Below are 144,179 nucleotides of genomic sequence, written 5' to 3'. Positions count from 1 at the left end.
CAACTCATCCAGATTTCTGGAATGACAGAAAATTTTTAAAAATGGATAGAGAAATAGACTCAAGGCCTGAGTCTTGTCTGCAAGTGTGTCTGAAACCTGCAGGGGAATCCTTCCTTCCTCCTTCCTAGCTTCTGGTGATCTGCTGGAGATCTTTGGCATTCCTTGGCTTAGAGACTTCATTCATATCCTTCATCTTCACGTGGCATTCTCCTGCTGCCTCTTCACATAGTCTTCTCTCTGTGCATCTCTATGTCTGGGTCCACATTTCCCCCTGTTAAAAAGGAACAGTCATATTGGCTTAAGGCCCATCCTAAGGACTTTATCTTAACTCAACTACATCTGCAGAGACCATATTTGTAAATAAGGTCATATTCTGAGGTACTAGGGGTTAGAGTGTTAATGTAACATTTTGGGGTGGGGGATACATTTCAATACACAACAAACATTGAGGTTGTTTCCAGGTTTTTGTGATGGGTGGCAATGGTAATAATATTGTTACAGATAAAGCTGTCATACGTATCAAATGCATAACATTTTAATTCTATTGAAATAGAAGACTAAAATTTTAAAGGGATAAGGAGGAATTGGAAATAAAAAATTTTAACTTAAATTATTGATTTCCATTTTTCATTATTCACAAGTCTTTAACTGATACCATAAAGAGAAGTAGAACAGAGATAGTTCCGAGCTTGAAATTCAGTTCATTCATAAATAATAGGCCCAGAATGAAATGGACATTGTCCAGTAGTTAATAAGGCATCATGGGCAAAATAAAGTCTTAAGAACTGTAACTTTTAACTGAACATTAATCCTGTCCTAAAAGAGTTGTTTTGAGAATCATGTTGTCTTGCTATGTGCAGTAAAGTTTTTCCAGATATTTTTCCATAGAAAATAATTGGTAGTCATGTTTTTAACATGTTTTAAAGTTGTAACACTGCCACAGGCTTCCAAAAGGGAGAAATTTTCGTTCTGGAAAGATTTTTCTGAAGAACCAAGATCTCTTATGACATGGAGGAAGTCCCTTGATCCTCAATCTCATCCCCACCTTAGACAGACTCCCCCAGATCTCACATACTAGGCCTCCGACTTAAGGCCTGAGTCTCACCTGCGTTACTGTCCTGGGACTCCTGATTTGATCCTGCTATTTGGTTGTCTTTCTCTTCGTTTAGTTCCACTAGTAGTTAGAATTCAGGTAGACTGTTCTTTGAGGAGTCTTGAGATTTCTTGGCAAAGCTTGGGCCTAAAATTCTTCAATGAAGACCAGCTTTTTCAACTCTGAGTCTTCCAGATCCTTACTACAGCACCACTGTTTTTCCATTGGTAAATGCTTCCTCTTTTCTAGTAGTTTTGGTACCATGATTAGTGGGAAGGATCAAAATAGAAGGGAGTTAACATTATCCTGCTTTTCTTGGGTGCCAGGCAATGAGTCACAGTGTTCACGGACTCTTATTGAATACTTAAACTTGGATGTAGGCATTGTTATTCCCATATACAGCTGAGGAAATGGGGGCCAGCGAAAATAAAAAATATTATAGTGAGCGGCAAGTGCGTAACAAAATCTGAATTTAAACCTAACTCTGGCAGGTGTTCCATTTTATGTGCCCTTTCTATCTCACCACCATTCCTCCCAGGAAAAGAGTATGGACTTCTCACAGAGGAATACTTCTAAAGCAAGCCTGGGCATATCTGAACCTGGGTTTGGGCTGAGGAATCATTAGGCAAATCAAGCTAGGTCTAGAGAAGTGAGATCTCAACTGGAAGCGATTTTGGCCCCTGGGGAGCATTTGGCAAAGTCTGGAGATATTTTTGGGTGTCACAACTGGGGTGCAACTGACATAAAGTGGGAAGAGGCCAGATGTGCTGATAATTTTCCTACATAGCACACACATTGATACTATAAAGAGACGTAGAGCTTGGAATCAGTTCCTACATAAACAATAGGCTCAGATGAGAGTAATATTGCCCAATAAATAACAAGACACAACAAAGTCCCTACAAAGAAGAAGTATCTGGTCTGAAATACTCATAGTGCTGAGGGTGGGAAACCAGGTCTAGAGGACTGGCTTCTCATCCTGGCTTTTCCAAAGGGTCGTGAACTTGGGCATATCACTTTGCTTCTCTCTGTCTCAATGTTTTCTTTCTATCTTTCTATCTTTCTATCTTTCTTTCTTTCTTTCTTTCTTTTTTCCTTCCTTCCTTCCTTCCTCCCTTCCTTCTTTTCTTTCTTTCTTATTTATTTATTATTTCAGAGAGAGAGGGAGAGAAACAGAGAGAGAGAGAGAGAAGAGGGAAGGGCAGAGGGGGAGAATCTCTAGCAGACTCCCTGCTGAGTTAGGAGCCCAGTGCAATGCTCCATGTGGGGCTTCACTCGGGCTGGATCTCGCAACCCTGCGATTGTGACCCTGAGGTCATGACCTGAGTGAAAACCAAGAGTCGGTTGCTTAACTGAATGAGCCTCCCTGGCGCCCCACTGCCTCAATGTTCTCAACTGGGAAGTCGGTTTGCAGAGTTACATGAGCTCTATGATTCTAAGGTTTATTAAAGAAGGTAAATAAAGGTACCCATGTCTGAAAAAAACTAAAATGGCAGATTCTGTTCTTTATGCAATCTGGGCAAGGATTAAGGTGTATGAGAATTGTAGTTAAAAGGCTCTGTTTACACTGAAATGAACTAATGGGAAATTGCCACCTATTTTTTTGCCCCAATTATTATTGGGTGAGCTATTCTCTTTTTCCAGACAGCTGCTTCAATTTACCCTGCTATCCCTGGCCTGCAAGCAGGGCCCACATCTCCACATGGATATTACTATGTTCTGAGAATAATTTCTATCATTCAACATTAGTTTTCTGTTGTATCATTTGAAGGGTCTTGAATCTTCTCAGAGAGTGAAAGGATTTTTTTTTAAAGATTGTATTTATTTTTTTGACAGACAGGGATCACAAGTAGGCAGAGAGGCAGGCAGGGGTTACAGGGAGGGGCGGGGAAGCAGGCTCCCCACTGAGCAGGGAGCATGATGTGGGGCTCTCGATCCCAGGACCCTGAGATCATGACCTGAGCTGAAGGCAGAGGCTTAACCCACTGAGCCACCCAGGGGCCCCGAAAGGATTTTTATTTTTAAAAATGAGTTGAGGGGCACTTGGGTGACTCAGTCTTTAAGCATCTGCCTTTGGCTCAGGTCATGATCCCAGTGTCCTGGGATGGATCCCCACATCAGGCTCCCTACTCAGCAGGAAGCCTGCTTCTCCCTCTTCCCCTCCCCCTGCTTGTGTTCCCTCTATCACTTTCTCTCTCTCTGTCAAATAAGTAAATAAAATCTTAAAAAAAAAAGAGTTGGATTTCTATAAAAGTTTGACTATTACAATAAGTTCTTTCAAATATGCAATGCAAAGTTGGCTAAGAAGAGTTTCGAAAGCACATCAGAAGACAGAACTGTTGGGGTTTTGTGCCTAGACACAAAAATCCCAAATCAGCTTAGAGTTGTTGTGCTAGTCTAACATCAGTGCTAAGAACAGTATATACCATGAGGGTTATGGTCCGCTTTTTAAAAATTTTTCAATAATATATATTATTTCCATAATAACACATGGAACTTACTGGCTGGAATATTAATACTAACTAAAAAACATCTAGTTTCTTTTGCTTAGAAAGGAAGATAGATGATTCTTTTCTAAAAACACTAAATAAAAAATACTAGGTAATGTTTTCCCATGCCCCAGTAATAAGAGATATAATAGGATTTGGTAAAAAGAAAATTTGCTTTTGGTTTGACCGCAAATATCCAAACTAAATCACATGGCTGCCAGTCAACACAGAAATCAGTTTATGTGAGGAAAAAAAAAAAAAACGCAACAACACTTTCAACAATCCTGGCTTTTTCTTCTTCTTCTCCTTTTTTTTTTTTTTTTAATTTGTTTTTTCCTAAGATCTGAAAGTGCAGAGCACAGATTTACCAGCAGGCTTGGTATTGGCAATAGATGGACATAATACTCTGGAGTGTTTAATTGCCAAAGTTGTTCTTTAGATGTCATTATTTAAAATGTCATTTTATTTTATTTTTCATTTTATGTCATTTAATCATTATTGAATGGCTTGTGCTAAGGTAGTGTTCTACATGTTTATCTTGAACTAACAGATGTCTCGACCAGAAGAAACCAGGCTGTGGTAGGTTTTCTTGTTATTAATCTAAAAGAAGGCCCAAGAAGAAAGGCCCAGTGAGACTATTTATTAATAGTAATCAAGTGTTTTATGTACTGTGAGGTAAAAGAAAAAAGATTAAGTCTGGTATCTGGGAAGTATAGTGGCTTTGCAATCAGAGACAACTAGATTCAAATTCCCACTCACTCCACCAGTGCTGGTATGTGAGGCTGGACAAACTCTTTATTTATTTACTTATTTAATCTTATTTCATTTTTTTAAAACTTAATTTATTTTTTAAAGATTTTATTTATTTATTAGAAAAAGAGAGAAAGAAAGAAAGCAAGTGCCTGAGTGGGGGAAGAGGCAGAAAGAAAGGGAGAGGGAAGCAGACTCCCTACTAAGCGCAGACCCTGAGATCAGGACCTGAGCTGAAGGCAGACACTTAACTGACTGACAACCCCCCCCCCCGCCCCAGGGAGCCCATTTATTTATTTATTTTTACCCTCAGTTTTCTTATCTGCAAAATAGAGATATTACCCTCCTTATCGAGTTTTTAAAAATATGACTTAAATAAATCAGAATATATAAACTACCTAACTTGAAACCGGTGCTTAATAAGTATCAGTGTCCCTTGCACATTCATACCTGCTCATAGTTCATCCTATCCTCCTCCACCATTTATATTACAGCCGGAAAGGTAAGGCTGATGCCGAGTGCCACGCAGGGGATGTGACTGGTGTCCTGTGGACCCGGTATTCTGGAAAGGGAGAGGTTGCTTTAGCCTAGTGAACCAAAAAGAAAAATCATCTTCGTGGTGACTAATATTTAACATCCCTCCATCCTCTCTTGCTGTGGCACCTCTACCCCCTCCCAGTTAAGGATTATGTGTGTGTCCCCAGGGGCTCTACACATAACTCTGGTATCGCCCTTCTCACCCTCCGCTGCGTGCCCGCGCCCTTCCCTTATCCCCTCCTGCATCCTTGGGCCTGCCTGCATGGAGCAAGGAGAAAATGAATGTTCCTGGAATGAATGAATGAGTGAATGAATGAATGAATGAATGAACGAACGAACAAATGAACATTTGAGCCGTGCTGAGGAGAACTGTGCATGTTTGGAAATATCTAAGGAGGAAGCGTGCATTTCAGGATGTGGTGGACACCTGGACCAGCTTTCTCTTCCTTATTCAAGGTGTATTTTTAGTAAAACTGTGTTTGTCATACTTTGTGATTTAGTCTAGGCAAATGGTTAAGTAGCTGTTGTAATGACTGAAGAATTTTTCTTTAAGCTCAGGCCCATGAGGTGAAGAAGGTCAGAGTATATTTCATTAAGATTTCACCAGAATCTTCCCTACGGTGTAGAAGGCCTGAGCAGAATCCAGCTCTGCCTCTTCTTCTACAGATTTGGGACCCGAGGCTGCAGAGAATACCAAACTCCTGGCAAGACCATAATGCTGGTCAGGATGGTCAGAAGAGAGATCTAGCTCTTCAGCTTAGAACTGACATCACTGTTTGCTTTTTATGAGTCATTGTTCTGGCTGTGTTTATTTATGGCTGATGGACTGACTGGTCAGAATAGCTCACTAAAGGCCTCTCAACCATCTGCTGGGCCACTGGCTCCTATAAAAAAAAAAAAAAATCACACTGATTCTCTGTCATTGACTCAGCCATTATCTTTAGCTACAAAGTCATAACATGTATGTGTTCGAAAGTGTGCAGGAACAACATGTTGAGAAATTCAGCTATTACAGGGATAAACTGGTTTACCCTGAAGCTACTGAGGCTTAAAGTTTTGGGCTTCTCTCTTGCATAGATTCCGGATGAGGCAGGGCCCCTGGAGGGGCGAGCAATGTGTTCCCAAGATCATATGTTTTTGTAACATTTCCAAAAGTTCAATATTTTTGTATTATTTTTCTTGAAAAAAGACCTCCATATACCACTTCCTCCAGATTGTATAAGCTTCAAGTTCCAGAAAACCTGGATCTGCTCCTGATTAGGAATAGCTATTTTTCCAAATTCTAATTGCTTAAAAAAAGAACATGTAAAAATACTCCTTGTGTCAGAAGTGGCTAATGGTCCCCTGGTTTCCACTTCCTCTCCCCACCTTCAGTAATGTTTCCCCTCTTAAATTTTCAGTGGGTGCTTGTTCCCTTAGTTAGAAAGTACATTTCCCATCTTCCTTTGCAATAGTTATGGCCATATGACTGAATTTGGACCAATAGGAGGTAAACCAAAGTGAGACGGTACAGATTCTCAGTCTTAAAATATAAGCTGCTTGCCCCAAACTTTCCTCTTTCTCATTTGCTGGGAATGGTGATTCCAGAAGGCGCATGTGAAGGAGAGTAGCACTACCCTGCCTTTCCTGGCCTGCTTATTCCAGACCCCTACGTTTGTGAGAATTTAAGTCATGTAACTTTTGAGTCCCTTAATTATGGCAATTTTGACTATACTATAATTCACTCATTTCCTGTCTTCTCTCTTAAAGAAACTAAGATAAGAAACCCAGTTCAGCAAGGATTTATCTCTCATTACTCCAGATTCTATGAACTAAAATCCAGTTTTACTAAGATAGGCAAAGTTTTAGAAAGTCCTTATCTATAGAGTCACTCGAGTTCTATTGGCCTAATATGGTAAAGAGCACCTAACAGGCAGTTAGATGATAATTTTACCATTTACAAGTTTACAGGTATGGGGCATCCTTGTCTGTGGGCCTTGGCATCCTTTTCTGTGTAATGTGAGTAATTTTGATTTCATCAGGGTCTTGGGAAGGTCAAGTAAGTCCATGTGTGAGATATCACTTTGGTGTGTGTTTATTATTTTACTTTACTTGTATCCTGTCTTATTCCAGAAATGATCTGGCAAATTTGATAATAACACAAACCTACTGGGGTTTTTGTTTGTTTGTTTGGTGAGGATTAGAGATAATCTATGCAAAGTGCTTAGCATTAGCCTAGCACATTGTTAGCACAGCGTAAGTGGTAATTTACCACCAGAAAGTCAGTAAGTGTTCAGTGAATGATAGCTTTTTACAACTAATAGAAAGGTGCCATTAATAATAATGTATGCCAAATGTTTTGAAACTGTAAAACTGCACAAACATCAAGTGTTATTTTGTTGTTGGGTCTATCCTGGGAAAAAAACACGCACTCACCACTAGCAGATAAAATAGAACCAACGTCCCTAGGGGTTGCTTACAACAACCAAGTGCTTTCAGCGTAAGGAGGAGTGATAGGTCGGTGCGTGGTGCCCTCCCGCGACCTGTCTGAGCTTCCCTCCCAAGCTCCTGACCGCATCTGATTGGCGCAGAGGAGGCAGTCTAGATCCAACTGGGCCAATCACATGCCCTATCCTGAGAGACTGAAGGTCGGTGTGTCCACCCAGGGGCTCTGATGGTGACCCCGCCCGTTCAGCCTGGGACCCGCCATTCAGCTTTCTCAGCCCAGGCTGTCCAGTATCCTTCCCACCACCTGTTTCTGGACTTCCATTAGCCAGTCTGGTTCTTTGCCTTGCGTCCAAAGAATCTTGACGGATACCTACAGGAAAACAATGTTTGTTTTTCTCAAGTCTTTTGTTACATGTTTCGGAGATTTGTATAACGGACAAAAAGTGTGAGAGTTTACTAATAAGGCTGAACAAAACTAGGGAGATAATATGAAACAGAACCCTTCTGGAGATTTCATTCAGCTTCCTTCAAATTACTGACTTGGCAGGTACAAACTGAAGAAAAATATTAAAGCCAGTTAGAGATGTTTTTCTTATCAAATTATAAAACCATCTGAAACTAAATAGAACCATGTTAAGGCTAAATTAATTCATTTTGTGTAAAGAAGATACACAAAGAGGTGCTTAAATACACGGTGTTTTGCAGGATCTTTAACTAAGACCACAATGCAGGGGAACCTTGACCCAATTGTAGCAAGGTAGGAGCCCCCCAGAACCTTCCTCCTTAACACTCTTCTGAGAAGCAGGGGTTTGGTGAGCTGCAGGCTTGTTTTACTATTGCTATTATTATTGCTAATGTACCAAATGTGCTAATTATAAGGAAGTTTTTGCTTTAAAGCTGTCCCCAAGCACTAACTCCTGAGAATTGTCTATCTATGCTGCTTGTAAAACTGCCATGGAGTGAGTTTTGAAGCATAAACAATTACATGGATAATATATGTGGGAATAGACTACTGTAAACATAAAAATTCTATTTACCTTCAATAGGGTAAAATAGAACATGTCCATTGTCCAGGTCATGCTTTAGTCCCGTTGCCTTCATTTTATAGGGATTTTTTCCCCCACAAAATCCCTCCCGACCATAATAAAAACCTCATTGATCCTTTCATTGGAGACATTCATAACCAGATCTTTGATGAAATGCCCTATAATGGTTCTAAATGAGGTGTATTGAACTGGTTTGTCAATTCTTTGCAGGAACAGTGGCAGTGCCAATATTAAACATGAGGTAAACAGTTCTTATGGAAAGTATTATGGAAACACTGTAGTTCTGGCCTTTTAAAGCCACAGTTTTATATTTTAGATGCTTTAAATGTAGTTTGAAAAATTTCAACACTCTATTAAGTCATAGAACTAACAAGGTCATTCAGTTGCAAGCCTAGCTAACAAGGTCTGGCTTTCTGTGAAGGGTTCTGTCAGCTGCTTCATTTCACTCGTCCACTTTCACAGCTCCTCAGGCAGTGCCCATTCATTCATTTGCTCATCCAACTACTGTTTATTAAATGCCTCTGCGAGCATATATGGAAACACACAGACAACTTTACTTCATACCACAAGGCAAACACGCAAGTGGTTTTCCAAGGTTCACAGCAGGGACTCTGAACTACTAGAACTGTTTTGGGGCACGCGGGTGGCTCAGTGAGCTGAGCGTCCCACTCTTGGTCTTTGGCTCAGGTCAGGATCTCTCAGGGTTAGGAGATGGAGGCCTGCATAGGGCTCCACACTCAGCACGAGGTCTGCTTAGGATTCCCTCTCCCTCTGCCTCTCCCTACCCCCCAACTCCACTACACTCTCTCTATCACATACATAAATAAATGTCTTTAAAAAAAAAAAAAAAAAAGAATCGTTTCTACTGGATCGCTTGTGCTCATTCACAGGGTGAGCTCCGAACTCCACCCCTGGAGAGGAAAAGTGTTCCCAGAGAGAACATAATGTGGCATCTCTTACTTTAAACTCCGCTTCAAATATGTCTTTGTTTCCAAAGGGTGCAGCTCCTAAGGGCAGTGTGCATAGCTATTTATGACACTCATGGGCCTCCCCCTGCATTGCTGGCAACGATCTTTAACCCTTGCTAAATAAAGAAATCCCCGCTGCTGCTCGAACTGGAGAACATTACAAATGTGGCTTCATGAGAAACAGCTCCACTGAGAACGGATGCATGCGACGGAAACCCTTCATGGGCTGGGTCTGGGCGCGCATTTGAAACCCAGTTTTGTTTTTTCTGGGCCTGGCGGTGTAATGCCTTGCCATGGCTCTGATTGGTAGCTGCTGCAAGGGTCTTTCGTGTCTTACTTCTACCTGCCCTCTGGGGCCTCCCTGAGGGACTTTGATGCTTGCAAATCCCAGGGCTTATTTTTTTCAAGTCAGGACATCCCAAACATATCCTCTAAGTTTGGTTTAAACACACACACACACACACACACACACAAACCTGTCTAGCTGTTTTGGTATAGCGTGGTGACAGCAGAAAGATAGAAACTTAACTTTAGATTTATGGAACAAAGATGAGGCATGGTAGTGTGCTACAGAGAATGCCTGTGGGTTCAAAATGAGTTCAAGTGTGTGGCAACAAGGCTCTTTCGCTTTTGATGTCTGTGCAGGAATTTAGATGCCGTGAATTTCATAACATCAGCTTGGTTTCGAGTGCCTACCCAGCCCCACCATATGGGATCCGAGGCCCTGTGACTATCCCTCATTTTGTCTTCTCCTTGTCTGTCCCCACTGTTCACATGAAAGCTATTTTCTGCAGGAGGGGCATCCTGCCCTGAGGAGAAAAACAGCATCTCTCACCGACTTTGGCTTTTTCACACACTTTCCCAAAACTCTGAGGGACTAAAGGTAACTTTTTTTTTTTTTTTTAAGACCAGGATTTAAAGGAAAAGCTGCTTTCCCAGCTATCTAACAGGAGCATTTCTTGAGATTTAAAGTTATGAGTACATGTGAAAAGTCTGACCCTACTATGAATTATTAATTAATATCGATGTCTCATCAATCAGGGCAGTGCATTTATAGTTAGATGTAAGTTAGAGAAAGTCAGGCACCCTAACCGGCCCTCTGGAGGGGAGGCTACCAAGACCATGCTAGCAGAGAAGCCTGTTCTCCGCAAGGTATGGGAAGTCTATGTCCCCTCCAGACAGGATTCACTCCGGTGAGGCTCTGGACGGCTTCTGGGCACCATGACAGTTTTCAGGAGTTGCAGAAGAGAGGAGACCAGTTACCTATTTCTGTGTAAGTCACTGCCCTCACGCACAGTGGTGTCCAACAAGGGCCATGGATTCACCCTTGGTTTTGTCATTCATTCTGGATGGTTCTCTTTGTTGTCATAACTGAGGTTACCTGTGTGGCTGCCATGGGTTGGTGGGTTGGTGGGAGGCTGGCTGGTTGGGGATGGTCTCATTCATATGTGAATGAATTGTTGGATGGCTTGACAGTTGGACTTCTCTCCACTGGGTCTCTCATCCTCAAGGAGGCTGTTCTGGGCTTTCTTATGTGGTGATTTTGGTTATCCAAGCAGGTGAAAGAGAAAGCTGTAAGATTTCTTGAGGCCTGGGCTTGAAATTCTCACGATGCCACTTCTGCCATATTCTTTCAGTCAGAGGGAATCACAAGGCTGGCCATGACTCAAGAGGCGGGAAAAGGACTTTCTTTCTTAATGGGACGAGCTGCAGAGAATCTGTGGCCCAGGTTAATCGCTTCCAGATAAAAGGAGTCAGGGTCGTAGGCATGGACTTCTTCCAGTTTGGACTGTCAGGATTCCTGCTTCCTATCCAGTGAGAACTCACTTCTGGGAAGGATTTATAGGGAGAGCCCAGGTAACCATCTCTGTATCTCAGACCCACCCTTGAAAATGAACTCCTAAACTTTTATTGACGTGATTTTTTTAAGATTCAAATCTGATTATATCACTCTCAGACTTAACACCTTAGTGGTTTCCCTCTGTCTGGAGGACAAAACACTCTTTCTTTAGTATGGCCCATCTGGACTCACCCACCTTTCTAGAGACCTCTCTCATGGTCCCTCCACAAAGAAGCTTCACTCCTTGCAGTTTCCAGTTGCCCGGAGTGATTTCATGCTTCAGTGAGTTCTGGATGCTTATCTAGAACCATCCCCTCCCTTTTCTTCTCTAGGTCCACTTGCTTTGCTGAGGGTCATAGGCCTTATAGAGCTTACTCTGTGGGCAGCCTCAGCCAGCTCAGGTGCTCCTCTCCAAACTCCTCCCCACCCAAGTGCACACAGCACCTTGATATGCCTCCATTATTGTGCTCTTCACACTGTGGAAAGTTGGTCTCTTTGACCTTCCCTCCCACAGTGACCACAGGTTCACTGAAGGCAAGAATTGTGCCTTATGCTTCTTTGTGACTCCTAGCCCAGTGCTGGGCACATAATGGGAGCTCAAAAAAAAAAAAATGTGAATGAATAAATAAATTGTAGAGTGAAATCTCTTTGGAATTTATTTCTTACATTTTTTAAAAAAAGATTTTATTTATTTACTGGGTCGTGGCGGGGGGAAGAGGCAGAGGAAGAAGCAGACTCCCCACTGAGCAGGGAGCCCAATGTGGGGCTCAAGCCCAATGTGGACCTCGATCCCAGGACCCCAGGATCATGACCTGAGCCAAAGGCAGATGCTTAAGCAACTGAGCCACCCAGGCATCCCATATTTCTTACTCTTTTTGATAAAAGTTTCCCAGCTGTCCTTTGCAGGGGGACTGGGATGCACAAATATAGAGATACGTATCACAATAGTGTTTTCCACTATTTCTAACTCCCACTAGCACCAGGGTGTCTTGTAGTCCTGACTACCCTTCATGTATTTTGGAATTACATGAGCATCATCAATGACAAGTCCTGTTTGGGTGAGAAGGAAATCATAAGGAATGGCACAGAAACAGCAACATTAAAATGCCATCTTAAAAATTGCCTGGATCCGGGTGCTGGGGTGGCTCAGTTGGTTAAGCAACTGCCTTCAGCTCGGGTCATGATCCTGGAGTCCTGGGATGGAGTCCCACCTTGGGCTCCCTGCTCAGCAGGGAGTTTGCTTCTCCCGCTGACCTCTCTCATATTCTCTCTTTTTCAAGTAAATAAATAAACAAATAATTTTTAAAAAATTGCCTGGGTCCGTGAGAACCCCAGGAAGACATTGTGCACATGCCGCTTCCCAGCAAGGCATGTGACCACTGGGAAAATCCTACCTTAGACTGTTGTTGAGTAAACCATCATGGCTCCCACAATGGTTTAAAACACAACTTTGAGGACTGACTATTGTTTCCCTTTCCTTATAGCAAAGACAACCATTCAGCAAAGATGCTTGTGGCCTTTACACACCCATGCAGGTTCGAGGGAAACCACTCTTCCTTCACCACCGGCCTTGAACTCAACTCCCCTGGTCACTCACAGAGGCCACCTGGCTCCTCTCACAGCCTCCAGGCAGCAAAGACAGCTCGGGATGCTCTTTCACCACCCAACAGCTGCTTGAAGAGGAGGTATGGGGAGGAAGAGTCCAGCCAGGGGAAGGGGAACAAAATGAGGGGCAGTTGTAGCCTGAGATGGAGCAAGGAGAGGGAACAAGGGGGGAAGGCCTACCCTGCTCTGCGGCCTATGTGAGCTTCTCCTCTCATTTCTTTATCCTTCCTTGTCCTCTGTCAACGGCAGAGTTTCCAGCTTTCGCTTGCATAAAGTACTGGCTACCAAGGAGAAGTGTTGGACTTGAAGCTCTGTAAACCTTGCCAAATTTCAGTCCATAACTGACTTTCTAATGGTGCTCTTCATCTTTTTTCCTTCCAAAAGCCTCAATCAATATTGATTACCAGATGCTTCCATGTCACTCCAAAAAGTCTTGAACTTGCTCCTAGAATGGCCTTCTTGGAGGGAAAATTTCAGTAGATAGTTACCTTATAAGATACTAAACACTGATGAAATCCTCACATAAAACTGAGTCTAAATAAAATGGAAAGAATTGCAACCTGTTATCCTGTGCCAGGCACTGGGCTAGGTTTTTATATGCATGATTTCATTTACCTGGACCTTAGCTCTGTGAGGGAGACTCTAGGAATATCCCCAGATGGGGAGACCGAACTTAGTGTGACAAAGTTCATTGAAAAATGCCACATGGAGTGTGATTGAAAGGGCTGGAAATATCCTAGTGCTATCAACCACTTCACTAAATGAGTACAGAGGATCAATACACATACACACATCTGTCCTCCTCCAGTACCCCCAGTTTTTATCAAGCATCTACTATGAGCCAGGGATTGGACAAGATACCTTACCTAGGTTATCACATGTAATTAAAAGAGCCATTTACTAACTGAATGTGTGTACAACAAAGGGCTTTTCAATATTAAGCACCCAGGCATGATAACATGGTACGGTAGCTAAGAATCTGGGCTTTGGCTATGGACTTCTTGGTTCAAATCCTGCCCGGGCTACTTGCCACTTCTGTTTATTCTATCAAGTCATTAATTTCTCTGTGCCTCAGTTTACCCTTCATGACAGCTACCTCAGGAGGCTTAAATGAGTTAACATTTCTAGAATGAATCGGTTTCTAAAATGTGGCTGAGAAGAGAGCCAGGGTGAGTAAGGACCCCCTACTTGCTCGAGAAAATCTCCAGCAGGAAAAGATTTAAAAGAAAAATGAAAAAAAAAATAGCTATCAAAATCCACAAGTTTAAAATGAGAATTTTTGCCCAAATATGTCTACAGAGCTGTGAAGTGTAATGAATTAAATTGCCTAAATTTATTTGAAATTGTTCCTTTATATATTCAAAACATATAAATTATTATTTATTCAAAGGACAAAAAAAAGTTATTTAAAATGCTTAAATAGTCACGGCTGGCAACACTGGAACCTGGTTTGTCTACTTCTGAATTATTTGCTTTTAAGACACTTTAGGATTGTCTGAAACAGGGCTGATTGTTTTGGCTAATGAGTGGATAATTTATTGTGATTGTTTATGCAGTGCTAGGAGAACACGGCGTGTTTTCTGCACAGACAGAGGCTGTCAACTAATACTGTTGACCCTTGAGAAATGAAATACCAGGAGGCCCTTTTATACTGATGTGCACCATTGACTCAGAGTTTTATGAGACAGTCTAGGAATTGTGCTCTTTGGGTCTGTCATGCTCTTTGTGCTCTTTGGGTCCTTGTGCTCTTTGGGTCCATCATGAAAGTCAGGCAAGACCAGCTTTAAACTTGTGTGAGTATGTATTCAACCTTCTATTTAATTTCATTGACTTGTCTTCCGTCTTCAGATTTTGCTTTTACTCCTCTCCACAAGAGCCACCTCCCATCAAAATGTCCATTTTAATAAGGTGTGGGAGGAAAGCTTCCTAGAGAGGAGTGTCTGCTTTGAAGGAGGAAGCAGAGGGTTAGAGAAATCAAACTGCCAATTATGTGTAAGGTCTGCAGATCCCAGCAAAACTATAAAAAGGAGAGAGTTTACTGCGACATGGTGCCCCCTGCTGGGGACTCGTTGAATCGCGCGGCCATCAGCTCAGAACGCTTCGCTCAGCTCAACCTTGTAACCCAATGCAGCTGCTGGAGAGGGGCCTCCTTCCCCCAACACACGACTCGTCTCAGACTCGCTGCAGATGTTTCTTTATGACCCGTCAAAATGTTTGCTAAATATCATCTGTTAATTTCCCAAACATCCTGGCTCTAGTTCTTTTATGTGAAACCCGACTCAAGATGTTAAAATAGATGATAGCAAAATAAAATATAAAATACAAACCATGAAGGTGAATTTGTCCTGAAACAGCAACAAAATGTGCTGTTAAGTAGGCGTCCAATCTCAAAGGACATTTCTTCATTTCTCTGTAGTTTCACGACAGGCAGATGGGTGAGGGGGTTTGTGACCATCTTAAGTCTTCCACTTTTGATCGTGAGATTTTAAAAACATCACCATGTGCAGGGAGAGCTACTGGTTCCAACCTCTGTCGTGGCCCCAGTCACTCCCCTCCCCACCCGCAGCAAGCACCTCGCAGCAGGATTTCGATGCAATAGTGTGGGAGGCAGAGTTGCTGTTGTCCGCAGCGGCATCCCTTCGTGGGTGAGGTCTGGCGATCTCTCCTCCGAGCCTGGTACCAGGCTCCATTGGGTAAGGAATTCACACTCTTCAGGAGAACAGTCTGCATTCTAAGATGGGACTCGTGGGTGGGAAAATGCCTAATTCAAAAGAAAGGTTTCCTAAAAAAAAAAAAAAAAAAAAAAAGAAAGGTTTCCTAGTGGAGATATAGTCATTAAGGGAGATGGAAATGGTGTAGCCCGCCCATTAAATCACACCCCTCTTCTACCCCTCTGCGGATAGAGGATCAGTTGCTATGACAATAAACCCCGGGCACTTGCCCTCAAGACAGTGTAGACTGGTTTCCTCGGTGGGAAGAGCTGATGTCAGGAGGCAGGAGGAAGTGGGGAGGAAGTCCCCCCGGGGAGGCCCCGCTCAGGTCCTCACCACACCCACCGGTCCCCTGTGCAGAGGGAAGTGGGGCCAGCTGCCGCTCTGCTCCAGGAAGCTGGGAGCATGCAGCTGGGCTGGGAACCCTTTGTGCTAAGGGAGGTCTGTGCAGACAAGCAGCCGCTGATTATAGGACATTTCATCAGAGCAGCTGCAACTGATCAGCTCCTGACTCAGTGCCTCTCAGAGGGTCCACCCTCTAGAAACTTCCCAAGCTGTGTGCATTGGACTTTATCCGGAAGGCTCATCTGCTGTCGGAGTTCTTTTAAAGAGCAAGGCAGCCCTCTGAAAAGTGTATTTTCCAAGTAGCTGTTTGTTAGGCGAGGTAACTGGTTCTCTACCTATGTTCTCCTCACCGGCAGTGTCATCTTACCTGGGAAACTGATGGAATTGTGAATTCCCGTGCCTCATGCTAGACCTACCGAATAAGAAATCTGGGGGTGAGGCCCAGCAATCTGTGTTTTCACAAGCCCTCTGGGTCATTCCCATACATCCTGAAGTCTGAGAACCATGGGAAAAGGTGAAGAATTCCTAATTTAGTGAATATGGGAATATATAATGGGAAAGCTGGTTAATGGGGAAATGGTGATCCAAACCCTCCAATTAAGATGAGGCCAGTGTTAGGTTCTTGATGCACGAAGCCTGTTGGTTTCCTCTCCTTCTGGAATCTAACACATGTCTTTAGTGTCCTGTTGAATCCACACATGTAGGAATACTGCCCCCAACTTTAACACCATGGTTACAGGGGACTACAATGTGTTTATTCATGGTCAGCTTTACAGTGGGGTCTGTAATAGTCCATTGCAGGGAAACATTGGACTGCTGAATTGCTAGAGAGCTTTCTTTCTTTCTTTCTTTCTTTTTTTTAAGATTTTATTTATTTATTTGACAAACAGAGATCACAAGTAGGCAGAGAGGCAGGCAGAGGTAGAGAGGGAAGCAGACTCCCTGCTGAGCAGAGAGCCCAATGCAGAGCTTGATCCCCGGGACTCTGGGATCATGACCAGAGCTGAAGGCAGAGGGTTTAACGCACTGAGCCACCCAGGTGCCCCGCTAAAGAGCTTTCTAATGCTCTCTATAAGATATTCCAAACCAGCTAGAGAAAGGAGAACTTTGGAGTCTGTCCCTGTGATAGTTTTTAGAGGATAATCATGGAATGTAATCGCAATAAACTATTATTAGGAGGTTAGTAATCTTTTCTTTGCAGGGCATTGTGGCATGCATGTCTCTCTGGTTAGAGGTTGTTTGGTACTTTATCTCTTTACCTTTTGAAATGTGCTTGGCACAGCTCCCTCTTAAGAATCAGGGTTGAGTAATAGCTACCATTGATGGAAAGCTTACTGTCCTCTGAACACATTACAACATACCAACTCCTCATTGAACTCTTGTCACAACTCCACAGAGTAGGTGCTTTTAATTTCCCCCATTTTAACAGTAAAATAAAATTTTTTGAATGAGAATTAACTCACCCCAGTTCCTCAAGCTAGTAAGTGGTCACCCTGGGATTAGAACCCCAGTTGGTCTGGCTTCAGAGACCATGCATGGGGTAAACCAAACCTTCCCCTTGCTGAAGCCCCAAGCCAAGGGTGCCCTCATTCCTGGGTCTCTATAGAGACCACCTGTTCCTCTGTGCCACTTCTGATATTGCTACTGATAATTGGCAGAATATTTACATGTGTTGTCTCATTTTATCATCACAACAGACCTATCCTATAGGTAATGGTGTCAAGATCCCCGAGTTACAGATGGGAAAACCAAGGCTCCAGCTAGCCCAGCAGCTTACCTTAAATCACGCAGTTAATATGTAGCTTAGCCAAAGATCAGATTGGGAAGTGCAGTCATATTTACTACACTCCATTTTTACACTTAGTGTATCATGACTTGTACCCAAATTATTATGTTCATATCTGTGGTTATCAGATATCAGTGGCAGACCTTCTGAGTTGTCAATTTTTTTCTTTAAGGCATTCAAAAGGAAAGAGGATTTTGAACCCTTTAAAAACTTTGCTTTACACTATTTTATTTTGCAGTACTAAAGCAATATATGCTTATAATAACAAGTCAAGCAATTCAGGAAATTGTTAACTTTTTATAGTCCCCATAGCATCCACCATATTGTCGGACAAAAAGTAGATGTTTAATAAGTAAAGTAGATGTAAATAGATACTGATTGATTTCACATACAGACACTGAGTTCACAAGTGTTCATTAAGCAGCAAGAACTGTGCTGGGGGTTGGGGATGCAGCTGTGACCTCTACCCACACAGAGAACAGGTAATTGTGTGAAATGAATGGAGAAAAGGAGGATGGGCGGGCACTGGAGGAGATCAGACCAAGGGGAGGGACCAAATTTTGAACTTTCATTGAAGACCTCCCAAAGAATGACATATTGAGGCAAGACCTAAGTTCCCTCTCTGAACTCTGCTTGCTCATTCCATGATATTAATTTGATCTACAAATGAAAACACCCCCCCTTTCTTTTCTTTTCTTCTCTTTTTTCTTTTCCCTTTCTTTCTTTCTTTCCTTCCTTCCTTCCTTCCTTTCAACAAATATTTATTAAGCACTCACTATGTGCCAGGTTTATAATTGGCTCTGGAAGGTTAAAAAAAATATACAGCTTTGGTGTGTACACCTGGTGATTCACAGATCTGTACCCCTGGGGCTAATAATACATTATATGTTAATAAAAAAATTTAAAAATTAAAAAAATACATAGCTTTATTGAGATAGAACTCACATACCATATAATTCATCCACTTAAAGTGTACAATTCAATAGCTTTTAGTACATTCACAAAATTGTGAAACCATCACCATCATCGATTTCAGAACACGTTCACCACCCCAACCAGAAATCCCAGAGCCATTGGCAGATATTCTCATTCCCTGCCAAGACCCTGTGCACAGGACCACAATCTACCTTCTTTCTCTATAACTTTGCCTACTCTGGATCCTATTCTGGTTGCCTATTCCGGAGGTATATTTTATTTAAGTGGAATTGCACAGTGTGGGATCTTTTGTGACTCGCTTCTTTCATGTGTATGTTTTCAAGGTCCTTCAGTGTGTGATATGCATCAGTACTTCATTTTTTTTTATTACTGAACAATATTCCATAGTATCACTTTTTATTTGTCCATTCATCAGCTAATAGACATTTGGATTACTTCCACCTTTTAGCTATTATGAATAATGCTGCTCTAAACATTCATGAACAGATTTTTGCATGGAAATACACTTTCATTCCTATTTCCCACCTAGGAATAGAATTGCTGAGTCATATGTTTAACCTTTGGAGGAACCAAAGGTTTGTTTTCCCAAGTGGCTATACCATTTTACATTCCTACCAGCAATGTTCAAGGGTCCCAACTTTTCCATATCCTAACCAACATGTATTACTTTTTATCTGTTTTTGCTTGGAGCCATCCTAGTGACGTGAAGTGGTATCTCACTGTGGTTTTGATTGGATGGCTAACCTGGAGAGTTTTGAGCATTGTGTTGACACAATCTGGTTTAGGATATCACAGGATCTGTCCAGCTAAGAATAACCTGTAGAGGGGAGAAGGCGAGCCATTTAGGAGTTCCTGCAGTAATCCAGGTAGACTAGGTACTAGAGGTGGTGAGAAGCAATGGGGAGTCTTGGAATCTGCAGAGCTCCCGTGTAAGCAGGATGGGATTTCCAGATTCTTTACAAGACAAATACACCAACATTGTCCTCTGGGAAACAAAAGAATGAATGCAAGCAAATGCGGTAGGGAACTGTAGTGTTGGTGATGAGTGTGGCCATGGAGGTCTGTTAGACAGCTGGAAATTGAGACCTGGGTCCCTCAATATGGGCATGGGTGACTTTAAGCACATTATTTAAGATCTCTATGCCTCAATTCTCTTTTTTTTCCCTTTGAGAGAGAAAGAGAGAGAGAGAAAGCAAGCACGAGCAAGCATGGGGGGGGGGAGGCAGAGGGAGAGAGAGAATCTTAAGCAGGCTCCACACCTAACATGGGGCTCGATCTCATGACCCTGAGATCATGACCTGAGTTAAAATCAAGAGTTGGATGGTTAACTAACACCCAGGCACCCCACTATGCCTCAATTCTTACTTACCTGAAAAAAGGAAAAAATTTCTAATGCCTCTGGGTTGTTATCAAGAAGGTACTCGGGAGAGCCAAGGGATGATGGTGATTTTTGTGGACTCTGAGAAGAGAGACGGGTTTGAGAGGGAGTCACTGGCAAAGAAAGAGAAGTGCTCTAAAAGGTTTGGTTTAGAATCATCTTTGACGTTCAACTATACACACACGCACACACAATTGAATGCTTCTTTCCTTCACTTTCTAGAAAATGCAAATCCTTTTTAAAATATTTCATGCTAATATGTAAGATTACCTCTTTGCAATCCTGGGACATGTAATAGTCATATGAATTCATCTAAATAAATTGGCTGGAGGTGTCTATCAATGGATTAGGGGCTGTAACAATCAATGGCTTTGGTCTAACCTTGTACAATGTCACTTAGACATTGTCTTGTCTCTGTAAGATCTAGTTGATCAATCAAATTAAGGCTGATGCCTGAAAGGCAAGGCACATTCCCCTTCTATGTTAATAAAGTTCTCCCTTTACTGAGTGCCCTCTGTAGCCTGAAGAAGCCAAACATACAAATGGTTCCTGGGCAGGGCAGAGGGATAAGATCTTATTCACCACACTTGGATTTAGATGGAATTTACCTTTGAGCACAATATCCATTGAGTTCATGATAGCAATTTAAAAATGTCTACAGGACAGCTTATTCACTTTTCCAGCCAGAAGTTTTGTTTTCCTGTTTCTAATTTTAAAAGTAAAACGTTTTATCTGGTTTCTGTACTAGTTGCATGTTTGATTTATCAGACAGCATTAAAAATGTGAAAATGCATATCATTTTAGAGTTACAAAACTAACAACAATGGTCCTAGAAGTCCCTATATACATCTACCCAGCTCAAAGGAGAGAAATGTGTAGACCTGCTTTCTTGATGGGAGTACAGAGTTTTAAGATGGGAGCCCAAGAATGATCTTACTCTTATCCGCTGAGAAAGTTTGACTAGTCCCACTCACTCCAGATTATCCTTATTACTAGGCTGGTTTGAGTTGGGGATGTGGTGGAGAAGAAGGGGAGGGATTTGCCCTTTGCTTCAGGAACCCCTCCTTGTAGCCCCTGGTATTCTCGTAGGTCCGGAAACGCCGTGGCCGGTGTTACAGAAACTGGGTAGCTACCAAACCTACTTCCCTTCCTTTTTGGGCACACTGTCCGCCTAGCCCTCTCTTTCAACTATACGTGGTCATGGGACTAAGTTTTGGCCATCTGCACGTGAAAGGGTCTATATATTTACTCCAAAAATGCATTGATGATGTTATTCATCATATAAATATGTTGTAAGAGGGGAAAAAAAACACATGATCTTTTGAAAGATGCCCCGAAAGGATCTGATACAATTCCATATTTATCATCTGGTTTTTTAAAAAAGTAAACTTAAAATAGAAAACTACTATTCCTTTAACATGTTAACTATCGGTAACTGCTCTTTTGTTCATTACTTAGCTGTTGATAGCCAACAATCATGGCAAGAACTTGTCTTAAGGCAGCTTACTACTTAGTTACTTAACAACAACAACCATTGCCATTTACTAAAGCGAAGATTCCAAGAAGGAAAATAGTTCAGCCATTTGAAGTTTGTTTTCTGTTGCCAGAATCTCTGTGTGTTACCAGAGAGAAGAGCCTTTATCCCCCATCATTCCTTGGTTTGACATTAGACATAGGGGCCAAAACTTAGAGGTCCTGGGGGTGTCCTAGTTTTTCATCAGGACACTTAAGCAGAGGAGGCATTCCTTGGCGGGGAGGGCGGGAAGGTAATGGGGGTGGTGGGCAAAGCCTGAAGGGTTTTCAAGATGTCCGTCCCTTTTGTGGACCAGGGCTTCTCCATAGGAGAGGAGCTTCTGGGGCCCAGCATCTGTGAAGCATCTCTCCTCCTTCACACTCTTACTCAAACCAATTCATGAAAATGCACTTTGTGGAGACTCATTTAACTTCCTCAATAAACTTTTCCTGCCAGGTTTAAAAAAAGGAAAAAAAAAAAAAAGGAAGTCCAGATTTCACACCTGGTAATGAAATTATGCTTATTTTTAAATCTTGAAGACTGTTTCTGTCGTCCTTGAATTGCCTACCATTTCCATTTATTCAGGCATTGAACGCTCCAAAAGGAGCTTGCTGTATCTGGCAAATGGTACGAAAAGAAACATTAAACTATTAGCACTTTAAAGTACCACTGAGGAATCCTTTTATTCCCTAAATGCAAAGCTTTGCATGAGAATGTGTTTAATAATTAGCTGGTAGACCAGATTACTCAGGAGTCTCTTCTGGTCTCATAAGTAAATAGGATTCTTTGTTGTAATTATTTATTTTCCCGAGAGGCCAGAATGGCTGTAATCTTAACTACAAGTTTATCTGTTTCCTCTTTCTAGAATGATTTACTGTGTATACCTAAGAGACGAGGAAACCTCTTTGGGTTTCCCTAGTCTAGGCTTCCAGGAGACATTTCTCTTTTTAAAGGACCCAGGTGTTAAGCCAAATCCCCTGTTTATAGAATGTTAAGGTTATGACATAGTCAATAAAAGCCTGGAAGTGCTGTTACTGCTGACATTGCGCCCCTAACACACGCCTTTGTACCTTTTATTTCTCTTTCACAATAGTGTGGAGTTAAGAAGGGAGTGTAAAACTTAACTTTGAATTTCCTGGCTTTTGTTGGTTTGTTGAGCAATCCTAATGCTATTGAAATTTTTCCCTTTGCTGGGTGGTTGTTTTTCTGGTGTGCAGTTGTGCATTGTATTTTTCCTAAGAATTACAATGGTCTGGACACGTAAACCGTAGATTGACCTTTGGCATGATAAGTGGAAGCAGAGGAATATGTGTAAAATGTGTGATTTCATTTGAACCTGACCATGATTTCCAGTGGGGGAGGTGATTTCCCGTTTGGAGTTGATTGGGCATCCCCCCCCCCCTCCGCCGCCTTAGGTTGGACCAGCTCAACATGGAATTGCTGTTTTTACGTGAAGGCAAACACCAGATGAAAGGTGAGATGTTCTGCCCATCGTGATGGTACTTTCAAACTTGAGAGCCCACATGGATCCTTAAGGGACAACAGCCACCCCACCAGCTCACTCTTTCTAGTGGATTTTCTGCAGAAAAACAGCTCTGAGCTTGTTCATATGGCAAAAAAACACGCAAAAAAAAAAAAAACAAAAAACAAAAAACAAAAAGAGAGAGAGAGAGATGTCATTGGCTGATTTTTTTCTTTCATTCCTTTTATTTATTAAAATAATTTATGTTGTTTATTTTTCTCATTGCAAAAGCTACATATGTTCATGGTAGGAAAACAGTTAAGTAAAAAGAGGCGAACAGAGGAAGATAAAGCATTACTTAATTAACCACTGCTAACAATTCAGTGTGCTTCTTTGTAGGCATTTTCTTATGCAAAACGTATGCATATTGTTTTGTAACCTACTTTCTTTCAAACCATAGCCTCAAACATCTTTGTACACAATGATGTTATCTAATTTTTTTATGTTTAATTATAAAAGTAATACATACCTATAGTTAAAAAAAAAGAACATTACGAGGTAATTTTGCTAAAGGTATTAAACTTAGTGTCTTTTCATATATATGCATATAATGTATATACACACATGTACCTTTTTATTTTTCCATTTATATAACATTCTTAAATTAGGTGAATTATAATTTGAATAAGTACTTGTCTCTGGTCTTTTCCTAGAACTGTGAGTTCTGAGGAACCCTATTAGCTTTATCTCCACTGTATCAACCCCTTCCTCAGGTAGTGATTGGTACAGAGTAGGCTCTCAGTAAATAACTGATGAATGAATAAATAAACTTTTGCATTGTTTTCAGTTTTTCTGCATTACAAACATTCTTCCACATATAACTTTGGCTACATGTATTTTGTAGATTTTGTCATCCTAGAAATAGAATTTTGAGCCATGGACGTCTGCTTTGGAAGGCGAGCTGCCTGAATTTGAATCTTGGTAGGAACACTTAGCAAACTGGAGTGTGCTGAGGCTGGCACAGGAGAGCACTTAGGCACTTTCTTCTCAACTCCAAGTTCAGTGTCCTTATGTTCATAGGTTATTATTGGCCACGATGGAAGTATTTACACCACAGAAATTGGCAAACACTACAGATCAGGACTTTTTCTATGCTCTATTCTCTCTTTTCTCACTCCCTCCTTTCCTTCCTCTCTCTCTCTCTCTTTCTCTCTCTATTGCTGGTTTACTATCTGACCATTGCCATGGTCATAGGAAAGCTACATAACCTCTCCAGGGCTTAATTTTCTCATGTGTAAAATGGGGATAATTCAGATCGATCTCACAGTCAGGGAGACTGCTTGACGCGGGTCTAGGAGGCACCGTCCTCAAGGAAGGCTAGGTGAACTGTGCCTTCTGGAATTGTGAGTGTGCAGCCCCGCTCACAGAGCAGTCGTGAGGAGTAAATGGTTAATACTTGCAATTGTACAAGCACTTAGCCCGAGTACATACCAAGCAATCATGAAATACAAGCAATTATTGTATTATGTGATTATAGACATATGTATTATTTTAGGTGTTTCCAGATGTTCTCTAAAAGTGTTGTACTAATTTGTGTTCTTGCTACCAGTTTCCTAACTCCTTTGCCATGAGTGAATGTTACTGGTCTTCCCAGTGTAATAAAAATATCTAATTTTGGCATTCATTTGCTTTTCATTGATTATTGGTGAAGCCAGACATCTTTTCTTTTGTTTATTGGCCATTGGGTTTCTATGAATTATCCATTCATGTTCCTTGCCTATTCTTCTATTAGCATCCCCTTCTTCTTTTTTTTTAGATTTTATTTATTTATTTGAAAGACAGAGATCACAAGTAGGCAGAGGCAGGCAGAGAGAGGAAGGGAAGCAGGATCCCTGCTGAGCAGAGAGCCCAATGCAGGGCTTGATCCCAGGACCCTGAGATCATGACCTGAGCCGAAGGCAGAGGCTTAACCCACTGAGCCACCCAGGCACCCCCCCCCCGATTCTTCTTTTCTTCCTCTTCCTTCTTACAACGATCAAATCAAAATTAAATCATAAGAGCTCTTTGAATACTTTTTTCAGTATATGTGTTACAAACATTTGACTTTACTTATGCTGTTTTGTTTGTTTGCAAATTTGTAGGCCATAAAAATCATTGATGTTTTCTGGGTTTTGTGTCTTCCTTACTAAGATACTCTAAAATTATAAAAATAATCTCAAAAAATCTTAATCATTAGAACAGAGTCATGTTTGGACAGACATCGAGGTTATTTTCATAGCTATCTATTCTTTATCCATTTGTTTATAATTGTAATTATTGTAATTTTGAACGCATAAGTATATATAACTATTATAAGTGCATATAATTCTAAGTAGCTATTTTGCGATTATAAACACCTCTGGTTTAACATTCTTATACCTCTATTTTTGGACACATCTCTGATTACTCATCAAGGAGAGGGCCCAATTGTCCTCCAAAAAGGTTATACCGGCTTGGACCCTCGCTGTCATCATGTGAAATGCTACAGGGTATTGGGAGCGTAAGAACTCTGTGAAGCCAAATGTTCACATTGAGATTTGGGGACACACTTTGTAGTATTTTTTTTTTTCTTGTAGGTAATAAGATGTCTCAATACCTTTCCAACTCTGATTTTGTTACGTTCTCACCCCATAAATTATCCACACACAAAGACTGAATGAAACGCAGCGCTAAGCACTTTATCAGATTTGGGGAAGTAACAACTGGCAAAGGCAGGTCGCAGGGCTGCAGAACGCTCATCCTGGAGTCTTGGGAAGAGACGAGGCACAAATGCAAAGAGAGGCTAAGCAAATAAAGGTGCAGGCGGTGTGCCTGTGAGGGAGCAAAGCCCCTGCAAACTCGCCGGTGAATGAGAGATAATAGGATGTGAGTCCTGAGCTTCGCGGGGGGAGCCTCAGGTTCCGGGATGGATTGTCGGAAGTGCAAATGCGGACTGAAGCCGTCCAATCTATTTCGGGGGTGAGCTGTCACACTGCAAATGTACCAAAGGGCGTAGGGATGATTTCACACAACAGTTCACTCGGTGATTTACGTGGGTGCAGGCGGTGGGATCATATGACGCGCGTGAGCCAATAGACGACGGACCTGCTTTGCCACTGACAATCAACCGACACTGAGCGATGTCAGCAGCCAATATGACTGAGAACTGGGAAGGCATAATAACATTTACATTGATGTTTTCAGCCGCATTTGCTACATGCTTTCTCTCTGCGATTGCAACGATGCAATATGTTGATCATACAATAAATTGCCCAGCTTTCATTCTTTAAGGATTTCTAACCCAAATTTGATCATTTCACAGCCGTGTTGTGGTTTGTTATTGCTCCAAAATGGAATCAATATCTATTTTATATATATGGCTTTTCAGGGATCATTGTTTCTGTTTCTTGAATACCAGCACCATTTAATCAAAAGGCGGAATACACAAATATATTGTCCTGAATGTTAAGCAATATTCCGTATGCATCAGACACTGATGAATATTTCAAGGAGTATCTAGTGGCTAATCCTTGTCTTGAAGATAAGAAAAGAGATTCAGCAGTTACACACACCCAAACTCTTACACCCAGACCAGAAAAAGATAGTAATTTGGTAAGACTGAATTCAGCTCTTCAGATGTAGATGACTGTGGCCTTCAGGGAGAAGGAGAAAATCAAAGTTAAAATAAACAAGGGAGTTATGTTCTAATGCTTAATTTATCTTTAATATTTATAAAGATGCAAGTCTTTCCTGGACCTCTGTGTATTTTTTGGTTAAAGCTGGTAAGCACGACCATCCCAACTAACAATGACAACAGTGGGATTTTAAAGGCTGATTGATTATGGTGCCAAGAAGGTAATAAAGACAACTAACTATCCATGATGTGAATTGAGGACTGGCTTGCTAAAATTCCTCTCTGGAGAGGGATAAAGTGTATTTGCCTTTTCCTATTCCCCCATTTGGAGAGCAAGTCTGGAAGAGATGATGCGGCATGACAGAAACGCCATTAAAGCCCAAAGCAGGGCCCTGGGCTTTTCCTTGGCTTGGGCGATAACTACCTTTCTACCTTAAGAACACTGGTACACTTTTTGGATCCCATGACTTCATGTGTAAATGAGGTTTCAAATTCTGGGAAAATTCCAGAAATCTCTCCATTGACACGCACGGGAAAGGCAGTGTTCTCTTTCGAGCTAGAGGAAATTTGAGAGAACCACTGGGTAATAGAAGAGTCTGGGTTATTTGTAGCACAGAGTAAGGAGAAACAGGAAAAAGTGCTGGTGTTCAAGGACCTCCAACCGTGAGAAAGGCATGGGTCATGTAGCTCTCTGAGGAGGGAAGAAAAGGCTCAGCATTGTCTGAAAATTACTAGACTGCTGGATCCACGTGAGCAGGAGCGTGTCTCCTGTATTCATGCGTGTATCCTCAGAAGCTCACATCATGCCTGTCATGTGGAAGGTATCCGAGGCAGATTTACTATAAGGCAAATAAACTTTAAGCTTCAGGGTCCCTTCCATTTGCAACCTGAGATGCACTTTTATACCTATCTTTGTATTTGCAATTTTATATTCTTTTTTATCACAGGGTCTCCCAACTATTACAGACCTCAAGCCCCACACAACCAGCATCTGTCACCCTGTAAGCATGCAATAAATATTTATTGGCCAAATGAGAAAAAAAAAAATTTTTTTTTAATAAAAAAGGAAAAGGAAGGACGAAAACTCAAACCAGAAAAACCCATGGCAGCTGGGAGGATCAAATTCAACCTTGATCAGCCAGAGGCAGCCTTCTTAAACCATTCCCAAACAGCGACAGGCAATGGTTTACCTCAATTAATTCAGCCTGTTAAAAGCTTTATTCTTACTTGGCAACCAAGGGCAAAAGGCAAATGTGTTTAAGCCTCTCTTAGGGTATTCTGGGAGATCGCAGGAAGGGTTGCAAGCATTTCTAGAGGTAGGAGAGGTGAGTATAAGGGAGCTTTGTGCTTGGCAACACGCTGGGCACTTTTCACATACTTTGTCTCACTTAATTTATTGTCCCCACTTCAAAGATGAGGAAACTGAAGGTCAGGAAGGTGAACTCATTTTCCTTAAAGTCATGCCACTATGAACTGGTAAAGCTGGGACCTAAACTTTGATCTGTTGAGCTCCCAAACCTATGTGCTCTCCTTGACTCCGTGCTGTTCTCCAGTGAGAAAAATAGAAGGTTCTTTCCTGGGTTGTAAAAGTCTACATAAAAAATAAGAAAATCACGAAGGAGTACAGTGGGAAACTGAAGTGAATAAGGATTAGTGGGCATTAGGGATTGATTGGCGGCTTTCTGACAGTGGCTTCTGCTATTCTGCCGCATATTAGAACAAGACCCAGCTAATTCAGGGTAGGCTGGGAAGAATCCGTCCACTTGGGTCACAGGAACTTTAAGGAACAGTGCATGTGGAGGAGTGATTTGAAACAGAGGCTGTAGGTGGTTCAAAGATCGAATCTGAAGAAGCTGTAATCAGAGGAATCAAAAAAGATGTCAAGGCTGAAGTGACAAAGCATAACTTCTCGGTGGAATTTGAATTTCTTTCTTTGTCATTCCACAAAGCCCTCGGTTATTCATTACTTGTGGTGAGAAGCCTTCAAAGAAGTCACGTTCTGGGGCAACGCCACGTGTGCCAGGCCGTGCTGGGCATTGCAGTGGATCCAGGAGACCATGCTGTCGCCTCTGCCCGTGGGGCCAAGAGGATGGTCAGGAGCCTCCATACATACGGGTCCACAGCACAAGCCAGTGGTCACTGCCAAGAGAGGGGAAATTATGAAGAAGGGGTAGGAAATACATGGTTCCTTTTGTGTACTTCCTGACCTTTTCCCTGCAGGGGCCTCATGGTTTAGAACGTGGTCTCCTGAGCCTCTTCACAGTAACCCTGCAGAGGTAGGAAGGATGTGATTACGCCCTTTATGCAGATGAGGAAGGAAAGGAAGACTCCAAGAGGTGACATGAACCTCCGAAGGCCATCCAGCTGCTCCGTGGTAGAGCCGGGAGTCCCACTAATTTCCTAGGCCGGTGTATTTTTGCCAGAGAATCATCCTTTTCAGTGTTGCATTTTAACTGGCAGCATCTTCATTACCCAATGCCCCACCCCCTATTTTATAATTTGAGAGAGAGAGAGAATGAGAGAGAGGGACCATGAGAGGGGGAAGGTCAGAGGAAGAAGCAGACCCCCTGCTGAGCAGGGAGCCCTGATGCAGGATTCGATCCTGGAACTCCAGGGTCATGACCTGAGCTGAAGGCTGTCGCTCAACCAACTGAGCCACCCAGGCTCCCAACCCAATGCTTTTTTAACAAAGTGGCACGTTCCTAGTCACTGAATTGACAACTAATGCACTATTTCGACTCTATTAAAAAAGTGTGAGAGCAGAGGTCTATGCCTTTGGAACTGGGACAAAGACATAGTGGGATACATCCTAGGACTTGCTCAGTGGTGTGTTAGTAAGATGGCTCCAGGGCCAGGGGTAGAGGGTGGGAGGTGGGTGGCTGGGTGGGGGCCCGCTTTGTAGCATTCGCTGATTTCCTTCACGTGACTACTCCCACCTTCGCCATTTTTAAGTTGCCAACAGTTTAAGGTCTCATTCAGGAGATTCCTGAATATTTAACAAAAAGCTCTTAGCTGGTAAGAAGCTAGTCTACTGTTGATAGTGGTCTTTTCCATCTTTTTCACTCTTGTTTTTGGAGCTAAGAAGCATCTTGAGAGAAAATTCTGGACCTGACTTGAAAACCTTGAGTCCAGTACCCTGGTTATGCTTTCCTTTCTTTATTTGTGCCTGTCCATTAGGGTACAAATTCATATTCTGTATCTCATTGATTTTTTTAAAAGTGGCTTGTCTTTATCTGTCTGACATATACAAGCTGACTACATTATTGATAATTACTTCTCCTTTTTAATTCTTAAAGAACAATGCACTCCTCATGGATCTGAAAATCAGACTCTTAGGGCCGATAAGAAAGACAGACGTGCTTTCATTTAAATGTTCTTCCTTTCCTCATAACCTGCAACATTTCTATATAGAAGTAATTCATTGGAAGTCGCTCCCTTTGCTGAATTTAAGGTAGCTCAGTGTTCATGAACGTCTAATGCTGGGTTCCTGACTCTCTGCTGTTCCTTGTCTTCCTGGGCCACTTTACCATGATCAAGTCCAAGGATCTGCTTCATTCACGTTGCTCTGAAAATCTGAAAGTGCAAGGTATCCATTCAGGTTTATTCCTCCCTGGTGGGTACAGCTCTCATCAGATACTAATGAGAATTACAAATGTGGCTTAAGGAGAAACTAGGGCCTTTGGAGATGAGGGACTGCTTATTTAAAGATGTATGGCCATGGCACTTAAGGAAAATGATTTATCTGTTTTGTTTTGTCCTCCTATAAATCAAGAATACGGCACAACATTAAACATTCCTCAATATTTATGCTAATATAAATTTGGGTTTACATACTTGACACTAATTCAGGAGGAGCAGTGGTATTAGAATAATGGCTACCTGGGACAGGCTGGGGTGTTCCTGAACAGCGACTTTAACTCTGTTAGGCTCTGCATGTTCCCTCGGAGCCTGGACAAGGGAGGCACTCCCCATCAGGCACAGTCTCTCTGCTAGGCACATTCTGACCACATCTCCATTTTTTGTTTGGTTTAAGTTTGGGCATTAGGTTAGCAATTGTATTTATAAATGGCTTACTAATGAGTAAGAGAGACAGAGATCAAGCTCTGTGGGAAATCAGAACACAGGAGGCTTGAGTGTGTCTGCGAGTCTTAGAAAAGTCGGTGGATCCAAGGAGCAAACAAAGAAACTACAAACATTTTTTTTTTAAAAGATTTTATTTATTTATTTGACAGACAGAGATCACAAGTAGGCAGAGAGGCAGGCAGAGAGAGAGGGGGAAGCAGGCTCGCTGCTGAGCAGACAGCCTGATGTGGGGCTCGATCCCAGGACCCTGAGATCACGACCCGAGCTGAAGGTAGAGGCTTAACCCAGTGAGCCACCCAGGTGCCCCAGAAACTACAAGCATTTTAAAAGACAGATTTCATGCCCACTAAACTGAGATTCTTTTCTGCTGTTGTGTTGGCATCACCTAGATGGGACTGGCCCTCTCAAATTCCTCAACCTCTTTGTGCTGGCTTTTTTCCTCGCAAGTAAAAGGCAAAGAATAATAGGGCTTGCCCCATAAGATTTCTGTGACAGCCAGTGAGACAAATGCAGTACGCTATGCACAGGATGTAAGTGTGGTAGGTGGGCTCAACACATGTCCTTAGGCTTGGCTTTCGCCATGTGCAACTGAAATCCCGATTGCGTCTTTGCATTATTGGTCCCACTGGTGAAAATCCCTTGGAGCCCATGAGTCACAGACAATTTTCTGAGATGTTTTGTCAGGGCATTCCCCAGTTAGTTCAAAGGAGGACCTGAGAGCCTTGCTGGAGTTCACGGTACTGTGAGTGTCCTTCCTCAGTGCCTCATTGCACTATGGAAATCAGGTCAGTCTCTGATGAGCTGCCTGGCTGGCCCTTGCAGGGAGTGTCCTGCAATTCCACTTTCCATATTTCTCCATGTCTGAGTGCATTTTCGACGCTCCCTATCTTCATCCATCCCCAAAACTGCACACATTTAATTTAGTAATAGGTTTCCTTTGAAGAGATAACGGAGGTGGACTGACCACCCTATCTCCCATGAAAATTTGGGACTTCTTTGATTACTTTCGATGCAAAATACAATGAGAATTCAAGGCCTTATTATTATTCTTGCTAACCAGGAGACACGCCAGGTTTAAAGTCAGATTTGTTTCTGTGTTAATAATCCATTTGTATTACCCTTCCCTGCAGTCCCCGTCTCTTCTCCTGCTATCTTCAATGTGAGTTTGCACTTGTCAAAATGAATAATATGCGGTATCAATTCGAACTCCACTTTTCCAGTGTGTTCAGCTGTAATAGTTTCACTTTGCCTTGATTCTGTTGATTGCTATTAAATCCTGGATTGCTTTAAATTCTGTGAGATGGTCCTCAAAGTATCACTTATAAATTGTGTGCATTCATTAGAATCTTGCTTAGAACAAAGAGTACCCAAGCCTCTGCAAAGACTGCCATCTACTTTGTTCTCTTTACAGAAGAGGCTATGGCAATGTATTCTATCTCTTGGGGGAAAAAATTGTGTGAAAAGTAAATATGTTAAATTATTAGAGGTGGGTTTTTTGTTTGTTTTGTTTTATTCTTTTCTTTTTTATTTGGCAGAGGAACAAAATATTCCAAACTCAACATGCTTCAGTGAGGAGTGTGGATTGGGGCCAAGATTCATAATAAATTTCTCTGTGTCCATCTGTACAATATTGATGTAAATGAAGTGTTAGTTGAGTTTATTTTAAGGGCATTCTTCCTACATAACTTATCTGGGTTTTGAATGCCAACCTCCAGCTCTTTTTTTTCTTGGAAGTATGGTTATTATAGACTACCTTTTAAGAAATCCTGCCAAATAAGAGTATTGCAAATATCAAATCTATTTTTCTGTTTAAAAAAAAAAAAAGACCTACTTCAGATAAAAACCTAGCCAAAGTAGAGCTAAGTCAAGGTGAGTAAGTATGGGAAATAAAAGGTAGTGCTTGTCAGGTGTTTGCTGAGCACACCTTACCAGTGCAGCTGGGTGCAGAGTGCTGGGCACGTAGTCTTGGGAGGAACTGCTCTAGAAAAAATTACGTGTGAGGAAGAGAAGAACAACAATTTGTTGATTATTTGTTATAATTCCAACTAGACACAAGTTTGCCATGATGCCAATGAATTTTAAGCTTTAGGGTCCCTCATTTGTCTGAGCTCCTTCCAAGACCCTGGGTAGGGCCCAGATCTTATGTTCACATGGCCACATGTTCTGTAAAGTTTGGAAAGTAAGATATTTAAATGCAGTTGGTTAAGACCACTGTCTTTGTCTGCTCTACCTTCCCCTGGATACTTACCCAGTTGGGAGCCAGTGTGTTTGGAATGGCCACCAGTATTTTGGAGATCTAATTGAGGGAAATTGGTTTGGAACAACATTTAGGTTTGGGTTTTCTGAGATAAACTTTTGTGGTCTTCAGTCACCTCTATGTTCAGTTCAGTAATTATAAACCACCCCAGTGTAGAAATTGTCCCAGAATACTTCTACCTGCCCACTGTGTTGATTTACTCAGCTTCAGGACACAAAGATGAAAAGCCCAGAAGCCATATCACAGTATCAACATGGTTTACAGGGCAAGGCATTGGAAATAGGTTAATGATGAAGGAGATAAGAAGTTTGAAATCCATAAACTAGTCTCATCAGTGACTAAGGAAAATGAAAATTCTTTTCTGTCAGGAGTATACTCAGTAATGAACCATATATCACCATATGTAAAGCTACTGCTATGGGCTGAATTTTTGTGTCCCTCCCCCAACCCCAAATTCATAAGTTGAGAACCTAATGCCCAGTATGATGGTATTAGGAGGCAGGGCCTTTGGGATATGATTAGGTCATGAGGGTGGAGCATTCACAAATGGAATTAGTGCCTTTATAAGAGACCCCAGAGAGCCTTCTTGCCTCTTCTGCCGTGTGAGAGTGCAGTGAGAAGATGGTCATCTGTGAAGTGGGCTCTCACCAGACACTAAATCTGTCTTGATTTTCGACTTATTTATAAGTAATAATTTTTTGCTTTTTTAAACCACTCAGTCTATGATATTTTTGGTTTCAGCAGCCCTAATGGGCTAAGACATCCCTCATATATTTTTCTTTTTTGATGAGTGTGTGAAATAGAACTAATCACAATTCTTGTAGTTATGCGAACTTCTAGCCATATAATAAACAGAGATATGTCTGTGTATAATGCTTATTGCATCCAAGCTATCAACAATAAAAAAAAATTTACTTCAACCAAACTGGAACAAAGACTGGAATGTCTTTTTATCCTTTCTATAAAAATTATATTACAAAATCATTATCGTATGAAGAAATGATCAAGACTGCAGCCAAATAATATAGGAAAAATATGATAGAGGTATTCCAGGCAATTGATTAATAAAAATATTGTGTTCTTTTTCTGGATTTTATGATGCATTGGCTTTTGGCAGGTTAAAAATATGTAATTTGTGATTTCTTTTCTCATTCTATGTACAAATTCATTTTTATTTTGAATGTAATTAATTTCTAAGCAAGCATTGAATGTTTACTGATTCCTTGCATTGTGCGAGGAAGTGGGCAGGGAAAGATAACAAAGACATGGTCCTTTGTTTGCCAAATAAAGTATGACACATGTATACTACAGGATTATATGCAGCCATGAAAAAGAACATGAGAGTTCTTTAAAAAAAAAAATTCTATTTATTTATTAAGAGACTACAAACAGGGGCAGAGATCGAGGGAGAGGGAGAGATTCTCAAGTAGACTCCAAGCTGGTTGTGGAGCCCGACTTGGGGTTGGACCCCATGACCCTGAGATCACGACCTGAGCTGAAATCAAGATTCGGTTCCTTAACAAACAGAGCCCCATCCAGTGCCCTAAGAACATGGTAGTTCTTAAAGGTACTATATGGAACAATCTCTGTGTTTGAGGGTTAAGTAAAGAAAGCAAGGAGCAGAACAAACTTATACAGTGTACTGTTTCTAAGGAAGAGAGGGAGATGTATATGTTTATATTTACACAGGCAAATTCTGGATGGGTACACAAAACACTGGTATTCTAGCTTTTATTATTATTATTAGTATTATTTTTAAAGATTTTATTTATTTATTTGACACAGAGAGAGAGAGTTGTGGGGGGGGGGGGAGAGGGAGAAGCAGGCTCCCTGCTGAGTGGGAAGCCCAACATGGGGCTCAATCCCAGGACCCTGAGATCGTGACCTGAGCCAAAGGCAGACGTTTAACTGACTGAGCCACCTAAGCGCCCTGCTGGTAGTCCTTACGGGGTGTTTTCCCGACTGTCAGAATTCCAGTCCCCACAAAATATGGATCCACCAGGCCCTGGCTATGTGCACTTCGCAGGCATATTCATCTTACTGAAGGAACACCATAGCTGGGCATAATGGAGCACACTCTTTCCTTTTCCTAACGAGCAAACTGAGCCTCAAAGAGGTTAAGTCGCTTTTGTAAGGTGAGCTGGTAAGGGCAGGTCTAGATTCACACCCGGATTCACAAGCCTTTCATGCTCAGTGACTTCTTAGTCAAGGCTGCTTTTGATGTCTGTGTCTCACACCTCTCCTCTCAGCTTTCTCTCCCAGCCCTCACAGAAGGTTTTCCCTAACTCAACATCTCTCCCCTCATCCTCATTTTGTTGTGATTATCTTTTACTTCACATGGTAAGTATAAGCTGTCAAGTGGGAATTTCTCTAACCCTTCCCCTTCCCCCTGTCCTCCTGTCCCCTGATCTCAGTGAAGGACATCCTTCTCTGCCTTCCCACAATTTAAGGGTCCTCCTCACTCCACCACTCACTCTCCTCTGTCAATCAGCCCCAAGATTTGCAGAATTCAGCTCCCAACACCTCTCACCCCTGTCTTTTCTCCCGCCCCCTCCGCTCTGTCATCAGCTCACGTCCTCACCCTGCCTGGCCTCCTTGGTCTTATTTTTCTTTAATCTGTTCTCAACTGTGCTGCCATCTGAACATTAATCTGATCCTGTTTCTCTCCTGTTTAAACCTGTTCAAATCATTCATTCAGCTGTCTAACGCATCCTTACAAGATGCTACTTTGACCTAGGAAATGAGGATCCACAGAGAGCAGAGCCAAGTTCCTGCCTCACAGATCTCGGGTTCTAGCAGGGGGAGGGGGAGACAATACATAGCATAAGGAAGTTAATACAGATGTGTGAATATAAAATAAAGACAAAAATATACATGTCAGAGAGTGATAAATGCTAGCTAACAATCAGCGCAGTAAGGGCGGTAGAAAGAACCAGGGGCAGAGCAAAGAGAGTTTGCTATTTAATACACAGTCTGGTTGGGAGAGCCTCACTGTTAAAAAATCTGAGCAGGGATTTGAATGAAGTGAGGCCATGGAGAGGCACAAGAGCATTCTAGGTGAGGAAACTTCGGGAAGGAAGGAAGTGGCCACTCTTGCTGGGAAACAACAAGGAGGGTAGAAGTGGGTCGCCCAGTGGCATGGGGGCCTAGAGTAACAGCATGGTGTTGGTGTGACATCACTGAGGGTTTTGGGGCCACCGAGGCTACTTTGGTTTTTACTCTGAGTGGTCTGGGTCGCTGTGGGAGGGTTTAGAGCACAGGATTTCTATGATCTGAATTACCATTGGGAAAATCACTCTGGGTGATGTGTTGAGAAGATTTTAGTGGAGCACAAGCGGAAGCAGAAACAATTAGGAGACCACCACAACAGTCCAGGCAAGAGATGATAGTGGGTTAGACCAGAGAGTGAGGAGTGGGAAGATTCTAAATATCTTTTGCACGGTTCTCTGTATCCTTCAAGATCAAAGCCACCTTGTTCAGCACGTTACACAAGGTCCTCCATGCCCTGCCTGCCCTGTATCCCTCAGGTGCTCTGAGGGCTTTGTGCCTGGAGCCACCAGCTACTTTCTTCAAGGCGTAACGCAGTGAGCCATCCATTGCTCGCCTTCTTCCTCCAAATCGGGGTTGGCTATGTTCCCGGCTCCCTGTGCTTAGCTCCATCTCTCTGCACCACAACTGTCTCTTTACTAATCTGTTTTCCTTCCTCACAGTCAGCTGTGAGCATAGTAAGGGAAGGAATAGTGGTGTCCTCCCACCCACCCCCCCTTTTTAACAAGTACTTGGCACATAAGAGGTGCTCAGTAAATATTGTCATAGTTGAGTATGTTCATTAACTGAGTCTGACTTTGAAGTTCTATTTCTCCAAGTAATAGCTCTAGAGAACGCTCCTCCTGCGAAGGGACATACATGGACAAAATCAATGGTGAGGTTTAACTTCAGAACCTGCCACTTCAGGTAGTTTTTGGAGTAAGACAGGGTTTAAACAAATAAATTTCCGAAAACTAGTAGTATAGGCAAAAGGAGTAAATAATTGGTTAAAAGTTATGGAGCAAAAATAGAAGGAATGACTATTTATAGAGTGCCTCCCCGGAGTCATACCCTCTACAAGCCATCTTAGATGCGGAATCAGAAATTAGAGTGGAAACTTATGGGACCCTGGGAAGGCAGCTGAGTGTGCTTTTGAAAAATAAACTTCCAAGAACTCATCCGTCCTCGAGAACAGGCAGAGGCAACAAACATGGTGAAGACGGCATTTGAAAAAGAATGTGTAAAATGGTGCAAAGAGATAGGGGCCCTTTGCCTGTGTTCCGTGTGTCACCCTATGTGGGTAAGACAAAGCCCCCTCATCTCCTTGGCATCCCTTGGCAGCAGGGGGTCGATTGGCTGCTGAGTGCCCTGACCGGAATTCACTTGTCAGTCTTCACCTCAGTGACCGTATCTCTGTGCCCAGCACTCCATCTACATTGCCTCCTGTCCTCATGCATCTTTTACTTCAGCTGTTGCTGCTAGAATTAGTTTCATGCTGGCAGGATTGGACAGTGCCTCACCTCCGCAACACCACAGACATCTGGTTTCCTGTCCCAAGGCCCCTCTGACAACCTCGGTGAGAGAAATGCTTGTGGAGGCTTATTCACACATGCAACCTGGAGGTGTGGGAGGGTAATGTCTCACAGGAAACTCCTGATGGATGGTTATGGGAGTTGGAGGAGAGTGCCTCCCCTTCTGTTCCCAGGCAGGCATTTCTTAGGTACATTCTTGTAGTTTCTCTGAAGGTCCTGGGGAGGTTGAGCTCCGGTCACCAGCAGTGCTGACCAACTGGACGAGCGCCCTTCCCGCAGCGTTCCCTCCTGTTTTACTGCCTGTAGGGTCTCCCTCCTGGGTTTGCGTCTCCACCAAAAAGAGCCCGCTGTCCTAGCCTCTGCTTGAAAGTGGCAGTTTGGGGCAAAGGGTTGATGGCGATCCTGTCTCAGAAACCCATGCTTAGCACTATTCAGTCATCTGGCCTTGAGGGCTCCATCTTGCAGCCACATGACACATCTGCAGACAAAATTCAGAAAAGCAGCAGTGCAAGAGAAAGCAAATTCATCAGAATGGCTTTCAACCACCATCTGTAACAGGATTTGTTTGCACTAGATATTCTAAAACTTACCTTCCAGCGTCAATAGGTCAATCCATTTCTTTTTTCCGTAATATGGACACGGGCCCCACTGAGACCCCCTTTTCTCAGAAACAAATGACCTCAACCTGAAGATCCTTGTAAGGTGATCTGTCACCTTAGTACCCGACAAATGGCCTTTCACATAAAGATATCGTGGATTCTGACACCAAGGATATTTTCAAAAAGAATATTTCTCACTGTGAAACATCCTGGGAAGGCAGTTATCACAATTTTGCTACGAGCTGTTATAGCAGACAATTGTTTTAGAGTTGAGACAGCATTATCCTGTCAAGTCTTTCATTTATTAATTTTCAAATGAGGAGATTTCCAATAATATTAGTATTATGTTTCTAAAATTTAGTATTTCTCATAGGAATTTTCCTAGGAATCAGGAATCAGGAAAACATCTTTTATTTGTGTATAAACAGAAAGAGAGGTAGGTTTCAGAATTCACAAACATAAGGCTGCTTTATTATCTGAGTAAGTCCCTTTCATTACAAAATGAGCACAGAAGCAAAATTAGCCATAACATGAAAATGTTAACTAATGTTATTCATTTACTTATAAAATTAACCCTCACTTAAAGATGTCTCCCCACTTCATGCTAAACTTGCCAACTACTTTGACAATATAAATCTACCACAAAGTGAAGTCACAAATCTTGTAAAAGATGTGGGATTTGGTGAAGTTGATAAAGCGATGTTGACAATTGTTTGAATCACAAACAAATCTACTGACAGATGGGAATGGAAGAAACAGAAAAATTAGCGATAAGTAAGAGGGGAAACAAATCAAGAGGAATGATGACGGAATAGTAATTCATCAGAAATGTTTGAAAATCAAATGAGAGGGGCGCCTGGGTGGCTCAGTGGGTTGAGTCGCTGCCTTCGGCTCAGGTCATGATCTCAGGGTCCTGGGATCGAGTCCCATATCAGGCTCTCTGCTCAGCAGGGAGCCTGCTTCCCTCTCTCTCTCTCTGCCTGCCTCTCTGCCTACTTGTGATCTCTCTCTGTCAAATAAATAAATAAAATCTTAAAAAAAAATAATGAAAATCAAATGAGGAAGAGGGCCCTTGAGAAAATAATGAAGTTCCAATATATTTTACTGTTTTTAATGATAATAATGGCTATCATAATGCAGTATTATACTATCATAAATTTGGTAGCAAAATCATGTGAGGAACATCTCCCATTTGTTTTATTCCTGGTTCTAAAAGTAATTTATGCAATCATAACCCCCACTTTAAAATATGATAAAGTTAACCTCTTTTAGTAATTTTTAGTTTGGTTTTTCGAAGTCAAGTCTCATTCAATACTTACCCAGCTCTGATTCTTTGTTTTGCATTTTTTAGTTCCTGTTTTAAACAGATACACTTGAAGATTTTCCCTATTATAGATGATTCGGTGTGTTAAATCTTAGAATCATGGATCAGGTGTTTTGAAGCATGGAAAGCGTTTTTGAAAAACCATCAGCCTTTGTATTCTCACTTTGCAGTTGAACAGTTGAGAAATTAGATGACATCGCTGATTGTTAGGGGCCTGGTAGGCAGAGAGGAAGGGACAAGGTTCTAAGACGCATGACACCCACACCGTTCTCTCTATACTATGCTTGTGCCACTTTGTCCAAACCACCCAGTTCCTCTGCATCTGAGATTAATCATACTCGACACCAGATCATGTCTACAAAGTTTTTGAAGACCACTGAGAAAAAGTGCCATCAAGAATTTAAATATAGTTACTTACCACTTGATCCTTTGGATTCCTGGGTTAGAATGAAAGTGCAGATAATTGGAAATAGAAACTTTGAATGCTTTAGAAATATTTTAGTTCTGTTCTGTTTTATAATCCATGACTTAATCCCAAAGTTCCATTATACTTAATTTTTACTCTGAATGTTTTGAGAGGGCTTTTGGCCAAAAGCATTAACATTCTGACAATAATTTAAAACAACAGATAGCTCAGAAGACTTTGTAAAACTTTACAGAACATTTCTGGTAGTGAATTTATCTTTTCTAAATCTATTTCACTCAGGAAAATGATAAAATTAGTTTATCTTTCTTGGGTGATAATCACTAATAATGGGTGATTGAAGAAGTCAGTTTTAAATGAATATTTTGTCTTAGATGATCCATGGAGCCAACATTTTGCATATGGATGTTACAGAGCTATGTGTATTCCAAATTCTAAACACCTTTGTTTTCCAGAAACTTTTCAGGTGCTTTGTAAAATAGTTTGAGGCTTTTCCAAACTGAGCATTTCTAGGACATCAAGAAAATAGTCAAAATTTAGAGAGAACATTTCAGACCATTAAAAATACTTATTATCAATGAAAGATACAAATAGAGAAGAGCTCATCTTCTTCTTCTTCTCATTATGCTTCATTCCCTTCCCTCTTTCCTTCTTGCAATTACAGCTGGTCAACAGATGGTAGGCACAAAATCTGCACAAACAAGAAGACACACAGGCAGACACACATACACATATGCATCCTCCTAATGGGGAGGGGCCTGTTGTTGGGGTGTCCGGTGAGGATTTCCAGCTGAGGAGGACCCAGTTGTCAGGATTCAGTCAGAGCTATTGCGGAGAGGGAAGTGTTGAAGATATATTAGCCCAGCATTCATGTCTCACAGCAAGACTTTGGTAAGTCACACGTCTGGAGTCCCAAAACAGTGGAGCCTTCTCTCAATTCCTATGTCCTTGAATTTTTCTTCAGGTTCCTGGGAATCAGAAAGCCTGAATCATTTTGAGCAGGAGAGTGACAGGATCAAATTTGAAAGACTGTTCTGGCTGCAGTGAGGAGAATGGACAGTGGGGGTGGGGTGGGGGGAGTGGGTAGGGAGAGATGCAGGAGGGAGGAGGAGGGTGGGGGTGCGAGGAAGCAGGGAGACTAATCACTGGCTTTTGCAGTAGTTCAGGTGAGGGGACTCAAACCTGGGCTAGAGAAGTGCCCAGGTTCCAGAAAAATGGGGATGAATCAATAGGGACATGGTGTTGAATTGACAGTAGGAAGCAGAGGGAGGTATCAAAGAAAATCTCCACATTTCTGACTTAAACCTCTGGTCGGGTGGTAGAGTCATTTGCAGAAATGAGAAAGTTGGAGTAGGAAATTTATAGGAGAAGATCAAAAAGATCTGTCTTGGACATGCTAAGTGTGAGATATTAGTAGAATATTCAGGGGAAAAAGTCAAATAGACCAACCACCTGAGCTCAAAAGAGAAGTGTGGAGTGCTGGAGGATTCTTTATGTTTTTCAAAGCACTTATGCACATTTTATCTCATTTTATGCTATAACAATCCCTTTATGAAAACAGCAGAGTAGACATTGTTACCCTGTATTTCATAGATGGGAAAATGGAAATAAAAAGGTGTTCAGAGACTTAGCCAAGTTCATCTCCCTAAATTCCAAGGGCATCCTGCAAGATATAATCATTTGATCCTGCTTCTTCCATCTCTGTTTTAGCAAGTGTTTTAGTCTGATTCAAGGCTTCTTTTTTAGTTTTTTATAGGTGGAGCAAAAAGCAGTTTTTTCCCCTTTATAGAGAGTCCCAGACTTTATAGAGAGAGTCCCCCTTTATAGAGAGTCCCAGGCTCCACACGGGTTAATAAGGCACGAGCGAAATTTATTGCTGTCTCTTGTTTTGAGGTCCAGTGTGAAAAGAAAGAGGATGATCGCTAGCCCAAAAGGGGAGTTCAGGGCCATGGATTCCATCAACCCAGACAGAGTGGGTACAGCAGAAATGGTCAGAGAGGTGTAGACTATAGGCTTTAAAGGAAGCCCGTCCTTCTGTGTCCAGTGGAGGGAGAGCTCTACCATCCTCTGGGTCCCAGCAGAGACAACAGCAGACCCATAGACTGAGAGCCTCTCTCATTGCTGTAGGCAGTAGTGGAGAGGTCTCGGGCTCTCCCTCATAGAGGGCAGCCCCATGTGATCCCAACTTACCAAGAGTCTGGGCATCTAAGGGTTCAACCACCTAGTCATAAAAATCCACCGGTTCTTGAAGATATCTGGCTAAAAGCCAGTCACATTTTAAATCTATGTTTGGTGCCTGTAAGATACCTCTGTTATAATCGAGGTGCAATAGTTTAAACTTTAAAAGAAAGTCAGGTCACAGAAGAAGGAGTGTCATAAGAAGCATTGTTTGCTAAGTGAACTCTAGGCCCCAGGAACGTGCATGTCTCAGAAACAGTACAAAGACTTCAGATTCCTTGGCCCCTTCTCTTTAGCCAAAGCTCCTCTAGCTTTAACAATTTTCTTTTCTGTGCATATTTGAACATTCCCTCCTCCTTTCAGCTCCAACATACCTTTTTCTACTTTTATTAACTTGACATTAAACATGTCTCCCCTCAGCTGCTACACACACTCTGTTTTCAGTAGAAGGTGAACGTGGTTGCACTTTGGGTTCATCTGACATCTTGAACTATTTTTCAGATGTTGTGGGGGAAACCAAACCCTAAATAAGTTTAGCTGAACACTTTCCCCTTAACTTCTAGCCTTACATGTATTTAAAGGGAAATATATTCCACATGTTTCTGATTTCATTTATCCCTAATTCCACAAGAGGTTGAGACATGGTTGAGGTTCCAGAGCCTCATGAAACTTTTCACCCAACTCAGTCAAAAACATCTTTCTCAGGCTTAGAAGCCCACTTTGAACCAAGAGTCAATGACTTCCTTGCCAGTTTTCTTCTGAAATGGGTCTACTTCAGAAATTCCAGTCTAAAAAATATCCAGTTTTCTTCCAGTCCCCAATTTTCCAAGTTTTCTTTGGTCTATGTATTTAGGGCATTAAGAACTGCACGCACACGCAAGATTTTCTTTTGACTTAATCTTCTGGATTTTATTTAGTTTCTCCTGTAGGTTGAGAGCTGAGACAGGACCTGGGGAACGTGGAGTATAATAAAATTAATTTTGAACAAGATGCTTTCACTATGTCTGGACAGTCAAGGGAGGGCATTCGTGGCTAGAGAACAGGTGTGAGGACAAGAGGGCAAGTGAGAGATCCTGAGACCAATTGTGCTCCAGGGGACCAGAGAGAGAAGAGGAAGAGAGGAGAGGGCCATGGCGCAAGGGTTGGGAAGGACCTGATCAGAGATAAAACCTAAGAGAGCTGTGCAATGAGAGCGGAAAGTCTGGCACCCCAAATCTGAGCATCTGTCTTTTAAGATTAAAGGTTTTTGTGTCAACAGAAAGGGTCCATTGGTGGAAGTCATTTTTCAACTACCAGTTTATTTTCCCAACAAAGCAATAGGCAGGCAGAGAATTTATTCACAGCTCACATCCTCACAGGTCAGTTGGGACTTGGGACATGTGTTACAAAAAAAGTTATAGGAACTAGGTTTTCCTTTCAAAAAGATATTTCTAAAAGAAGAAGCAAACTTGAGCAATAGCACTAGATCCACTAATGAGCCAAATGCCAGCTATTTCAAACACATGAACAATTAAGAAGCTGGGGCAGGGGGTGGGTGGCAGGGACTAGGAAATTCCAGGGAAAGAAAAGGAGAAGCACTTGAAAATAGGTGGGGTTCATTTCCTCCATGCATAGAGTTTTCTCCAACTGTTGCCTCAAGGCTTAGTGTTTCTGGTATTAATAATTCACAGGAAAAGGTAATGAAGTCACCCCAGCCTAGTCAGGAATGGAGGTGATTTAGAGTCTGAATGAAGAATGCACCTTACAGGGTGCATCCCCCCCTTCAAAACCTTCTCCCGCGTTTGTTCTGACTCGAGTGTGGTTTCATTGAGGATATAGAATAGATTAATGTTTGGCAAAAGAATTACCACCTCAAGCTTGGGACAGCCGACTATAGATCAATTCTACGTCCACAGCCAGTTTCTGTTGAGTGGATTATATGAAGGCAGCTCTTGGCCCATGTACACAATTAGCAGGGCTAAATGAAGATTTAATGACTCCAGATTCAGTTGTTCCGTTTTCAGTACACCTACAGTTCCCAACAGATCATTCTAACGCACCCTACTTGGAAGGGACTCACTGTGCCAGGGACCTGGGGGAGGGCCAGAGCTGGTGTGCTCCTACATGGAGTAATGCAGGGGATGAGGGCAGGCTGTGTCGCTCCTACCCAGAATTGCCCTGAAATAGCGAGCGTCAACTTGGCACCATTATTAATGGTCTGTGCTTCTGTCCTTACGCTGGTCCCACAGGGTAGAAGGAAGGGCATCAAGACCAGAGACTCTGCCACCTGTCCAAACCAGGCAAGAGAGTTATGGCCGGAAGAGCTGAACTCTGTCAGCCCTCTGCGCCTGGCACGTCGCTTGCTTATTTCACTGCTGCAGCCCCTTCTTCTTGCTCCCCATATCCACAGAGAAAACCCACGGCATTGCCCCTGCAGTAACAGAGCCATCTTAGTAGAGGGAGACTGCTTTCTCCCATATGCCCCCAACAGTGACAGCACCCCTGTGCCAGCAAACAGAGGTGTCCCCGCCCTCCCTGCCTCCGGAGACCCACTGCTGCGCAGCGGCTGGGGCTGACTCTGCTGGAGCCAAAGCGGCCTCTGTGTAATGTTACTTGACTTATACATATTTTATTATGTTTGGCTGTTGGTGATGTTCAGATGAAAATTATTTCCAGATTATAATAACGGCTGCCCTCTATTAAAGGAGTGCGGTTTAGATCACTGACCATATTAACATCCTCAAAATTGGGGACCATCTATCAAAGCCTTGAGGAAGCAGGAGTTTCAAAGGTTGGGGGCAACCTGGGGAACCCAACAACCCACATGTAGTGTTCTTGGCTTAAAGGAACTGCTGAACCTTGGGAAGGATTTATACCACATTTATTATGATGCTGCGGCACCACCAAGGATATAAACCAGTCATTGGCACTCTCTCAAAGAACACATCATTGTAACTCGTTATAACAATACTGCTGTGATATGTGCTCGTAATATTTATAAAGGCTAAGCTATGAAAACAGTACATGCCAACTGTCAGCAGTGATGTATCATTTGAAAAAAAGAGAACGTCCACGACATAATGGTTTAAATGAACCCTGTAAAAGTATGCTGCCCTGCTGAAGCCGTTTGGCCATCTGGACCTCCGGTGTCACGCGCTGCTTTCCAGGAGTCCCAGCAGCATGGCGTCCAGGAGCTGTCTTCCCTTCCTGTAGCTATTTTCAGAAGTTCTGCAGCGTTCTTAGCAAACCTCACCTGATCCTGTATCTGGGTACTTAGTGCCCAGCAGAGGGCTTTGCTAAGAACGCTTGCAATCGATACATGTGGGTCGATTTCATATTTATACAAATGTGGGATACTTGTTGGCCAGTTGGGAGGTGGGGCGGGCAGTTGTGCTTCCTCGCAGAAAGAAAAGTGGTTGGGACCATCTTGAAGGGGGCGGTCCTGCGGTCTGGCTAGTGATTCGGCTCCTGACTTGGGGCTCGCTCTGGGAAGATACTCAAGGAGCTTTTCAGAAACCAGCGTGACGTGAGGAACCAGCAATTTCCCAGTGAGATGCCTGTTGGACAGCTGAAACCACGGCAGCAAGCATGGGAACAAGGAAGAGGAGGAACATTTAATAGTCGAACTGGGAACTAACCATGGCAGATTGACTTCGGAGGGGTTGGGCAAGGTGCTTAGTCCATAAATTATTCTATTGAGTAAAAAGCTAAAATAGTTGGCAAAATCTCTCCTGTCGCTACAGAAGGGAGGCAGGAGCGGAAGGGAGGGCAGGGAGAGAAGAGAGTGTGACTGTTCTGGGAAGTATGAGCGCTAAACTTGTGAGCACAGACAGAACTTCTCATAATTAGCGAATCAGCAATAAAACGTCAAAGGCAACCGTCCCCTAATGAGGAAGAAGGTGAACAAGGCAGTCTGTACTAAGGTTCAAAACAGATATGGAGGTAGTTAAGTGACCAAGCATGGGGGGAATCTAGCTAGTATTTGGAGCTTTATATGCATTTATGAACATACGCATATCCATGTAAATGATATACCTAGAGAGCTATATATTATTTCTACAATAGTGCAGGTTTGTCTCCACTGAACCTTCTTTTTCTTAACCATAAAAGGTCTTGAATTAAAAACAACTTATGATATTTTGAAGAAGTGATACCTAAGTGATTTGGGGTCAATCAACACTTACATTAGTCAAAATACTTGGTCCAGCTTTATTAGCTGCTCTTATGGAATGATGACATATCCATTTTTTTTTTTTTTTTTAGATTTTATTTATTTATTTGAAAGAGAGAGACTCAGTGAGAGAGGGAACATAAGGAGGGGCGGCGGGAGTGGGGAGAAACAGGTTTCCCGCCAAGCAGGGAGCCTGACGTGGGGCTCAATCCCAGAATCCCAGGATCATAACCTGAGCTGAAGGTAGATGCCCAATGACTAAGCCACCCAGGTGCCCCTCGACAGATCCAAGTACAGAGCCAGGAGCCTTAGGTGCACCAGTCACACAGATGAGATGCAAATGTACCTAGAAGGGCCATGAGGTAAGGGAATGAAGGAAGGGGGAAGAGACAAAGAGTGGGACTAGGAGACCCTGTCAGCAGGGTGGGGCTGTGGTCAGTGTGAGAATATGGCAGGAGGGGGAGGGATACCACTTAGCGAGGTGAGCAACCAAGGAGATCAGAGGGGCTCAGCAAACATATCTCACAGGCTTTTTCTGGAGGGTTTAGCTATGGGGATAGTCTTGCTGGCTTCTGGCTGATTAGAAAGCAATGACCCTGTGACCCCTAGTTTCAGCAAGGTACCATTCCATTACAGAACTCCTGGAGAAATTTCCACTCTTGCCAGCGGTCTCAGCAGGGAAGGAAGCTTGGATTCATGCTTGAGAACTCTGCAAGTTAAGATGTTGTCTGGGAATGTCCATGTCACTCTGGAGAAAGAAGGGCCCTGTTTCTCATGAAGCAATCATTCCTAGAAGCTGACTTGTTTTATCCATGCTCTATCAATCTGCCACCTTTTAGGAGAACTAAATCTAATCCAAACATTTTTATAATGCTATTTGATAGTTTGAAACCAAGTCATATTTTATCAGACCCACATTGTCATAGTTCCAACAGAGAGGCTAAAGAACATAAAGTTTAAAAAAAAAAAAAAAAAACTGGTGTTCCTCATAAGCCACAGACTTGAAATTTCACCGTTGGGAACTTCCTCAACTTAGACAAATGTTAGGTAAAAACGCCTTAATCATAGACATTCTCACAACTGTTAAAATTTGATGTGCATACTGAGAAATGTTTTTGCCACAAAGTTGGATTTGTGTCTCTCTGTTGTCCTCAACCTCCCAAACTTACACAACAGTGATCAGAGGACAAAATAAGAACAAAAGAATTAGGTGCTCTGAAATATAAGCTACATCCTATAAAGGTTTGGTACTAAAACTCCAAAGATTCTAAAGTCTAGGAAATGGGGCACCTAGGTGACTCAGCCAAGTGGCTGGCTCTGGATTTTGGCTCAATTTATGGTCTCAGGGTCCAGGGATTGAGCACCCCACCCCCAGCTCAGGCTCCACACTCAGTGGGGAGTCCGCATGAGGATTCTTTCTCTCACTCTCTCTCTGCTCCTTCCTCCACTCATACTCTCTTTCTAAAATAAAATAAATCTTAAAAAAAAAAAAAAAGTATTTGAGTCTTTTCTGAGTGCAGGAAAGTGGTTTCCTCTTGAACAGCAAATCATCTCACCCAGAGGTCTCCCTGGTTGATTTCCGTACTGGGTCTCAGAGGTGACATCGTCTTCTCACTTAAGGAGCATTTATAACTACTTTAGATGTGACCTCATCAACATTAGACATAAAATATTTGGAAAGGGAGATTCAGCTGGAGAAAATGCTATGCTACTGCTTTTTCTTCTTTTGAAAATTTGTATTTCGTGTTCTTCATTCCATGATTGCATCATACATTTAAATAAGAAATGTTCCTCTGCAAATACCTGAACAGAGATAACTCTTCTAATTTTGGAGCTGGAAGAGACCTTGATCCAATCCTTCAATTTTATGAATGAGGAAAAGAAAATCAAGTGAGTCATCTGTGCTCATATGAAAGAAATGAGCTACCCAAGCACCTACTCTATTTCTATTGTACCCTGAGTGGAATTTTAAATTCAAAGCCAGGGGGTGCCTGGGTGGCTCAGTGGTTAAGCATCTGCCTTAGGCTCAGGTCATGAGCCTCATATCGGGATCCCTGCTCAGCAGGAAGCCTGCTTCTCCCTCTCCCACTTACCGGGCTTGTATTCCCTTTCTCGCTGTGTCTCTCTGTCAAATAAATAAATAAAATCTTAAAAAAAAAAAAAAATTCGAAGCCAGTGTTTAAACCTGAGTAACCACTTCTATTGCTTCTCTCCCACTTTCAGACTAAGGGAAGTCAATCTGAAACTGTTCTTAATGACCTTCATTCCCAGGATCACATTCAGTCTTTCCCTCTTGGTGTCATCAGCAGCTGAGTCACTCTGTCCAGAACTGGCCCTGGCTGCAGAAAGACAAAGACTTCACAATTCTAGAGGAATACCAGGCAGTCAGGCTGAAATGGAGAGGAAGACAGCGAAGGAAAGTGGCCATGGTCCCAAGGACTTGTTTAGTGTTGACAGCTGTGAAAAAACTTTTATGTTCTTATCACTTTTCCAGAGACTTCGATCATGGAATCTCTTTTGGGGATAGCCTGACACTCCACAGATAAACTACTGCAACTCTCCGAGGGAAGTTTTGGCCCCTTTTTCTAGGAAGGAGGCTCCCTGAGAAGACCCGCGCATATTTGTCATGTTAGCTACACCCGCAGACTCATCCGTCTTGTATGGAAAAGAGCAGCTCACTCTCCCTACCAGTTCACAATCACCCAAGGCAGGGCCCCTGTGAAGGACAGTGCCTCTCCCGGGGGCAGCGTTCAGCTTTGACTTGGGTTGAGCTGTCCTCTCCCTCTCCTCTCGCTCTCTAGTTCTATTCTCCCTCCCCTCCTCTCTTTTACTCTCGTGTGCACGCACACACGCGCACACACACACATAGCCTCACCCCCGTTTCTCTCCCCCTCACGCTCGTGCTCGCGCTCGCGCTCTCCCCAGGCTTTGTCTGGCGGCTCCCGCCCGCTCTGTCTGCACCACCACAGGGCGTCCTGGTCCCCAGCCCTGGGCGCGCAGGGGGACGTCGCGGCGCGACGGGACCGGGGGTGGAGGTGTGTGGCCGGACCGCGTCGAAGGCCGGATGTGGGGGATGGGGGACGGGGAGACACCGAAGCGCACAGCCCCAGACAGAGTCCCCGCGGAAAAGACCTTAAGCGACTGCGAGCGTCAAAGACGCAGGTCCTGCCCCCTGCAGAGGGCCCGAGTGCCCTCCCCCCCCCACGCCGGGGATCCCCGGCAGCTGCTCGCGCGAACAAAGGCCGGAGGGCTCGCGGCGCTCCCCCTAGCGGCGGCTCCTCCCTCGGCGGCCCCCGCGCGGCCTTCCAGAGCTTTCTCCGCCGCCCGGGAATGCACTCGCCACCCAGCCGCCCAGACGTGTGTCCGGCGCTGCGCTTTCTCGCTCTGGCCCTCCTAGACGGTGCCCATTTTGACGTGCTTGTAACCTAGTCAGAAAAGAAGCCATTCACCAGCCCACATACTTTCCTCAGTGAGACAAAGAAGTAAGTGATTCCCCCTCCCTTGAAGGCCGAGGAGGGGGTTCAGGGCGCGCACTTCCGTCCTCGGGTTTGGACGCCTCCGGTAGAGGCTGACTTTGTCATTTATTTGCTACCGCTGGAAGCCGGGGCTCAAGGAAAACCCTCGAAAATTTTTCTGGAAGCATGTACAGATTTACTGAATTGGGGAAAGGCATTCCGCTTGTCAGAGCCGACCGAGAGCCAAAGAAACTGGAATGGGGGAGAAAAAATCGAAGCACAAAACACACAGACAAAATCCTACCACCCCGTAGCCTCCACGAAAATGGTGGGCACTTTTATCAGCCCCAGTGCGGAGTCTTCGCGTGGCTAGCAAAGGGACGGCTCCGGGACAGTTCGGAAATTGTCCAGAGACACATGGGGGGGGGGGGTGTCAGTCTCTGGGGAAATAGGATGTGCCCCCAAGTTACCACGAGCAGAGGAAGAGCAGCACCTTCATCTGAGGGTTTCTGGTTTGTGAAAATGACTCAACTTGTTTGGGGGTGAACTTGAAAGTGTGCAGCCCAGATGGAAGGTTTAAGCTCCATTCTGCCTGACACAGCTGTGGTCTTCCAGTTGCCTTTGGATTGAGCCGGGCCACACCCACAGCTGCAGCCAAGCAGCGCTATTTGAAACTCCCCCAGGGCCAACTGCTGTGAAAAGAACAGTTTATTACACAAAATAAAACAAAATGCCAGCTCATCTTTACAGTTTCACGGTCTGCCTTGGGGAGAAGAAAAGGAGTTTTAGCTTTCAGCCCTTGTGCACTAGGTCTTGGGACCAATTCTGGGAAGATCTGGAAAGTTCTCCGTAATGCTGTTGACTTATGGTGTGACCAGGGGCCTAGCATTGCAATCAACGGCTTCTCTTTATGGGAAATGGGGAGAATGAAGTTTGCCATGGGGATGTTCTGGAGTGTCCTGGCCATAAAGCTAGATTCAGATGACATGCTTAATATATTGTAATCATTTTTCTCCATCATTTCAAAGATAGCTGAGATTGGGCCACTGGTTTGCCCTAATACTAACTTTAGGAAGTTCACTCCTGGACTCCTGTTTTTCAAAAGCAAGCTTTAAAAGAAATAGATGAACCCGAAAGGCTGTATAAAATTGGGATATTGAAGCAAACATTGAAGTTTTTCTCTTCCAAATATAACACAGACAAGAGACAGTGAAAGAATCTCGTTGAATGAAGCATCAGAACAATTGGAGTAAAGATGAAAAGTTCCCTCCCATAATATTTAGCATATGGGCTAAATGCTCTTGATTTAGTTTTAAGAGGAAAACAGCCCCCTTGTCCCTTTATTATCTCTCAGACTCCTATTATACTGAATTAGACTCTTTGAGCCTAGAAAAATGACTAGTTTGCACTCTACATGGGAGAATCCAGGCTGAGAGTGGGTATGAGAGCGTTTCTATGGTGGTGAAGCATCTGAAAGAAACATGAACTAAGTTGATCAACCAGATGTTTTGTCTACACAATACTAAGCATTAAGATATTCCCCCTATATGTGGGTACTTGGTGTCATATAGATGAAACACTTGGATGGATAACTGAGTTTTTTCCTCTTTGTTCAGATATTTATGATATACTGAAACAGCTGAAGAAGTATTCAGTTCAAAGTTCAGAGGGAAGAAACAGAGAAACAGGAGACAAGAGAGGTAAGTAAAAGCAAGGACCAGGACCGCTACTGGCCTCTGTGGGGTTACAGACTTCTGGGTGCACAAGCAGAGGACACCTTTTTTTTTTTTTTTAACATCTTAATTTTACTTTATTTTCTTTCGTGTTCCAAAATTCATTGTTTATGCACCATACCCAGTGCTCCATGCAATATGTGCCCTCCTTAGTACCCACCACCAGGCTCACCCATCCCCCCACCTCCCTCCCCTCTTTAACCCTCAGTTTGTTTCTCAGAATCCACAGTCAGAGGGCACCTTTCATGAAGAAAAAGGCACTACTTTCTAATGACAACAACTCCATGCCAGAACATGTGACTTTGTTGTCAGAACACGGATGAGGTTTCAGCCTCCATTCTTCCCTCAGCTCCAGGCTTTTGTGCAGTGCGCTAACCATGCAACAGTACTTAATAGCTTTGGAAAGCCTTCAAAGGGAGTTGGAGAAATGTTCAGTATTAAGGGACAAGTGGATATGAAGAAAGGGATAGAGTTTTATTTTGCTCACAGGCTTTCCCAGTGAATGTGCACAGTACAGAGGGCACTCCTGTTAATGTTAATTTTGACTCAACCGAGAAAATATTTGCCTCCTGCTCTTTTTTGGGGTGTGTGTGCATGTGTGAGTGCTATTTATTTATTTATTATTTTCAAATGAAGGAAATCCTTGCTATTAATTCCAGGCATGTATTTATTGCCTTTTCTATTTGGTGCTGTGTCTGTCAAGTTTTCACTTCCCTGGAATTTTAACTCCCATCAGCCCTCCCCACTTCACTCTCCCGTCTGTAACACAAATGCTTTTTTAAATTTTTGCTAGTTTAATTAGTGCATGAATTCGTTTTGATTGATGAATTGATGTGGCTTATTGGCATGAAGATTTTCCTTCCCTCCCAGCACTGTATGTAATAGAAACGGGCTTGTGTGGGGGTGACACCTGCTTTGATGCTGCAGACACTCTGTTTGATGCGGAGAGGCCAGCCTTTCAGCTGTGATTCTCCAGTCTCTGGGGAGATATTTTTTTCATAGCTCTTGGTGGAGTGGGGGAAAGCTGGTGTTGAGTAGGAGGAGAGAGTGGTGTGGAAAGTGATGGCTGAGAAACAACATAGCTAAGAATTTAATGTTTATATTTTATTGGACTGATTTTGAAATAGTCATTGTTCACACCCTGGACCCAGGAGGAAAGGAGACCTTGACTTTCTGCCATCAGTAGTACGGCATTGTGAATTAGTGCAGCGAGCTGAAAATTTCCAACGCCTCTTGCCAAAGAATTAAGCTGAAATTAGCACACAGTTGGTAACAATTTGATTTCTGGTCTCACTTTAATCAGTGAGGATTAATGGTTAAAAATTTTATTTCTAATATCGCTTTAGCCTGACTAACAAAAGCTGTCACTTTCATGAAAACTGCTAAATGAAGAGGGATTTATAAGCTCTCTGAGAGAATAAAAGCTAAAGTGCTAAGGCCCACTTTTCAGACCATAAAATTTTCAAATTCCCCCAATAGTCCCTCACATACTGCTAGAAGAGCTGACTGCTGCTGGGCTCAGTAATGTTTATTGCCGGACCAAGGTGGTGGAAGAACTTGAGTGCATTGTTAATGACTTCAAAACTCCAGATGAAATGTAGTGATCTTCCTGGGGAAGATGAATATTAGGAAGTAGGATTTTAGTTGTGAATAGAGCATTCCTCAGAGTATTTCATATTTTCATATTTATATATATATAATATAAACATCCCTTTTCCTTTTTCCTATTCTCACCTGAGTTAGACTTTCCTGTTACCTCCCTTGCCATTTGAGTTCATGGCAAAGTCGTACAACTGGTGGAGTCTGTCCCCACTCTACTGAGATTTTCGCTGAGTTTCCTTTGAACAGTTAGTTTCTCATTGACTCTTACCTCATCAGATCTTCCCTGCAGACCCTTGCCCAGACTTTACCTTGTCTCATAACCCCACTTTCCGCCAAAACCAAATGATATAAATCTTTATGCACTTATTTCTTACTTTTTCATTTTGAGTGTCTTGAGGGTAGAGTCTGGGTCCTCACTTACCATTTGTGTCATTGTGCCACACAGTGTCTTATATGCTGAAGGCGTACCCAAGTCAGAGTTCCAGGTGCAATGCTGGGATGCTAGGGAGGGAATTTCCGCCTCACATGAGTAGGGGGCCCAGATGGTCTTCAGAATCCCTTCTACTCCCTAGTTGGCCTATATTAAAGCCTTACCAGAAGGAATAACTGGCTTCCTCACTCCTTTTCTCTAGTTTGGTAAAAAATAAAAATGAGGGGGTGCCTGGGTGGCTCAGTGGGTTAAGCCTCTGCCTTCAGCTCGGATCATGAACTCAAGGTCCTGGGATCAAGCTCCACATCGGGTTCTCTGCTCTGTGGGGAGCCTGCTTCCCTCTCTCTCTCTGCCTCTCTGCCTGCTTGTGATCTCTCTCTCTGTCAAATAAATAAATAAAATCTTAAAAAAATAAAAATAAATAAAAACGAGCCTTTTCTCCAAGGTTTAATTTTCTTCTGATAAATACAATCTTCAATGACTGGGCTGCTCCCAAAGATTATACTGCAGAACGAATACCTCTTTAGATAATGGGCTGGGCAGTGAGAATGAATTCTCCAACATGAAGATCCAAGAACCATCAGCTCTCATAACTCTTTGTTTTCCCAGTCATATTCTTTCTCTCTTATCAACATGAGGCCAGTATTAATTACTTTGGAAGACTACCTCTATCTCTAATGAATTAACAAACATCTGAGAACTTAAGTGGTGTCAGCAAACTTTGAAACACCATGGTCCTGGCTCATGGTGGCCGTAATCTTTCTAATGAGACTTCTGCTGACTGGGGTGCTAGTCCACATTGTCAGGCAGTACTAGTCAGGGTGGCCCACAGAGCTGCCCTCACAGCTTTCCCTCACCCACCTCCGGCTAGCCATGGGGCACCCAGCCAACTCTTGATGTCTTTACCTATGTCCACTACTTGGTCAACCTGCAGGACTGGGGCACTTATCATACCCTCTGTTTCCCATCCTGCTCTGAGAGAACCCTTCTGTCCTCCAGACTGGGCCACATCTACCCTTTCTAACCCTTGGGGTCCTTCCCCATCTTGGACAGTCTAACTCATTTTCTCTATAATCCTTAGGCAAGGAAACTTTCCCTATTTTTTCTTAATTCTTACAGCAGAGAAAGACACAACCATAATAACTTGTAGTGGATGAGGAGAGATTGGGTAGATTAGTGACACCCTTCATTTCTCCTGAAATAAATCTCTATCTATCTATCTGTCTATCTATCTATCTATACACCTGTCTACCATCTCTCTCCAGGTCTACATCTCCATGTCTATCTTAGGTTGATTCATTATTGAACTCCAACTTCCTGTTTGAAAAACACTGTTCTAGTCCCCCTCCTTCAATGGTACCATATATGTGTTGCCTGGGTTTGCATGTGATTGTATGCAGCAGAAAGTTGACTACGGTGGCTTAGTACCAAACAGGGGTTTATCTTCCTCATGTAATAAAAATTCCCAGAATAGGCAGTTTAGGGCTGGTGCAGTTGCTCTATGTCATCACTCATGTTCTCTCTTCCTATGCTTTGTGTGCTCCTTTCATCTATATGATTTAAAGTTGGCCGCTTCCAGGCAGGAAGAAGCAAGTCAAGCAAATCCTTTCTCTTCATGAAGCTTTGTCTTTTGACTTAGGAATAGGAGTCTTTCCCAGGGATCTTTCTTGTATCTGTGATCAGAACCATGAACCCTTATTATATGGGAAGCTGAGTAGATATGTTAATTTTCCAGCCCTTCCAGTGGAGGGCAGAGGAAACTGAGGGAGAAGTTAAAAGATGGAGTGGGTACTGAGTGAGCCATTCTATAGCACCTGTCAAAATGCATGACTTGCTTTACATTATTTAGAAAAAGAAGAAAAGAAAAATAATTTGTGTCAGTGTGTGACTATGACTAAAGAGACAAATGCCTACCCAAAGATTATAGGTGGTGTCATCTTTAAATCACATGATGTCAGTGAAGATTGGTAGCACAAGCTGTCATAGCCAAGGCACAGATAGTTGGCAGGGGGTCCTTCCAGGAAGATGGCTCTGGTCAGAACCACTGTTTACAAAGGCAGGAGCCATCACAAAGGCCCCGTGCCCAAGGCTGCACACTGGAATCACTTGGGAAACTGTCTGGAAAACAAACAAACAAAAAAACAAACAAACAAAAAAAACCCACAGACTCCTGGAACCCATCCCCAGAGATTCTGATTTTCTGATTTAATTGACTGAGGATGTGGGCAGGGTATCAGGATATTAAGGTATTAAGATTCAGAGGCCTAGCCGGGATTGAAGCTCACTCTGTTATGTTGTTCTGAAACACAGTACCCACCTTCTGGTGCTCTCCCAGTCAGATCCTGGCCCGATGCCACAGCAAACAGTGCGGGACAAACCTGCTGCAGGGACTCTGATTGCTTCTGCTGTAGCCATGCTTTTGGGCGCAGCCTACATCCTCTTCAGGAGATGCCACAGGGAAAATGCTTCCGGGTCTTAGTTTCAGGAAAGGGGATTCTACTGAACATTTGGTTTGTTTTTGTCTTGTTGACATGCTGAATCTTATAAATGACTCTGTTTCCCTCTTTATTTTGGCTCCAAAGAGGCTTGGGAGCAACTCTGTATTACCATATGGTATACATTCCTCTCTGTTAATATCACTCTTGGAGTTAGTATTTTCTCATCTAAAAATTTTATTTAGGCTTCCTCAAGTTTTAAGAATAGTTTCCTATTCTCTTTCTTTAAGCAGCCTCCAATCTTTGGTAGAATGAGGAAGAGGGTTAAAAGAAATAAAATAAAAATCCAAAAGAAAGAAAGAAAGAAAGAAAAAAGCCTAAATCCCTCACCACCACCCAATCCAAGCAAAACCCCTTTCCTGTTTCCACTTGCAGTTTTTCCAACATTTGAATGTTTAAATTTTTATGTCTTTTTCTCTTCAAAGTTATGCTTAAAATGTATTTTTATCTGGTTTCTTCTGTATAAAACTGTTCTCCGTTGGAACTTGGGTGGTAGTATCCCAAAGAGTAATTTATTCCTGGGTCTCTACCCTCAACGAATGGCCTTAATTCTTCGTGGGCGTACTTTGCTTTTGGAATTTAAAGAGTAAAATTTAGGGACTTCCTACACTCTATGTGCACTAGCAGAGCCACTCAGCAGGTAGTGTAGTGGGTGTTGTTAGATAATGGCCATATTTGTATTTGTGCCTCCCGTTGTTTCCTCCTGGGTTTGTTGTTCAAGGGGTGGTTTTGAATGAAAAGGAAAACAGCTGCTCCAGCAGTTCATGGTGAAACAGAGAACCAGAAAGACGTCCTGATTTCACAAAAACAGCACTTAAGCTTTGATTTTCAATGTTGTCCAGTATCAGTTACTTGTTTACCAGACATGCTTTAGATAGCTACAACCCATTTGTAAGTCACTTATTTTGTACATTATGGCCTCATGTCTGGCAAAGTGTTTCCAAGTTGCCTATTATCATAAAAGTTAAGAACTTTGACAGAGATATTAGGAATCATAATGATACAATATTTATGAGGCAAACTACCAGGTATTATCTAGCGATGAAAGAATAGCTAGTAAGCATTTTCAAAATAAGTTTGCTATTAGTCAGCCATTGTTGACTCCTGTAGATTTAGAAACAAATCAGATGTCCAGGATTAATTCTAAGCCCTCACTATGCATCTTTGGGGAGCCCACTTGACCTTTCTGGATTCCAGAGCCCAAGGAGGACAGTTAAAAGGACATGGGTATTTTAATGTTCAACTAAGAAGGCAGAGTATTGAACTCATTGTTTAGTATTCAGAATTAAAAAGGATAATTAAGAACAGATGCCAGATTCTTCTGCTGTTGACTTAGGTGCCAATAGGAATATGGCCCCGAGGGGTGTGGCCTTCCTCCAGCAGACCACAGGATCCCTTGCATCTCTTACTTTTTGTTAAAGGTTTTGGCAAGTAAGAAAGGACAGATCTGGATAGAAAGGAGGCATTCTATCTTTTTCCTTCCCTACTTTCTAGCTACCATTATCTATATGCATTTTGGGGAGGGAGGGGTACTAGGGATGGAAAATTTGGTTTCTGTGCTTCCAACTCTTCTTCTTTTCAATCACAGAAGACTCTGGAAGATAGAAATTTGCAATAGTAAATGTTGGCCTTCAAGGTATGAAATCATGCTGTGAAAATTGTAGAAGTCTCCAAACTACAACATTGACCATGGCCTTTGTGTAAATTAGATTCCTAGCTTTCAGGCAGGGACTGTTTCTTGCAGAGTTTTACCCACTCCTGTCGTCATCTCTGGTAAGCAGCAATATTTGTTCGAAGTACTGCTGCTTCCCATTGCCTGAGAGTTCTGTCAAGAGGAAAAACAATAATTGTTACACTGAAGTTATTGTATTTTTGTGACACTAGCAAAATGACTTCCCTTATAATCAAAACTAAGAAGGGAAAGAGACCTTTTACAATCTGAGATCCTACCCAGCTCCAAATAAAATTTTTCAGTTGCAATGTGATGTCTCAGTAGTAATTTGGTACCAAAATCTTTTTGAGATTTTTCCATTGCATTTTTTTCCCACTGTCTACCAAGGGAATGTAGAGAAATTTCAACTCAAGCAAAAGAACTCTGCTCAGCCTCCATCCTCTTGCCTCTTGCCTTGCCCAGTCCTACAGGTTTCTGGGTTTTATATATTAAAGAACCCAGGAGCTTAGAGTTTCCAGTGAGGTTGCCTAGATGGATAAATATGTACACACTGCTCCTCTCTTCCTCCTTCCTGGTGGGTTAGTTCTGTCTCAGGGCAGAGCTAGTTGCTCTGCTAGTCCCCGAGACCTGTCCCAGTCTCTGGACAACCCAAGACTACTTTTGGACACATGGAACCAGCAGGGTGCAAGGCAGCCACTCATCTTCCCTGGTTTTCTAAGGAAACATGCTCTCTACTATATGAGGCTTGAAGAGCTGCAGGGTGTGGGTTGGTTACTAAAGAGAAGAAAACTACACCACTCTCTGAAGCAGTCAGATGATTTCTCGCATGCAGGTATTTTTACAGGATTCTGCCTGGATATCTCTGATGGTATGAGAATAGCAACAACCAATGGGCACATCATGAAACCCACGGTCCTTCTGGATTTAGCTTGAATACCTTGGGGGATTTTTAGGTATGAAGAAATGTGCTTTCTATGGCAGACAATGCTCCAGCCACACAGGTGCTTCCAACTCTCCCACCTGTGTGGCTGGAGCATCTGAAGCTATTTCCCATTCACCATGGCATAGTAGTTGTGAATGTGGGCTTGGAGCCAGGTGTGGTAAATGTGAATCCTGGAACTGGGAGGTGGGGTCAAACTATGTTTGGGAGAGAGGAGCAGCTCCCCAAAGAAAAATGGAGGTGACCCCAAAGAAAAATGGAGCAATCCCAGAGAAGGCGTATCAGCAGTTCCGGAGTAGGTCAGACCAGCTCTCCCCCATTATAGTGCTGTAAACTTGAGCACGTTATAGAGCCTCTAGGCATGTTAGCCACTATAGGGTTAATAGTACCTTTTGGTGTGTGTTCTTGAAAATACATGTAAAAATGTATTTGAAGTACTTAGGACATAGCAGGCTCTAAATGAAAGGGAATGGAAAAAAATTAGATGTGGCATATCTTTCTCTCTCTCTTCATAGTCAACATTTTTTAAGGTTCTTTGGACTTGGTTTCTTCCTTTCCCTCACTCCGTGAGCCACTGAGTTCTCCTGAACTCAACGTAAAAACCCCTTCCAGTTACAGCTTTGAATCTGGCCAAAGAATAAAACTATTTTTTGTATGTGCTTATTGTTGTGGTTATGATTATTATTAATTTGCCATCAAAAGAAAGTGCATCCTTAATGAGTTCGTCTGCATCCCATATCTGCATTTCCAAATCAAAGCCCTGAAACACACCACGAACGCAGCTTGCTGGGAAAGCAGCCTTTGAGTTTTGTTCGTGTAACTCATGCAAAAAAATGTTCTCCACGATCTGCCTCCCTAATAATTCTTAAGGGTTGAACTTATGTTCAGATGGTTACATCTGGTTCTATAGTTAACAAATAGGTCAGAAGGAAAAGGAGGAGTGAAAAAAACCATCCAGGCCCCCATCCCTCGTTTTTTTCTCAGTGTGAAGTCATTTGCTTTGCTTTCTATCTTGTACCAAGTCCTCAGAAGTACAGCCAGGCAGATGGTGAGGTTATAGCTTGGGCAAGATGTGTTCTAATGTTATCAGCTTTAAAGGAGCACATGGAGCAGAGAGGAAAGATGGTTTGTGGTATTTTTGTTTATTAAATTTGATGGTTGGATTATGACATTTATATTTATTAAACGTACAGAATCTCATCCATCACTGTTGACAGTCAGAACATGTCCTCTGCGGTTGGCATAGCTGTCTTTTCCTGCAAAGAGATCTAACATTCATTCTTATTTGGGAGACTCGGAAGAGGTGGAGAAAAAGAAGACCCGCCCTTCAGTGCCACCACCCCGGGGAAATGGGAGTATGAGATAAGTGTTATTGCATTTGATTCTGTCATGTTAAGACGCATTTTCCTTGTTTGGGTTGTGAGCCAGTTTGATGGTGCTGTGGAGGAAAGCCTTAGTGGCACGGGAGCAGCACAGCCAGTGAACCCAAGGCAGGAAAAATACATAGAAAGAGGCCTCTCAGCTTTGCCCCATTAAAATCCTGGCATCAGCACTGGTTGAAAAAAATGTCATGAGGGCTTTGTCTAGTGGCTAGAGCATGTTAGCAGCCAGGCATCTTCATTCCACTCTGGTTTTTATGACCTACCAGATGTGGGCTTCTTGGATATTTTATTAGAGCACCAGGTGAGCTGATGAAAGGACAGCACTCTGCCTGCCTTCCAAATGACTCCCGGTTCACTTGAGTTTTGTTTACGTGTGGGAGGAGACAGGAGCTGGCAAGGCTTAGAAACAAGAAGGCACTGTCACCCACACAGTGCCTCAGTAGGTCTGAAGGGGAAGGACATGGTATGCTTACTTAAGGCTTACAGATCCTTTCCAGAGTATTACTTAAAGATGTTTTTACAGCCAGTGTGCAAATGAATGAGACACATGGGTTCAATCTCTTCAGCCACATATGATTCCCAAAATAAAAGGTTCATTTAGGTTTGAGCAATCCCAGTACATTTGGAAACCAGTTAACCCAACATGCCTGCACAGCCTGGAAATCTTTGAATTAGAAGTTTTTAAGATATTTGCCTGGAGAAGAGATTAAGTCCTTTAACTTTCTCCCATCCCAGCCTCCCTTTCAGGGCTACTGCTGGGTTCTAACTCCAATTGATAGTGTCCTGAGTGACTTTTTCTAGTGCAGTCCCACATGCAGTTGCTGTGTCTAAGGAAGATTTCAAGCTGTAGCAAGCACTTATTTAGGCTTCACACAGATTTTGACTGTCAGGTATCTCCCTTCTCTTAGGTTGACTTAGGACCTGGGAAATAGTTTACAAGAGTACCATATACTAATCTCATTCTTTTTTAAATCAGGAAAATAACTGTTAATAAGCATTAATAAGTCACTAATAGAGCATCTTTCGGGTATAGCTCTCGCCTATGCATTATGGGGGCTATTCAACAACAGTAAATGGCAGTTTATCTCTCGAGAGTTTAAACAAAACATACTAAAAGCCAGACCTCTACAAAGAGGCATAATTTCCTGCTAGATTTTGTGTGTGTGTGTGTATCTGATTACATAAATGGATTGTAAACATTTCCAGGGGTGGGAAAGAGTGCAGGTCCTGGGTGTTAACAAGGCAGAGGTCATGAGTGCACTCCCCACATGGACCACTTGGCTCTGCTCCATCCCACTGCCACAGAGGGCCCCTCGGAGTGGGAGCTGCAATTCCTCTGACTACTCTGAAGTTCACATGAGTGAAGCCAGGGCTCACGTATGGAAGGGGGTGGCTACCCTAAGCTTTTCTGTCTCTTTCTTGAATGAAAGCAATGCCATGCAAGACATAATTTTAACTGCACACACGGTATAATTCTCATCTGCTGCTTGGATGAGTGGAGTGAATATTTGTGAGCACGTACTATCTGCAAGGGTATATACACACACATATATATATATATTTTAAAGATTTTATTTATTTATTTGACACACAGAGAGAGGAGCGAGCACAAGCAGAGGGAGCAGCAGGCAGATGGAGAGGGAGAAGCAGTCTCCCCACGAGCAGGAAGCCTGATTATGGGATCGATCCCAGGACCCTGGGATCATGACCTGAGCCTAACCAACTGAGCCACTCAGGCGTCCCCACACATATCTCATATATATGTATATATGCATATACATATATTTTTTCTCATTTGATTCTCACAACAACTCTCTGAAGTAAGGATTTAGCATTGCCATGCAACTGTTAAAAAATCTAAAGATCAGAGCATGGTATATAATAGGTGCTCCATAAATCTGTGTTGGATGAACACATGAGTGAAACTCAGATTAAAAATCTTGCTTTTGTTCATGGCCGTAAAGTAGGCCTCAAGAGGTTATAGTAGGATTGTGACCCAGTTCATATGGCTCCAAAGTTTGCTTTTGCTTTGGCGGTGCGCAAGAGAGACAGCACCATTAGGTCACCACACTGCTCAGGAAACAGAATCACGTCTAGAAGATGTCTCCATCCCTCCACCTGAGTGTTTTGCAGATGCAAACACATGTTAAAGATGCTGGAACTCCCAGCAATTCCTTCTTCTGTTGGAACCCTAGTAAGGAACAGTGCTTGGAGCTGCTCCTTTCCTGGGAAAGACTTGCAGCAATGCCAGGTGAGGGGCCAGGAGGTCCTGAGGGTGTGGTGGCCGAGGTAAGCATTGTGGACCCAGGAGCAGTCCTGAAATCTTTGATCTGTGTTTGGCTCTGCTAGTCACTAGACTCCTGACAAGCAAATTTCAGGGTTCCGTAGGTTGAAACACATCAATTCCACACTTGGGAGGGAGCTGTTATTTTATTGCCCCAATTAACTGCTTTATTTGTTTATAAATTCTTCCCTTTTCTGTTTTATGATGCAGTTGTGGTGTGTTTAATGGAACTGCAAGATTAAGACTGGCAAGATGACTGCATGTTATGTTTCCAAAACTAATAAATGGTTTGAATCCAGAATGTTTGTGGCCCTTTCCAAAAATATTTGGTTTCTCTAAAAAGCAACAGCTGTTGGGGAATGGATGGAAGTTTTTACTGTAGTGTGTATAGCATTTTATTTAATGCTTTCATTCCTTTGGGGAATTTGCTTGCCTGATAGCAGATGAAACAACAGGGACTTAGCGAAATATAAAAATTTGTGATGTTAAAAATCAGCAAGTTGGATGTTAAATTCAAAAGTCACACATGAAAACCAAGAGTCTCTTTCTAAAAATACTTCTTGCTGAGTGGAAATTTTTGCTTCTGTGAGAATAGGTATAAATTTAAAAATTCACTTTCCACTAATATTTCTATTGTGTGTTTACAAAACACACACATACTTAAAATTTGAGTTTTACTGCAGTTCTACTAAATAGCTAGGGACAATGGTTTTCCTTGTTATAAGTGATACAAGTGAGGCCTCCAAGGAAGATGAGACTTGCCTGAAGTCAGGCAGCTCACCATCAGTGTAACCAGAGTTAATATAGAACTTTGCAATGACTTGCTAGTGCTCTTTGTCATATTCAGTTGCCTATCAAGTAGTACCATGATCAAGTGGATGATATTTGGGCAATGGGATCTGGCCAAAATATCATTGCTCCTACAAGGATGCTGTTGCCACAGCTGCAAACCCATCACTCACCTCCCTCCCTCATCCCAGTGGTGGAAGTATCAAATGGCAAAGTGTGGTCACATACTGAAGCCTGATTACAGGGAGTGGAGCCAAAAGAGCTCTCTATGCCTGAGCTGCCCGCAGGATACAGGCCCTGTGTCTTACTAATGTAACACTTATGGCATGGTCATACAAGAGAGAAGGTTAGATGTGGGATAGAGCCAAATGGAGTGATAGTGCACCTGCCCAAGAGGGCAAGTACAGAGCAAATTGAACAGGGCAGACCAAAATAATGATAGAGGTTTTTCCCCTTTGTCCCTCCCTCCCTTCTTCTTCCCCTTTATTAATTCTCCCCAAAGGATCCACCGAAAGGACTGCAGAAGAAAAATACAGGAAAGAGTTTTCCAATTTCAGTGAACCAAAGGATCATTGGGGAATTTAATGAACATGGAAAACCCCAAGGCCACAGCCCTGAGATTCCGATTTCAGAAATGTTTTTAACACTTGTCAAAAGTAAAAGTAATCCCCCTAAACTAAAACAGCTTGGATATCCTAGAATGTCCATCCCATTGCTTTTTAAAGACAAACACAGCAAGCTGATGTCCTAAAGGCAATCACTCCTGATTTTGGCAGCTGCTAAAATTCTAAATCTGGAATAGGGCTCAGCAATCAGAGTTTTTAACATGGCCCTAGGCAATTCTGACCCAGGTGGTCTACAGACTTCATTTTGAGAACCCCAACCTAATGAGTCAGAAGGTTCACATGGGGTAACTCTGCTTAGGTGATAGCCAGACAAATCATAGTCAAGTTCAGCTCTAACCTCTGCTTCTGTGCTCTATTAAATGGGCTTAATCTCACCCTAGACTGGTAAGCTTTGCCTCCACTCGCTGCTTCCTAGCTTCTGCAGGGCAGTGATTCCTGACATCGACACCATCCGATGATGCGTCCCCTGCCTTGGGCTCCAGCAGTTTTGGCGCTCAGCAGTGCACAGGGTATTGACAGATTCACTGTGCTCCAGTGGAGACAACTGGACCCAAAGGGAAGAAATTTAGTGTTTTGAGTTTTATGTGTGAAGCCTGCCACTCTACCATGGGAGGGGTTGAAGGATTGGTGAGAAAAAAGAAAGAAGAGCAAGATAGTGTAATTGTATCTTTCCTTACTTTATAATTTATATAGGGCTTTCTGTCCTCCAAAAAGCATCCAGAAAAAAAATGAATGTGTGATAAAATGTCCTGGGTGAAAACAGGAGAGGGAGAGAGATTGAGAGAGAGATTGAGACAGATGGAGGGCAGAAGAGGAGTGGATGAAACCGTAAGAGGCAAGAAAACATGCCTGGGTTTCCTCAGCATGGTGGGTCTTCTCATGAGGTTCCCCATGACAGGGGAGGTCACGGTAATGCCCTCCAACTCCCCAAATAGGAAAATTGTAATATCAGATAATGGTAGATTGTCAAATGTACAGGGGATCCCCTGAGTTGTTTATGAAGTCTGAGTCTAGAACTGTTTGTTTTGTAACAGTTTAAAATGCTGCAAAATTTTTGTTATCACAGAAAATAAGCACCAACAGAACAGCTACCATATACAGATGACCTATGCTCCCACCCTCTGCGCCTAATTCACTTGACATGGTATGCCTTCCAACATTGTTTCTTTAAAAATTTTTTTAGCTTTTCTGGCATGTGTTAGGGAGCAGTGGTCTAGAGAACCAGGCCCTGTGCCCATCTTCTGGGCTTGACCGGCAACTTACAGTGTGACTTTGGAAGACTCACTCAACCTCTTTGGGTTTCAGTTTCCTCATCTGTAAAAAGAAGTGGTTGAAATAATAATCTCCACACTCCTCCTACGTCTAACACTCTAGATTCCCCTACTATATTCAGAGTACTTTTGGAAGAACTTGCTACCCTCTCCATGAAAGACAGAATAAAAGGCCACTATTCTGAGCAAGTAAGAGCTTTTATGAGGAGATTTTTTTCTAACAGTAAGTGTACTAATGGGTTTGCTCTCTGTATTAGTTTGCTGGAGCTGCATAACAAAATACCACAGACTAGGTGGTTTAAACAAAAGAAATTTATTTTCTTACAATTTTGGAGGCTAGGAGTCTGGGATCAAAGTGTTAGTGGGATGGGTTTTTTCTGACACCTCTCTCCTTGGCTTGTAGATGTCTTCTTTTTTATTACACCTGGTCGTCCCTTTCATTGTGACTGTTCTAATCTCCCTTTCATGTAAGAATACTAGTCAGATTAGATTAGATTAGGTTAGATTAGGGCCCACCCTTAATTGACTTTTTTTTTGAAGATTTTATTTATTTATTTGTCAGCGAGAGTGAGCACAGGCAGACAGAGTGGTGGCAGAGGCAGAGGGAGAAGTAGGCTCCCTGCTGAGCAAGGAGCCTGATCTGGGACTTGATCCCAGCATGCTGGGATCATGACCTGAGCTGAAGGCAGCCGCTTAACCAACTGAGCCACCCAGGCGTCCCAACTTAATTGACTTTTTAAAGATCATATCTCTAAATACAGTCACATTCCAGATACTCAGGTTGGTAGTTAAGCATATGAATTTGAGGGGAACACAGTTCAGCCCGTAACAGTCTCCACTCTGGGGTATCTTGGGGAGTATGGAGAACATTGTATTCCTTGGCTGACTTGGGCATAGCCCCAGAGAGATGACCAAAAAGGAGGTTTAGACGAACTCTTGAAGACCTTGTCAATCTAGGAATTTGCGATATTGTATAAAGCTCCTCAGAACCAACACCTCATTACCAGCAACATGAATAAAGAAGGGGCACAAAGAGCAAAGCTGCAGGAAAATAAAAACAGTGAATGATTTGTACTTAGGGAAAGCAAAGATGGAAAAGAACTTTGAGGCATTTTCATTACATCATGAGGGCAGAAGTACTTTATCACACAGCCATTATTGTTTGATCTGTACCTGTAGGTGAACTTTTAGAATAAGAGTCTATATATTTCACATAAATCCGCCTTTAAGCAAACACAAAAGCAGGATCCTGCTGAGGACAAAGGAAAAATTCATGATGCAATTCCATGTATCCTCATGGGTACCCTTTTATGGCTGAGAAGGGAGAAGAAGAATTCCTTTCCAATATCACTGTAAAAGGGTACTTACAGATTACTCTTTCTGATTATTTGGACAGTAAAAGCAAGTAATGAGTCTCACACCACAGATCTCTGGTTTTTATTGCCCCAGTAATCCATTTGTCTCCTTAGGTATGTTTTCAGCAGCACAGCGTACTGGAAAGAGAATAAAGGTTTACTATGTTCTGGTGCACAGGCCTGCATCTGGGTCATTCCTCCCTATGGCTTCTTGTGGCCAGTGGTCCACTGATGATCAGCATCATCACCAGTGGGAGAAGATGTACATGGTATTCACAGTGAACTTCTCATTAGACTTTTGAGGTCACCTACCCTTATCTGCAGAAAATTATACATCTTCCTCAGGGAACCCTTACCATCCCTCAATGGAAAATATATTTCTTTAATAACTAAAACCCACTATATCTAGATTTAAACACACACACACACATGCACGTGCGCGCGCACGCACACATACACACACACACACACACAACACTTTGGATGGTTATCTTTGACATTTGCTTATTTGTATGTCATTAACTTCTGGAAACCATTTCTTCACCATACTTTCAGCTCATTCTAGTGAGGAGCCGTGGACTTAATATCAGTTTTATATCATTGCTGTAACAAATTACCACAAATTTAGCAGCTTAAACAACACAGATTTATTCCCTTACAATTTTGTAGGTCCAAAACCAGTCTCACTGTGCTAAAATCAAAGTGACAGTAGGGTTAGGGAAGAATCCTTGCCTTCTCCAGCTTTTAGTGGTGACCGACAATTCTCGGCTCATACTCTTCTTTCTCCTTCTTTGAAGACAGAAAGGCTCTCTCTTTCTGGCTCCTGTTCCCTAATCACATCTGCCTCTGACTCTCTGATTTCCTCTTTTACATTTAAGGAGCCTGGGCCCACCTGGATGATCTAGGATACTTTCCCCATCTCAAGGTCCTTAACGTTAATCATATTTGCAAAGTCCCTTTTGCCATGTGAGGTTACATATTCACAGGTTCTGGGATTTAAGATGTGAATATCCTTGAAAGCCTATTTTTCTGCCTACCACAGTCTCTGACCAGGTTAGCTGTGCATTCTGACCTCTTCATTTTTTAAATCATGGGGAAGAGATGCAGTTTAAAGGCATATTCTTGTTCTTAAACAACACAGAGTGCAATGTTTCTTTCAAATCATGTAGGGGAGGGAGAAGAGCTTACACCTAGAGCCTCACCAGGTGGGGCGTGGGGTCTGTCAGGAGATTTTTCCCACACATACAATCATGAAACCAGTGTCAGTCTCCATGGCACTTTAGTCATGACCCCTGATGTGAACCAAATATATATGCATTTATATATTTATATTTATGTATTTAGACATAGCCTCTCCCGAGCCTCCTGAGCCTCCTGAGTCTGGTCAGTTGTCTCTTGATTCTCATATCATCCAGTCTGCACTCCTCTACCAGAGCACTCATCACGCTTTACTGTGCCTGTTTTCTCATCTGTTGAGCCAAAGAACTAGAGGGCAAGAACCCTAAATTTTTTATTACACTCCCAGTGCCTGGCACAGGCCTGGCACATGAGGAATTTAATAAACATTTGTTGAGTCCATGAAAACTCTACAAAAAAGTTCCTACTCAAAGTATTTCAAGCCCAGCCCTGAGGTAAGTGGGTGGCTTGGCAGACATACTAGAGATAGAATAGAAATCTGAAGACAATTTATTTTCCCAGAGTTTTAACATTGGATTAATTAAATTGTAGAAATTCAGAATTGTTGTTGTAATCATCAGGCAGACAAATTATATAAATATATTCAATAATTAAAATTTCAGCACAATATTAAAACTTACCAATAGTAAACCAAGGATGCAATGTAGTGTTCAGGAAAGCACTATGATCTAGGACTTTAGAATACTTGAGTTCTGGGTAAGTAAAAGAAGAAGCTGTATGATTTGGAGCAAGTCATTTGCTGTCTCTGAAATTCTGTCCTTATTACTAAATGATTCTGTTTGACACTTAAGTGACAGCCAAGTGTCAATGCTATCATGGAAATGCTATCACGGTCTCCTTATTCTAATGTGATATGACTCAATCTTTCCCCTTAAAGTGTGGAATACAGAATAAGAACCACTGGGGATGTGTAACATGATTTTAGGGATGCATGAATGAATATTTTTATTTATAACAATTGTTTTTTTTACGTTTTTATTTATTTATTTGACAGACAGAGATCACAAGGAGGCAGAGAGGCAGGCAGAGAGAGAAGGGGAAGCAGGCTCCCTGCTGAGCAGAGAGCCTGATATGGGGCCCGATCCCAGAATCCTGAGATCCTGACCTGAGCCGAAGGCAGAGGCCTTAACCCACTGAGCCACCCAGGTGCCCCTATTTATAACAATTGTTAATTGAAGGGCACCTGGGTGGCTTAGTCAGTTAAACCTCTTGCTCTTGATTCGACTCAGGTTATGATCCTTAGGGTAGTGAGGTTGAGCTCTCAAGCTCTCCTGCTGGGTTTAGACCTGCTTAAGATTCTCTCTTCCTCTCCCTCTGCCCTCCCCTGCCCTGTACCTACCCCCTCTGCCCCTGGCGCTTCCGCTCACATTCTCTCTCTTTAAAAAAAGTTACCTAAGGAATTCATCTAGCTGAGTAACTTTATTGAATTTATTGGGCCAAACACCATAACATACAATTAAGAAATATCATTGTTTTAATTCCCTTGGTGCCTTCCCACTTGTTCTGTCTGATCTTTGTCCTACTACTGGATGATATTCTAGACCAGTTTCATAACTTTTTAGATTACTTTCAGGTGATTAGTTTTTTCATTGGGAAAACAGTTTCACATTCATGTACTAAAAATTCCAGTCAGATGAAAATCCAAATTTCAATCTCATCCAGTTCAGAGTTTTTATGATCTACCATCTGACCCTTGATCCTGAAGTTCAACAGTAGTAAAAAGGAATGATGTTTTATTTTGTTCTCCTTGATTCATTGATTCCAATTCACAGTGTTGCTCTGACTCTTCCAGAGTCAAGGCCAGGAGGAAGAGGAGGATTTGAGGACAATAGAAAGACAGGCTTGTTGGAGCTGTTGTAAGCTTGTGGTCATTGTCTTCCTTATGACAAAGGCCCAAGCTGGCTCCTGCTGGGCATGTTTTTATGAGACTTTTGGAGTTGCTTCCACCACCACTAAAGACCATTCCCTGAAGCTGATGGAATATCTCTCCAACTTTGTATGACACTCCTTTGGCTCCTGTATTTTGGCAGTTTATCCCAGTTGGCCTTTTTCCACTGGGGTTCTCTCATCTCAGGTAGATTTGGGGCAGCTTCCATTCAAGATAGCTCTCACCTGAGTACTTGCTGGGACATTATACACAGGGCACACAGGTGCTCATATACCTTGCTCTGCCTGTCATTTATAGAAATGCAGCTTGATCTGATTGACCCTCTCTCCTTGTACTGCCACTTGGGGCAACATCACCTAACCTCTTGCCCTCTGAGTTCTTCAGTTCCTTCAAGTTCCAAGGAAGGCAATTTGGAGTTCTACCAAGAATTCACTAATGGTTTGTAACTCCCCAAAGCTGGCATCCAGCTAGGGGGTAAGAGGCCAGCCTCTATGTGTGACAAGTATTGTCAGTCCCTATGAGGTGGTTTTCTTGAGGCTCTATTTCTTTACTTAAAGAAGGGAGAAGATCCTTAAAGAAAGAAAGGAAGACCCTCATAACACTGTCTACTCCAGTAAGGTATTTCCTGTTGATGAATCACCAACCTTGTTTTGATAGTTCTAAAAAATGAGCTTGGCCACCTAGTGACACCTTGCTTTAGATTGCTAGGGTAGATATCAGTTTTTGAAACTTTAGCCAAAATTCTGAGGTAGAAGGAAATGTCCTTTTTTGTCCTCTTGGTATGTCTATGTCAAAAGTATATATGAATTATAAAAATATATATGACTTATGCTATGTCTATGTCAAAAGTATATATGGTTTATGATTTAAAAGTATATATGATATATATGATGTTATAGACATTACTGTTGACAGAATAGATAGAAAAAAATAAGAGGCTTAAAGAAAAACTAAATAAATAATAGCATAAGTGGCTCACAGATATGGCAAAATCCATCATGGTGATATTCTTAGCCATCATGCTAAGCAGTAGAATATAAGGCTGAGACAACAAATTCTCTCTATTTCCAGGTCAACTGTGACAAAAACAATACTTATTCAGGTCTAAAGATCAAAAAAATCCTTTGTAGCTAACCTACAATGGGACATTTCCTTTATCAACTTCATGGTCAGTCCTTCCAAGGTTTCTGAGTAAAAGAGAGAATATGCTAATTTCTAAGAGAGTATTCTATTAGGGTGATAAATTATTATATAGGGTGATATATTATAATATATATAATATATATTATATATTTTATATATAAATTATTATAAAATACAGAATAACTGCTAAATAAAGTGGCTGCATACAGAATTATAAAGATTTTTATAAATAATTGAACTAAAAAAATTGAATTTTTTAAAGATTAGATTTCAATGGTCTGTATCTCTTTTCTTGATTACTTAAGATAGTATAAAACAATATGTTGAAAATATCAAGGAAAGATTTAAAAGCCGTTTTTTCATGAAGAAACGGTTTTGTAGGTGAAAGAACACTGAATTTAGAATAAAAGATTCAAACCCTGCAATATATCTACAGATAATATAATCTTGTGGAAATCCCTAGGTCTCCCTGAGCCATGTCTATAGAATCATACCTCAACCATGCTGAAATTATGCAAGGATCGAGTAAGATAGTATGTGAAATAGGGAATAATCTAAAAAGTCCAATATAACACTTCACCAGTCAATAGATGGTAGATACTAATTTAAAAATTTTTCATTTAGATGTAATATACATATAATAAAATGTACCAGTTCTAAGGTATGATTTGTTGTGTTTTGACAAATATATATAATCATATGTCTGACACTACAGTGATGTTATAGAATCCCCAAAACTCTGTGTGCCCTGTTGGCATCACTTATCTCCCATTAAATCTTTGCTTTAATCCTTTGTACAGTATTATATAAATGGGATCATGCAGTGTGTAGTTTTCTGTGTCTGGCTTCTTTCACTTGGCACAATGCTTTTAATGTTCATTCATAATGTGTGTATCGGTAGTTCCTTTTTATTACTGAATAATATTTCATTATGTGGATACACAATATTTTGTTTGTCCATTGACTAGTTGGTAGGCATTTGGAGTATTTCCAGTTTCTGGCTATTATGAAAGAAGTTAATATAATCATTTGAGTACGAGTCTTTATATGGGTATTTTTTTATTTTTATTGGGTAAATACCTAAAAAGTGGGATTGCTGGGTTGTAAAATAAGTGTATGTTTAATCTGATAAGAAATGGCCATGCTGCTTTCTATTTTTTTTTAATTTAATTTATTTTTTTTTAGTGTTCCAAGATTCATTGTTTAGGCACCACACCCAGTGCTCCATGCAATATGTGCTCTCCTTAATACCCATCACCAGGCTCACCCAGCCTCCTACCCTCTCCCCTCCAAAACTCTCAGTTTGTTTCTCAGAGTCTACAGTCTCTCATGGTTCGTCTCCCCCTCCAATTTCCAACTTACTTCTCCTTTCCTTCTCTCAAAGACCTCCATGTCATTCCTTATGCTTCACAAGTAAATGAAGCCATATGATAATTAACTCTCTCTGCTTGACTTATTTCACTCAGCATAATCTCCAGTCCCGTCCATGTTGATAAAAAATTGGGTATTCATCCTTTCTGATGGAGGCATAATACTCCATTGTATATATGGACCATATCTTCTTTATCCATTCATCTATTGAAGGGCATCTTGGCTCTTTCCACAGTTTGGTGACTGTGACCATTGTTGCTGTGAACATTGGGGTACAGATGGCCCTTTTTTCACTATATCTGTATCTTTGGGGTAAATACCCGGTAGTGCAATTGCAGGGTCATAGGGTAGCTCTATTTTTAATTTCTTAAGGAATCTCCACACTGTTTTCCAAAGTTGCTGCACCAACCTGCATTCCCACCAACAGTGTAAGAGGGTTCCCCTTTCTCCACATCCTCTCCAACACTTGTTATTTACTGTCTTGTTGATTTTGGTCATTCTCACTGGTTTAAGGTGGTATCTCAATGTGGTTTTGATTTGAATCTCCCTGATGGCTAATGATGAACATTTTTTCAAGTGTCTGCTAGCCTTTCATATGTCTTCTTTGGAGAGTGTCTGTTCATGTCTTCTGCCGATTTTTTGACATGATTATCTGTTTTTTGAATGTTGAGTTTGAAGAGTTCTTTGTTCTTTATAGATCTTGTATATCAGCCCTTTGTCTGTAGTGTCATTTGCGAATATCTTCTCCCATTCCATGGGCTGCCTCTTTGTTTTGTTGACTGTTTCCTTTGCTGCGCAGAAGTTTTGGTCTTGATGAAGTCCCAAAAGTCCATTTTCACTTTTGTTGCCTTTGGAGACATGTCTTGAGAGAAATTGCTGTGGCTGACCACACAGCTTTCTAAAGTGGCTGTACCATTTTGCATTTCCACTATTCATGTATGAAATTTCTAGTTGTTCTATATCTTTAGCAATATGGAGTATTGTAGGTCTTTGTAATTTTAGTTAATCTAGTAGCTGTGGAGTGATATCTATTCTCTCTCTTTCTTTAAAAAAGATTTTTATTTATTTATTTATTTCAGAGAAAGAGAGAAAGAGCGAGCACACATGTGGGGCGAGTCAGAGGGAGAGGGAGAGTCCCAAGCAGACTCTATGCACAGAGTCTGCTTGGGACTCTCCCTCTCCCTCTGACTCCCCCCACATGTGCAAAGCCCAGTGGGGCTCAGTCCCACAACCCTGAGGTCAGGACCTGAGCTGAAACCAAGAGTTGTCACCCAGTCAACTGTGCCACCCACACATCCCATGATATCTGTTTTTTTTTCCATGATATCTGTTTTAATTTACATTTTCCTAAAGATGAATTATGTTCAACAACTTTCATATGATGATTTGTCATTTATATACTACCACCTCCTCCTCCTCCTTCTTCTTCTTACCCATTTTTAAAATGAGTTATTTTCTTATTTTTGAGATCTAAGAGTTCTTTTATATGTTCTAGACAAACACACCTTATAGAAATGTGCTTGCAAATGTTTTATCCTGAGACACAACAGAGTCTTTTGAAGTGTAAAAGTTTTAGGTGGTTATCCTATAGAAATAGGATGGATTCCTCCCCACCAAATTTGATTTAGGTGTTGAGACCACACCTGGAAGATATGAAAGGATTATTACTCAGTAATGAGATATTCTCTGGAAAGCTTGGCAGGCTTCTAAGCAGGAGCAAATTGTCTTGAGAGAGCAAGGAAAAGAGACTGGTTTTGTTTGTACTGTGTTTGGGGAATGGAGCTGGAGTGAGGGTTCCTGTGCATAAGAGCCAAGGTTTGCATGTTTTGAACTTCCTTTTGGCAACAAAGGTGGGAGCCCCTGGGCTTTCTTATCAGCTAGCCCAGATGTGGGGCAGAAGGGGAAAGGGGAATGGTTTGAAAGTCAGCAGTCAAAATCAAACATCAAAATGGAGTCAGATTTTTTTTTTTTTTGGAGAGAGAGAGAAAGTTGGCACGCAAGCAGGATGGGTTGGGGTGGGGGTTTTATGGAGAATGGCTGGAGGGAAAGAGCAGAGGGAGAGGGAGCAGAAGGGTGAGAATGTTTAGGTTCCACACTCAGCAGCGTGGAGCTGGGTATAGGGCTTCATCTCACAATGGTGAGATCATGACCTGAACCAAAATCAAGAGTCTAATGCTTAACTGATTGAGCCACCCAGGCACCCCTTGACTATTACAGTTTAATTTTTTATGAAGACCAGTTTGGTGTAGTTTTTCTTCTGTGGATGATTTATTTTTGTGTGCCCTAGCTAAGAAACATTTTCCTAATTCAAATTGAAGTTTTTCCCTGTATTTTCTTATAGAAGTTTTATCATTTTAGATATTACAGTTAAGTGATATGTTTTAAGTTAATTTTTGTATATGGTGTGAGTTTGGTCCTAGAAATTTTTTTCCCTGTATGATCAATTCTTCCAGGATCTTTTTACTGGAAAAGACTATCCTTTATCCCACTGAATTGGCATCATGGCACCTTTCTTGAAAATCAACTGGCCATGGATATGGGGATCTATTTCTGGCTCCTGGATTCTGTTTCATTGACCTATATTTCTCTATTCATTCTAATACCACGCCATCTTTACTATTATAATTTTATAACAAGGGTTGAAATTGGGTAGCATAATTACTCCAAATTTGTTCTTTTTTCAGAATAATTCAGCTTCCTAGATTTTCATTTGCATTTCCATATAAAGTTTTAAAATCATTTTGCCAATTTCTATTAAAAAACCTGCTGAGATTTGGTTGAAATCACATTGAGTCAATGGGCCAATTTGGGAAGAACTGACTTTTTATCAGTACTGTGTCTTCTAATAGATAAACACAGTTTACCTCTTCATTTACGTGGGTCCATTTCAAGCATCTCTCAGAATGTGTTATAATCTTCAATATGTAGGTTTTACACACACTGTACTAATTTTTTCTCTAAGAGTTTTATATTTTGATGCTATTATAAATAGTATATATTTTAAATTTCAGTTTCCAACTGTGAACTTTTATTTTTAGCCAAGTTGGACAAGGACTGACTCTGTCCTCTCAACTGGAGCAACTGAAAAGCTGAACGAAATATATAAAATAATATTTCTTAAGCCATGAGACATCAGGCAACGAAAGACAGTGATTTTTGACTGATGGAAAAAAAAAATAAGGAGAGCTCTATAATTGCCTGGATCATGGCTTGGAGTGTTTCCAGGTTATAGCAGAGGGACAGCAATTCAGACCGAGCCTGGCAATCTTCCTGAGTTGAGAAAGTGGAAGTGAGAGTTTAGGGAGGCTAAGATGGCTAGAGTTTGTAGGTCAGTGCACTGGAAAGAACAGAACAGCACTGAGGGAGTATCCAGAGGTCTGCAGAGAGCCCCTCTAAGTCTACTATTGGTCAGTGCATGCTGTAGAGGAAACTATCAGGGAGCAGGGAAAGAATCACCCAAAAATTTAGAGTCAACAGTGTCAAAAATAGCTTTTGTTCCTACCATTTAGAGTAGAAAAACCCCATAAAACTCATAAACCATAGGCCAAATGCTGCACTTGCTCCTAACTAAGAAAGCTTAACAGCAAGACCCAAATGGACCAAAATGTTTCCAAGTAATATAACTATATTCCAGAACTAAGCACAAAAATATTTGGGAATGAAAAAAAAAATCCAGCACTCAAGAAGGTAAAATTCATAGTGTCTGGAATGCAATAAAAATTTACCAGACATCCAAAGGAATAGAAAAAAAATGTGAAATTAGGAGAAAATTTATCCAACTGAAGCTGACCCAGATACTAGAATTAGTGGATAAGGACATCAAAAGTTTCTGTAAGTATTTCATGTGTTCAAGAAACTAGAGGAGCAATGAAAAATGTTAAGTAGTGGCATGAACAGTATAAAATAAAATGCCTAAATTGAACTTCTGGTGATGAAAACAGTGCCTGGGTAGAGAAATTTATTGGGTGGAATTAATGGCAGATTGAACCCGAAGAGGGAAAAAATTGAGTAAATTTGAAGCAATAAAAACTTGAAACTCAGAGATAAAAAAGACTGAAAAATACCTCCTTAAAAAAACCCCAGAGCATCAGTGGTCTAATGAGTCCCAATGTATGTGTTACAGATTTCTTGAAGGAGAAAAGGGGGAATAAAAAAGTATTTGAAGAAATAATGATTGAACAAATTTTCAAATTTGATCAAAATTATAAGTCTACAAATCCAAGAAGTTCCAAGCATTCCAAGCAACATGAATGAAGTTTAAAATAATGCTGAGTGAAAGAAGCCAAGCCAGAAAGACTCTCTATATATTTATATAAATCTAGAAAATATATAGACTAATTTATATTAACAGAAAACAGATGCAGGTGGAGAAAAGGCATGGAAGGGTGAAAGGGAGGGATTACAAAGAGAAAATTTTTGAGAATGATGGATACATTCATTTTCTTGACTGTGGTGATGGTTTCATACACACACATACACACACACACAGGCATTCATATATGTAAAAAGTTACGAAGTTGTACACTTAATTTTTTTCCAGATTGTATACTTTAAATATAGGCAGTGCATTAAATGTGAATTGTGCCTCACAGACAAAGCTGTTTAAAAGTTCTGATAGTTCGTTGTTGTCAGTATATAGAAATACATTTGAATTTTATATATCTACCTTGTGTCCTGCGAATTTGCTAAACTCACTTGTTCTAGTAATGCTTGTTATTGGTACTGTTATTGTTGCTATTATGGTTAAAATCAACAGCATTAATAAAGAAGTTATTTAATGCATGTGCTAGAGCTTTGAAACTATGAATAAAACTGTATTTTATTAGCTATAATAGAGAAATCAAACTTTTAATTCTCTCAGGTGCCTAAGCAGAGGGAGTTTCTCTGAAGATAATTAAGGCCTGGATATGCTGAGATCCTAATGATCACGTGAGAACAGTAATGTACACAGGACTTTAAATACCCAAGGGCCAGGCTACCATCCTTCTCTAACAATTGTAGGAAATGGACTCAGATCCCTTTTCCTTAGAGCTCGTGTGCCAGCTCCCCTGGTGGGGAAGCCCCTGTATCCTGTCTGTTCAGTATTTGATGCTTGGTGATAATAGGCCTGTGCTCTCCAAGAGCTGGGAACTGCTCAGAACAGAAGTATTTATGGGTTCCATGGAAATGCCTCCTGCACATAATCTGGACCCCGGCTGGAGAGCTTTGCCCTCACAGGCATGCTAGCTGCTGCTCAGATTTGGGGCTCTTGTCAATACCAGCAGAGCAGGGGAGACCAGCTCACTTTCCTGACTTGCTGTCTGTAACCTACAAAAGACCTCCACCCAGTGGCCCTGCCACTACAGTTCTGCAGTTCTATGTAATAGGAGTTAGTGTTAGAATAACAAATCCTATTTCTCCTTTATAAGGAATTAATTATTCAATGTTGGTAAATATTATTAAGGGTTTTCCATGGGCTGCCAACAGCAGAGAATTATGCTAGAGAGCAAATTGGATGTGCTGAAATCCATGCATTTATACTCCATTGTTTTCTTAGCATTATGAGCAAATATTATTTCATATGGACATCACATTTCTTTTTAGTCCTGTCAAACATTTGATGTGCATTTGAGCTTTTTTCTCGCTCTGTGGATGGCAATGTGACAAGTTAGGCTTCCAGCTATTCCTCAGGGGTCTAAGCAAAATTCACATACCTTCAATTTCTTCTGCAGCTCTGATTTCCCCTCTTATGGAACTCATCTTTGCTCCAAATGTCTTCTTTAGCAACACAGAAACTTTAGCAATGGGTGAACTCATTTTCTCCAAGTGCAGAAATTATTCAGACTTCAAGGATTTTGGAATTTAAAGGGGATTCTTGGTTTCTGCAGCAGGTCACCCATAACACAGTGCAACTTCTGTTTTTAAGTGGGATAAAAACCCTTTTAAGAAGCTTATTGAAAGGGCTCAGATGATTTTGTGGACATCAAATAGTTTTTAAAGGACAGTATTTTGATGGTTTAATTATAAGAAAATAGGAAACATGCAGATTAAATTGACCCTAAAACACACATGGTTTTTAAAATTAAGGGCAAAGAATTCTGGCAAATACATTTTTTGAATCTAAAACACATGAACAAAATCAAAAGGCCTGATGAATTTACATGAGAGCAGTTGGACTAATGTGATGTGCCATATAGAATCTAGAGGGGACCATAGGTCACTTCTCTGTGCTGCCTCTGACCTTCTTGTCACCTGGGATTCAGTTCCATATCTCAGTTTTTGCCTCTGAAAATGGGTAAAGATACTAAATCTTTCCTCTTTTGTTTTTTAAAATTATAAAGAAGATCATGTGCTCTTTGTATTCCTCACACATACAAAGTTTCCTTCCAAGTAGATAAGTTTCTTACTTGAAGGAATTTGATAACTTTTACTGTTTGGCTTCTTAGTTGTCAAGGATGGCCACTCTGAGTCATGTAATTAACAAAACCCAGTGTGGGCACTTGGGTGGCTCAGTGGGTTAAAGCCTCTGCTTTCGGCTCAAGTCGTGTTCCCAGGGTCCTGGGATCAAGCCCCACATTGGGCTCTCTGTTTAGCAGGGAGCCTGCTTCTCTGCCTACTTGTGATCCCTCTGTCCCTCTGTGTCAAATAAATAAATAAAATCTTTAAAAAAAGAAAACCCAGTGTTTATAGTTCCCTAAATACCTAAACAGGTATTTTAATCATTTCTAGCTAAAGAAACTTTTCATCAAATATTCAGTGGGTTAAAGGACACCTGCTCTGGGGAAGTAGAGCTGTCATCCTCAAGTCTAGTGATCCTTATTCTCTGGAGCAAAATTTTGAGATACCTAGCAAATAACAGATTTGCTCATTGTGTCTTGTTTTAGTATGTTTGGTAAATTTTGTGTGTGTACTTTTCTTTGTCTTTGAAAAATTACTGGTGGGAGTGTTTGAGACTTGTCACGAAGGCACATTCTCCAGAGAGGTTTTGCTTCTGCCTGGTGCTTGTGGGCGCTATCAGTCTTCTACCACTTTAAATCAGGTTCAGAGTTTGAGGTTCTCTGAAACTTCCAGGGACTGCAAATCCCGGGACTACAAATCCCTACAAACTGGCCTATGGCTGTGACATCTTGGCGACGGATTTCTCTGTCCTCCCACCTACCCCACCACCTTTCTTCCCTTCTTCACAAATGGGTACAATGGAGGCTAGTTCACTTCTGGTTGTTATGTTCTCTGACGGTGTAGTCCTTGGGCTCCGTTTAATATGAGGAAGGATTTTTCTTAGGCTCCGTCTTAAATTGGCCCTGAGCCTTGACTTTTGTCTACCTCTGGATATGACCAACAAAACTCAGCAAATGCCTTCTGGATTAAAAATATCTGTGATGCTCAGGTCTTTCTTCTATGTCTTCTTTCCCTTAGATTTTGGCCTAGTAGTTCCTTACAGCCTTGTCAGCTTATTGATATATTTATGAGACTTTTTGTATTAATATTTTATTCAGTATTTTTCATTGTTTTCTATAGGAAATCTGGTTTGAAAGAAACCCGCTGCTACCATTTCTGGAAATAGAACTTCTCTAGATATAAAACCAAATTGAAAGTTTTTAGCATTTGATAGCGTATCCTACCACAGACACTACATTAAAGTCAAGGTTTCAGGGTGCCAAAGTGGCTCAGTGGGGCCTCTGCCTTCGGCTCAGGTCACGATCTAGCCCCACATCAGGCTCTCTGCTCAGTGGGAGACTGCTCCCCCCACCCCGCCTACTTGTGATCTCTCTCTGTCAAATAAATAAATAAAATCTTAAAAAATAAATAAATAAAGTCAGGGCTTCAAGACATAGAACAAGAGGACTTTTGGCTTCTCCTATACTGGTTGGCAATGTATGTTCCATCATTTTATGTGAGTAATATCCTGTATCAGAGCTTTCTTGAGAATACTATTTATCTGAGCTATATACCAGGTAGTACATATGGTGGTATTAAATGTGATTTATTTTCATACAGTTCTAAGGAATTTGGAATGTGGTCTATTTTAAAGGCTAAATTTAATTGGCCTGGACTTTAGATTGAAGGGAAAAAGCAATACATGTTGAAAGTGAGTTATATGACATCATTAATTTATCCTCAGTAGAAAACGAACTCTTTGTTGAAAAAAATATCCACTTCCCCAATACAGAATTTCCCCACTTTGCCTGTGCTGGTGTTAAACTGGCTTCCATGCTATACCTCTATCATCAAAACAAAGATTCAGGGAAAGACAGATACTATATGATACTATATATCAATATATAGATATTTATGGTACTACATATCTATATATATAGATGTATATCTATATATCTATATGTATATATATACTGTATATAGTATACAGATACTATATGATCTCATTTATATGTGGAATCTAAAAGAGCAAAACAAAAACTGAACTAAACTAAGGATATAATATACAACATGGTGACTATAGTTAATAATACTGTAATGTATATTTTAAAGTTCCAAGAGAGTTGACCTTAAAAGTTCTCATCAAAGGAAAAAACTATGTGGTGATGAATGTTAACTAGACTTTTTGTGGTAGTCATTTCATAATATACATATATCAAATTATGTTGTATATCTGACACTAATACCATGTTATATGCCAATTATATCTCAATAAAAGAACCCAATGAAACAAAACCAAAGATAGTCCAGCCTGATGTCAGGTGATAAGAGCTCAAGCTCAAAGCCAACTGCTTCAACCTCTGGAGTTAGAGTGCTCTGAGCACTGAAAGGAGGAAGCAGAATGCAGGAGTTCATGTGGGGCCTCTTTGGAAGCAAGGACCATGTACTTGTGCAATAATGACTAGGACCCTCAAAGAAAGGAAAATTCAAGTAGAAAAAGAAAGCTCTCTCTTCATTCAACACCAGGCTTCTCTGTGGGCTCACCCAGCAGCCACAGGGCCTGGCAAACCAATAAATGCTTTGTCATAGGTGCTCAGTGGAATCTGAAGAAGGAAGGAATGAGTAAATGAACAAATGAACAGAATTTCCTATCCTTCTAGGTTGGCAAAGTTCCTTCTGCTCTTTGGAGAGCATTGGTCATCCTATTGCTTTGTGAAGTGCTCTGTACTTACGGGAAATAAATCTGGCTTGCTTTACAATTCATGCCCCATGGCAATATTTTTTCAAAGTGTGGCCCATGGGCCATTTACACCTGGATTACTGGGGTATGACCAAACCTGCAGATTCCTGGGACCCTCTCCACAACTATCAAATCAGAATTTCTGAAGACCGTTTCAAGAATCTACTCTTAATACAACCACAAGTTGATTCTCTTGCACAAAGAGTTTGAGAAGCCTTGTTTTATGTGAACTTTATTATCACATCAGTAAACATTTATTAAGCAACCATTGTGCTCATTGCATATTTTAGCTTATATTAAAATGATCTGTAGGAAGTCTGTAATCTATTTAATCTACTTTATCAAGTTGTTTGATGCTTTCCAGCATTGAATGCATCTATTCATTTGCCTTATTGCCACAATCGTCTTTATTTTTAAAAAAATCCATGCACATATTATGCCATGATGAGGTTTCTATAAGATGAGAAAAACAGGTAAAAATATTTTTCTATAGACTCTAGACAGTTAAAATCTGAAATATGATAGTACCATTGAGGATGGATAGTGCAGGATTTGAAGAGTTAGAAAGGAAGGGAGTTGTTCCTTTCAGTTTTCTATAGTTTGGAAATTCCTCCAAATCGTAATTCATTTAAGCAAGTTTGTCTTATCTTTGTCCAGTATGGTTTCATATAATAAATGGAATTTCCTAATCAGCATTCCTTTCATGAATCGACACGGGATGAGTCCAAAATATTTGGCTTGACGAATTCTCTAGTAAAGAAAATCCCATGGTTATAAAATGAGCTGGTATTTTTGTTTGAAAGATAAAAAGAATTTCTCAAAATAGGTCCATGTTCCTAAAAAGTAAGTTTGCATAAATATTGCTCTTTTTGCCAGGTTCAGGAGATTTCTGCTGCACGATCAAAAGAATCAGGTGAGACACTGACGGAAGGGATTTGAATAGTTAACTGCTGTGTGTGAGCAGAAAGTCTCTCCCATTTCAACATAACATCCCATGTAAAAGAAATGTGGATTAAAAAGACAATGACTTAGTGTAGTACATCCTTTGTTGCAAACAATAGGTAGGCAATCGATCAGTTGTTTTTTATAAAATGAGGCAAGTCTCAGCTGAATCTCAGACCTCATGTTAAAAGCAATAAAAACACAAAGCAGTACTCATATGCAGACCCTGGCAAAGAACCACATTGCAGCGGATTTACTACTTCCGTCGTATGAGCCTTAGATTGGAAATCAGCTGAACTTGTAGGTTTTGAGTCCTCATTCGTCATGTATGGTGCTGGCCTGCCAAAATGAACTGTGTTGCTGCACAAACATGAGGTCTCCAGGAAAACAGGGTTCTGACACAGGCACACCCACACTGAGCCAGGAAAATGCTTCAAGCATGCTTTGCCAAGGAAATAAAGCTGATTAAAAGAAAGGCTCCAGGAGCCTTGTGAAGAAGAGGATATAAAGGTGAACCGTTCTGGATCATCTCAGGCTCTGTCACCTTAGATGAGAAACACTGTAGCTTCCCAGGGGGCCTGTTCTCTAAAGAAGAGTTCATGACACTTCTAAAGAGAAAAGCCAGTTGTACAGACAGAGTTGTAAGGATTAAAATTAAACATAATATCCTTCAGTTTATGAAGGTGCATTGGTGCACCATTGCCTGGTTTCATTCAGAATCTTGCACCCAGCTACAAGGAACATGTTCATTTGTCTAAAAAGAAAAAAAAAAGATATTTTAAAAGATTTGATGATCATTTAACAATTGTTCATTGCTGAAATTACAGAGTTTGATTTAGCTTCAACTCTTCCTTCTCCAGAGGCAAATAGAAGGTAGGTTAATAATCATTTTATTTATTTTTTTTTATAATTTTCTTTCTTTTTTTTTTTTAAAGATTTTATTTATTTATTTATTTGACAGAGAGAGAGAGATCACAAGTAGGCAGAGAGACAGGGCGAGAGAGAGGAGGAAGCAGGCTCCCCGCCGAGCAGAGAGCCTGATGCGCGGGGCTCGATCCCAGGACCCTGAGATCATGACCTGAGCCGAAGGCAGAGGCTTAACCCACTGAGCCACCCAGGCACCCCTTAATAATCATTTTAAATGAAATCTCCAGAGTAATTTATGCATACTGCACATTTTAAGTAATGAAAAGGAAAATCCAAGGCATTTCCTGCTTTAATTTTCAATTGTGTGAAGGCCAAAGCAACTGGGAGTTGTGTATTGCTGAGCATTGGTTGTATACTCAAGTCACGCGAGTCCCTAGGAGATGGGTTCCATTGATGAGGACTCTTCTCTCACCTGAAAGCATCTAGTGGTTGGAAAATTTAAACAAACAACAACAAAAACCCATCCACTAGCTGGATTCAGCTACCAATTCATCTGTAAAAACAATTCATCTCATTCACATGTAAAAAGGGCAAAAGGAGAATCCTCAGTGGGGTGAAAAAAATCTCTCACCATAGTTTCAAAAGGGCTAAGTAGGTCTTGTCTTTTTCTCCTGGTCTGTCTTATGTAAAGATGCTGCTTCTGGTTTATATCTTTGATATTCTCTTTCATCTAGTAGAATTTTGCTGTGTCTTAAGAGCTCTTCCGAACCATAAGTAGCATATTAATTAATTATTGGGTTAGTGAAACAAATTGCACATCAGTGTATTTTATAATTATTCTCCAATTAGATTTGGTTTATTGCGTTAGAGGAGGAGGAGAATGGGATTTCTGGTTAGACTAGAGGGAACAGCATGCAGGGCTATGTTCTGAATTGGGAAACATTTTGAGCTTTCTTATTAAGTCGAGTTGAGCAGTCTGTATATACACAGCAGCTGGAAGAGGACGGAGGGAGGGTAATTCCAAGAATCAGATGCCATGTTCCTTCTTTGCAGGATTTCTCCAACTTCTGGGAAGTCTGTAGCTCAAGTATAAGGGCCAAATACTGTCTGGAGAAGATACGCTTAAAGAAGAAAGAAAAGGAGTTGACATGTTATTGGCATGGGGTCAATAATGCAAGGGGTCAGGAATTTAGACTATTTCAGATGGCATAATAATTTGGGGTCTGGGGTATAAAGGGAGGGAAACACCGAAATCACAGTGGACATCATCATGTCCAAACTGTAATGTGCCACAGAGATACCACTGAAGAAAAAACATCCCTTAATCATTTGCAAGCATCCCACTTTGTGGGTTCCTGGCATATTTTATGTATGTGTACTCCTGAAATCTCTAGCTACTCATTTGAGCCCTTTTCAGTTACAAGCCTTTCTTCCCTACACCGAGGCTCCTTCCTCAAACAAAGACTTCTATAGTCCCTATGTAATACCTTATCTAGGGCATTTGTCAATGCGTTATATATACATTCTGGCCACTGGTTGCTTTAAAAGATCACCACAGCCTCTTCTCAGCCAGTCAGGTCTCCCCTTTGAACATTCCTAATGCCTTCCTCAGCATTTGCTCAGAGCATAGCCCACTCACTGCTTGATCCTCTGTCTGCTCTCCACTATTCTGGATTCTGCTCAGCCTTCAAGGACCAGAAAAACGCTACTTTTCTCAGGAAGCCACCCCTGCTTTGGCAACCCCCAGAGTCCATGGTGCTTCTTTCTGAGCCATTAGCTTCGCAACTTAACTGACTACCATTATATACATCATTGTCTTATATTGCTATTAACATTTCAAGGTTCTCTGCCTTGTCTGTCTTACTTGACTGTTAGTCCTTTGAGTGGAGGGGTTGGTTCCTCTAGGACAGTTCCCACTGTATAGTTTGAGCTCAATATACAATGATGAATTTGTACACAATGACAAAGTTCTGAGAAATATTTCTTTCACTCTTTTCTAATAATAGTACCTGTATTAAATTTAAATTTTCAGATGCTTCTTTAAAAAAAGTAATAAATTATTAGCACTTAAAATGAATTTAATTTCTATTAGGGAGGATTTCAGATATGTGGACTATTTTAACTCTTGACACAATACTTGTATTTTCTCATAAAATGAAATAGAGTATTACCTTAAATAAATTTTCTCATAAGATGAAATAGAATATTACCTTAAATAAATTTTATATTTCATCACATTCATGTGCCTATTCTTTCCTGATTACCTTTTACCTTCAGAGAATAACTAATAAACTTGCTATTTGACATAAGTAAGAAATTAAGGAGGCAATAAGGATATCCCTTTGGCTTTCTGGGGTCATCCCCACAAAAAGGTCCAGATTTGACCTCTTTTCTTCAATTGACACTCACCCATTGCTTCTGCTTTCCTTTTACAGGTTAGGACTAGTCAAGAGTCCAGTGTAATGTTTCATTAAATCACGGAGCCATTGGAATAGGCTGAGCACCTCTGGAGGGAACTAAGCAGTTAATTGTGTTTCACGGACCCAGCCAAACTAAAATACAGCTCATTCACCAAACCATGCTTTTCCCCCTTTCTCTGGATCAATCCCAACTCTAATTAAAATGTAATATTCTCCTTATGTGATTCCTTGGAAAAGTTTGTGGAATGACCACATAATACAGAGCAGGTTTTCCAGATGTTGCCTGTCTTGGCTGGTATTCACATGCACAGCATCTCCGCCCCAAATTTTTCTTTTCTATACTTACCATATGACCTCCTCTCCCCTCCCACTTCTCCTCTGCTGTCCCTGATATACTGTGCATAACTTCCTGAGTCTTATTGTTGTGCCTTCAGTGTATAAGAGCCATTACTGAAGTGCAGTGGGCCAAGAAAAAAGTAATACTTGCCTCCACAGAGCACTTTAATGCTATTTACAATGGAAAAAACAACTTTGAACTGCTTCCAAAATAACAGGCATTAAAATCACTTCTGTTTGCAGTTGAGATGGATTTTGCAGTAACCTTTCCAAACTTGCTTCCTCTGAATGTTTTTCAGTCCATAGAGTGGCTTTCTCAATGAGAATTTAAAATGGTGCCCACATAAACACTTGACATATTCCTCAAAAGCTTATTTTCCAACATTCACTCAAACAGTTGCTTGTGAAACCAGGGTCTGCAGTCACATGATCTCAGTGAAGAATGTACAAATACCATGGTATTATGAAACACTGTTCCAAGCTGTGAATTAATAAAATGGGCCACTATGACATAGCCATAAGGTTTAGGCCCACTTTTGATAATGTGATCCGTGAACATAGTTCCAAAAGTTCAATTTCCCACACTTCTCCCCACACATATTATCCATAAATCTTATATCCCCTTAGTCTTCTGATCTGTGTTCTTTAAATGTTATGAGAATTTCTCAGTGAGAGGTTGCAAAATGGCACCCTGTAAGCAAAATCTATGTGTTTTTTTTTTAAATCTGTGTCATTTTTTCAAAATTCATGAATTAGTAGCTAATATTTTAAGGTTGCAAGATTTCCCTCACAAATCTGAATTAATGACTTCCCTTAAGAGATTATTTTTGGTGTAGCATCATTCTGTAGGCATTGAGTCTAATAGCTGCCTTGTTACATGGGATAGGAGCTGTCTGCTCACTGTGCCTTCTGAGTCCAGCCAGTCCTTCCCATCACTTACCTGGTGGTTGACTTGACACTCTGAATCATAACTTCTTCAGTTCAAGAATTTTATAGATAGAAATTTAACCAAGCAAAACATGTTTTAAGCCATATGCTGTTGATTTTTTTTTAAATCTGAATTCTTCCTCTGGAGTATTATTTCTTATTTGTGTATATTCTTGACACTGGTTTCCGGAGTAAACTGAGTCCATCATGGAACATAACCTCATAATTGAGAGCAAGGGCTTTGGAATCATATAGCCTTGACTACTTTCTAGCTGTGTGGTCTTCTGGAAATTGCTTAAACTCTTTGTACTTTAATTTTCTTAACTCTAGAATGGGAATACTCCATTACTCAGTGATTCTCAACTATAGTGTGTGTGTGAGAGTTACCCAGAAGGCTTGTTAGAACATGGATGGCTAGTCCTTTCCTTAGAGTTTCTGATTCAGTAGGTCTGAGGTGAGGCCTGTGAATTTACATTTCTAACAAATTCCTGAGTAATGCTGCTGGTTCAGGAACCAAACTTTGAGAACAACTGTCTCTTCCATTGGGTGAAGATTAATTGTGATAATTGTGTAAAACATATGGTACAGTGAAAATGAGCTAGCCACTTGATTGAAATAAAAAGTTATACTGAATTTGTTAGAGGTCCGTAGTTCAATTCTTTACAAAACCAAATGAAGTGTTGCATTTTAATAAATACCATCAATTAATGGGGATTCCAGATATAATTAAACTATTTCACTTCTGAAACCTACAGAAGAGAAAATCTACTCCTTAAACTTATTTTGATCTTGTACTTTTACCATTGTAAGGGAAGAATTTTAGGTTTGCCTAAGGCATTGTAAGGAAAGGGAGCAAGAAAGGAATCATCCTCGATGGCCATAAATAAATCACCTTCTGTTCTCATATTATCTTCTATGTGCTCTTTCATGCTCTCCTGGAATCTAGACCCAACCATGGAACACAAAGCTACCCATTGTCTTGCGTGGAACCCAAAGCCATCTGTGGTCCACTGGTTGTTTGCTCCCTCCCCTTTTCCCTGCATTGCGTCAGCATTGAGCAATGAGAAACAGGATGACCTCACATCAGACTCAAAAAGCATAGCAGTGAGTTCCATGCAGATCTCAAATCAATGGACAAATAATTTCCTCCCTCCCTCACCCCCTTCTTTCTTTCTCTCTGTGTCTCTCTTTCTATCCTTCCCTCCCCTCACTCTTTTTTAGAGACAGTGCAAGCACATCCAGACAGGGAGAGGGCAGAGGGAGACAGAGAATCAGTCTTTGTTTGTTTGTTTGTTTCTTTTTTTTTTAAAGATGAGGAGCAACGGGGGAGGGAATGAAGCAGGGGGCAGATCTCACCACCCGGAGATCATGACCAAAGCCAAAATCAAGAGTCAGATGTTTGACTGACATCAGATGTTTAACTGACTGAGACACCCAAGAGCCTCTCTCCCCTTCTTTTCTGTATTTGGATATTAAATATTAAAGGGATATAGCACGTGTTTGGCAATATGGGCAACACCTATTAAAAAGAGACTCTAGAACTCGATCCAGCTTGCCTCATTTAAAAAAAAAAAAAGTTCTAGCATGGTGTTCAGACATACGGCACTCAAAAAATAGCCCTTGAGCATATGCAGCAAATAGAAGCTATATAAATAACACCTGGAGTATAATGCATTATACCTAATTAAAAATTTAAGGACTCCTAATTTTTGAAAAAGTTTGACCAATACATTATACTCTGCTTCCTCCGGTGGTGGATTGTGTGGGATTTCAACGCTCCTCAATTTGGGAGAAATAGGAATGAGTGTGAAGTACAGGGGCTTGGGAAGGTAGAGAAAAAGTTTCCTCTAGGATTAGACTTATTGTAAGGTGAACTTTGTTATCAAGGAAGTCTGTGGAATCCTCTTTTCTGAAGTTTTAGTGCATTTGTTTAGTGCGGATCTACCTAGAGGCAACACACTGGACAGAACGATCTCTGGGAGTTCCTTTCAAGACTGTGATCTTGTGAATATTGTCGTTATATCAAACTGCTCATTGCTTCCTGGCATTCCAGATGTATAGAAATCACTGCCTGTTCTCTCCACTGCAGAACTCACTGCCATGCAGTCTTTTATGGACAGTTCTAATAAAACACCCACCCTAGAAAGGCAGAGACTAGTAGGGTCAAAAATGGTTGTCACTTAGAGCAACCTTTGAGGTAGAAACGTTTGAGTGGCATTTAAGTTTAATACTGCATCATAATTCAGGATGCTAAATCAGTATGTAAAAAGGGATCAATACCCGTAAAACTACCAGCAAGGCTGGCATGGACCACAGTACTTCCTTTGCCATCTAAACCCTTTTCCCAACCTGTCTCCAGATCTTCTCGACAGTGTGTCATTTGACATTACTTAGGCTATAAAACTTGACACATTCATTATGGGCAACAATAAGACTGGGTGGTTATCATAGCATAAAATGGCCAAAAAAAAAAAAAAAAAAGACCAGACTATCAAATATGGACATCATTTTCCAGCCAAATGCTTTATTAATGATAAGTCAGCAGTCCCGAATTAACAGATGTGATAAAATATCGACTCCATTGATAAGTTTTCATTATGAACTATTCCTTCAGGCTCAAAATGAAAAGACTCAAATACTCCAGAAGCCACTTCTAAATTCTGAATAATGTTTCATTTGTGATATGTAAATAGGAGGCATTTTAGGAACATCTCAATAAATTTCATCTGGAGGTTTTTCTTAAGTAGACCCAATTGGGTTGGAAGACTCATAAAAATAGATTGATTTTTCCTGGTGCCATTTACAGATAAGCCAGAAGAAAAAGCCGCAAAAAGCCCTTTGCTGCTGACATTTTGCCGATCTTACATCCTATAGCTTATTTGACATCATCCGATGATGCAGAGTATTAAGAGAGTATAGAAGAATTGTGAGGAAATGCAACGGGAGAAACAAGGGCATATTTGTGTCAGAAAATTGGAAGGAAGAGAAAGAATTCTTGTTTTCATTGCACCATTCACCCCCCTTTCTTCCTACTTAGGACCCAAGCCAGTGAACAGCTCTTTACAAGACATGGAAGCTTAAAATTACACTGCTTTAAAGTATGAGGGCTTCAGAATTCTGGCCTACCAGCCAATGAGTATCTTTTTCAACTTGTGAACAAGCAGTTTGGCAGATCTCTTGAGTTCCAAACTAACTGACCAAAGGAGTTCTCTCCTCTGTGGTTCAGGCCTCTCCAAAGAAAGAAACACTGCAGGCCAACCGGGATGATGCTGGTAGCCGAGAAGCACACCCAAGCCCCTATTATAAGCTGGATCCAGGAGACTTTTCATGTATCCTGTAATGATATTCCAAGGTATGTGTTTTGACTTGTTGGTGGATTCAAATGTATGTTATGAGTCCCAGAAAAACAGGATTTCATTGTTCTTGGAATTGGTTTGACGCCTCCCCCAACCCTTTTCCCTCTTCATTCAGAGATATACCCAGGCCCTCTCTGCCTCCCACACCAATACTACCTCAAAGCACCCTTCCCTCAGGACCCATGTGTCTGAGTCCTGAGCACAAGCCCAGTGCACCCCATAGTCGGAGTTTGTGGATCACCTTCCAGACCTGGTTCTAGCCCTTTCTGATGAAACAGTAGCAGCCTTGCAGGCATTTTGCCCGAAAAGACGAAAAATGTACTGGACTTCACAATTGACCAGGCACAAGCACAAACAGACCTCTTCTCAGGCCAAATCAGCCTTTCTGGTCCCGTCCTGACAACTATAAATTCAGAAGTCGCCACCACATAAAGTGCCTCATGCACAAATACTTGAACTCTGACTTCCTTTCAACAGCCCTAATGGCACTGCTTACCATATCATTTTAATGTGCCCTGGTGTTGTAATGTCATAAATGACAATCTCAACTACAGTTGCCAAGCCCAACTCCACAACACCTTTGTCATATAACCTGTGGCCCTCTCGGGGCACACACAAGGGACCACCCCCTCAAAGCCTTCTGTTCTCCCAGGCCTTTCCTTCACTATTCAAATAAGAAGGCCTGTGAGCCATCGCTGCAAAGTATAGATATAATTAACCATCTCTTCTGTTCAGCAGTAACTTACGTTCCCTATGAGGAGGAAAATAGAGGAAAAAGAAAAACAACAAGGCCTAGAGACCCACGTTTCATTTGGAACACTAGGGGTTCTTGGTGGAGATCATTAAAGTACGGTTTGAAATATTTTCCTCTCCTCATCAAGTCACCAGCCCTGTAATTGATGTCATAAAAAATATCTGTGTTCAGTTGCAATCGGTTTCTCGGGTCCCTTCAAGTTATCAATTATTCACATCCCAGTTAAGGGGCTGTAAAGTAACGTCCTGAAATGCCACCAAGGAGTCTGAGGGTGGCGTCGTTCATAGGTTGTTAGGACTCTGTTTTGGCAAGTTCATTTCCCCCTCCCTGTCCTACATTATCTGTGTGGGTTTTATTGCTTCTCCTCATAAATAATCTCATCGAGCTTTTTGTTTGTTCATATCCTCCACAATTTATACTCTCAAAGATGAGAGGAAAAACCCCAGTTCATAGGCCCCTGTCCCCTGGATCTCTGGGGCTTGAAACATTTCCTCCCTTATCCCTGCAGCATCCCGGGGGATCTGTTCACTTACCTAAGTTCACACAGTCCAGGTCTGACAGAAAACTATGTTTGCAAATGATAGGATTTTGGTGGCTTTAGGAATCTTTTCCTTCTGTTATTTTTTCTAATACTTTCTTCCCCAGGACGAGGTTTCATCCTATGACTTGTCTTTGGGCAAAGCAACAGAGAACATTTGGTCATAAGTCTGAAGACCCAGACTTGACTGTCATTGCCTTTAGTGATGTATAAAGGCATTTTAGCCAACACACAACCTTCCCATATTCTGATAAAGCACTTTACAGAGATTGCAGGTACAATCTGATACTGCACCTTTTGCCATCTCATTATGTTCAGGCTTTTTTGGGATTGTCCTTTTATAGAACCTACTGTAACAGCTTGAGACCGTTGATGGAATCAGTTACTTCTAAACTCTAGAGTACAATAGGCTTTAGCTTTTCCATCACTCAAAGTGCAGATTTGAATCTACACAAATCTGTTCCTAATCAGCCCATTTTTCTGATCTACAGAATATAAATTAGGTTGTTATAAATGAGGTGGCAGGAAAAAGCTTGAGCCCTTTTGAGAGTGGCAGCAAAGCCCTTTCTAGGACTGAGGAGGGTGTATATCTTATTGTTCCCCATCTAGTCAAAATGGAAGCTTTGAGGAATTAGGGGACATGCTGGTTAGACAGGAGTGCAGCCATGGTTCTCTCTTAATGCTGTAGTTGTATGTTCTATATTTACCATTCCCTAGATATTTAAACATCTAAATTGGCATAAGAGTGTAAGGAAATTCTGCCAACATCCGGATCCTGAAAACCTCAGCAACTTGATTAACTTCGGAGACTTGCAGTCCTATTTGCCAATAAGCATTATGCCATCCCAAGTTTCACAACACCCTGTAGCAACATAGATAACTAATGTTCCTCTTTTCTTAACTTCTTGACAAGAAAGGACTCTTTCAAACATAAGGGAATCTGTTCACTTCATGCAGCTGTGAGGAAGGAGAGAGGGACATTTCTGCAAAGTGATGAAACGCAACGCACACAGCTGGGTGCCTGGGATGAAGGACCCAGCAGTTACATGGCTCCTGCTTCATGGTCCAGTTTCCTGTGGGATGGAGGGGAGTCACAGGGCTGAGAGCTCTGTGCTTCCTGTTCAGAGGAAACCAGAAAAAGGGGGAGTAAGGGAAGGAACAGATGGCGAGGAGTAGAGGAAAGAAGTCTTCTCTAGCTTTCCCTTGATTCCAACCAGGGGCCAATACTCCATAGTTTATTTAATAGAATGTGGTTCTGTCAAGGACAAAGCAAGTATAACTTAAAGAAGCCTGCACGCGTGATTTCGAAACTGAAAAAGAGTAGGGGTTCGCTGATGTGGATAAACCACTCAAAATGTTCTGAAATGTGGAAAGAGAGGGGGCAAGAATTTATAAGGAGGAGAATGGTTAACCCAAGTTAACCTGATTTCTTCTTAGCTCTACAAGATCTGTATTTTCTATTATAGGTCATGAAGAATGCTTTCATTTGTATTGAACTTAATGTTTTCCAAAGCATATTTACACACACATTGTGTCTGTTGTTCTTTTGGTAGATGGCCTGGTGGGTGTCCTGCTTCCCAGTTTAAGGCTCAGAGGGGAAAGGGAGTTGCTTGATGTCACGCAGTCCCCACTCAGAAAGAGATGTCTCAGCTCATATTTACTCCTGCTCAAGAGCAGAAGCTCAGTCTGCATAGACTCCTCTGTCCTTCCCTCACTCAGCAGGGCTCAGTGCTGGTCCCCGTTCTTGGTGGCAGCTTGGTAAACACAGATTGATGAATTAATTGGCAACAGTGATAATGACTCCTCTCAAGTACCTACAACAAAAGTTGTTGTTTTCCTCAGGGGTCTGCCCGGCCCTGATGTACCTAGGGTTGGCATTAGAAAAATCATGAACAATATCAGTGGATATTAGTGACTGAGGAAGCAGGCTCCCATTTAGCTCTAGACGCCACACTGAGATTCACACAATTAGAAGTTTATAGTCAACTGTGGGATGATACAGTCCATTAATCTTTCTAACAGTTACACGGTTCCATTTGGACCAGGCTCAGCTCTTATAAAATGCAGACTCATTACACTGACTCAGATGGGAGTCAGGGGAACATATTCAAGGGCAGTGCCACCGTTTGCAAGCATATTTGAAGAACTATTTTGGTATCTTAAACATGAAATGGAAGTTAGGCAAGTTCAACAGAAAATCAGTCCTTGTCCTTTCCTGGCCGGGTCTCTGTTTTCCCAATCTGCTTGCTTTGTCTGCTGAGCTTGAGGACTTAAATACAAAGAGGAGAACATCTGTAATTGTCTGCGTCGGCTCAGAGATCCCAGCCAAGAGATTTCACCAAAAAGGGTTTGAGATGGGAATTACCCTGTTTGGGATGCAGTGGAATAGGCAGCCAGGGTAAATATAGTTACTCTGAGGATGAATTGGGTATTCTGGCTTCTCAAATCCTCTTTGAAGCTGGAAAGATCCAGAGAGACTGTATTAAAGAAATGAACATACAGTATTTGAATCTGTAGACTTAGAATAATGAGGAGAACCCTATTCCATCTATGTCTTTTGTAATACAAAGAAATGCCTCTTGGTATTAAAACATTTGTGAATATACTTTCATTCCTTATCCCCAATCTTTTTCAACCGAGAAACTGTGTCTGGGAAGGGTAAAATAACGCACCCAAAGTCACCCAGCTGTGAGGTGACTGGTGAGTGTAAATAGAAGCCAGGCTTATTCTCACCAAAAGCCAGACCCTGAAAGCTACTTCAATCAGTGAGGTGTCATGCTATAAACTAGTATTAGTCATTTCAACCTTAGGGAGGATTCAGGGGGAAATTCACGGGGGAAAGGGGATTGAAGGAGATGAAACGGGGAAGCTAGGAGGTGGAAATGCTTCACCACCTATGTCGCGTTTGGCCAGGACTGGTTGGGCTCTCAGGGCTGAGGGTCAGTGTGGTTTTGGGATGCATCATGATGAGAAATAGGACTTATTTGAGGAGGTCAGTTAACAAGTGAGCATCCTAATAATAATGAAGAATGCATGCAAAGCTGGGAAAGCCTTGTATGTAGAGGTGCTACAGAACCAGCCAGTCCCACGCATTACTACTACCATGCAGTGGTTTTCAACCACCATGGAGTTCAGATGCATATGGTGCTGGTCTTTCCACTTAAAACTATTTTCAGGATCTTTTATATTTTCATCTTGTGTTTTCACAAACTTTAACCACTGTGATCGATATTTCCTATCAATATATTCTGATCATTGAGCACTGAGCCTAGTCTGAGAAGATGATTCCTGGAATCCTTAACAATGATGAAGTTGGTTCTTGATCATCTGCATACAGATTGACCGAGGCCAGTTTTTATTGCCGGGCTGGCCTCTCTCTGCCACATAGATCCTTCTGAGCCAACTCCTATTATACTCTGTCACTGGGCACTCAGGGAGGGCACATTAATTTTAATATTGTCTTTAGTCAGACCTCATTAGGAAGGTCAATATTCTGCCCAAACCCCATTAAATAATATGTTTAAAACACCAAATAAATAACACTGAGATTTTTCATAGTTTTGGATCATCAAGGCAGCCTTTTTCTTTCTTCTAGCATTGCAGCTAATTTAAGACTGCAAGGAAGAAGTTTTAAACACATTACTTTTGGCTTAAGCCCAACAATGTTGCAATGTGATATTTAGGGCTCATGAATCAAGAGACAAACATGTATGGCCAGGTGTGGTTTGACATAAAAATTTCTGCAAGACAATTGGTCTCTCTGGGTGATAAATGGTCAAACATCTCATTCATTTCTAATGTCTGTGCTTTAAACAGTAAGGTAAATATATGGAAAGCTTCCTTTTCTTTGCTTGGCATTTATCTTCTCAAGTGTGGAGGTCTGTCTGATTAATGTCTAGTCATTCAAGGAAAAAGATGTCATCTCTAAGTTGCATGAAACGTGAAATGATTAGGTCATGCTTCTGGGGGAGTTTTTACATTCAATTACTTAAACCTTTTTTTTTTTTTTTAAATTTGTGTTCCAAGGAGACCCTTTTATTTCTGTGTAACTTAATAGACAGGGCTGTTTCCTGATGTGGCATCTTCTTTAGCAGAAGTCTCCATCTGCTGGCAGTGATAGCTCTGAATTTTGGCAGCACTCAATTACTTGTGGGTAAGAGTCTCACCCAGTGGGCACCCATATACCAACTTAGCATTGATTCATACTTTCCTTATGAAATTACAAAAAAAAAATGTTCTAATTCAGAAATTAGAATTGTTGACCATTTATAACATCAAGGCTATTGCCTTCCCCCCGACCCAAGATTTATTTATTTATTTTAGAGAGAAAACAAGTTTGGGGGAGGAGCAGAAGGAGAGGGAGAAACTCTGAGCAGACTTCATGCTGAGCTTGGAGCCCAATCCAGGGTTTGATCTTGTCACCCTGAGATCATGTCCTGAGCCAACCAATGGATCAGACGGTTAATCAACTGTGTTGCCCAGGCACCCAATAGCTGTTGCTTTTTATTATATTATTATCTAGCCTGGGTTTTGATTTTGTTCTCTCTGTGTGTGTATCTGTGTGTGTGTGTAGACTACCATAGTTCAAGCATCATATAAATAACCCAGTTCCCTTTGCTAGTTTCCACAATTCTTTAAAATCAAGATACCAGATAAAATAACGTTTTGATGGCTAGAATCTATTATCAGCATATGACACAAGCGTGGTCTTTGAAAAGGCATAAATCAGATAACACAGTTCCAGTGATGCTGCTCTCTTTTGATTTTTTAAAGCCTTCTGTCAAGGCTGCCTTTACCGGCATCTTTTGATAGTGAGAGAATTAGATCATTGGCGTCATCACAAGATGCATCTGGCAGCAGCTTTTCTTCATCATTATCATTACCAGGGCTTTGTGGTGTTGGATTTCCTTTAGTTCCATTTGTTTTATGTCTGATGTTTCTGGGTTCTCACAGCCTGTGTGTGTGTGTGTGTGTGTGTGTGTGTGTGTGTGTGTGTGTGTGTAACGCGTATGAGCATGCATGTGTGGGCTGTGTATGTAAGGAAACAGAGAGAATGAAAAAGAACTGAAAGAAGTTGGAGGAGAGCCTCCAGCAGTGTGCTAAGGACTCCTTCCTTCCCTAGTCACACCCCCCATTCTTTTTCTAGCAAGTAAACTACAGGCCAGGTTAACCACGCCTGGTCCTGTAATTCTCAGCAGAGGGACACTGTGGCTTCCTTTGGAAGTATTCTTGGCTTTTCCTTCTCTGTCCACCTACTCATTCTCTTTAAGAATCAGAAGCTCTGGGATGTGTGGCATCGAGGATATCTCACACAGGGAAGCACATATTTCTTTGCCTGTCTTTCAAACAGCACATTCTAGACTTAGTGGCACAGGAGGAAACACTTTTTCTTTGTTTCTGATTAAGCTGTCACTCACTCTTCATAATATCAAAGGTTCTGCTTTTGTTTAGCCAAGACAAGCAGCAGATAATTTCTCATATAAAAATCCTTGACAAGAATTTGAAATTTAAGCTTCAGTCTTCCACTTGGTTACAGACAGGGATGACTCATTCATTTCTGGACCTCATTAATTAATTAAGAAGCTAAAATATTTGTTGGATTCTTGCTATCTTCTAGATACTGGGATGTAGCAATGAGCCTAGAAAGACATGACTCCTGCCCTCACAGAGTTGATAGTCTAGTGTTAACTTTCCACATTTAAATGGAAATCAGCTTAAGCAGGAAAATAATTTGTCCAAGAACATCGGGTAACCAATAGAAAGATGGAAACTGAGCTCAGGAAGGGACTGTGGCAGGGGTCTAGGTAGTAGGGTGCAGGGTGTAGGAACCATTTGGTTGTCTAAGCTAGTACCACTCTGAAGTGAATATATGGGCACCAACCATTTCCCCCATTCTAGCATCACTCCCCTCAAGATGCAGAGTCCTAGTAGCATCACTCCCCTCAAGATGCAGAGTCCTAGAAGTGAATGTCTTTATGGTTTATCTGGGTCACTCATTACCTCGGCCAGCAGGTTGCATGACCCCTTGCTTGAGTAATGGTTCCTTCAGAATGCACACAATGCTGAAGTCAGATTATGTAATTTCCCTTAAGAAAAGCAGGGGACTCCCATCAAAAGAAAGGGGAAGGGATGACACACTGCTAAAAAGAGATCTTTACCATCCCCTCCTGTGCCTGGGCCCAGATTAAACAGAACCAGTTGATGATTTTCTCCCATAGGCAGCACATAAATGGCAAAGAGGAGGCCAGGAAGAAATAGAATCTTACAGGAAAGCAAAAGCACAGATCCTCTGGATCCTTGGTGACCCCTTAACATGACATGTCACATTCATTCCATTGGGTGTTCTTCACCTACTTTGTAAGTTTAAGTTTGATCCCTGATAGAAAACATTGTTTCAGTTTCTAAAGATGTGCCTACTGCATTTGCTGGACCTCAAATTTGTAGCTGTAGCAGTGAGAGCAGATGCATGGGTATTGGGTACTGCTACATTACTGGTGAGTAGCTTAGGTCAACTCATTTAACCTTTTTGAGACTCAGTTTTCTCCTTTGCAAAATTAGCATAATAATGTTTATTTTTGGATTACTGTGGAGATTAGAGGATTAAAATTAAGGATATAAATGAAGAAGTCCTTCACATGTAGTAGATGTTCAGTAAATTGTAGCTATTGTTGTTGTATTCTTTTAAAATAATTAATTAATTTATTTTTTAATAAACATATTTTTATCCCCAGGGGTACAGGTATGTGAATCGCCAGGTTTACACATTTCACAGCACTCATCATAGCATATACCTTCCTCAGTGTCCATATCCCCATCACCCTCCTCCGTCCCCCCTCTCCCCAGCAACCTTCAGTCTGTTTTTTGAGATTGAGTCTTTTATGGTTTGTCTCCCTCCCAATCCCATCTTCTTTCATCTTTTCTTTTCCTACTCCCCAACCCCCCCACCACCTTGCATCGCCCCTTCCTCATATCAGGGAGATCATATGATAGTTGTCTTTCTCCAATTGACTTATTTCGTTAAGCATAATACCCTCTAGTTCCATCTACGTCGTCACAAATGGCAAGATTTCATTTCTTTTGATGGCTGCATAGTATTCCATTGTGTATATATACCACATCTTCTTTATCCATTCATCTGTTGATGGACATCTAGGTTCTTTCCATAGTTTGGCTATTGTGGACATTGCTGCTATAAACATTCGGGTGCACGTGCCCCTTCGGAGCACCTTGTTGTTGTATTCTTATAGAAACCTTCTCCCTACTCTTCTTTCGGCCTCTATCAATTCTTTAAAACTTTAAATGCCTTTAAACACTTTAATGCCTTTAAACCATTGTCAATTCCTGAACTTCTTCCATTCTGGAAAAAGCCACCTAAACAGTGAAATAATTTATCATCTCAATAACAATTTGTAGTAAATAAAAGAAGGTGGGAGTAGGATAATTGTGAAGTTAATAAATTCTGCAACTGATTGATGGCGTCAAGGCCTCAGCTCTATCTTTCATTTTGCCATTCTGTATTGACTTTGTTTCTTCATAGTGGCGACATGGTTGCTCTAGGACCAGCAATCACATCCTCACACACAGTGGCCAACAGCAGCAGCAGTTGTTTCTTCTTATGTGTTTCTTTTTGTCAAGGAGTAAAATTTTTTCAGAACCACCTCCCATACACTCCCACTCCTCAACTGAAGAGTTTCCTTCAGGTCCTGTCCACCTGAGTGAATTGAGTATATTCCTATATACATTTGATCAGCATTTCCAGGCTCTGCCTGAAAGAAAAAAGGAAACACTGCTAGTTAGGAAACCAATAGTACTTCCACAGGGGTCACACCACCTGTAAAAATAAGGATTTTGTGTTGTAAGTTACCAAAAGTCATGTTCGAACTAGCTTTAACAAGAATGAAGTCTGTTGGCACAAAACTAAAAAATCCAAAGCCGTCTGGCTTCAGGAGAGGGTTAGTTTAGGGGCTTAAGCCATGCCACCACAGATTTAATTTCTAACCAGCTTTCCATTCTGTATTCTATGGTGAAGCTTTCTCCTTGGACCCTCTCTAGCAGCATCCCCACCACTCTGAGATCTCCCCTTATGACCACATCTTCATAGGGAAGGGAGGAGTATCTCTTGTGGTACCACCTGCTTCCAGATGGTCTGTCTCTTTCTCTTTAACCTTGACAGGATCATGTGCCTAGACTTGTACCAGTCTGTGCACAAGAAATTTTGATATAAGACAATTGATGTCTGCCTCTGAAATTGGGAATAGACAAACCACATGCTGAAAAATGGAGGCACTCCCACACCTTAGGACACCATTTGGTGAGAGACGGGGGTTAATTGCTGTGCTTAGAAGGCAGCAAATAAAGGTCTATTTCTACCCCTGTAGCAGTCTCTGAACTTAAAGGACTTAGTAAGGAAGGTTACTCAATGTACTTCTTTGTACTATCTGCTGTAGTCCATTTAATTTAGGTCACTTACATGTATCTGTGCCAACTTAGGCCATGCTGTGTGCATAGTGCTGGGCTGCAAAGAAAGACAAATCCCTGTCCTTAAAGCTCAGGGTGATATTGTCTCATATTATTAAATGGTCTTTGGGTATTTTTCTTTCCATGTATTCTCCTCTTAACTATTCTGTAAGCAGCATGATGGCAAGTACCTGATCTGAATCAGGAGATATTTGCCCAAACCCTTCCCTCTCCTCCTACAGCTTCCAAACCACACACACACACACACACACACACACACACACACACACACACACACACGGGTTATTCTGAAGATATGTGGACTGTTTGATTGGTGGCCAACATCCACATATATTCCCCCAAGGCAGATCCCTGCCTATACTCTAGCTCTCTTTTAGCTTCTTTTTTGAGGTTGCGTTCTGTATTGTGATAGAGATTGCTAGTATTTACCAATCTCATCTCTCTCTTCTTCTTGAGCACACTGCTGAAATATTCTTCCTGCCCATCTGGTATCTAAGAGGGGCCACAAGACGGAGTTCTGGCCAATGGAATGTGGGTAGGTGTTACTTTGGCTACCATCAGTCCTGGTCATAAAATCTGCATAGTCTTTCCTTGGGGTTGAGAATGAAATACCTTGGGATCCTAGGAAATGGGGGATCCTGAAAATGGAAGGGGCCCATACACTTGACTCACTGCTTTGAAGAGGTGTTCCTAGGAGAGCTGTCCTGCCAGTTCTGGACTCTGAGTAAGCAAGTGCTTGAGGTTTAGGATGTGTTGTTACAGCTCCTAGCATCACCTTCCCCCACCTTTTTAAAGAGAGCAAGTCTGGTTTTGATACTTTTCAAAAACATCTTTTGATTTATAAGAAACTTTAGAAAGTTGCTATCTTTGAAAGAGAATACCTTTGAGCAAAATATCGTTAACATCTTCAGATATGATATCCAACTTTCTGCAGGATGGTCAATTTTCAAGAAAATGTGTCTTTTCAGTAATAATCAGGATATTTGCATTATCCCCAAATTTGGGAAGGAATTACTATAAATGGTTTGGTCTGTACATTAATGAAATCCCTTAATCCCATTGTGTGCTTGTCATCTAACTGCTCATTTGCAAGTGTTCAACATTTCCAAAAAGAGTATTCCCTTACCTGCTTTTAAATCATTACTGGTTTTATAATGGCTTCATTATTTCTTAATTGTCTTAATTTTCTTTCTTACCTATTCTTGTTAAAAGCCAATTAAAATATGAATAATTTTAGCATCCCAGGCACTTTGGAAACAAAATGGATTTCAGGTTTATACTCATTTGTCAGTGAAAGCCAGAAGAAGAAGGCAGGATGGACAATTCTAGATAAACCTCAACTGAATTTGACTGGGCCTTGCTGCTGTATCTGCATATCACTCGAAGAGTTTGGTAGTGTTAGGGCCAGGAGGGATCTTAGTGATCATTCAGTCCTCACCTCTCAGTTATGATGAGGCAGCAAAGATCTACAGAAGGTTGCACAGTTGGGTAGTGATGAAGAGAGGATTAATCCAGGGCTAACAGTTTCCATTAAATGAGCTGTGTGGAATTAAACCCAGGTATGTGAGTGAGCTTTCTCTCTCTGTGTCATCTGACTCTCTGGTTTCCTCCTTTGTTCCCAAGCAACAGTCCATAAGCTAAAAGTACTAACAAATACCACTGACTTATTGGTAAGTTAATGTCTCTAGATCCTTAGCCCAAATAGGGAGTCCGAATAAAGATGTTGAAAATATATTTTTGGAAGTTTCCTTTTATCACCACTGCTCCACTCTCTAGTCCTCAGTCCACTGTCTCTGCGCAAAACAAGAAGGAAAGGAATCTTCTATACCCCCATGCAGTTATTAAAGTATCACTCTGTTCTGCGTGACAGCCATCTTCTAACCGATTAGCAGAGTCACTACCATCCAGTAAACTTTTCCAGGCAGATGAACAGATTTTCCTCATCTCAGGAATATTGAACTCTTGTCTTGGATATCCCTCTAGTTAGCTTTATGTACGTTACTTTCTCATTGACAAAATTAGGGGTTAGTTCAGAAAGCCATTGTCATTTCTCGTTGGGATTAATTAACCAATGAATTCAGGAGTTTTGGACAGCCTCTGTGGAAAGCCCTAGGAATTAAAAAAGAAGAAGAAGAAGAAGAAGAAGAAGAAATATCTCCTGCCCTTGAGAAGTTCCCAGTCTGTCTTGAAGCCCATCCTTTTTCTGGATGGGGTAAAGAAAATGGTTGTGTAAAAGATTCTCAAAATCACACTGGGAGATGTGGAATCCACAGACATCTGAAACTGTCTGAATTTTTAAGCCTCCATTGGCACTTCTTTTTTTTTTTTTTTAATCATTATTCTATATCATGTTCTTGAGACTTGAATTACCTCTCACCTATATTAAAAATCTTTTATTTTTTTAGTTTCATCTGTTTCTGTCCTGCTTCCCAGTTTTCTTAACCTGTAGATTGTCAACATTTAAGAATTGGGTTTTAGATTTTCTGTACAGGTCCCTTTTGATGCACTTATCCTGGCCTCCAGTTTTTCCTACACAAACTTTTATTCTTTTGTATAAACAAGTATGAATTTACTACACTAAAATTCTGCTTATACTTTTATTTTACAAGGCAATCCTTTCTTAATATGTTGTTACAAAACGGCATCCAATTGATCAAAGGAAAGTAGTTCTTTCTCTGCCTCTATTCTACCTTAATATTCTGGATACTTGTTGATCATATTAGACAGAGGTCTGAGGGAGCTTGGGGGAATGATGGAGGCAACTTAGGAAGTCCTGCCTATCAAAAGCTTCCTGGAATTCTGTGCTTGGTCTGCTGATGTGGAACCTCTACAGTACTTCATGTTCTCTCCTTGCAGACTGTTCTGATGCTCTGCAAATCCAAAACATGTCCACCAGCTGGTCTCCATTTCTGTACTCCATTTTCTTCATTTGCTGTTGGCAGTTAATAAATCAGATTTTACCTGTGTCAATTTAGACTTTAGTTTCTTAATTGTGTCAAATCATCTTAGCCTGGAGATGGTTTCTCCCCAATATGACCACTGCAGTCTTTCATGGTACCCTTCTACCTCAGGCTGACTCTCTATTTGGCTCACAGATTTGACAAATGAAGGGTCTTTTTCATCTGGGGCACAGATCAGTTCTTCTGTGTCATCTACCAGAGCACCAGACTCAGCCTTCATATTCACTGGCCCATTATGGTTCATGTTCATTATTTTGGAGTGTATTACTCAGGACCATCTTGATTATAAGGGACCCAACCTCTAAGGTGACTTATATTAAAACAAAAAGAATGCAATAGATCACATAATAATTTAAAAATCTGGGTAAATTTAGGCATGGCTGGATGCTAGAGTTCAAATGTATTTGGACTCTGTTTTGCTCTTTTTCTCCCATTTGTTTGCTTTACTCTTGGATAAATCCTCTTTGTATGATGGCCCCTAGCAACTTCAGACTTTTTTCCTCTTGGGTTCATATTCAGCTCAGCAAAGAGCCTGGTTATGACTGGTCAAACTGGAGTCGTGTGCCTATCCTTGAGACAATAATTATGGCCAAGGGGAGGGAATATATTGATGGCAAAAACTTAGATTACCCGTCTACCTTAGGAGAGGCAATGTACTCAATCTTGCTGTGTCCTGAGATTGGAAGTGGGTAGTTTCCTCACAGGAGGTTAAGGATATGGCTCCCAGGAAAAAGAAAAGGGAATTCTGAGCAGACCAGAAGGTGCACAGCATAAGAACATTGCCTGACAACCTGTGTGCATTGATTCATGTCTTTTTCTCATTATGATTATAGTTTAGGGTCATTGTCTCATAAACTTTTCCCTTGCTGGTTTTCCAGATGTGTCATTACCTCTGGTTCTAACTCTAAGCTTTGATGCAATGAAGGGTTCCTCATTTCTTTGAGTACTTCTGCTTATTCTTTCAAAAATCAGAGATGCCTCAGGTTGTTTCCATCCTGTGAATCAGTGGAAGAAACCAGCATCGTTCAAGATTTCAACTGTTTTTCTAATCTAGCATACACATGGAAATGTCTTCAGAGTGTTTACTGGTTATTAACAGAGTATTACATTGTCCATGAGGCAAAGAACATGTTTTGCACTTCAGTTTTAGAAATTATTTTCTAATTTATCAATTTATCTGTGTTCATCAAGAGACTATTAACATTTAAACCCTGAGAAAAAGCAGACATACCATATCATAAAATTAGCAAGTTTGGTAAAACATGAGAAGAAAAACATTCATTACCCCTTGCAGCTGTCTAACTAGTCTACAAATGCTAACGATCTATTGCCAACTCTGTTTGTTTACTTGATTTATAAGATGGGCTTGATGCATAAAAACATCATAGAATACATATAATAAAATATATGCCTGTCTTAATCTGTTGGTTCACAATGTCATGTTTCTTACTATAATTTGAATTTCCCTTAGCACATCTCTGCCACTCAATGTGTATTTATTATAGTGACTCTTTTTGTGATTTCACATAAATACCAAACAAAAAGAGTAATGGGGGGTGGGTGGAGGAACACCTATAGATACCTTTCACATTGTTTTATTATTCTGGTTCCTTCTCAGTGAGCCAAATGGAAGTGAGTAGGTTCATCATTCCTTTTCCCTTAAGAGACATGATGCGATGTGTTCATAAGACCTTTTTATTCAGTAGGATTCTAGGTATGGTTTCTAATTGCTATTCACAAATCTTACTGTTTATCTAGTCAAGGATTAAGTTTCTAGTTCCAGAGATGGAACGTAAAATAGGTTTTTCTCTCTCTTCATGAGTTGGCTTTTACCCAGAGTCACAGACTCACAGACATGAGGCATAAGTATGTTTTAATGCCAACCTGTTGCCCTCCCATGACCCATTGGAGAATGGAGAATGTGTATTCAAAGAGAAATATAAAGGGTTCTTCCCATCCAGGCAGGGTACTATGCATCCTGATTGAGTAGTTTACTTGGATGTCCCCAAGGAAACCGGGCCTTTCCTTTTTAGTCAAAGATGGGTCTTAGAAAGTGTAACCATAGCAACATGGACAGTTCTGGTCCTATTGCCTCATGCTATCCCAGAGTCAGACACCAGTTCTTCTTTTATGGGGCTAGTTGAATAAAACTCTGACTTCTACAGCTACCAGTCTTTCAAGGGTTAGATTGTCTAGGCACAAAAAGCTATCAAACTCTTTAAAAAAACAGTTAAAACACAATCATCTTCAGACATTTCCAACATGGCATGGTATACCGCCATATTAAAAGTAGGTTGTGTCAGCCAGTTTTATATTTAAGGCCCATGGGATTTGACTAGTTTAGAAGACAATCTCCTAAGTAAAAGAAAAGTCTCATTATAAATGGCCTTTGCTTCGGGGCACCTCAGTGGCTCAGTGGGTTAAGCCTCTGCCTTAGGGCCACATCATGATCTCAGGGTCCTGGGATCAAGCCCCGCATCAGGCTCTCTGCTCAGTGGGGAGCCTGTTTCCCCCTCTCTCTCCACCTGCCTCTCTGCCTACTCGTGATCTCTCTCTCTCTCTCTCTCTTTCAATTAAATAAATAAATAAAGCAATAATGAGCTATTCGTCATCTTAGTAAATTAACAAACAATTTAAAAAAAATAAATGGCCTTTGCTTGGCAGTTCAGGTCCCATAAAGGGGATTGTTCTCACCAAGAAAGTCTCTTAGACTGAAAGAAAGAGATCACTGTTACAATGTTGGCCTCAACCCTGAGTCTTTGATTTTATTTTGTCAGCTATCGCATTGATTTGGCAATCCTTATGACCAAGTGTGTTAAACCTCATAGGAATGCTCTGCCAACCAATTGAACAACTCTCTAGGTCCCTTGAATTCTTTGGCACATCCCTAAAAGGCTCTCAGAAATGAAACAATGTCTGACCAGATATAAATTATATATATATTTCTCTCTTTGCATATATGGAGAAGTGTAAAAGACTCAGAAATACAGGAGTATGGACAAAAACAGCATCTACTAATCTTTGGGAGATGTTTCTAGGCAACAAGCATTGCATGATATAGAGATCATTAAATCTGTTCTTTTTTTATGCCTGGAGTTCCCAAGAGGTTCAGAGATCTCAAAACATTCTAAACATTTTACTGAGTCTTCCTTTAGCCTTATTAATAGGACTAAGGAATTTTAGATGCAGGGACATTGCTGATGCAACTTCACTGAAAGATGGAAATCTTACACATTTCAGGCCTAACTATTAAATTAACATCATGATAACTAATACTATTACCCTATGTCTCTCATGTTCCTGGAATCTCCAAGTGTGTGTGTGTGTGTGTGTGTGTGTGTGATGAGTCCAGAAATTCTTTGTATTCCAGGGTTCTAGACTCTGATTTTTGCTCCCAGTGGACCAGGTGTCCATTTCCTGCAATATAAATGCACATTCTCCTATTTCTTTGGAATACAGTCTATTACAATTCTCTGGATGTTTTAAATAAAAGATTAGCTGTCCCGAGCCAGGTAGAATCTGGGCTGTGGATCAGGATGACCTCTTTCCAACTCTGTGTCTCCATGATTCCGAATTCCTCTCTGGAAAGCAGATATTACCCACATTTCTTCACTTTTTCAGCTTTTGTATTTCAAGTGTCTATTGATCGTGCAGTTGCACACTACTCCTTTGTTCTTTACATCTTTATTGATGCAAAGCAGTGCCAGAAACTGCTTTTTAACAGTTATTCAGTCCCTGATGCCCTTCGTGTATCAGATTTGGGATTTCATTTCTTAGAACTACTGGGCTGGCTACACAATTAATTGCTTCTTATTAACAAGCCATTAGACTCACTTGACCAACCGTCAACAGCTGAAGAAAAGCACACATCCCTCGCGTTTGCTCATATCTCACTCTCTTTTGACGTTGAAGCTGTTCTCCTGTGTAATGGGAGACTTGCTGGAGTGTCTGGGAGTCTCTGGCTCATTTAAGTGACAGGAAGTGTAATCTCCTGATAATAAACAGGTTTCTGTGGCCATCACTGTAACCTTTATCACTTCACCCTTTAGAGAGATTCCAGAAGGCCATTGACACTTAACTTTGGGTAATCACATGGCTATTAAGAAAAGGGGTTGAATGTTTGTGTGTGTGTGTGTGTGTGTGTGTGTGTGCATGCGTGCACATGCATATAAATATCCAGCCAATGGCACCAGCAATCTATGTTCAGGAGGAACCATAGCATTCGAGGGAGCAGAGCCAGCTCTGGGGACAGACAGATGTCAATGTGAAATCCAGCTCCACCACTAATTAGGTTTATAAGACCTTGGACAAATTACTTATCCTCTGTAAGCCTCGGTTTCTCCTTCTGAAACATGGGATCACAATACACCAATTCAGCTTGATTGTTTTGAGAAGTAAGTGAGGTATGTGCGTATAGAATATATTCCGTAAGAATTAGCTATAATTGCTCTCTCTAGTACTCAGCCCATTGACTTATATTCAATGAGAAAACGGCATGGTGTAATGGGCAATGAATGGGCTTTGGAGTCACACAGACCTGGTATGATTCCCAGCTGTCCCATTTACTCCATGATTCTTATTTTCTCTTCTCACAGGGCTGATGTGTGGAATAAAATGAGGTAATGAGTTGTGCCTGGCATGCAGTAGACTTTCAAAAAACATGGATTTCCTGGCTGGAGACCATCAGGGCTCTTCAAACCTCCCTCTTACAAGAACACAGAGCTAGGTTCTGATTCACAGCCCCTGACTGAGACTGCAGGCCTCATATCTGCCTTGAAGATGGATATCTTGCCCAGGCTGTGGTCTCTGTATTTGTTCTGTGTTAATCGTCCTCATTGGGTCAGGGATATAGTTCTCTTGACCCCTCCTCCTGTAAGTCCCTAATGCTTTATCCAGATTCTTGGGGCTAGATGTTTTTCAGAATTCAAAATTTTTTGTATTTCAGGAAGATAACTCAGTGTCACCTGCGTTACAGTGTCTGATATCCCAGTAGGATCCAGGCAGCACTCTGCAATCAAACATTAATATTTCTGCAATAAGGTGTATGAATATTCACCTTGAGGTGAGGTAACTGTGAAAAATTTTACATCTGTCCAGATTAGGTTTTGCAGCCAAATGTGTTCAGGTCGAGTCAGAACCGACTGCCAGTAAGTTAAGGGAAAATGTTCAATTTTTAGAGCTTTTTCGATAGGGGGATTTCTGACGAGGGGTTGCAGATCTGTACAAACCCTGGAGCTAGAATTGACTCCTCAATTCTAGAGGGATGTTTCCATCCCTCTAGTATCTAAGCCATTTCCAAGTATTCTACTCTCCTGGGCTATAAATATCTTTCTTAATCTGTACCAAACGGCAGAACTCTCACTTTAAAACCATTTCTTGAGAACCCTCTTTTTGGTAGATACATTCCATTCATTCAGTTAACATCCTTGTCTTTTACTGCTCCTTTCCCCCCAAGTCTGAACTTCAAACTTTATTAGGAATAGATTTGTATTATTGGCCTTGGGTGAAAGAACACTGCCTTGATTTGTCTTTAATATGTACATTTGCTTTTCCCCTCCTTCTGTATGAATAGCGCACAGAGGAAGGATCCTGTCATCTGATTCTCTATTCGCTAGCTGCGCACAACAGGAGATTTCAGCAGGTCATTTGGATGATGATAGGAGCAGAACAAAGATAGGAGCAGAACAAAGAGGACCAGACATTGACCCCAAATGGAAACTTTAGTCACTTCCCTGACCAATGGCTGTACTCCAAACCTGTGTTCAACCTTCTTACAAATGGGATTGAAAGAGAGTGAACAGGTCAGTCTGCACATCTCTCTTTGTCCCCATGAATATCATTCAAACTTGTTCCATCATAGGTGAAGATCATCTTAAAAAAACAATGAGAAAACTACATTTTTTCAATAGTGCCCTGAGTAGAGTTACTTGATGGTGACAGTGATCTTTATATGTAGAAGACTACTGAGAGGAGCTTTTGACCACTGCTAGTGAGTACTGGTGACTGGGGAGGAGTAGTTGGCAAGGGAAATGAGGCATTGCCTTTATTTCTGCTCTGTTTTGCACATGCTGGTCGCTGTCCAACTTGGTTTAATTTGGCTTCCCTCATCACTGGAAAAAACTTCCCCAGAGTCACCAGTGGCTTCCATGTAGCTAAATTCAAGAGATATGTTTTAGTCTTCATTGAACTTAAACTCTCAGAAGCACTTTATGCCATCGTCAGATCCGCCCACTTGAAATATTCTCCTCCTGTGGCTTTCATGACAAACTGCTCTCCTAGTTTTCTCTTCCACCTTTTACCTTTTATATTCAGTCTCCTTTGCCAGCTCATCTTTCCCTATCTAATCAGGAAATATTGGTGTTTGCAAATTTGTATTTCCAATCCATATCCCTCATTTCACCTCCAGGCTTGTGTACCAGCTGCCCCTTTCAGATCTCTTCATGGGTATGAACATATCCAAAGTGGAGCTCATGACCCCTCCCCCCCAAAACCTGGTCTTCTCCCTCTGTGTCTGGAAACAGAATCATTATTTGCTCTCTTTTGCAAATAGGGCACCTGGTCATTGTCTTGGTCTACTAGAATATCTCCCCCAGTCCCCATATTCATTGACCACCAACTCTGGCTGGTTTTACCTCTGGGGCAACTCTCTTGCCCACCACATTTTTTCATCTCCATCGCCACAATGCTAGTCTTATCTTCCATTGTCTTCTCATTAAGAATTGCAGTCCCATTGCTATGGAGGGAGGAAAGAATGGAAGTTAGAAAGAAACCAACAGTCTCTGTTATGATAGCTATAGGTCCATACCTGTTAAGATAAGTATAATAGTCAATATGTTTCTCATATTTGCATGTTACTGTTTAATATTAGACTATTTGGAAGAACAAGGAAGGGTAATACATCCTCAAGGCTTTTGGCAAGAGTTCCTAGTCCTATGTCTAAAGGACCACAGTGGTGGTGGGATGGTGGCACCAAGTCTATGGTGGGAGAAACAAGTGAGACCTAGTTCCCTCCAGAAGCCCTTTCTGCCCAGGGATCCAGGGAAAACTGCTATGTCCCCCAGGTATCTTGAGCCATGTATTGGCTCAGCCTAAAGGATTCCCTCAGCTCATCTGTGACCTGTGACCCTGCTCTTCAGTGTTGGGGTGAGGTTTGGACAAGTTCGTGTGCTGTCTTTTCCTGGTTTTCCCCTGATAGCTGCCCAGCAATGGATATTGCCCCTTGAAGTAGATTTGCAACAGGAGCCTAATCCAAGCCCGTAGTACCCTACATCCAAAAAGTCTTACTGCAACTGTACTGGTCTTGCTGGTGTTGTCACTTATCCTTATCACTTACTGAATTTGGTGTGTATGATACACCCAAAGTCTCACCACAGAGAATAGTGTCACGGTCACTCTTAAGATCAACCTCATAGAAGCAAGTGCAACAGCAGTTCCAAACAGTGCCTCTCACCTCCCAAATCTGCTCCTCTTCCACCTATTCCCATTTTGTAAATGCCGCATATGGACACTAGTTACTCACACTGAAAACCAGTGTGAAAACCACCTCCTTCCACCCTCATTAAAACATTGAGTCCTTTTATTTCCACTGCAGAGGATTCTTGGACTCTTCTTTTACTTCTTCTTACTTTCACAGGCACCACGCTAGTTGAAGTCACTGTTTTCGGGTCCCATTTTCTATCTAGTCCTTTGTATCAGCTCGCAACTTCCCTCTGCCATTCATTCTCTGCACAGAAGTCCCAGTGATATTTTACAAACATGAATTATATCATGTCCTTTCTTTGCTCACTGTACTGTAACTCCACTCACTTCTTTTAGTTATTTTAAAATCAACATCCTCTTTCCTGCCTCAGGGCCTTTGCATATAATACTGTTTCCTCTGTCCAGAATCTTCTATTCTTTTCATCATCTGGTTAACTTTTTCCTCATTTCTAAGACTTAGATTAAATGTCATTTCCTCAACTTCCCAAGCTAAATTGAATTTCTCTCAGTCTTTTGAATTACCTTTCAAATTTTGTATTTCACTGTTATAACTAATAGCTATACTCTTATTTTTATGATTAATTGCTTAAGGTCTCTCACACCAACAAGACCATAAGCTTCAAGAGGGCAAAACCATATCTGAACTGAACACCATTGTAGACCAGCAAATAGTAATATCTTTGACACAGAGGAGGAGTCCGTATTAGCTCAAGCTCCCATAATAATTTACCATAGACTGGGCGGCTTAACAGAAATTTCTCTTTCACAGGTCTCAAGACTAGGAGTCTCAGATCATGGTCTGGCAGCTGATGAAACAACTTCTTAGCTTGCAAAAGGTCACCTTCTTGCTGTGTCCTCACATGACCTTTTCTCAACACAGATTCATGGAGAGTGAAAGAAGGAGCTATCTCTTATAAGGCCTTATTAACTCTTATAAGACCTACCAATATTACCATATTAGGACCCTCTTATGACCTTATTTAACTTTAATTACCTCCTAAATGCCCTGTCTTCAGATACAGTCACACTGGGGGTAAGGTCTTTAATGTATGAATTTTGAGGAGATACTATCCAGTCCATAGCAGACCACAAAAGTGTTTGTTGAAAATATGATTATAAAATATAGTCATTAGTGAAAAATTACTTCTGATAAATTGACAATTGATTGCTTATTGCAGTTAGGTTTCATGAATGTGAAAGAATTTTTTTTTTGAACTTTGCATTCAAGTGCAATCATCTTAATAAACATTTTATGTTTACTTCTTTTTTTCTTCCCTTTACTTTGATAGTTTCCTATAATGCAGAATTGGTATCTAGATATGTACATGGCAAAGTAAAAGAGAAAACATTTTTGAAAAGATCAGATTTGAGGAGGGATTTTGAAAGTTAGATTTCTTTTGTCACTTGAATTGAAGACAGTTAAATACTATATTCCCCTTAATTCTGTTGCATAATTGACTTCCTAGACAAACCAAGAAATAACCCTGGCTCATTAAAAGTTCATAGTTAGTATTTGTCCTTAAAGTAATACCATGAGAACCTCCACAAAACATTTTGTGCTCTGTTTGTTTTTACTTTCTAGAGCTAATGCTTATTTATTTCCTGGGATTGCTTCTTCTCTCTTCTTCTTCTTCTTTTTTTTTTTTTTGAAGGAGGAGGGGGCTATCTACTAATAGTGGCTTCATTCCAACTGAGGAAACTGGTCTTCCCACATCCATTAATGACAAACTGTAATACTACTGCTGGACTAGAAACTATCCATTAGAATCAATACAGCTCCCAGGGTTATTAGAGAGCACATATGTTTTCTTTGTTTCTCCCTCCACCCCCTAAGTCAGTGCCCACAAGGCATTATGTGAAGCTTTAGCTACTTTGTGTACAATTATGCAACTGGTTTAAACTTATTTTGGCAAAAATGTAGTATATATACGTGGTGTGGTAGAGGGTAGGCATTTAAAATCTCTTGGAAAAGATATATTTTCATAGAAAGTACTGTTACTTACAGTTTCTGGAAGTCACTTTCATGTAGATCACAATGGGTAGTTGATATATATTCTCATAGAAGCTAGTGACTCTGACAAGGCATTATGTAGAAATGCGACTGTAAGTGGGTCCAGAGAGAAGTCATAAGGGGTTACCTGAGGTAGTCTTTGGAGCCATCAGCCTTAAGAGACATGACAATCAATGGCCATTACCTCCCACCACAGCATGCCTTTCATCTTTTGTTGTAGCGTTTTGTCAGAACATAGCTCTGGCTGAAGAAATCCCTCTGGGCAAACATTCTGTGGGTCTCTGGTTAGCATCTTGACTTTGGGAAAGACATTTCACAAATCACAAGATGGCAAAAGGTGGTCCAAAAAGGAGAAACTGGGTGACGAGGGTCAGAACTCCAGCTTTGGTCCTGATTTTGTGACTGCTTCGATGAGTGACCGTGGAGGCAGACTACCACTTACAGGCTCTGTGACTGTGGGCAAACTATTTGACTCTCTGCTTCGGTTTCTTCATCTATCATGGGAATAATGACAGTGCTTACTTCATAGGGTTGTTTGATAATTAAATTAGCTCATACCTAGAAGGCACTGAGAATGATGCCTAGCATATAGTTAGCAGTCAATGTTAGCTGCTTATTTTCCTCTTTTTTCATTTATTCAGTGATTATCTCACTTACTTGCCATCAGTGAATGTGGTTAATAAAGCATTAATATCGCCCTGAGAAATGTCTAAAGTAGAGGACAGAAATGATCACTTCGTGCATTAGCTTCTAACATAAATGAACAAGGAAATATTTTCAAGTATGAAAAGTTGGGCAGCATCTGGTCAACTTCTCCTTCCATTTAAAAAAATTCTCCTCTGGATGCTCATTAGTGATTTCTACCCTTCATTTGAGCTCTATCCTCCAACTTCCCTTCCATCCCAACTCCTTGGTTTTCTTTAACTTTTTTTCCCCCCTTAGGAAAGTAAAAGAATAACAGCTCCAGCTAGAGACGCTTGCCTGAAATAGCACTGGCACATAGCAACTTCCTTTGCGGGTTTCTGCCAATGAGCCCAGCAGGCCCACAGATCTTGGGTATGCCACTGGGTCCCCAGGAACAGGCCCCTGACCTTGAGGCTTGGCAGCAGGCCCAGGCTGTTCTGAAGAAAAGGACGACCCCCTCCAGAGACCAGACAGGCACCACCCATCTTGCTGTCGCTGGAGTCCTGTGCCAAGTACAACACCAGGAAAATCTCTTTTTCATTGTTTGATTTTCCATGGGCTTTGAAAAAGTTCCCATTTCTTATAGCCAAGTCCAGAATTAAATTATACTTCACTGATAGCTGATGGGAAAAAAAATCCCATTCAACTTCCTGAGACTCTTCCAACAGGCTTTGTTTGTGGCCTCACGGATGGTGTTTCTGACGTGCTTCAATAGCTCCTTCCTCAAATCCCCTTCACACATGCTGACCCTCACTCTGCTCTCTGGTATAAATTATTCATCTAAGTTCTTAAGCACCAGGCAGACATGGCTGAGGACTGTTTCCTTCTCTGAACATGAAGTAATTGATGTTTTTCTGCTTTCCTGCCATGTGGCTAGGGAACTATTAAAATGGGCTTGTGTTTAATAGTCAGTTTTTGTTGGGTATTATAGCTCCATGGTTAAGCCACACACTTCCTACCTCCAAGTGATGTGATGGCCCATGAGTATAGAAATTCTCCAAGAACTCTATCTTCATACTTCTCTATTTCCTTTCCACGTCATCCTTCTTAACACAGAGAGGCAAAATGGCAATAATATGGGAATTTTATGTTAAACAACAACAACAACAACAACAACAACAAATCCCTCACAATCCAAAAAATCCCGTAAGAGATTGCTTTCAATTTCCCCTCCCCCTCCTTATAGCCCACGCCACCACCAACAGTGACACCTAGTGGTCAAATATAAGTCTCTTCATTCTGAGTTGAGCGGCTAAAAGCTGCTACAGAAAATAGTACTTCCTTGGGAAGCCTTTCTGTGAATTCACAGACAGATAGATTTCTTATAAAGCATAATATGTTATTTGGGGGTGGGAAATTGCACAATTTCTGTTAAGAACATATTGGACCTTTTTATCTGTTCTCTTTATAAAGTTTCTTTAGACTTGTGCTTGCATGTTTCTCCCCCTTAGGTAATGGCCATTTGATTTTATTATAACTTTAATAGTTGGCAGCTGCTCAGCAACATTTTAAATTCTAACACCTATACTATATAGGTAAAGATAAAATATTTTTAAGTGAGTGATATTATAAATCAGCTATTTGTATAAATCTGTCTCAAACTCATGGAACCACATTTACTGGCAGAAATGGTTCCCGTTTAAACAATAATAATCTCCAGGAAGAGATGAGAATTTTTCTCTTAAGTTTTTTTTAGTAAATGAGGAAACCTAAGAACATCTATATTTTTAATGAAATCGTTTAGAGGTTATACAAATATGGGAAAATCATGAATCCTTTCTTACAACCTTTTTGTTTTTAAATAATTTTAAATAATTTCTGGTTATTTAAAATTATTTTATTTTATTTTATAGTAATAGATGCACAGGCAGTTGCAAAAAATAGTACAGAGGGGTTCTCCATACCTTCACCCATTGTCCCCATGGTAACATCTTACATAGCTATGGTACCTTGTCGAAACCAGGAAAATGACATTGGTGCAATCCATGTAATTTATTCAGATTTCATTCACTGGCAGTTGTATATGTATATAATTCTATGCAACTTTGTCACATGTACAGATGTGTGAAACACCACCACAAACAAGATACAGAACTGCTCTATCACTACAAAGATATCTCATGTTACACCTTCATAATATTAAAATAAATGATTGAGCCCAGACTTCTTGTCGATGACTGGGAGAAGGCATGTGTATATATCATCATTATCATCATCACAAGCATTTATCAAATGCTATGGCCTGTGTTGTGTTAATTGCTTTATATGAATTATGTCATTTAGTTTTTATAATAATCTTATGAGGTAAAGATTATTTACCCCCCCTTTTTTGCAACTTCATTCATTTCAAAGAACAGCAAGAGTAGAATTAAATAAAGAAAAATGATAGTTCATCTGGTGTCTTGCCCCCTAACACACCAAATGAGGTTTGCTCCAGCTCAGTTTTAAATTTGATACAGATTTAGTTCAATAAATATGGGCACTGAGCTGGGTGATGAAGGCATTCCAGGTGTTGACAAAGTACATTGCTCAAGGTAAGCTCTCAGTTCCCCTTGTTGGTCTTCTGAGATGCTCCTTTCGCCAACTCCAGCCCCAGCTCTCAATAGCACCAAAGACAAAGCTGGTTTCTCCTAAATGGCTTGGCACAGAGTCACTTCTGACAGGAATGGAAGGAAAACTGGGTTCGGTCTTCTCAATTCCTCCTTACTGGTTCTATTTTGTCATTTTACATCTTCAAATACTGGAGTATCTATAGAGCCACAACATGCTGGGAAATAGAACATCTCTGTATCCACTGATGTTAAGAAAGAAAACGTATTATTAGAACACTGAGTCACTTTCTTGTCTTCTTTCCCATATGGCACAGTCAAATAATAATGCCATTGTGCAGTACAAGACATAAAAATATAAAAAATTGCATGAAAGTTCAGCTGGCAAGAGCTGTAATGACAGTACTAAATGGTTGGCTCTAGGTTTAACTTTTTCGAAATATGAGATTTGTGTATCCACCTTTACCACCTGGAAACCTAGCCAGTGGCACAGAATCATTTAGTCCCCCTGAATTTGCTCTCCTACGTAATGTCATTGCCAGGACTAGCATTCTGCAAAGGCAATCTCGTGGTTTTTAGCATGCAGGGAATGGAGCTCCCCAACCTACTTCCTGCGGCCACTCATTCCATTCCTAATTACCTAATATTTTTTAAATGTCCCTAGAGAGGTAAAAACTGACTTAAAATTATACTTACGTGTAAATGGCTGATATCAAATGAGAGCAGGTTGTACAGGGGGAAAAGGTTAGATGAGGGTGAGAGGAAAGAGGCTCCAAAGGGGATACCTGGGGGATGGAGTTTAAGAAGGAGTGGGGATTGGGAGAACAGCATCACCTCCTCATGGATTTGCCCCAAGCCAGCTGTTTATGCAAGGCAGGAAGGGACTATAATTGAGACAGAAAGTGACAGATTTTGGAAGGGAATATACAGGGGGTGAGGGAACACCTTTAGCTCTACTTCTTCCCCTGAAGGCCTCCTGGAGTCTGCAAGCCCCTCATGACACCTCAGAGCCCCATAAAGGATGGAGGTTGCACAGGACATGTCCCCATGAGGAGCTCTGAAGTGAGGTGGCTCTTTAGTGTGGCCACTGGATAATCAGCTCAGATTCGCCTGCTGAAGGGACTAAGGTGACTGAACATGGCCTCCCACAGGGAACCATGGCTCTGAGACCTGGTGTGAGGAAGCACCAGGAGAGATGATTGTTCCAAGCATGAAGAGTTCACCCAGGAGTGTAATCCAGGAGGACCCAGTCAGGGTGAGATGGAGTCAAAGCTGTCCCTGGGACAATTGACAGGACCTTCAGTGTCTAAGGGAAGGCTAAAGACAGGATGGAACAGGGGCAGGGAAGAGCCTGAGGATAAGCCCAGAACTAAGTTTGTTAGCAGAGACAACATGACAGGTTCGTTTGAAGAGTCAGGAGTGGGGCAGAAAGTGAGTACTGGAAAAGAATTTTCCCAGCATGCTAGTCCACAAGATAGCTGCTCCATAAAAAGGCTCCCATGGTCCTCCTGCTAAAAAGAAACTGGGAAGCCCACAAACAATACTTTTTCTTACAGATTAATTAGCCTATTAAAAGACTCAAGAAATCCTACAACCTGTGTAGCTTTGCTTAACCCATAATTTTCCCAACTAGTCTGATCCTGGACTCCTTTTCATCACTTATACCTACTCCATTCCTAGGAACACGCTCTGGGAAATAGTCTCCTACAGTTCTTTGTCCCAATCCAGTTACATGGGCCACCACCCAAAGTCTCCCTGGCCACTGAAGGGATGTCCTGCAGAGCCCTTGTTGTTAAGCACAGGTCTCCTCACCTCCTGACCTGCAGTTCACTGGGCACCATCCACGTCCTCTCCCTATGCGGCCCCAGTACTGAGAACGTTTGGGCATCTCTTGAAAGGAGCTCAGAGAACATCAATAACCTGCCATATTGACGTGAAGACTATTGTGACTCTACCACGGGAACATCTTCGATCCATGGGAATGGTGTTTCTCTTCCAGCTGGAGCGAAATGTTATTTGAACTGAGCTTCCCTACCTGTACTTTTCAATTCTGGAAGGTTTTTGTCATTATCGTTTTATTGTGACACCACCTCCAGGCATAGCTGTCAGTTAGCAGCACTTTATTACAAGCTAGTGCCAGCTAATAGACCATGAACCCTTCACTGATAGCTAATACCCTTAGTTACACCTCACCCCTACCGAATAAAGGAGCCGAATTGCTAAATTTGTTTTTCTGAAAGACATTGATTAAAAGAGTTGACAAAGCCCCTTGAATGCAAAATTTCCATCTGTCTCAAATGAAAAGCTTTCCAATCTTCATGTTGTGGGCTGGGGAGAAGGTTTATTTTCCTACTGTGTGTAAGTAATGGATTTCGCCTTTTCTGGGAATCCATCATCGAAGAGTATGTTGAACACTCAAACAATGGCAGTCTAAATTGTCCTGCAGTGACACTAACTAGCTGGAACTAATTCAGAAATGTGCACAGAGCATGATGGGGTAAGTTCGTGTGTGGGGAAGAAGCAGCACACCTCACCTGCCTGAATCATAGCTATTCTCAGGACAGATGCTGGCTGGGCCCAGGCTTCCCAGAAAATATGGGAGCCTTGTTATAAATTACATCCAGCTTTGTTTTTTCTTTTCTTTTCTTTTCTTTCTTCTTCTTTTTTTAAGAGGCTCTTTGTCAGATAGAAAATGTAAAAGCTCAAATACTTTTTACTTCTTTTCTTGCTGAGAGCTGCAGGCATAACCAGCAGCAACAACCAGTAATTAATCATAGCTCTGGATATGGGAGCACATGTTCAAAGACATTTTCAACCCACAGAAACACGTCATGGGTTTAAAATTTTGCCATAGAGCAGAATCTCTGGAATGAAGCTTTACATTCTTTCAGATTTTGATGTACCTACGGAGTATGGCCTAGGGCAGCTTCTGTAAAGTCATCAAGGATGACAGAATTCCTTTCCCCCCGAGGGATCTAGGACAGACAAGAGTCTCTGGACCACCTTGGAGACAAGCAGCAAGATGGGCAGAGTCAAGCAAGTGACACTGGGCTAAATACTAGGCGAGTATTTGGGTAATTCTCTTTCGTTGCAATGAACAGAGTTACGGAGGTGATTTATTGCAAGGATGCTTGTGCGACAGCATTTGAAATAGAAAATGCCCAGGGCTGGAGACAGTTCTAGAAAGTATCTATGCTCTCTGTTGCTCTCAGGAACCACAGGGATACCTTCTATCAGTTTATCTGCTTCTTTTTGTCACCTGTTGCATTTTATCCTCTCTGCGGACTGGCTGCTCTTGCTTTCTCATAACTTCCTCTTCCCTCTAACCAGCTTACACATGTTCCCTCTCCATTCTTTTTAAACTTCAGCTCTTATTACTAACTAACTCATTCTCTCGGCATTTTCATAGTTTATATTCTCAAGAGAGCAAATTTAACTGGTCCAGTTCATAGTGATATAGGCGAGACCACATCACAGGTTGCTGGCCAGCCTGTGGACAGCCTGCCTTTGGGTCAGGGGTTTACCCTGGGTCTCATCAACTGGGGCCAGAGAGAGTAGGGGTACCCTGTTTAACACAGGCTCCTCTAGACCTATCCCTTCAGCAGGGGCTGTGATTGGGTAGAGAATGAAGTGAAATAAAGAAACACATGGTATAAAGATTTTTAAAAACTCATGGCATATAAACCCCTGAAGAAAAAAGATCTATGGACTCTGATTACTGAGCGAAATCTGCAGCCCCCAGAGGGCCAGCGAGATCAAAGGACTTGCTGACGAATCCATCTCAAGGATATCTAGCATTAATAATAAGCAGGATTTAGGATCTGGATTAATTTGTGTAACAGAGAGAAGTTTAACTCCCTTCTATCCCTTTGGAATAGCTGTGGTATTTTGGGTGGGTTGTGAACCTGGACACACCTGTCTCCTGTGGTTTCCTGGGACAGTCTGCATTCCAAGGTGTAGCCTACAGCTCCTTATGCATTCCCAGCACCAGAGCTCCTCGAGTGCTTCCTGATAAACATTCACAGAGGCTGTGACAGACTTTCCTCCTTGTGTTCTGCCCACCCTACCCAGGGAGCTCAGGGGAGACAGAAGAGCTGGTCAACCTTGACACACTTCTGTGAAGGGTCATGCTCAACCCTCTCTAACATTAGCCTTCTCAAGGAGGGTCATGGAGTCAAGCAGCCATAGTTATCTCTACCTTACTGGCATCAAGTAGATATTACATTTTTACATTGTCTGCCAGAAGCCTACAATTGGCACAACTTCCCACATGTTTTAATATGAGAGCCTAAATTCTTGAGGTAGCAAGACACATTGGAAACCAAAAAGAGAATGGCCACCTCACTGTGTTTAGCAAGTTGGAGATGGAGCAGGAAAGAGAGGGGCAGCTGGCTAGTCAATTAGTCAGCTAGCTCCCTCAGGCCCACAGATTTGCCACAACCTCTCATGGAATCCATTTCCTGCCAATAGCCGATGATAACCGGGAGAAACAAGGCTCACCAAAACCTTGAGGAAGGAGAGGATGGCAAAAATCGACAGGCACTGTAATAACTGAGGACTCGTTTCCTCTGACAGGTGTCAGAGAAGGAAGAAATTGCTCCTGGAAGCTCACAGTGTTGTCATGGTCTGAATTCGAAAGGCTTGTAGGTTACGCCTTCACTAGCATGTCCCTCCTAATGACCATCCAAATGTCCTGACATCCGTGAGACTTGGACTGAGCAATATTGGTGGGAAGCCACCTTCATCCTCACATCCAAAGGCAGTGGCTGGCCCTATCAGAAAAGCAAGGCTCTTAGTTTTATCTCTTTTTTGGATAGTTCAGTCTGAAGAGACGTGGGATTCTCACCTCCTGGCTGTCCAATCTAAGGCTGATAGAAGTAAACAATAGCTACCTCGTTTAAGACTCTTTTTTCCCCTTCGATTCCTCTGTAGAAAGCAAGCAAGCCAACAAACAAATAAAACCCAGACCAAACAAACAAGCCCCAAGCAGACTGGTTATCTTGATCAAGATATCTAATCTCTCTGAGCCCGTTTTTTCCAGCTGTAAAATCCGGGGATTGGACTTTGTTGAAAAATCCCCTCTACTTCTAAAAGCTATGCCATTTCATATAAAATATTCAGAAGCCATAGGAAAGAGGTGGGAACACATTCTTTTCCCTGATGGGCCATCAAATAAGAAGAGTAATGAGTATTTGGGTGCAAGGTTCACAAGAAGCCTGACTTACAGACTTAAGATGCCTAATTAAATAGTGGCCTCCCCAAGGTCACAACCTCCTTCCTGTCGGTGTGTCTCTCCACTCAGTGCCTGGTACTCCATAATGCTATGCATCGGGTGGGCTCCCTGACTGCTGTTGACTTAACTCTTAACAGACTTTGTTTTTCTCTGAGGTGGATCCTAGACCTGTACATCAGGCCCAAGGGGGTGTAGGCATAGGCTTGCTGTAGACATGTGCATTTGTTCTATTCTCTTCCTCGGTGTTCAGACCAGCATTGGTGGTGGGAGCTAGATTTATGAAGGGCTGCTCTCATTTTGGCAGCCTGGCTTCCTTGCTCAGAGTCAGGCTGCCCTGGGATGTTGATTTTTGTTCCTTTGCCCATTGTTTCCCTGCCCCTTATTTCTAATTTCTTTCTTTCTTTTTTTTTTTTTTTTTCCAGAGGCTGACGTGGTTATTTCCACCCCAAGTGCTTGGCCCCACTCTCCAGCTCTGGGCTCCGTAACCCATGGCAACAAGAGAAGGGAAGCAGGTGATCACACACCACACACATATTCGCTCGCTCTCTCTCTAGCTCTGGCAGTCTAGGGCACACAAAGGGAAGAGTCTTAACGGGCTGCAGTGCCAATTAGAGACACAGGCCTCATGGCTGGTGCCGAGGCTCAGGGCTTCCGGGTCACGAGGCAGCAGCTGGTGGGGAGCAGCATGGCCTCTCCTTCTGTTTGCTCCAGCTCCTCGTATTTCTCCAGGGCAGCAAAGTAAAATCTGACCTTGTGTACACAGTTAAAAATGGCTTCACGGCAGTCCGTTCCCTGCTAGCCTGGCCTGGAATCTTATTTTATGTTACCGTGGAGATTGGCAGAATTGTGCCAGTGAGTCATAAGTGAGCTTACATATATGTAAGATGAGAAGAAATTTCTTTCCACCTAATTTTCCAAGTAGAAATCGTAATTAAGTCATTTAAAATATAAACTCTCACCCCTGTCCCCTCTCATATTGATTGGCTCTACGAAGTTTCAACCCCGTTCAACAATTTTCTTTGTTCCTTGCCAAATTTTCTAATTAGTTTGACCTAGGGAGAGAAGAGTCCAGTGATTGACCCATGCTCAAGTAGTAAAAATCCCCTTTCTGTTCAAGGACTAGAAATACATAGTAGATGGGTTCTTATCCTACTTGATTGTAGGTTAATGAATAAGTCATTTTAAATAAGCATCTTAAGTAATACATATAAACCCATGTAACATTTTATTTTCACTTCAAACATACCAACATACAGTGATTTCCCACTTTTTTGGTGTAAGGCCAAGGTCTGATGCTTGAAGGTCGACTCAACTTTGTTGTACTATATGCTGTCATAATGATAATAAGAATTAATAATAATAATCATCTGTCTAGATTTTTATGGTTTTTTAATACAATAATCTCATTCCCATCTCATTTGAAGGCAATAACTTGTCTATTCTTTCCAAATAATTCAATCTATTTTTCAAGGAAAAGCTTTATTTCCTTTACATTCACATTGCATGGGTTTACATAGTATTTAATAAAATTATGAATTATGAAAACAAATGCAACTGACAAAAACTTGTTTGGGAATAAGCCCAAGTATTATTGATAAATTGGATACCTAACTGTTGGGAGCAGAGGTGTGTATACATTCAAGAGAGCAGCATTCAGCATCACAAGGCAATTAGGAACTCCTAGCCATTCCACCTAAGAATGGGATTGTTGAATGTGATTAGTAATACTAGAAATGCAAGAATATGATTACTTATACCAGGAAGCTAATACCAGCATGGAACTAGGCAACCCCTTGCACTGATCCTCTCCACATTCTCCTGAACCTGTACCATTTCTAAGATCATTTCTTCATATTTATCATTTGGACAACTTCACATTCCCACGTGCTTCTCAAATTCACCATGTCCAAAAACAAGCCCTTCTCATTCTTATAAGATGAAATAGGACATGCTGGTAAAGGAAATCTTAAGCCAGGTTGAACCAAGATGAGACCCCAGAGGCTCAATGTCCATCATGCCCCTTCAGGAGATCCCAAGGAATCTCTGAGGATTTCTAGAATTCTTCAGATCACAGATGGAAAAACCCCTGAAATGGAGTATAGGCTTTGAAGCCAGACGGAGCTGAGTTCAAATCCTCACTCTTCCACATGCTGTCTGTGTGACTTTGGAAAAATTGATTATGATCAGAGTCCTAATTTCCTCAGAAGTAAAGTGGGAATAACATAGCTTCTAATAAAAATGGTGAACATGAGATGAAATTCTGCATGAAAACCACTTGTAATGCTGAGACACTGAGCAGTGAGTCTAAATCAGTTCCTTTTTTTCAATGGTCTAGATTTTTTAATGGCACCCAGTTCCCAAGTTTTGAAGTCTCAGTTGCCACGGACCCTTCCTTCCTCTCGTACTATCACCCTTCACCACATCACTTAGTTATCTGGGAAGTTCTGCATTTTCTAGCCCCTTAATATCAAATCTTTAGCTTAGCTTCCATTTCATTTTTCTGTTACCATTTTAATTCATGCCTCTGTTACCCCTAACTTCCTGCTACTCTCTACCCACAAATTCAACCTACACATTGATGGTCAGTGACCTTCCTGAATCACAGAACTGACTGGACAGATTGTGCTCAGAGTTCCTCAATGGTCTACCACATCAAATCCATTTAAAGTGTTCCAAGCTTTAGGCTCTTTTTTTTTTCTAGGCTTGTCTTTGACTACTTCACCACCAACTCCTATGACCAGCCCACTCGGCTCCTCTCTGTTTTCTGACCAAGTCTGTGCCTCTATCCCCAACATCTCCTCTACTTTTCCCTTGCCTTGCCTCTGGCTCCCCAAGTTCCACCAAGACTTCAAGGTGAAGTGGCTTTTTAAAAAATATAATCTCATCTCTCCATCTTTTAAACATCCTCCTTTGACCTCACCCCCCCAAGTTTGTGTCAGTCTTCCTGTATTATTAATATTTGTACATTTATTATACTCTCATTTATAAGTTTTCTTGTGAACCTGACTCAGGATTTTGCCATAGTAAGATTCAGGAAATATCTCTTGATTGAATATTTTTGATAAACATTTCAGGGTATAGACAAGATCCAAAGAAGAAACAAAACCGAAGTAGATAGCAAGGCTTACTGTGGGTTCATAGTATATGTACTGTCTTCTCCTCAGGGGCCTGGCAATTTGTGACCCTGATAACTGCTTCTGATCTGCCTGGATCCAAACCCTTGCTTTTTTTCACAACAAATCTGAAATGTCATATGATATTATTCTGTAATATAACCATGAAAAACATGGAACATTGCAATGAAATAGTAGAAGGAGAACTCAATTGGCATTACAAACTGAGGAAATCCAAATCTCCCTTATTCTTTTTTATTAAGCAGGACAGACTGCTGACGGAGTTTGGGTGTTGGGCTCTGACGGCTGAAGGAAACCACCATTATCAAACAAATATCTGCTTGCTTTCCTCTGCAGTCTCTACCAGCTGTAGCTGAGGCACAGTAAATTTATCTACTAATTCTATTGGCTCATGCCTACACTTCTCTAATGTAGAATATTGATTTGTGGCAGAGATCCTGGGCCTGCACAGACTCTAAAGGTGCAAGTGGGCAAAGTCTGATATTTTTAACACCAGAAAAACCTGCGATATGGGGAACTGTTGCCAGAGTTGAAAGATACCCAGGGACAAGGATTGGAAGGACAGAGCTAAGATTGAAAACAATGTATCAGTTCATTGAAAGAGTTCCCTTTAAAGGTGAAATGCTAGGAATCATAGAGAAGAGTAACTTTTAGTCACTAATGGAAGGCCGGGTGATGTTGACCCATTTTGAGGGGTAATGAGAATGAGCTGCAATATGTAATAAGCAAAATAGTCATCTTTAGCTGATTATTTGATGTAGAAATTCTACTCAAAAGGAAAGAAAAAGAGGAAGAAAAATGTTCTATAGCATGTTTATTCTCAGGCTGTTCCTGGTTTTCAGAAACACTAGGATGTGATGACAGAGAAGTCCAACTCTGGGATTTCCTGGTACCTAGTAGTGTGACTATGGTAAGGCTGAAGTTGTTTCCTCATTTCTAAGTGGCCGTGAGAACGAAATGGAATATTACATGGAAATCACTCATCACAGCCACAAGCTTATTGTTCAAGGTATTTCAGGGCTCTCTGTCGTTCAGTCAGAAAGCTTATAGTATAAGTAATGGAATTCACTCTGAAGGCCTCTGTGGGCAGAGCAGACTGGGTGTTGGAGATGAGGACCCTACTGAGAAGAAGCCAGAGACTGGCATCCTCCAGAGTTTGATAAGCACTTATTTCTCTGGCTGGATGGGGTGTGAAAAGCTTACCCCAAGGGAGATTAACCCAAATACATAAGGCTAATGGAATTAGTACCACCAGGCATTGAGGAGTTATCAAATTGTTTATGAAGTGTGAGGAGCTTGACAAAAGCTCCCGAGGTACCTACTTCACTTCCCAACTTCACAGCTATTGAATTTCAAAGAATTATTCTCTGTGTCTTCCTGGTTATTTTAAATTCTACTGTTCCTGAAAAATGGAAACAAGATTCAAGACATCTTTCGAAGATGAAGCTGACATTGATTTGAAGCAGAAGTTTTGGTGGGATGCCCTCACCTATATGGACAACTGGCTTGTTTCAGGTGTGGCTTTTCTGGAAGGTGACCAGAAGCCCAAAACACTTAAAATCATGGGGCATCTCAGAAGATTGAGTGAAGACTTAGGGTCCCTCCTTTCTCTGTTCTAAACTACTGATTTAAAAATAAACCTTCGGAGAACTATACTTTCATTAGGTGGGACACAGCCCTGTCTGAGGCACTGTACATGGATTACACATTTAATACACACAACACTCCAACAGTGGACACCACAATGCCCTTATCTAGGTGGGGATATTACAGGAGAGGTAAAAGTGTGTAACTTACCTAAGGGTTCATAGCTGATAAAGTGGTAGAACTGAGATGGAATTCATACATGCCCATTTGACTTCAAAAACTGTTTTAAATTGTCTATATTACAACATGCATCACAGACCTGTACCCCTGGGGATAAAAATATATGTTTATAAAAAATAAAAAGTTAAAAAAAAAAAAAAGATATATGAACCACCTGGGCTTCTCAAGTTCAACTGATTTTGGCCTACAAAATGGCAGTTTCATATGGTTCAACCAAATACTTCATTTGACACATAGCATTTATTTCATTTGACCTATGGCCTTGATCTAAACATTTGGTATAGATACTATAACGTTATCCAAACAGGAATGCAAGTAAATGTGATGGGATTTGCATTTCAATTCTTCTCATTTTTCTGCTACTCCTAAAGGACCTGACTAATCATACCTCAATGATTCATGTATTACTTGATGTTTCTCTAATGATTTTGAAATTAATCTTTGTATTTTTTTATCAGTTTTATTGTATTCTGACCAACTGAGCTTATAATTGTGTTTCCCTCTCATTGGCTGCTGAACTTCACACATTTTGTAATTATGACTTTTACATTTTTTAGTTTGTTCTATGCTCAGTAGGTTGCTGGGCTAATTGTTGTTCTTTGTACCTTCCAAACAAGAGTATAATTAAAAAAATAAATTATATGAAACTATATTAGATTATCTGAGGTCTAGGAAATATTCTCAGTGAGTACAAACCCGGCCAGAGTTATATGTACCTAAGATGCACTTTAATAAACATTTTATTTAAAAAACTCGTTAGGATGGCATGAGAAGGTATATTTACATTTACACGTACACCTGAAGGGATGAGTGTTTGAAAATATAAACAATTTGCATAGTAATGTTTATTATCTATGTTTCAAATTTACACTTAATTAATATGTGGATTTCATTAGCTTTTTCCACCTGCATAACTCAGTATCTTTATCTTTGACTATGACCAGGTAGACTTTTTTCGAGGAAGTTCACCATCCCTCTGCCCCCACGTCTTTATCTCCAGTTCACCTCAAGAAACCATGTGCCCTTGTTATCAATGAACTCTTTTGAAAGACATATTTTCCAATTTATAGTTATTGAGACATTGATAAGATGAATCCAGTTATCTTTTTTCCAATCCATCCAAGGAGAATGTTGGTAAAATGATATCTTTCATTTGCTTAGCACTTTTTACTTTTGGTGAGAGACTGTTATTTGTAATGAATGTTGCATGTCTATCATAGCTATGTCTCTGTATATGCTTTTTAATTTAAAAAATGGTCTGAGTGTTCAGCAGCAGCTAGGTTAGACTGTCTAGGTTTCTTATTTGGGGGTAATTACTTAGTTTTGGACCCTTTCCTAGTTTTCAGACTTTGGACCTGCTCATAGGAATGTTCTGTGTCATGTTTTTGCTTGTTAATAACAACGCAATTGGATCTAGTACTCTTCCTCACTTCAGCTATGATATTTCAGAAACAAACTTGTTCTGACAAATTAAAACTTTTTCCTGTATTGACAAAAACCCGTGTTAGGGGTATGCCAACCACGTTGTCAGGAATGGGTTACATCAGGAGCTGCAAATTGCCAAGAGGTCTGCCAGAGCTCAGATGTTTTCAGGTGGTCTTCCTCAAGATCATTTAGATTTAGGCATTTGAAAACGATCTTCTAGAGACAATTAAAAATTAAAAAAAAAGCAAATCTCACCAATGATGGAGAGGTCGCCAGAGAACTCTCAAATCACCACCGCTCCTGCAATAATTTTCACATCCTGTTTTTGTCTCTCTGCCCCAGCAGCTGCCTCGGTAGTTCCAAGGTGCGTTCCTGCACGCTTCTTGCAGGATGTCACAGCCATTTCCTCGGTTTGTGTAGTTGTTTTTATTAGGTTGTGGACAATGTGCGTGCTGGCTTGTGAAGAGTTAACCCTCAGCTGTGTGGTTGATGTGCCCGTACGCACAATATGTTTCCTCTGAAGCGAGGGTGCAGTGTTTCAAGAGACAATCGCTGTAATGCTATGCAGATTTTTCCTGATTAATGAATAGGAATTTTCAATTGAGTCTTTAAATAAGTGAAACAGGGTAAGGAGTGGATATAATCCTTAATTTTTTTGATTAAAAGGCGTTTCAAATTTGAAAAACTTAGGCATTGTATACATATCTGATTTATTGTCAGATGTGTGTCTTGAGTCATAAAGCTGTTGTAGAAGGCTTGCAAAAAAATAGTGTGGTCTCTTTGTGAAGCTAAATGAAATAAAATATAAAGTTTGTGATACATTAAATCACAAACATAAATATGCACTTTATGGCCAGCTGTTATTTCTAAATGTGCACATTTTAAAATAGAAACATTTACCCAACATGCTGATTAGCAATTTCCCAGTTCCAAAAGACCCAATCACATTTAAGATGTAAAAGATTAAAATGCCTCAATGGATAAAGTTAATAGTTCATCTTCCTAAATGTTTTTATATGTTTTAAGTCTTATAGTCCCTTCCAACCCTGTAGACTCAAGGGCTGTACCGACTTGGATGTGGATTTGTGTTTTACACACATGTTTTAATGGGAATCGAGTCTGACAGTGTCCCAGACACAGGGGAGAAATGTTCTGCATAGGAGCGGAGGCCATGTGGCCCCATGTGACTTCACACTGTGTGCGCAGGTTTTTGGAGAAAATGAACTGCTCCTTATCATCATATCACAAGTATTCAACTTCAGTTTTGGCTAAAGATCATCTCAGTTGCTAATGTTCTATCTCTGAGTGATTTTACTCCTCCCCGGCATAAAAATTGGTCAAGGAGAACATGCAAGGTTATGTTGACTCTAAAATGCAATTCTCTGGGGAGATCTTATTTGCTTGTCCATGTGGCATCTCTGCTTCTGAAGGTGGACCGGAATTGTTAAATGCCGCTAGTCCTTTAGAGCACATTGACAATTGGCAGTTCAAAAGTTCATATGATGCCATATGTCCCAATAATTTTTATCTACATCTAAAACAATACGGGACTGTCAAATAAAATCCTGCATGCAAACAAATGATGGAATGCAGGGGAACCCTCTGCTTTAGCCTTTTCTCCTTTGTCCAACAAGCTAATGCAATAAGGCCAATAATAAAAGGTTGTGTACTAGGCCTAAAGCCTGTGACAGATAAAAAAGAAATGTTGGAAACCAATGAAGCTTTTGCACAATTAGATTTTTTGAGGCTGTGCTGTAAGGATTGCCCAGAGCCTGTTCGGTCCTGATTGATGGTAAAATCATAACTACATCATATTAGCTGTAGAGTTCACTGACAGGTTACTACAGATTAATATTGCCACTGCTGTTCGCTTCCCATCAAACCAGGAAAATATGAATTGAGCGGTTCTTCTAACAAACCCTGCATATTAAAAGGTAAGATGTCCTACTGAACAGGCTCCCCTGTCACTGAAGAAAGACACAAACGATGTCTACTTGAGAGATATGCAGATATGCTGCAGCATACTAATTAGTCTGCCAGTAGAGCCCCCTCACATCCGGCCGCCTAACGAGCCTTCGTGTGCGCTCGTTCCTTCAGAGCTCTTGGCCGCAGGACTGCAAACAACACCCTAAAATGTGGAGCCGCGAACCTTGGTGATTTAAATGCCGGCTGCCAGGCAAATTGCAGGGACATAAATTTGGCCCATGTGTTCTGCATCGTGTGAATATGAAACAGGGGAAGCCGCGGAGCTGCGGTTTGTTGGCTTTGGGCTCAGGAGGTTGGGTGTGTCCTTTTCAGAGATGCTGTCCACAGCGAGGTGAGGGCACCTGTCTTTGGCTTTACTCTGAAAATGTTGAAAATGCAGGAAATAAGCATGTGCTGATAATAACGACATCCAAAAATGAAAGCATTTTAGCCTTTTAACACCCTCAGCCTTGGGTAAGAGGTCAACTTACCTCTTAAGTAAGCCGTGAAACAAAAATAAGGCTCACCCTACACCTGGGAAACAGAAGGGGGAGTCAGTCCTGGTGAGGAATGGCTGGAGGAAGAGACACTTTGGCACTGCGCCTAGGCTTGCTAACATGAACCCCCAGGAATCAGGCAGAAGACCTGTGCTTTGGGCCCTTGGTCAAGGCACTTATTCTTCTGTGACCCGGAATGTATCTGTCAAGTGAGGGGTTTGAACTAGGTGATGTCCAAAGTCCTCTTCTGCTCTGTTACCCCATTCCGCAGGTCCTGATGTCTTATAGCCTAGGCCACATTTCAGTTACTATCAATCTTACTGTTGTTTCGTAGAGAATATGCAAAGAGCTAGAGAATGAGCCAGAGCCTGGAGGAGAAGATAATAGTGTCTTTTCATCTTTGGAGAAAATGGTGACCGTGGCAACCGTAAATGGAAAGCTTCATAAACAACACTAATAGACAGATGACAGACTGGGAGAAGAATTTGCCATGCTTACAACTGCCTCTAAAAAAAGTGACATTGGATTATTACATAAAATATAAAAAGAAGTCTTGCAAACTAGCCAGAAAAAGGCCGGAAACCTCAAAGAAACATGCACAAAGGGTATGAAGAAGTTATTCGCAAGAGAGGAAGCTCAGATGGTGAACTGGTATCAGAAGGGTCACTCAAGGTCACTGGTAATCAGAACAACACAGACCCCTTCAGACACATTAGAATGTCACAACTGGAAAGCTGGATAATACCAGGTGTTTACAAGGACATGGGGGTGATGGGGAATCTTTGACTGTTGGAAGAACAGTAAAGAGTATGATCATTTTGGAAAACAACCTGAAAATCTTAGTGAAATTAGAGTGAAGATGACAAGTTAGCCAGGAAGACAGGGAAAAATCTGAGGTTTAGACATAATTTACTAATAGTGCCCCCTTCACTTCCCAAAATGTTCCATTTAGGGAAGACAAATTATATAGCCATCCTATTTCCGCAAGTCCGTCTCTGAACACATCCCAGAGATATTATTGTGAAGGGATCATGCAGTATGATGTCTTTTTAGCGCTCTTTGAGATAATTGGAAGTTGGAATTCTCATGGGTGCCCTTCATAGGACAATAAATAAGTAAGTAGGGTGGTTGCATTCTATGGAAAACTATGCAACAAATAGAGGCAATATCATCAATATTTTGATATGCAGTATTTTAGTATATAATATGGATGCATTTTAAAAGCAAAATTATTAGTGGAAAGTAAGAAAAATGAGATTTAAAGTATAATTCCATCTGCCCAAATTTAAAAAACAAATTCAAATTTGTTAAATACAAAACAATGCAGGATATATAAAGATACACATACTGACAACATCAGAATGCCTGTGTGGAGGCGAGAGGAATGGTGATGAGGATTCTGGGGTGAGGAGGAGAAAATAATGAAACAAGAGGAAGGTCTTATGGGAATAATGTGACAATGTGCTATAAAGTGAGGTGTAGGATTATTATAGGTCTCTGCCCTTGAGGTCAAATACGAGGAATAAAAGACTATATAATTTTAATTTGCCTCTGGGAATGTGATGGCAATACCTTCCTTCAAATCAAATATGAGGGTTAGCAGGAAGCAACAGTTCATAGATAGGAAGGCTTATGAGTCTGTCCTATACAACCTGTTCCCCAAGATGATGGCAACCTTGTCTAGATAATTCTGCTATCTGATAATCTCATGACTGACAGTAGAGCCTCTGGAATTGTCATCAATGTGTGACTTAGATCTTACAGTGCAAGTAAGTGTATCGTAGATTGCATTTGCAAAATACATACTTGTAACTCTCTCCTACAGCTTAAATGGCTTCCTGTGTTATATGGAGTCTAAAGGCCTAAGCTTACGGTAAAGGCCCTCCATCATGTAACATTAGACTCCCTCTTCCTTTTTATCCCCTACCTTCTCTCCATCGATCCTTCACTCTCCTGGAACAGTCCTTCTGCCTCTGTCATTGCTCCCCCTGTGTGTCCCACCTGGTGTGTCCTTCCATCCCTCTTCCTAAGTCTTATCCGTTCTAGGGACTAGTTTGAGGTACAGCTCTTCTATGGAGCCCTCCTCTCCCATCCCAGCCCAAGGGGACCTTGGCTTTCTCCTTCATGTAGCTGTTGGAATGCACGCTACTTGGAAATATAAGTATCTTTTTATACCCATGCTTTGTCTGCAGGGACTATGTTACCTACTCTCAACTCTCATGAATACAGGCATTCCTCACTGTACTTTGTTCTTATTGTGCTTCCCAGATATTGCATGTTTTTTTTAAAATAAATTGAAGGTTCCAAGCAAGTCTATGGGCACCATTTTTCTAACAGCATTTACTCACATCATGTCTGTGTGTCACATTTTGGTAATTCCCACAAGATTTCAAACTCTGTCACTATTATTGTATCTGTTGTGGTGATCTGTGATCAGTATAAGACAGTGTACTTAGGAAATTAATGTTGTGTGCATTCTGACTGCTCCAATGACCAGCCATTCCCCCGTCTCTTTTCCTCTCCTTAGGCCTCCCCATTTTCTGAGACACAACAATATGAAATTAGGCCAATCCCACAATGGCTTCTAAGTGTTCAAGTGACGTGAAGAGTCGGTTGATGTGGTAAACTTCACTGTTGTCTTATTTTGAGAAACTGCTGCAGCCATCCCCACCTTTAGCAACCAGCTCCCTGATCAGTGAGCAGCCATCAACATCCAGGCAAGACTCTCCACCACCAAAAAGATTTCAAGTTGCTGAAAACTCAGATGATAGCACTTTTTAATAATATTCTTAAATTATGGTATGTACATGGTGAGTTCTCTTTGGTTATAATGCTACGGCTCACTTGATAGACTACAGCAGAGTGTAAGCATAACTTCTATATGCACTGGAAAATGAAAAAATTCATTGGACTCACTTAATTGCAGTATTCACTTTATTGTGGTGGCCTAGAACTGAACCCTCAGTATATCCGAGGATTGCCTGTAGTCCTAAACCTTTTCTAAAGCATTATCAAATAAACATTTATTGGCTCCCTGCTTGGATACTGACGGAGTATACGATAACCCCTGGATACTGTCCCTTACTTCAAAAGAGCATTATAGTCCATTAGAAAGGTATGTCAATGCCCTGATAGAAACAGAATGAGGTACACTAGGGGATGGGCTGGAATTGGGTGAAGTGATATCTGGGACTGGTATGAATCATGGCAAACTCCAATTTCAGAGCAGAACTTAACCTTTTCTCTATGCTACTTTCAGTCCAGGCCTAGCTTCTTAGGTCAGGGGACAGGAGAGTTAGATACATAGCAATGTTTCAGGTGATGGTGATTATAGGATCATGAAGTCATTTCCCTACTACAGAACCAATGCTCATTTTTTCTGTCTCGTGTATTTGAGGGCTAAAATAATTACTGAATTAATCTGAACTTTGCAGAAGGAAATATTAACTGATGACTGAAAATAAGGAGTGGTGTCCTTAGCTAGGTTAGGACCACAGACCTAATCTTTATGGCAGCCAAATTTGTCAGTGGCTTGTGTTGCTGTTTGAAATGGGAAGGCGTTGAGTCATAGGATACCCACCAAAGAATGGGCTGAAAAATAATGATATATAATGATCTTATATATAAAGATGTTTGTAATAGGGTGATACCATGAAAGACTTAATGATAATCATTCTACTGAAGGCCCAGATTCCTCCTTCACTTCTATCTGCCATCCTTTGCATGTTTTCTTTTCATCCTCAAATTTATTGTATCTTGGACATAAGATGGCCACCATATTTCTAGACTGCACACCTTTGCAAAGCTGTGCTCAGAGGCAGGGTGGTAGAAAGCTTCTCTCTGAGATCACTGTTGGTCAAAGAAGGACCTATTTCCCAGAAACTCCTAGCAGATTTCCCCTTACATCTTTTTTTTTTTTTTTAAGATTTTTAAAAACTTATTTGACACAGAAAGAGCGATCACAAGTAGGTGGAGAGGCACAGAGAGAGAGAGGAGGAAGCAGGCTCCCCGTTGAGCAGAGAGCCTGATGCGGGGCTCAATCCCAGGAATCTGAGATCATAACCTGAGCAACCCAGTTGCCCCTTCTTTCCCTTACATCTTATTGTCCAGAATTGGGCCATAGGCATGACTCAACACAAAGGAATATTGGGCTGGTTTAGCACTATTATTGGAGGTAAGCCCTGCTAGCATGGAAGAAAGGGGAAGGGATTGGTGGTAACACAGGCAACCAAGAGTCTTTCACAGGCCAGAGACATTGGGTATTCACAAAAGTTGGAACTTTTCTGCAGTTTCATGCCTCTATCTTGTGGAATAAAATCGTGTTCATGGGCAGCAGGTTCTTGCAACTCTCAGACCTAGAGTCATGCCTTCTTTCCTTGGTGGATCATAGGGAATTCTCTTTCATTCAATTTAGTTTCTTTCATCCATTTATTTTTCTAACTAATCATTCATCATGTACTTATTGAGCCTTTAGCAGATGTTCTTAAAATTTTTTATGCCACAGACTCCTTCGACAGCCAGATGAAACCTACAGATGTCTTCTCAGAGTAATGTTTTTAAAATCATTCCAAAAAGCAGACAGAATTACAAAGGAAATGAATTAAATTGAAATGCAGTTTACGTTCGGACCCTGTGGCCAGAGCCTGTTCTAGAGCTGGTATATAAAATAATAGGCACTAAGCAAAGACTTTACCTTCATGGAGTAGTCCATTTGGCTCCTCCACAGCAGCCCAGTGGAGGTGAGAGCCAAGCAAAAATGCAATTTAAAGCCCCAATAGGAGAGGTAGAAGGTGCCATGGGAACACACCTGAGGGGACCTCGCTCGATACAGGATGGGGTTGGAGGAAAAGAGAAAGATTTCTGGCTATCAAAGGAGAGAGTCAAAGGAATTAACAAGGAAGGAAGTAGTGGGAAGACAATTCTCGTGAGAAAGAAAAGTCAGTGCAAAGATGTATAGATGAGAGATCTTGGAGGCTTTGGAGAACAGTTACTAATTCACTGTTTCTGGAACATAGAGGTCAAAGGGAACTAGACAGTGATGAGCTCATGACAAAACACTCTTAAAAGAGACTGGTGCTGTGCTGAAATCCACTCTGAATGAGTTTATTATGTGAGGCAACTTCAACCAGTAAAGACATGTGACCAGATTATAGTGACCTTGTTGGGTTTTTGCTCACTGTAGAACTGTAGTATTAAATGAGGGGGAGATGAGGGGAATTCTGGGCCTTTAGGTTGCTAATTCCTAATGCAGGATGTTATAGCAGTTCTGTGAGAGAAAGAGCCCCCAGTGCCCTGAGAACATGCTCAGTCAGCCCTTGAAGCAGAGTCCTCTATAACTCTCATCCCCCTCCACCACCATGTTCCTAGCCAAGAGTGGCTGCCCCACCTGTCCAGCTATATCCAAAAGTCACATTCTTGGCTTCAGCTGTGCGGACTAAGATCTACAAGTGTGGATGGAGCCGGAGTAGTAAGGGCTCATACAGGACAAGTGGGAAACTGAGTGTGAAAATTTGCCCTTCTGCCAAGGCCTTCACACAGTCAACCAGGCTCTCACCTCACTCTGTTATGCGGGCTCTACAGCGCCATCCAGTGGCAGCTCCCTTGGACCAGCCCTTGAGCCTCTTGTTTCCTATAAAGGATATCAAAGCCATGATACAGATTTCTAGGATGACCTTGACCCTTCCACCAACATGCCCCACCAGCAAACTGAAGAGTTCACAATAATGTGGCTTGTGATGTACCTTACACATTATTCTACATCTGTCTCCTCATGTTGAAAAAATGAAACAAGGATGAATAGAACATCAAGTGGGAAACAGGGGACCTGGATATTCCCTGATAAAATGTAATAACTATTTGGACTTTATAGTTGGAAGGGAGCTCAGAGCATAGATAGTAAAATTCTTTCTCTTCACTGAGGCACAATTTATGGTTTAAATGATTAGATGAACTTGATCATGTCAACAGTGGCCCTAATTATGGTTGTAGAAGTTAAGTTGTCTATCCTCTCAGAACTTAGCATCCTCATTTCTGAGATGAATGATAGAAACTCAGTCTTTGAAAGTCCTGGCTAAGCATAACTTCTGTGATCTTGAATCATACCGAATTCTTTCCCTGTACATGAGTCTAATTCTCACTAAAAATGTATCCTTATTTATTTCTAAGATGGATTGACATATAGCTGAAATTTAAAAATTGACCTACTTTTTGTCACATGGACACCATTTTTTTATGGTTACCCTATGATTCATGAGTCAGTTTGTCACACAAAGCTCAGATAATGTGAGTGAATTATTCACATTTCATAGCAGAAACATAGGAGCTTTGCTTCCCATATCATTTAAAATATCTTCTAGATTCTATGTTTGCATTTTTAAAAAAGCTAAAGAAGCTGAACATTTTTTTTCTGTTTTGGAGTGTGCTTGAGAGAAATTAACTGAACTGGGTAAAATTCACATAACTTGGCATTCCCTGTTCTAGGAGGTAAGAAATGGCATTCTTAATGATGGAAAGATCCTGATGTCAGTAGCCTCTTGATTTAGTTTTATTGGAAGTCTCAGCTCATCAGTTAACTTCACTGTGTCTGATCCTTCATTAGTAAAATGAGAGATAACCTATCTGACAACCAGATAAAAAGGAATAAAGTTTGCAAAGCACTTAAGACATCTACAGGATGATTTGAAGAGAAAAAGATAATAATCCACTTGGATTTTTCTTTGATGACATGGCAGATTATCCTGATGACATAATTCATTGGCCCCTTTCTTTGTCCACCGAGGGTTCTCAGGACCTGGGACAGTGGTTCCCTGAAACTGTAATGATTTTTGGCATGTATCAGGCATAGACCATGACCTAGATTTTGAACACAAAATCAAGTGGAACCAGATATGACCACCAAAATTGTCCTCTTCATTTTTTGTCTGATAAATGCCACAGCACACAAATATTGAAAAAGAAAAACATGAAGAAGGTATCTTTAAAGCAAACTGACATTTTGAAAACTTTGTCCAAGAATTGTAGATGGACACTGAATGCAAGCAAGGTGAGCTGTTCTTTGGTAGCACAGTTTATAAAATATCAGTGAGAAACTGTATATATCAAAATTAGACAAGAAAGGATCTTACAGAGAAAGCCAGGCACGTAAGTATCGGTTCCCCAAATATAAAAGTCATTGAGTACAGTAGTGCAAATATTCTAGAAGTTTCTAATTCAGCTTTTTTTGACTGTAAGGTTTGCCTTTGCCTGAAGCAAGGAGCCCAGCTGTTTTAAAATAGGGTCTTTTGCCTTGCCACATGGCAGACAATGTGTGCCTTAAACAGCAAGTCTCTTTTCAAGGGCTACGTCTCTTGGTTGTCTATGGTTTTAATAAAATGTTTTCTGGAGTTATCAATTAATTTTGCACAGCATTTAGTGCTTTTATTGTCTATTCAAAATGTTGGCCACTATTAAATTCTTCCAGTTTTTATTTTTTGATGCATTAAGTTTAATTGGAGCCCGGGACTTCCATTTTGAGGTTTTGGTATTTTAAAAAAAAGATCATTGGTTTTTAAATGGAAAGGTTTGATGGAATATTAAATTTGATGAATCATAGCAAGTGTCTGTGTTTGTTAGCTTTTATAGACCACATTAAAGCATTCATTAATAAAGTCACACTACACTGCTTTGAGTAGGTCCTAAAAGGTTAACGACTTGATGCAGGCTGGTGTTCTTAAGCTCTACAGTTTGAGAGTAGCGTGTGCAGAACTTTAGTTCCCTTTGAAATTGGAATACAAAAGAGAGATTTTATTTTCTGTCAAAGGACTTTCTTGGTCCTCTTTCTCTTTTCCGTCTCTTTTCTACAACCATCATGCAAAATCTTGCTCACTCAGATATACGTGGTATGAAGCCAGTGGCTGCTTAGCTGCAGGATGACCCTGGAGGGGCCTTGATGTCACAGGAGAATGTCACCCTCCCTCCTGGCTGCTCCTACGGTGACCTTCGAGCAGGGAGAAGCTGACTCAATTATGAATCACCCATTTTGGAATAGAAGTTGTTATTTGAGAAGTATATTTTTAACTATTTTATTTTCTTTCCCTTAGAGAATGTTTCGGAAGATGAGATATAGAAACATTTGCAATATTCAGACGAGAATCACACAAACATGCTTACAAAATCACCTATCCAGAGGACACTGGCTAACCACAAGACTCAAGAGTCAGGAACCCACATCCTCCTATTCTGTGGCTAGGAGCCCTTGGCGTAATACTATATTTGAATGGTTTACCCCAGAGCATTTCCAAAGTCAAACTTTTATTTCCCATGTCAGAAACAGCATCAAATTAAACTAGATTGGAATTGTGAGGCTGCTTTTTAAAAAAAATGCCGAATTGTGCAATTCCTTAATATTAAGTAAAAGCTCTATAGACACTTCATGAAAGCACATGAAATCTGTGTCTTTTCCAGAGGAAACTTTCTTGGCAAAGTCACATATGTGTGAGGGTAAATTTTTCTTAAAAGGAGACTTTGTGCAGTGCCTTGATTCTGTTGGGAGTTGTTAGTCAAATAAATGACTCAAATTGGTTTTGTGTGGGAGACAAATCAAAGCATTTCCATGAGGTCGGAGGGCCGACCTGCAGTAGTTTAACTGTTTCCTGAGCAAGTAGAACCTGCTAGACTGGATGGATGATAGTTCCCGTGTTAGTCATTGTGAAGAGAAAAATAACGGTTCATATAAAAGGGGCCACCAAGGGTTATATGGCTGCAATTGTTTCCAAGCTGAAACAACTTTGTATCTGTTTATTATTGCCAGTATCTTGTTATATTGTTCTTTTAGAATCAATAAAAGCTAAACTCCCTCCATGATTTTACTACCAGACTCTCCTGGAAGGACGGGTGGTACTGAGTGAGAGTCAAGAATGCCAAAACAGGGACGAGAACAGAGCTAATGATGAGTCAAAGCTAAATCCACTTTATTTGACAGTCTTTTTCCAGAGAGGAAGTTGCTTCATTAATGTAAAACATATGGAGAGATTCTTGTCGTTGTTTTTTTTAATGTATGAGGTAAGTTTTTTCTTGAGGGGAAAAAAGGAGCAAACACACATAGAGAGAGATTTTCTTGATTAAAAAAGGCTGTTTTCAGAAGACTTTTCCACACTTCTACAAAATCCTAGTTGTCAGTCATTGCCATGCGAGGTTCAGTTGATCCTCCCTAATAGTAGTTTTTCTATTTCATTAAAGGTAGTTTTGAGAAAAAACTTGATTAAGCATAATCTTTTTGCATTTTTGTCTCCAGTATCACAACAGCCCTTCATATCTCTTTAAGGCATGAGCATACTAGATACTATTCAAGTACCTAATGTATCTCAAAGACTGGTGTCCCCAGAAATAACCTTCCCCAGCTTTAGGGTCCAGGGCTGAATCCATGGTCCTGTTAAATTGATGGTCCTTGGTAAATATTTAGCAACCAGCTCCTGGGACGGTAGGAGGAAGAAGCATTTGCCAATGTCCCAAGTGTAAATACTTCCACCCTGCCTAATTTGAAGCTTCGGAATTTGAGGGGGGAAAAGATACACACAATTAACTACCAGCCATTCATAAGTTGGCTTTGGGACATTACCACAGACCTCTCCAAATTACATGATTATGATTCTAGGATTATTTAATAGATTGGAAAAGGAGAGCTCCATTTGATTTAAAACTTTTTTTTTTTTTTTTTTTTTTTTTTTTTTAAATCAAAGGGCTTCGAAAGCAATTTTACCTAAGGGCCCTAGGTCTTAATATTTACTGACCTTATTCAAGCATTGCAAGAAACCAGAGCCAACACTTTTCTTTTTCTAGAAGCTCTTGGTTAAAACCACTTTCTTCAATAGAATATTCTAGGGGAAAAAATTCTCTACATGAGGAAAAATAGAATAGCAGATTATAATGTGTGATCTAGTTTTGTAATTTTTTAAAAGTTTACTTTTTAAGATATGGTCTCATTGTTGGGACATGAATCTCTGTAGAACGAGGCAGCTTTGAAGGACTCATTCATAGAGTCAATATAAAAAATGGAGGAGGTCACTGAAATCTCTGTATCTTTCCCATGGTGGAACAGGGAAAATAAGGGTCTATCATCTATATGTATATGGTTAATCATATCTCCAAGGTGCTTTAAAGAAAATTATGTAGAGTAAGGCTTATCATTTGCAGCTGTTTAGGAGGAATGCCAGCAATGCAAGTAGGCCAGTTTTGAAGATAATGGATTTATGCCTTGCAGGAAGCCAAATGTGTGATCACTCAGACCAGAATCTGTTAAATATCATGTTGCTATTTCTCCCCTTTCTTCCCCATGATAGGTCACATCTCAAAGATGAGCATCACCCAGAGGTTGCCCAGGTGATCCTAGACCATCCTGAGCATGCAGCTGTGCAGGGCTTGACCTTGAAGGACAGATGGCATCAAGAGGAATTCTTTTATACCTTGTATCGGCCGGCGTTCAGCTTCTGACGTTTCTGTCTACAGACGACAAAAGGCTTTCATTGTAAGCTGCTTTCTGATGCGTGCTTAAAACCAAGTTCAACACATTAAAAGGGAGAAGAGGCAGAAATGTACTCACTGTGCTCCGTGAAGAATTAAAAAATTTTATGGAAGTCGATGAAAGGGAAATAGATTTTTTAAATCTTTATGCCCTCTCCCCCCAGGATTGGACTTAATATTTATTTCAGGTTAATTGTAATTCTCCATTCTTTCTAATACACATTTATATCATGTTCTGTATTTTATTTCCTTGAAAAAACTGACATTTAAAGTGTTTCACACAAATTATATTTAGCTGAGTTTGCTTTCTATTTCTGATTTGAATAATATCATGATTCTTGCAAGCCCAAACCTTCCCTGAATAAAATTTACTGTCACAGGAGTATGATATGCTTTCAAGCATTCCCCTTTAATTTTTTCCTTTTTCAACTATAATACTTTCTCAGACCTCCTTCTCTATAATGTTACCAAGTTTCTTTGAAGTATTATCTGATTTCAGAACTAAGGCTTAACCATTCCTCTTCAGAAGACTTGAAATAACTCTGTCCTTCTAATTTAGTCCACCATGTACCCACTGTCGTTCTCTTGACCCAGCATAGTTCTAGAAAGTACAAGGCAAAACTTCTGAAATTCAGTCGTTGATCTGTTTGCACAGGGGCTATGTGCTTGAAAGAAAAATAATAATAGCTAGCATTTATTGAGTGGTTTTAGTGTCCCTGGCATTGTTCTAACTGTCCTACATGCATTCCTCCCTTAGTCCTCATTTTCCAGACGAACAAAGTAAGGCACAGAGTGGTCACTGAACTTTTATAAGGTCCCAGGACACATCAGTAGAATCAGGATTCTAACTCAGGCAGTCTACCTCAAGAGTCCACATTTTTATCCACTGTGCCATGCTTCATAGAGTGTTCTTCCGATCTATTTTGAAAGCTGTACTCATGGCTGTGTGTGCACTGGAAAACACATGCACTAAGGACCAGAAGATGCTTTAATGCAATTTTGCCACTAATTTGTTGTATGAACTTGGACAAGTCGGCCTCTCTGGAAAAAGTTAGGTAGAATTCCATTACATTGAATCCTTTTATAAGCAGCTTATTTATTTTAAATAAATACTATGGCTCTCAGTGGAAGGCCATTTAAGCGGTACCATTAAGACCAATGTAGACTAGTATCTGGAGTCAGACTGTGAGGCTGACACAGGGCTCCATGCCAGACCTCCTGGACTGAGTCCCCTCTCTGTCTCTTACCAAATGTGAGATGGTGGCAAGTCTGTCACCCTACCAGAGACTCCATTCCTTCGTCTGTAAAATGTGAATAATAAAAACCCTCTACCTCAGAGGGTCATGGAAGGCAGAAGAAGAGTGCACTTAAAGCATCTAGTGCAGTATTATATATGATTATATGGTCCCATGAGGTTATTATTATTATGCCCATTATATGGATGAATAAACCAAGGCCTACAGAAGTTAATTAGTTTGTCTAAGAATATTTATATTGTAGGTGATAGAGTCAGGATTCTAGCCTGGGCGGATGGGTATTTAACTAAACATCATCTTCCTCCCAGGCCCAAGAGGATACTCTATGTCTGATACTGTATGTTGTCTATTACCTGAGCTAACTGGCCCTCCCCAGTATATCTTCCACCTTCCCACAGTTCAGCATCTGAAGAGTTTAACTGGTACTTGCAGAGGAGTTTTCGGATCCTGCCCCAGCACTAGACCCCAGTTCATCCTCAGGGTCTGGGCTTTCCTCTGATCTGATTGGTCAGTGCCTGCCCTCCATCCCCCCACCTCTCCTCCCTCTACCCTCTACCCCCATCCCACCACACATACTCTATCACCAAGCATTGGTCTCTTCTGGAAAACAAAAAGGGTAAGCTGGAATGCTCTGCCAATGTCTTTTGGGTTTGTTTTTGTTTTCCTAAATGTCAAGTTCTACAGGCTGTAGTAGGCATCCACCCTCTCAGGCCCATCCCACTTCCCATATGCCCACACAGATTGACTTTTTTCCCTAAGAGCTGATTTCCAACGCAACGCAAAACTTTGAGATTTAAAGTTTCACAGACCACCTACTGGTAGAAATGGATTTAAGATGTATTGGAATTTGCTTATGTCATATGTCAATTGATTAAGAAAATTAAATGCTGTGCCCCAGAAAATTAGCACAGGGAAAGGCAGGAATAACGAGTGCCTAGATTTCTCTATATGTTACAGGTGCATTTATTAAAGGCTGCAGAACTTTCTGACCTTGAACTATCATGTACTATCCATAGAAGGATGAAAAGCCATTTGTGGCTTGTAGTGGTTGCCTCAGTTTCTCTGAAAATGCCTTTCCTTCTTAATTGATAGCTAAGATATTGAATTTTTCTGAAGAGTAGAATTTTTATGTTCTGATACTTGGTTGATTTCTCACAGTTCCCCAAAGGGCCTTATCACTAACTGATTCTAAAAGACTGTGGTCTATGCGGATTCCTCTTTGTTGAAGAACACTGGCAAGACAGGTTACCGGTTGGCACTTCTTCAGTATGGACTGCAGTATGGACACCTTCTGCCCAGGAACCCAGGTAGTTCTGGGCTTTCACAATGATGCTTATTTGAGTCTGGGCTACTAGAAACATGGCTTTTTTGTAAAATGCTCTAGATTCCTAGTTATTCCCACTGCTGTCTCTTCTGCACTGAACATCTCTCTCTGGAGCAATAACTGCAAACTGGTCTTATTCTTTGGGTGGTGGCTCTTCCCCTATGACCTATGTGATTTATTTCTAACTGAGGCTCTCTTCTTAGCTTCATATTATGTTGTGTTTCTGGAATCCTGCTCTTCCCTCTTTACTCTGTGTCCTGGGGCTGGTGCAGGGGCATCAAGAGAGGGGCTCTTGAGCATCTGTTCTTCTTGATGAGCTAAAGATTTCCATCTTGACTGAGGTCTTCCCGTTTTTAAACCTCCACTTTAATCCGGTGATGCTTGATAATAATAACAAAATATTGATAAGGAAATGTTAATATATGCTTCAAATACAAAAGCAGTTTCTTCTGCAATAGATAATGTAAGAAAATGTACAATAATAGTATTTAATTTGCATCAGTAGGTGAGAGCCCTGAATCTTTCATTACGAGGTTAAATCTGATTTTTGTTTGTGACCAGCATGAACGCTGACCTCTGCCCTTTGAATGATCTTTCCGTCTCCCAGAAAGTTCATGAAAAGGTCATGGAGCTGCACCGACTTCCTCTGTGTGTGCATGGACGTGTCTTTGCTATTGATCTGGGAAAAGACCTTGCTTTGTCCATTCAGTGGTTTGGTTCACTTTATTTTTCATAGAAACCTGATCAGTGATTATAGAATTTTTCCACAGGAATTCACACCTGAATAAGTGTAGAAAGCTAACCTCTTTTCATGCTGCATTTTACCTTGGCCATAACTCCCAATTAAATGCATTTCTTGAACTCTTAAGGCAAAATATAGCGCTTACTGGTTCCAGGTCCGAAGCAGGAGAGAGAGGGAAAAATGGCTTAATATCTGGAAATAAAAACACTAGTGAATTCTTCTTACAGATTCCTTCATGTCAAATTCGTATCATGAGCGACTCTCAGTTTTCCCTTTAGATCATCTTGGCATGATCGAGGAGTAAAAATAAAAATGATTTCTGGTATATTCTTGAAGTGATTCCTTCTTTTGATGCTGCCTGTCAACGTAAAAGGGGCAATGAATTTCTGGAAACTGGCTCTGCTGACACCAGCAGCAGCATAGGCACCGGTTTTCAAATCAGACTGCAGTGACCAGTACAGTTGGAGGGTTTTAAATCTCCACCGGAAAACTACTGCCATTTACAAACAACAGCATTGTACCAAAAATGGTGAAAAATGCATCATATTTAGAATTATTGTGGAGGGGATATAACCGTACTTTTCAAGACTGTAAGCAATACGTATATTCATATCTTGTGCTATTTATCTTGTAGATATACAGCACTGGAAGTCCTCTGCTGCGAGCTGTTAGGTTAGCATCGAGAAGGAAAGATCCTGAGGTTTGTCACCACTGTATATCACCCCAGTTGTGCCCTTTGATTACACTGGGGCACCAACAGTCATTAATAACAGGGAAAGCTTTTTGTCTGGCAAATGCATCACCGTACAGTCCTTTCTTAACACCTAAGCATCTTGGTGTGGTAGCAAACGTAAATTAAGATGAAGATTGTTTATTTTATAGCCACACTTGTGAATAGAGGCGGCCTTTCCAGAGCCATTCAAGAAAATGTATTTTTCCCTGTTTTAAAACTTGAAATGTTTTCATATTTTGCAGTTCGCTCAAGGGAACCCAGTCATTAAGTCTCACTTGAACACACAATATGAGCACAATGTAATTACACTTTTAATTTCATCACTGTCACACTCATTTGGCTACCAGAGGGTTACAAAGCGAGCTATCATCCAAGATAACAATTGCCGTACAGACTTAAAGAC

General features: G+C 41.1%; 1 long non-coding RNA gene across 2 annotated transcripts; it reads left to right on the top strand.

The window, feature by feature from the left end:
* Positions 1–49,114: 49,114 nt before the first annotated feature.
* Positions 49,115–120,889, top strand: LOC309844466. 2 transcript variants are annotated; one of them, XR_014300716.1, is made up of 4 exons: positions 49,115–49,594; positions 51,184–51,267; positions 89,561–89,686; positions 120,799–120,888. It is a non-coding gene; the product is annotated as an uncharacterized lncRNA (long non-coding RNA). The 2 variants fall into 2 exon arrangements; XR_014300715.1 differs by lacking the exon at positions 89,561–89,686 and having other exon boundaries at positions 120,799–120,889.
* Positions 120,890–144,179: the final 23,290 nt, after the last annotated feature.

Source organism: Mustela nivalis (assembly GCF_964662115.1).
Source record: "Mustela nivalis genome assembly, chromosome: 11".
Classification (NCBI taxonomy): domain Eukaryota; kingdom Metazoa; phylum Chordata; class Mammalia; order Carnivora; family Mustelidae; genus Mustela; species Mustela nivalis.
The sequence above is the reverse complement of the archived record's forward strand: the minus strand, read 5'-3'. Positions and strand labels throughout refer to the sequence as shown.